Source organism: Dama dama, chromosome 20 (assembly GCF_033118175.1).
Source record: "Dama dama isolate Ldn47 chromosome 20, ASM3311817v1, whole genome shotgun sequence".
Taxonomy (NCBI): domain Eukaryota; kingdom Metazoa; phylum Chordata; class Mammalia; order Artiodactyla; family Cervidae; genus Dama; species Dama dama.
Window position 1 is genome coordinate 5,233,023 of NC_083700.1, and position 144,179 is coordinate 5,377,201.

The following is a 144,179-nucleotide window of genomic DNA, read 5'->3' on the forward strand; positions in this document are numbered from 1 at the left end:
AGAGGGAAACTAATTTTGCACTACTTTCCATAGGTATCTTTTCCTCCAAAAGCCCTTATATTTTGTTTTCACCTTTGCAGCCTCATTATGGCTAAAGCAGAGATTGATCACCCCTGGGAAGGAGAAGGTAGGTGCTGCCAAGAATGGTGGTTTGCAACCCGAGATGCCCTTTAGAATCTCCTGGGAAGCTTTAAAGAATTGCCAGTGCCTGGCCACTCCAGACTAATTAAATCAGAGTTTGGGAGAATGGGCCCAGGGAATACTATAAACATACCCCAGGCATAATAGTTTTTTGTTACACAGTCAAGGTTGAGACTGATGGCTCCAGTAAGAAATGGATGATGTGTCAACATAAAATGAGGTTCTTGTTTCTTAAGATCTTGTCTAGTTTAACGTAAATTTTTGAAATCCAAGAGCAAGTGTCTATTTATCTATAATTGGAAGAGATAGAGGTTAGTTTTATTATTGACAATATGATTTATGACGTAACATAAATATTTATTGAGCAGTTACTCTGTGCAAGGAAATTGTGATTATAACCCCCCATCCCCCAGGAACTTTGTTTTTGTTTACTTTGAATCAGAAAGGAGTTGGGGGTGGTCGTATGTGTCTGGGTCCCAGCAAGAGAGAGATGACATATTCAACTGGATAACTGAGTAGGATTTAGTAAAGGGAATGTTTATCATGATATGGGCAGGGTTTGCACATGTGTGCCTGCTAAGTCACTTCAGTCATGTCTGACTCTTTGCGACCCTATGGGCTGTAGCCCACCAGGCTCCTCTCTCCATGGGGTTCTCCAGGCAAGAATACTGGAGTGGGTTGCCTCACCCTCCTTGAGGGGATCTTCCCGGCCCAGGATCAAACCTGCATCTCTTACGTGTCTGCTGAATTGGCAGGCTGGTTCTTTACCACTAGCGCTACCTGGGAAGCCCATGGGCACGGTTTAGGGAAAGCAGCCAGCAAAGGCATAGACTCCTGGGCTGGCTGCTAGCAGTGAGAGCCGTCATCCTCCCAGGCCTGCAGGGGACGGTCAGACTAGCTGTACCTGGAGGGCTGCCTGGCAGAGGAGTAAACTTTTCAAGAAAGAAACAGCAAGTCTCATAGAGACCCTTTCCATATGAGATAATTCTAGTTGAATGCCTATCTCATGTAGCCAAGAGTTCTAAGTAATACAGAAACTGTTACTGGGAGTAAGTAGACACAAACGACATTTTGAGACTGGATCCATGGAATGGAAAGTGATGAGGGGCCCCTACTTCTGCCTTGGAAAGCTGGCAGTATAACAGTGACTGCCTCAGTCTCTTGGGACTCAACCTATAACGCTCACCAGGGGCTTGAGCTTCTAGAGACCACATAGAAAATGTCAAAACATCATCCATTCATCCATATATGCATTTAGTCATTTTGTTAAGTCAACAAATACTAAGTGGCTATCAAGTACCAGGTACAGTTCCAGGATATTAGAGACTGATGGCTTACAACAGGGTCTAGATCAGCCATGAAGAAGCAGCGAAGGATCCATGTTTGAGGCAGCTGGCCCCAAACACATTACCCATTCACATTTGTCGGGGGGGTCACAGAGAGGAGCGTCAGTGCATCTGTGATTGGATAAGCACCTTGAATCCATTTCATAGAGATACTTTGTAAACTTACATTTTGCATACTGCTTTTCATTTATGGTAAAGCCACAATAAAGAGAAGCAACTTCCTGTGGGGAAACCACACTAAATAAGAACTTGGCTTTGACGTGAACTAGCCACAGAGCTTCCCAGGTGGCACTAGCGGTAAAGAACCCGCCGCCCAATGCAGGAGACATAGGAGATGTGGGCTTGATGTGGGTCAGGAAAATCCCCTGGAAGAGAACATGGCAACCCACAGTAGTATTCTTGCCTGGAGAGTCCCATGGATAGAGGAGCCTGGTGGGCGATGGTCAAAGAGAGTCAGATACAAGTGCAGTGACAGCACGCACAGCTGCAGAGCACCTAATGTTATTTTAGAAATTTCTGTTACTTTAAATTAATTTTTATCGGAGTATAGTGGCTTTACAGTGGTGCGTTAGTTTCTGCTGTACTAAGTCAGCAGACTTGGTGAACCAGCATGTATCCCCTCTTCCTTGGATTTCCTTCCCATCAGGTCTCCACAGAGCCGTGAGTAGAGTTCCCTGTGCTTTATAGCAGGTTCTCACTAACTATTTACCTTATACATATATGTATCAACCCCAATGTATACGTGCCAACCCCAATCTCTCAGTTCATCTCACTCCCTCTTCCTCCCTTGGTATCCATATGTTTGTTCTCCACATCTGTGTCTCTGTAGAAATTTCAGTCTTTATTTCCCTGGGTGTGGAGATGTGACTTCAGCACTGTCAGAAGAAAGATGCCACTGGAGAAATTCAGGAGAGGAAAGAGGCCTTTCTTAGCAGCCAGGGATGGTCTCCAGAATAAGGAGAAGATCTTAGTTCATTCACATATCCTTTTATTGTATCCTATCATGTGCAGACACAGGTGGGAGGGGTCCCCAAATAATGACAGAATCCTTGCCTTCACAGAGACCGGGGTGACATGGAGATTCAAGTGAGCTCAGACAGGTAACTAAATAGTGACACCATTTACCTGGAGGTTGTGGAGTTATTCTTCTGGAATCCCTTGATCGTGGTTCAGTTATTTTAAAGAAAAGGAGTTGACCACCTGCCAAGTTCCAGCCTGAGTATTTGTGACTGTGTGCTCTTTGTGCATTTGTGCACATCCGTGCATGCCTGCACACACATTCTTCATATAGAAAGAATTCTCTCCTGAGATTGAGTGGGGAGGAAGGAGGAGAGCTGACAGCTTTCCCCCTAATGTTTTCCTAGTGAAACATTAGCAAAAATCAAAGACAGCACACAGTCTGTTAAGGAAGGAAAAGTCATCGGGTCTAAACTGTCTGCTGTCTTCTGGTTAAAGCTCAGTGACATCAACAAGATGTAAGGTTGCAGGACGAGTCCGAGGGTCCACTGAGATGAATCAAACTTCATGACTCCTTGGAACAGGGGCCTGTTTTCATGCGAGTCCCCCTGCCTCCTTTGAGGGAACCTGGGAACAAATGGATTTAGCATCTGGGGTTTCTTGTTAGATTGACCTCGCTTTACTAACAACCAGGACTTCTGCTGAAATCTTTGAAGGCCAAAAGCTAATGGAAAGCCCAGGAGGAGGCAAGTGTTTTCCACATTCAGAAGCCTAAGAGGTTAATATGCTCCTCTCTTTCTCTGTCATACCTCACATGCTTTTAGTCCTGACTTTTGCTAAGTGACCTTTAGCTGAGATGTCAGGGTCTGTCGTTCTTATATTTGGCAGCCATGGAAATTCATTCTGAACAGAGCAACAGTTACAGGTGCAAGGGGCAGGTTAGTTGGCTAAAGCTCGTTTTTATGAGGTAAGAAGAGTATCATGGGGAGTAGATGCCCCAGTAGTAAGTGTCTTCTTATTCAGTCTCATTGGGAACCAGAGACTGACTGAGCTGGGTCCCGGAGGGAGCAGCAGGGGAGAGGGATGAGGTGGCTGCTGACATTTGTTCAGGGCCATGGCAGAGCTGCTGTTTGAGGAGATATTTGGAAGGCACTGGGAAGGAGTAGGGGCAGACCCCTTTACAACCTGGGGGTTTGCTATGATGTCACTTCCTATATACACAAGGGTATCTCATAACTGCGGGTGGATACCCCCTAAATACCTCCAGCTTTCTTTCTGAGTGTACCCAGGGTGACTCTGCGGTGTTACAGTGGCCCCACAGGCAATGGGAGATGAACAGTGACCACCCCTTTCAAGGTCATCCTAGCATCTCTGACCCTCCCGGTGTCAAGCTTCTGACTTTGTTCTGCTTCTGATATGTATCCTGAACTTCAGGTGACCTACATTTAGATTACGTAAAAAGGTTAAAAAGCAAAGGCCTTTTTGCACTGAGGTCAGAGTTCGGTCCTGCTTGATAACACTGCTTTGATCTCCGGGACCCTGCCTGTCAAGATCTGTGGTGTCTGTCAACTAACTTCGCTCTGCACTTGACCTTTTGCTTGCCGGGACCTGTGGTTACTGGCAAGATTCTGATCCCTCAGCATGTCAACTCTGGCCAAAAAAAACCCTAAATTCTGAGATTGTTCCAGATTTTTCTCTGGCCACCTACAAAGGTGTTAAAAAGAAGGCCTTAAAAAACACACAACAAGCAGGCAAAGAAGTGCATTTGAGAGGAAATTTCAAACAAATTATAGGATCATTGATGCAGGACTCAGTAATAGCAGTTTGTTTGGCCAGAGGCTTACAGAAGGCACTGGAATCACAACCAAATTCTAGTTGAGGAGGGTGAAACAGAGAGATTATTTGCTGCAGCTCCCTGTTTTGGGGCAGATAACCCTCCAGTGATCAAAGCCAGATGCTTGTCTCCTGTCCTCTTGAGAATTTCTGAGTGTGCTTTCCTTTCCTTTGATTTGCTCATTTTTATATTTTATCACACTGGCAGCAAAAAAAAAGTCCTTCCTCATGTCCAGCTGGAATCTTTGCTACTTAATTAAAAAGACTATTTTCCATTCCTTGTCCATTTTGTTTACTTTTAATGGATCCTTTCCAGATGTGCACATGGTTTTCACAATGTGGTGGAAACCCACTGGGACACAAGACTCTCCTAAGGGTCTGACTCTCCCCAGGATGTTGGAGCCACTGAACTAGGAATCAGGGCAACCCTAGTCCCCTGCCTGCCAAGAACCCACGGTTTGACCTTGGACGAGTCATTTTCCCTGACTACACAAACTGTTCCTCATTTCTAAAGTGAGGGGATCAGACCACACAATCTCTAAAATTTCTTCCAGCTCTGGACAATTGTGTTCAATAATTTTGCTGAAAAACACCATGTCTCAAGCAATGAATCTGTGCTTAGCGTGTAATAGATACACAGTAAATATTTGTCAAACAGTATTAAATCATAGGGATTTCCACTGAAGGTTTCTCTTAGCAGTCAGTAAACCTTTTAATCACCTGGATGCCCTGTCTCTCTGTGGAAGGATCTGTCTCTCTTGTAAAAGTAAGAACCGGAGCAGATGTCTTCATAAAGTATTTCAAGGACCTGGCATAGAAACAGTCAGGATTCTCAGGCTCCATAGACAACCAGGCCCAACCTGTTTCTAGTCAATTCTTTGCTGTCACAGCCAATCTATTAAGATGCCTCTGTGATTGCAGAAAGAAAGCAAGTGCCCAAGAGGAAGAGGTGATACATGTATCCAATTATAAATATATCCCCTTAAAAATAGATATCGACAAGTAGCGTCAGACAGAGTTGTGCTCAGTAAGCTGAGCTGGGGTGGGGAGGTGGGGTGGGTAAGTAGCATATTATCCAGAAAGCAACCATTCTTTCTTAGATTATTCCTTAGTAATATCTTTGCGGTTGCATAGGGCTCTTAATTAGCTACTACATAATGTACAGGGGTCAGGGAGGGATTCAGCTTGGAAAGTCCAGTAAAAATAGAATTAAGACTTAGTACATATTTTTCTTCTCTAAGTCATAGGACTTATACGGAAACCCCAGTGAAGGGTTAGGAGTGACTGTGTTTCTGGGAGGACCAGGCTGACTTTTGAAAGAGAGAATGGGGTGCAATCCCTAACATGCCTGGTCTTTAAAAGCTCTAAGGGAGCCCCTTGTGTGTGAGACAGAGGGAACTCTGGACCTGACATCAGAAACCTTGGGCCTGGGCTTCTTACCTGGGTCCAGCATGTCCCAACTGGGTGACCTTGGGGAAACCAATGAACTTCTTCTGAGGCTCAGGTTTGCATTAACAGTTAAGTGAGGCAGGGCTTTCCAGGTGGCTCAGTGGTCAAGAATCCACTTGCCAATGCAGAAGACACGGGTTTGATCCCTGATCTGGGAAGATCCCACATGCTGTGGAGCAACTAAGTCCATGTGCTGCCACTGTTGAGCCCGTGTGCCTCAACTACTAAACTCTGCTCACCGTATAGCCCACGCTCTGCAACCAGAGAAGTCACTGCAATGAGAAGTTTGCCTACCATAACTAGAGAGTGGCCCCTGTCGCCCCAACTAGAGAAAGGCCTGTGCAGCAACAAAGACCTAGCATGGTCAACAATAAATAAATAAAATTATTTAAAAAATAATTGAGTGAGATAATAGATGAGAAAGCATCTTCTATGTGGGAAAACTCAAAGGCTTGTTTCTTGTAGTGGCGTCTGTGGTCAGAACTGATAGCACCAAAGCAGCGCTGACTCAGGGCAGTGCTACAGCTGAGGACCTCCTGTTCGGTGCTGTGCTGAGTCGCTCGGTCACGTCTGACCCTTTGCGACCCCATGGACTGCAGTCCTCCAGGCTCCTCAGCCCATGGGATTCTCCAGGCAAGAATACTGGGGTGGGTTGCCATGCCCTCCTGCAGGGGATCTTCCCAATCCAGGGATCGAACCCAGGTCTCCCGCATTGCAGGTGGATTCTTTACCGTCTGAGCCACCAGGGAAGCCCAAGAATACTGGAGTGGGTAGCCTATCCCTTCTCCAGGGGATTTCCCCGACCCAGGAGTCGAACCGGGGTCTCCTGCATTGCAGGCGGATTCTTTACCACCTGAGCCACTAGTCATCTCATTTGGACCCTGTGATGAGTGTCTTTCCTCTCTGTATTAGTTTGTTGGGGCTGCCATGAGAAAACATCACAGACTGAGTGGCCCAAACGGCAGAAATCTATTTTCTTATAGTTCTGGAGGCTCAAAGTCCAAGATCACATTGCTGGCAGGGTAGGTCTGAGGCCTCTCCCCTTGACTTGCACATGGCTACCCTCTTGCTGCTTCTTCTCCTGGTCATCTCCCTATGCACATGTACCATGGTGTGTCCTAATCTCCTCTTCTTAGAAGGACATGGTCAGATTGGATTAACTAAGTCATTTCCTTAAAGACCCTGTCTCCACAGTCACTTTCTGGGGTACTGGGGTTAGGACTTCAACCTAGACAGAGTACAGCCCACAGCTCCCAGAAACTCACTGAGCCCGCATGAGGAGTCCACATCACAGGGCCATGCAGATCTTTGCAGTCTAGCTCTGCGATGAGGTTTTATGCTCAGGATCAACTGTCCCTCCTCTCCTCCCTCCCTCCCTTCTTCTTGGGAGGAAAACTAAAGCTAGCACCTCTGTTTCGAAAAGTGAATACTTCTCCTTTTCAGAGATTCTTCATCTGTGGTTGCTCAGGTTCATAAACAAGGACACCAAAGTCCCTGGGTTCTTGGGTGAGTCTTAAAACTACCCCACGAAGTGGCCTCTTTAGCACGAAAGGCCATGCTGTCAGCTGGCCTGTGTGAGTCGAGACAATGCTAGAGCCACACCCCTGGGGACCGCAGGGGGCTCCCCTCCTCTGTGCTTCCTCTCTCCATTCCTCGGCGCGCCTTCTACATTATGAATCATTCCATACTCCGCACACCCACCCAGCTGTCTGCAATGCAAGAAATAACCACAGCCAGAGGCATCTTGGACCAAAACTCTCCTCTCCTCTCTCTTTCTTGCTCTCTTTCTCCATTTTATTGCTCGTTCCCCAAGTAACCTCCCCCAACACTCCATATACTCAATCTTATCCCTTCCAAGGCTTAGTTTGGGAATCCGATCTGACTACAATGGGTCTTTATCAGTGAATGTCTGACCTATCAAAAAATGAGTATTTACCAAACTTAGAGTTACATCAAAGTGCTTAAGCCCAATCACATTCCTCTTTTCTTGTAATTCTTGCCTAGATTATTAACTTCTCATGAATGGGGACCGTATTGTACTGTCCATGATCCTTAGTACAATTCTTTACACACAGGAATACTCCAAACACCTTGGAAGAAAACAATAAACCTTTTAAGCATAATATTATCCTCTAAGAGGTTTAGGCCTACAGCATCTTTCAAGAAAATTGTTAAGCTCCTCAGTGGGGCTTTCTAAACCATGAGTTGGGTGTTAGCTACTTCAGTGATGCAATTTAAACAACTGAACTTAGCCAAAGGTGTTGTTTATTTAAAAAACAGACAGACAACCAAACAATAATTATAACTTCTTTTGATACAAGGATATAAAACAGACAATCATAAAGAGTAGTTCTCATAGATGCGAATGCCTAGGTAAAAATGCAGTACCTTATTAACAAGATATAATTTTTCTGTGTTTTTGCATTAAAAACATTTTCCCCCTCTTTTGGCTTCAAAGTTATAAATTCTCTCTTAAGTGCTTGCTCTGATTTTAAAGTCTGAGAAGTTTTGCTGAAGTTAATAACTTCAAGCCTTCCTAAACAAGTGGTGGTCTCTGATCCTTGTCCTAAGCTTACTTGTTCTTTTTTCCTCCCTCTGTTTGCCATTAGAGGAAGAAGAGAGCAATGACAACATCAGATGGATAACAGTCTCCCATATCTGACCTTTCCTATGTGCCTCCCTACTAGTAGAAATAAGAAAAATTGGGGACAAGTCCTAAATTTGTACTCATTCATTCATCCATTCATTCAACAAATATTAAGCACCTACTATGTGCCAGACATTTCCCCAGGTGCAGGAACTACAGAGATGTTGTTCAGTTGCTCAGTTGTGTCTGACTCTTGTGACCCAATGGACTGCAGCATGCTAGGCTTCCTTGTCCTTCACCATCTCCCAGAGCATGCTCAAACTCATGTCCATTGAATCAGTGATGCCATCCAACTATCTTGCCCTCTGTCACCCCCTTTTCCTCCTGCCTTCTATCTTTCCCAGAATCAGGGTCTTTTCCAGTGATTTGGCTCTTCACATCAGGTGGCCAAAGTATTGGAGCTTCAGTCCCTAAAATGAATATTCAGGATTGATTTCCTTTAGGATTGACTGGTTTTATCTCCTTGCAGTCCAAGGGACTCTTAAGAGTCTTCTCCAATGCCACAGTTAGAAAGCATCAATTCTTCAGCATTCAGCCATTTTTATGGTCCAACTTTCACATCCACACATGATTACTGGAAAAACCATAGCTTTGACTATACAGGCCTTTGTCAGCTGAGTGATGTCTCTGCTTTTTAATATGCTGTCTAGGTTTGTCATAGCTTTTCTTCCAAGGAGCAAGTGTCTTTTAATTTCATGGCTGTAGTCACCCTCAGCAGTGATTTTGGAGCCCCCCCAAAATAAAATCTTTCACTGTTTCCATTATTTCCCCATCTATTTGCCATGAAGTGATGGGATCCGGTGCCATGATCTTAGTCTTTTGAATGTTGAGTTTTAAGCCAGCTTTTTGGCTCTCCTCTTTCACCTTCATCCAGAGGCTCTTTAGCTCCTCTTCTTGTTCTGCCATAAGGGTGGTGTCATCTGCATATCTGAGGTTATTGATATTTCTCCCCGCCATCTTGATTCCAGCTTGTGATTCATCCAGCCCAAATTTCACATGAGGTACTCTGCATAGAAGTTAAATAAACAGGGTGACAATATACAGCCTTGATGCAGTCCTTTCCCAGTTTTGAACCAGTCTGTTTCCCATGTCCAGTTCTAACTGTTGCTTCTTGACCTGCATACAGGTTTCTCAAGAGGCAGGTAAGGTGGTCTGGTATTCCTAGCTCTTTAAGAATTTTCCACAGTTTGTTGTGATCCACACAGTCAAAGGCTTTAGTGTAGTCAGTGAAGCAAAACTAGATGTTTTTCTGGAATTCTCGTGCTTTTTCTGTGATTCAACAGATGTTGGCAATTTGATCTCTGGTTCTTCTGCCTTTTCTAAATCCAGTTTGTACATCTAGAAATTCTTGGCTCATGTATTGTTGAAGTCTAGCTTGGAGGATTTTGAGCATGACCTTGCTAGCCTGTGAAATGAGTGCAATTGTGTGGTAGTTTGAACATTGTTTGGCATTGCATTCTTTGTGATTGGAATGAAAATTGACCTTTTCTGGTCCTGTGGCCGGCTACTGCTGAGTTTTCCAAATTTGCTGTCATATTGAGTGCAGCACTTTCACAGCATCATCTTTGAGGATTTGAAATAGCTCCGCTGGAATTCCATTACCCCCACCAGCTTTGTTTGTAGTGATGCTTCCTAAGGCCCACTTGACTTCGCATTCCAGGATGTCTGGCTCTAGGTGTGTGATCACACCATGGTGGTTATCCAGGTCATTAATATCTTTTTTGTATAGGTCCTCTGTGTATTCTGGAGAAGGAAATGGCAATCCACTCCACTCTTCTTGCTTGGAGAATCCTATGGACAGAGGAGCCTGGTGGGCCACAGTCCATGGGGTCACAAGATTCAGACACGACTTAGTAACTCACAAAACAACAACAACAACAATGGTTGTATTTGGAGAAGGAAATGGCAACCCACTCCAGTATTCTTGCCTGAAGAATCCCATGGACGGAGGAGCCTGGCAGGCTACAGTCCATGGGGTCACAAAGAGTCAGACACAACTGAGTGACTTACAATAACAACAACAACAAAATCTGTGTGTTCTTGCACCTTTTCTTAATATCTTCTGCTTCTGTTAGGTCCATACCATTTCTGTCCTTTATTGTGCCCATCTTTGCATGAAATATTCTCTTGGTATCTCTAATTTTCTTGAAGAGATCTCTAGTCTTTCCCATTCTATTGTTTTCCTCCATTTCTTTGCATTGTTCACTTAGGAAACGTTTCTTATCTCTCCTTGCTCTTCTTTGGAACTCTGCATTCATATGGGTATATCTTTCTTTTTCTCCTTTGCCTTTTCCTTCTCTTCTTTTCTGATTTATTTGTAAGGCCTCCTTAGTCAACCATTTTGCCTTTCTTTTTCTTGGGTATGGTCTTGATCTCTTGATCAATTTTATGAACCTCTGTCCATAGTTGTTCAGGCACTCTGTCTATCAGATCTAATCCCTTGAATCTAGTTGTCACGTCCACAGTGTATTCATAAGGGATTTGATTTAGATCATACCTGAGTGGCCTAGTGGTTTTCCCTACTTTCCTTAGTATAAGTCTGAATTTGGCAATAAGGAGTTCATGATCTGAGCCACAGTCAAATCTCAGTCTTGTTTTTGCTGACTGTATAGAGCTTCTCCATCTTTGGCTGCAAAGAATATAATCAATCTGATTTTGGTACTGACCATCTGGTGATGTCCATGTGTAGAGTCATCTCTTGTGTTGTTGTAAGACGGTGTTTGCTATGACCCTCTTGGCAAAACTGTTAGTGTCTGCCCTGCTTCATTCTGTACTCCAAGCCCAAACTTGCCTGTTATTTTGGGTATCTTGATTTCCTACTTTTGCATTAGAGTCCCCTATGATGAAAAGGACATCTTTTTTGGTATTAGTTCTAGAAGCTCTTGTAGGTCTTCATAGAATCATTCAACTTCAGCTTCTTCAGCATTACTGGTTGGGACATAGACTTGGACTACTGTAATATTGACTGATTTGCCTTGGAAACAAACCAAGATCATTCTGTCATTTTTGAGATTGCTCCCAAGTACTGTATTTTGGACTCTTTTGTTGACTATGAGGGCTACTCCAATTCTTCTAAGGGATTATGGCCCACAGTAGTAGATATAATGGTGATCTAAATTACAGAGATGAGAAAGTCACAATCCCATTCTGCAAGGAGCTCATAGTCTATTGGGGAGTAGAAATACAACCACATTGTTCCTGTATACTGAGATATTAGAAATAAGTATAAAGGACTATGAGAGAACTGAGGAGAGGTCTATTTCTCATCATGAAGAGAAGGAAGATTAGAGACATGGGAATTTGTCTTTTAAGGGTTAGGAGAGGAGTGGGAGCATCATCTCAAACTATGGGATCCAAAATGGTAGCCACTAGCCTCATGTGGCTATTTACATTAATTAAAATAAAATTAAAAACTTAGTTTATTAGTTGTGCCACATTTCAAGTCCTCAGAAGCCAGCTATGGCTGGTGGTTACCACCCTGAACAGTGCAGATACAGGATATTTCCATCACTGCAGAAAGAGGGAAAAAAGTGTATGTCAAAATGGCACAGGAGCCAACCTGAAAGAGCTCCAATGGCTAGATCTAGAAAAATTTAAGCAAAGAAAAAAACTGATAAAATAAAACAATAGTAACTTTGTAGAGAAATCTTGCAGACACCAAGTGATGAGATTTAACACACTAGTGATGGGTATCGCATGCGTTTGGTATAATAATGAGAAGGCACCACACCTCTGTAGTATTATTTCCAAATCCCCAAATCCCAGTCTAGGCAAGAAAACCCATCAGACAGACCCACAATAGAGGCAGTTCTACAAAGTATCTGACCAGTATTCCTCAAAAGTGTCAAGGTCACAAAGAACAATGATAGCCTGAGAAATTGTCACAGCCAGGTGAGACTGACTAAATACAGTGTGATATCCTGGGTTGGATCCTGGGCTAGAAAGAGATCATAAATGGAAAAGCTGGTAAAATCCAAATAAAATTGAAGTGTGATAATAGTGTTGTACCAATACTAATTTCTTGGTTTTGATAAATGCACTAGGTTATACAAGATGTTAATATTGGGAGAGGCCAGGTGAAAGGTATACAGGAACACTCTGTTCTACTATTGTAATAATACTCTACATAATAATAATAAGTCTAATAATAAGAAGAAAGTCTAAAATTATTCAGATTAAAAATGTATGGAAAAATAAAGACAGCTTGGTGAAAATGTGTGGTGTAAGCCCCCCAAATTAAGGCCCAGTATTATGTGTTACCTTGACATCAGGTGAAACTGGTAGAGTCTTAAAAGGCCTAACTGCAAGTTCCCCTCCCCACTCTGCTCCCGCAGATAAGGTCTCATACCCAAACCACCCTCCTTGTCCAGTAAACAAGGTACGCTTCCTGCTTACCGCCGAGTTCCCAAGTGCAGCTCCTGGGTGGTCCTTTGTGGTATGTGGTGTCCTTCCTTCCAGGACCGTGAGTGTATGTGATTAATAAGCTACCTCATCTGCCCAGTATCAGCTGTCATATGTTCAGTCATCCCTGCAGCCCGGGGCGGACTCCTCCCTTGCCATCGGGGCAGATAAGAGGAGATTATAACAGATGTCTAACCTCTCACCCTGTTCCCAGGAGTGCTGCAGGATTCTCTCCTCAGAGCTGCTCTCTGATTGGGATTTATCTCCTCCTCTTGCTCAGGATTTGGCGATCTGGGCAGGGAAAGGACAATGCGATGATAATCAGAGACGAGGAGGAAGAATACAGTGATGAGGAGACAAAAGAAGAGAAGCCAGGGAAAGAGTTAAAGAAAGAGATGACATACTTCTAAGATTCCACCCAAGGCTGGGTATGCCCCAGGAACTTTAGGACAAAATTGACCACCTGGACATGCAATGGGCATTGAGTTGAGTGTCACAAGCTTGGAACCTGGTTCCCACCCCACCATGCAGCTGTATGGCCTTGGACAAGTCCTCCAACTTCTCTGACTCTAGATATTCTTAACCATAAATGAGACTAATAGGACTTGTGTGTCTAATACTTCCCTGGTGGCTTAGCGGTAAGGAATCCCCCTGCCAGTGCAGAAGACCTGGGCTTGATCCCTATGTTAAGAAGATCCCCTGGAGAAGGAAACGGCAACCCACTCCAGTATTCTTGCCTGAGAAATCCCATGGACAGAGGAGCCTGGTAGGCTACGGTCCATATGGTCGCAAAGAGTTGGGCAGGACTTAGTGACTAAGCAACAAACTGTATGAGAGTCAAATGTAGTATTCTATGTGAGAGTGTGTAAAAAGTGTGAAATCATGTATATTTTATAAACATACTGAGCTCATTACTTTAGGAATAAGGATGAAAAGATATGGCTCCTGCGCTCAAGAAAGTTGTAACCCAGTAGGAAGTTGCAGTACATGCAGCGGTAACAGCAGTTTCCACGCTCATAGTTTCCATGGGGGAGATGTAAGCAAAATGCTATCGCAGGGACAATTCGACTGGAGAGTTGGAGAGATTCCATGGAAGGGGTATGATTTGCACTTTGGCCTTGAAACACAAGTCATTGTAAAATGTTGCATGGAGTGATGGCAATGGGTGGGGAACAGTAGTATTTAGTGTCTACACTTAGTAGTTCTATGGCTATGGGCACGTTTAAAGCTTTCTCAGCCTTAGTTGCCTTGTCTTCAAAATGGGGATCATACCTACAGTTGCGATAAGAATCAAATGGAGAGTAGAAGGGAAAGTGCTCCACAGAGTGCCCGGCATGTAGCGGCTACTCAGTCAGTGTTGGCTGAGTCTGAAGTACGTATTGTGTTAAGGCTGGGGCCTGGTTTTGCTGGGCAGGAGTTGCATCCAAGGTGTGGATAGGAATTTGACCAGCCCTTGATGATTTACAAGGCACCAATAGCCTTAGTTTGAAAATGCTTCCTTGAGGCTGTTTTTTGTGCATGAGCCTTGCAGCCTTCAGGCTTATTGCAGATAGAGTGGTACATGGGGCGGGGCCCAGGCAGCTGGGTACCCAGTGACTGTAGCAGGAGACTGCTGGGTAGCCGCTCCTCCTGGGTCATCTACTCCGGGGGCTGAGTAGTGAGGGTGGCACTGTTTCGGTGGCCTGGCAGGTATTGGCAAGGGTACCCCAGCTGGCTTGGGTGGCTTGCTACCTCAACATCTCCACTTGGCCCTATAACCAACATCTAAACTCGGTATCTCCAAACCCGAGCTCTTGAACTCCACACCCACCGGCTCCACCTTCAGGTTATGGCATCTCCATTCTTCCAATTGCTCAAGCCCAAATCTTGCAAGTTGCCTTGACTCCTCTCTTCTTCTCTCAGCTCCTATTCTGCCATCCAACTTCTCAGAAAATCCTATTCCCTCTACTTTTAGAATGCAGCCAGTATCAACAACTAATTACCACCTCCACTGCTGACCCTGGTTGGGGAATTCCACTTTTCACCTGAATTACTGCCACAGCCTCTCTGGTCTCTCTTAGCTTTTGTTCTTGCCACTCCCTCCCACCCCCATACAGTCTATCCCCAGTAGGGCATAATACTAAAAGTTAGATCATTTCATTCCTCACTTAAAATTCTACAAATGCCCCCATTTCTCTCAGAGTAAAGTTTAGGGTCCCTAAAATGCCCTACCAGACTGTGAGCCCAGGACCGGGCTCCTGTTTCCACTCTGACTTCGTCTCCTATTACCCCTCTTGCCCTCTGCTCCAGCCACTTGGGCCTTCCCCTGTTCCCTAGAGCCTTCGCTCTGGCTGGAAAGCATTTCCTCCAGATCGCACTATGTTAACTCCCTCATCCCTTCAAATCTTTGCTCAAATGTCAACTTCTCAACAAAGCTTGTGACAATGCTATATTTAAAATAGGAACCGCACACCTCCCTGTCTTCGCCCACCGTGCTCTGTCCCCGATACCCTGCAATACTCACACTCATCACCCACCTTATCTCTTCATTTATTTCTTATTTTAAAAAAATATTCTCCTTTATTTATTCTTTTGGCTGTGCCATATAGCCTGAGAGGTCTTAGTTCCCTGACCAAATATTGGACCTGTGTCCCCTGTGGTGAAAGCACAGTGTCTTAACCACTGGACCACCAGGGAAGTCCCTACTTCTTGATTATGTCCACTTTTGCTTTTCTGTCTCCCTTGACTAGAAATATAAGCCAAAAGAAAGCAAGTGACTCTCTCGGTTGTGTGCACGAGGAACCCAGGTGCCTGGAACACTTCCTGGCAGCTGAGAAGTATTCGTTTGCTGTTCTCAGCCTCAGCCCCTCTCTGCTACTGGATGGCACAGCAGAGGAGATTTGCCGACAGAGGGGCCCATCAGTGGTCTGGGTTGCAGCCCCCGGCTTCGCTTGAGGTAGGTTCCAGGAGTGAACTGACTTCTCCAAATTCTCAAGCTGAAGTTGAAGGCTCAGCCCAGTATGAACCTCAAGTGAGCTGCTGCCAAATGAACCTTTCACTTCTCTGAGGCCCCCAGGTTGAAGGAGGGTTGGTGGGAAAGGTGGTTGGAGCAGGAAGGAAGGGCTCCTGGGTGGGTGGGTGGTTTAGGGACCCCCGCTTGCCCTGAGTGGTGAGTTCATCACATCTGTAGGATGTGCCCAGGGTAGCTCTCTCTTTTGAAAACCCATCCCCCATCCATGCCCACTTGCTGTATGAGCCTCTGGGGGGCATCCCTGGTGATTCCGTGGCTAAGCGGGGTGGGGGAGGATTTAAAACATCAGAGCTGAGCTTGTCCGTGGATGGGTCTGGGCTCTGAGTAGAGCACAGAGGAAGGGGGGGAGAGGTCTGGGGCCCCTCACCCCCACTTCTAAGCTATGGATTTTCCATCTGTTCAAAGGGAACAGTAAAGCCTGCCTGTCTCCCTTTCAGCATCTGTGGATCAAGTGAAATAATGTATATGAAAATGTTCCAAAAAGAATAAAGAGCTTTGCCAGGATAAAAAATTGTTTTTATTCCAAATGATAAGTCAAGGGTGCGATTTCTAATAAGTCGTTTGTGTGGGCTGTTCTTTTAAATCCTGTTTATTTATTTTTTTAAAATAAAAAACACTCCATGCTGCCCTATCAGTGAAAGGTGGAAGTGTGCTGCACAGCTTCAGGCCATCACTAGTCTCTCCGCAACTTGGCCCTTCTCTTCTGAAGCAGCTTTTTTTTTGCTCCCAGGAGGGACATGCTGTTTGGCAGAGCACCCTCCAGCTGGCATGACCCCTCGTGTGGCTATGATGGGGTTGTAGCCTTGCTGAACCCAGGATCCACAGCCCTTGGGCATGAGGTTGAAATCACTTGCCTCCAGAGCTTCACTGACATCACTGGGAGATAGAAGGAAGTTGGGTCAATAACGCAGTTTGTTCGGGATCTGAGTGGGCAGCAGTAGAAAAGAGGAAGGAAACTCATATTGGTAAGACTTCTCTTTAGGCCATCATTACTTTGGACCATCATTACTTTAGGCCTCATGACATACTCGTGTCTCTCTAAGGTATGTTATTCTTATTTTAGAAAGGAGAAAACTGAGGTTCAGAGAGGTTAATAACCTGTCCCAGGCCACACAGCTTACTAGTAACTGGCAGAACCTGCATTGGAACTCAGATCTGCCTGGTTTAAAAAGCCATGCCCTTCCCATGACATGGCAGAATAGTGGATGAGGCTCTAGCTTTAGCTCCTTGCCTTAGATGTATGCTCTTAGGCAAGTCATTTAAACTTCCCCCATCTGTTTTCTCAGCCACAGAAGGCAATGATAACTCTATCCCTCACTGGAAGTTGTGAGATTCAAGTGAAATAATATATGTGGAGTGATCTGAGTATTGCAGATTGTTCCATACAAGCGAAGAATTACTGTTACAGTTTAAAAGGCGTTGGTTTCATCCTGTGACTTCCTGGCTCAAGAACTTTCAGTGAGTTACTCGTCCCTGACCCCAGTGAAGACTCTGGCCTCCCAAGATCCATCTTTTGTGTTATCTGTTACTACTGTCCTCTCCAGCTAGCCTTGTTTTTGATCTTGTAAATAGCACATTCATTATCTGAAATGTCCTCTGCGCTGCCTCTCTGCCAATCTGGCTCTTTCCCCACCTTTAAAATGTGTTTGCCTCCTCCAGGAAGCCCTCCTTGGCAGCCTCACCTGGCCATGCCATGTGGATTCCAACATGCTGCTGGGCTGCTGGGGGTAAGTCATTTCATAAGCTTGAGCACTTCTCTTCAAGGAGGTTTTGGAGTCCTGCAGGCAGAGGTCATGGTTTTGTGTTCTTTGTCCTCACAGTACCTTGTGCAGGACTTAGGACCCACGAGTTCTACACTCAGAAAATGTTGACTGATGGACTGATCCAGGGCACTGGACCCATGCCTCTGTTTTCTCTTGTGACAGGTCATGGGAAGGTCTGGCAGCTCTTCCAGTCATCCTGCCACAGCTCCCAGCTGTTTTCTGGGAGCGCTCACACCATGCTTGCCTGGAGCTGTCACCCCCTCCCTTCTGTCTGGCCAGACCACTCTGTTCTTGCAGGGCCAACCCCCAGCAGAGCTCCTTACCCAAGGACTCTGTCCAAGTCATCTGCCCTACTCTGCACTCCTTTCCAGGCCATATCTGAGCACTGGGTTATGTTTTGGCTTATCTTCCAAAAACCTTGAGAAGATAGAACAGCCTTGATCATCCATGGGCATGTAGTAGCTGCTTATTATACTTTACCAGGACTGCATATTGATCTCAAAGAAGAAGAGTCAGTTGAAATCTTCACACCTAGGTTCCAGAGTTTCCCAAGTGCCTTTTATTATTCAGAATGAAGGCACAAGTACCCCAAAAGAGGGGCGACAACAGAGAAAGTATAGTTCTGGTGTCAAACATGCCATTGGGTATGTTACCTTATCTCTTGGAGCCTTGATTTCTTAATGTGTATATTGTGGATGACAATAACCCAGACATTCCTAGGTTGTAGTAAGCATGGCTTTAAGTTTCATCTTGAGTTCTCTCTTCAACCCCATTGTTCAGGGCTCTGCTTCAATGACTCCTTCTTAGAGAGAGTTTCCCTATACCCCAAAGAAATCTCTGGTCTTGTCATAAACCACCACGCCCTGTTAATTACCTCCCTAGCCCTTCCATCTACAGTGGCTCTATTTGTGTATATGCACGTGTCTGCTTCCCTGGTAGAATGTAAGCCCCATGAGGGCAGTGTGAATCTCATTCACCATTGTGTCCCTAACTCATGGGTAAATGCCTGGCACTTTGTAGACGTTTAAATTTTGGTTTCTTTTCTTTCCCTTTCTCAGTAAACAGCATGTTGTCGGTCTCTGAATCAGGAAGATAAAGGCTCTTTTTAACCTCTAAGAAAGCTCCTGCTATGACATGAAGGTCCAAACAGGTACACATCCAGAAGAGGCTCCTGCACTGTAAAACCTTTCTTCTAGAAAGAGGAGGATCAGTGGATGGTGGGGAGGGGCAGGTGTCAGTGACCTGTTCATCTGAAGCAGCAGAACAAATGCCCCGCTTCCATCTAATGAATTGGTATGGGGTTATCCTCTGCCTCAGCAGCTGGTCATTTGGGATTTCCAGGCCCTGGGACAAGTCTGGGCTGTGCCCACCTGGCAACAGGAGAGTGGCATTTCTGGGGACAGGAGTCTGGTCTTGCCTCCCCCTGTGCCCACCTCTGTCTTCCCAGGGCCTGGTGAGCACCAGACTTCACCCCTCCTGGGTCTGTCTTGGTCACGGCCAGCACAGTGGCCCCCGAGGAAACTATGGAAGCTGTGACCGTTCTTGCCCAGTGTAGGCACAAGAAGTATGGACATGGTGTGAGTATGAGGGTGGGAGAGAGTGTTCATCAAAAATTTTTTTGAGAGAAGGAAAGAGGGAGAAGACAGAACAGAAAAGAGAGGGAAAGGCAAAGCCAGAGGGAGGACAGAGGGGGGCGGCGAGGAAGGAAGAGAGAAGTGTGGGGACAAAGGACTTTTTATTTTTATTCGATCTGAGGAAGCTTTGAACTGGTAGAGAGGGAGAGTTTGAAAAATACAGAAACACAGGCCAAAAAAAGGCTACTAACTAGAGCAGAGTCCAGGCTGACCCCAGCCCCAATTTGTGCAGGATGAAGGGGTGCCCAGGGCTGTGGGAAGATGCACACGAGGCAGTTCCTCCAGGATGTCCATCAGGGCCAGCCACGCAGTGGCCAAGAGGGGCTTTGCTGCAGGCTAAGAACAGGTTACCCAGAGCCCAGCATGATGGGAACCCAGACCACACCCCACAGCAGCTCCACACTGGAGGTGTGAGGGTGGCAGTGACCTGACCATGCCCGTTTTCCTCGCATGAGAAACACGGGTGGTGGGTTGGATGATGTGTGAGGGGCTCTTGAGCCCACCGAGCCCTGTGAGGCAGTGGTATAGCTGCTCCTGCTGGGCTGAGTGGCCTGGCTGAGGTCTGCTGGCAGGACGAAGCATCAAGGACTCCAGGGGAAAATCTCCAGGCAGAGCTGCCTCTGGCTGTCCATGGAAGCCTCTTTCCATCCTGCTGTGGAGGACAGGGCTTTGGGACAGCGACCCACATGTGAGTGTAAATGGACCAGCGAGTTGGCGCCCTCAGGAAACCCTGCCGCCTCCGCGCGGTCCGGGCTAGCCCAGTGCTGGCACAGAAGCATCCATCATCACAGCACTGTGTGACAGAGGCTTGAAGTGACAACAGCAGGAAACGAGGGGGAGGAGGGGGCTGGGGGGCTGATCAGGTTTCTCAACTATTTCTTTACACTAACCAGTTCGGGCTTAGTGAGCACCTGGGGCTCTTTAGTTTGGGTGGGGGAAGAGGTCCCAAGAGAGATGCTATTGGCCATCCTTCAATTTGGGCAGGTGGGGACCTCAGTGATGTATGTGCAGATAAGAAACAGATGTAGCTTTATTTTCCAAGCTGGTGGTACAGGTCATGCCAATTGCATGAGGTTTTAAAAGGAAGCAAAGAGACAATAAATAAGATGCATGGGTCTGTGGTAGTGTCCATGTGTGTTGTATGTTGGAGGAGGTCACTGAAACCCCCAATCAATAAGGTAATTGAGTTATTTCCGTCAAGTGTTTAAGGCTATTACTTTGAGTGGACACAGGGCTGTTGGCTGTGTTTGCTGTAATCAGCTTTGGACTCATTGGGCATATTGATCATCCAGCACTACCTGGTGTTCTTAAAACATGGGTGAAACTCTTCCCCTCCACCTCTCCTCCACCCTTCTCTCCCTCCCAAGGCTTCTTAAAAGCAAAAGCACACTTCTCTCTGCTGGCTGGGCTGCAAGTTTTCCACTCCACATCATCATCATTTGTTCTAAAAGCAAAATGCAATTTTCTGAGAGTCTTTACACTTCTGTGCACACACACATACACACGCACACACAGCCTCTGTACTCAACAATGTGCTTTTTAGTCTAGAAAAGGAGCAGAGACAACAGGTCCACTATAGTCCTGCAATATCCCAGGGCAGGGGAACCATTCCCAGTCCAGTCAGAGACATTGTCCCCATTGAGGCGCCTCTCCAGCTCTGGGCGGCTCACAATCCCAACCTTTGTGACCACCAGAGAATCGTGGCCTGTGCCCGTCCCCTCGGACTCCGCCCTGCTGGCCTCCAAAGGTCACTGACAGTGATGTCACGGAAAAGCATGTGGCCAAGAGCGTCTGTCTTCGGAAGGAGTGCTGGAAACTGTTGGGCGATCCCTATCTGCCCAACCCCCAGCCTCGGGCCCTGGAGAGCTTCTGCAGCTTGGAGGCAGTGCCCGGGGGACACACTCCCTGAGTGGCTGGAGTGGGGTAGTCCACTGAGGGGCCTGGCGTTCTCCCATCGTCTCCACTCCCCACGCACGCCCACCCAGGTCAGCAAAGGGGAGCACTGAGCAAACTGGACCCCAGCCTCTTAGCCACTCTAACTCTCTTTTTGCACAGCTGGGTTTGGGACCACTTCTTCATGTTCATTGCCTTTTTGATTCTTTCCCTTGCATCACCAGCAGGACTGGCATACACAGATTCACCTGTTTACACACACACACACACACACACACACACACACACACACACACACTGATCGCCCCATAAGCCCACACTGTGTCAGCCTCATCTAACCCAGTCCAGGGGATGCACTTCCGGGGGCTCTCTGCAGAGCTTCAGGTTAACTGGAGCTGTGCGCATCTCCCTGAAAGTCTGGGGACCCAGGGCTCATGAGTGCTCTCGGGGAATTTTAGAGAGGACCCCCAAAGAAAAATAGCAAAATGTATATTAAAATTGCATTTACTGGGCTCTGTGTGTCCTCAGTATTTCACATACATCATTTTCTATGACCTTCTTAGCCATGCCAGGAAGGAGGTGCTTCTTGTTGTATTAGAGTGTTGAAGAGGCTGGGGCTCTGTGGTTACCTCCTATGATCGCCTGTGTCCCATTCTGTGACATTTTCCCTAACCTCCATTGCCCTGTCTTCCCAGAACACTTTGCACCTCTAACTTTTGCATTCTAAGCATGATCAGAGCTGCATTTTAGAACAGTCACTGAACTGGTGGCGTGGAGATGGGTTGGATGAGAGACGAAAGCCTCAGAGAACATTAGGAGTCTGCTTTAACCGTTCCAGAGAGAAACTCAGGTGGTGATGCAAAGAAGGGTTCTGGCTGGTCTAGGGGACAGGGTCTGGGGGCCAAGACCGCCAGATGTGCAGCTGAGCTTGACTCCAGGGTCTGATTAGGGGAGGTCAGCGGCAAGGTATGATTAAGGGAAGTTTGGCCTCCCAGCAGGGGACTTTCCTAAATGACCTTTAGAAGACCCTTTCAACCCTTTAACCGATTCGGTTATGGTGCAGGCATTCTTCGGGTTGCTCAGAAGGCAGAGGCTCTAAAATTAGAAAACCTTATTATTACCGATTAAATTTCTTTCCACCTACAGGATTTTCTGAAAGTAATCAGAAGAGGAAGCCTGAGTCTGTGCTGAAGGGTTCAGGGAGCAGAGATGCACTGAGAGGTGATGAGAGAGAGGGATGGTGGGGAGAAGGTGAGGCCAGGCAGGTAAGGAGGGGGTGAAGCTAAAGGACATCCTCGGCTGAAGGGAGCTTGCACTGTGTATCAGTGTTCAGGGGAGGTGCACGCGGGGAAATGAAACATTAGGGTTTCTACTGAGGCCACTGCCTCGCTGTAGGAGGACAGAGGCCAAGGGATTCAGGGCTCTGGGCTTGCCTCTGCTTCAGGGAGAGGCACAAATGCAGTTCCGACCCCCTTTATTCTCCTGCCTCCTGAGGAGGGCACCCATGGTGATTAGGCATCTATGAAGTCATATGCAGAGATGAGTTTAAAGGAAAGAAATGGAAAATACTATATTTGTACATTTTAATGATTTATTTTTGTAATTTTTTTTTTTCCAGCTGGAACAAATGAAACAACAGAAAATGAGATCGACATGCCAGTTCATGGCCCATGAGGGGTGTGCATCACTCAAGCCCAGTTCTGTTCCTGCTGAAGGAGATTCTAAGTACAGAACAGTAAGCACTTTGATGGGAGCTGGAAAAGAGAAAAAATATAGTGTGGTTTCTAAAATGTCCTTGAATATCTGAATCACTTAATACACTGATCTTTTTGTTTATATTAAAAAATAAAAAGATGGTTCCCTCAACTGAATCAGCATCAGGTCCTACAAACCTGGATCTCTGCCTTAGAATAATTTAGAATGCTATTAATGCCTCTTTCTAATGACGTGAACAGTCCGAGACCATGTATTTCCTGTATTTTCTCCTGTATAACTTCGTTCATTGCCCTGAGTGCTCTCCTCTGTCATCCCTCTAGAAGTATTCTTATCAGCTTGGCAGACATCAGGACTTCAAAGTCAGGCTAGAAAGCTGGCTCTTCTCATAGCCGGCTTGGGCTACTGACCTCTTAAATGGAATTATCCCAAATTGCCATTGACTCATAGGTAAAAAGTGATGGGATACCAGCATTTTCACACGATTTGACATAACAAATCCTCTGAGTTTCTTCTCCAAAATGGAGATGGTGAAGGAGTTGTTGTTTAAAAGAGTGTAGAGTGTCAATTTTACAAAATGAGAAGGATTCCGGAGATTAGTTGCCTGACAATGTGAATGTACTGTTGAAAAAACTTCAACAGAGTAAGTGTTAAAGATCTTATTGGCTTTATTCAGTGATTCACGGATCAGGCAGCACCCAGTTGAGCAGGCAGAAAGGAGCTCTGAGCTGCCGTACAAGATGAAAGACTTTATAGGTAGAAGGGGACAGGAATGAGAAAGTTATGCTAGGCAGAAAGCAGACTGATTATAGTGAGGTTACTTTCCCTACAGGGGGTGGCAGGGGTTCATAAGGCAGATTACCCACTTAATGCCAATCAGGTAGGGTGGTTTAAGATTCCATTTCTGGGACAGTGGAAGCTGTAATTGAGTAAAGTCTGGGTTGGTGACATGGGGCTTAGCATTAGCAGCTTCATTTGGGGCCTTTTGTCTTGTCTTAGCAGTGCACAGCACGGCCAGGCTGTACACTTGAAGTGGTATATTTTGTTATTGTGTATTTCACTGAAAAAAAAAAAAAAATCCGGAAACTTCCCACTAGCTATCTATCTTACATATGGTGGCCTGTGCTCTGTGACAACCTAGAGGGCTGGGTGGGGTGGGGTGGGGAATGGGACAGAGGCTCAGGAGGGAGGGCACATATGTATACTTATGCATGATTGATGTTGTATGGCAGAAACCAACTCAACATTGTAAAGCAATTATCCTCCAATTAAAACTAAATTTAAAAAAACAGATAACAAAGTCTGTCTCACCTGATGGTGGTGAAGATGGACTAAGATGATGTGTATAAAGTGCTTTCCTGGCACAGAGTAAACACTCAGCTCAATAAATGTTAGCTTTTATTAGTACTAATACTTTGTCATTCCTAAGATTGGCATTCTCTTTCCCTAGGCTAAAATCAAGTTGTCCCTCTAGTAGTTTGGGAAGGAAAAAGCTATAGGGAATCATTACCTAAGAGAATTACCAAAATATTCATTATCAACATTAGGGTTTCCCTTAAGCTAGAATCTGCATCTCTTTATAGTAGTAACAGCTAACACTCATCTTAACTTAACCTAAATGAGCCCATTTTAGCCAAACAAAACTCTAGGGAATGGATATAATTATTTTCATCACTTGTGTGAAGTCACACAGCTAGTAAGTGACAGTCCAGATAAGGCTGTCTCTAATTTTTTTTTTCTTATTTCTTAATTTTTATTGGAGTATAGTTGATTTGGTGGGCTTCCCAGGTAGCTCAGATGGTAAAGTATTTGCCTGCAGTGCGAGAGACCCAGGTTCAATCCCTGGGTCGGGAAGATCCCCTGAAGAAGGAAATGGCAACCCACTCCAGTATTCTTGCCTAGAGAATCCCATGGACAGAGGAGCCTGGTAGGCTACAGTCCATAAGGTTGAAAAGAGTCAGACATGACTGAGCAACTAACACATACACACACATACTTGATTTATAATGTTGTTAATTCCTGTTATACAGCAAAGTGATTCGGTTATATAGATACATACATACATATATATATATTTAATATTTTTTCCCATTGTGGTTTATCATAGGATATGTTTTTAATTGGAGGATAATTGCTTTACAACAGTGTGACACTAAATCACGTGGCCTACACCCAGCCTGCCATTGCTTTAGAGTCTTCAGCTTAGAGCCACTTTTCATGATTGGTTCCTCTTTATCTGTGGCTGGCTAAAATCATCAGGCCTTCTTCTCCTGCAATGCCAGATTTGCAAGACGCTTGCATTTCAGATGTCAGAAGGGCACAGCTGGAGGGGTGCTCACATTGAGAGGAGACTGAAGGTGCTCCCCAGGTGGCTTATTCCTTGTAAGACTGCTCTGTTCCACATGCCTTCTCCCAGAGCTCTGCGCTCAGCTTTCTTACCCCAGAAGTCCTGTGTGTTTAGCTTTGCATGTTCTTCACCCACTGATATAAACCCTCGAGCAATATAGAACAACTGAGAATGAGGAGAGAGTACTCCTCCCCTGCCTCACTTATGCCCACACTCAAGTACTTGTTTCTAGTTCTTCTGTGATTATTTCCAAACTTTAAATGCCTTTTATGTCTTTTTCTTGTTTTCTTTTTCAACTTGAAATAATATTCACTGATTTTTCACTATGATAGAGGAAAAACACAACTCATTTGTAGTAACTGTATCTCTCTTCCAAATTTTGCTTTTTTGATGTTCTTTACTTATGTAGTTCGAAATAATAAATTTAAGTTTATGTTTTTAAAAGATTATGATTCAGTATATCTCAATTTCAGACAATATTTCCTGATTCTAAACTGTAAAATAAGGACTTCAGTGCCCGCCACATTCTAACTTCTGTGTTTTATCACTTTTACATTGCTGACATGAAATATTTACATTGTTCTGTAACTACCATTAGGGCCTCTGTGTCTTGTTTATATGTTGATTTCATAAATTAAAATCAACTAGTATTTCCATGATAATTTGCATGGGTGTTCAGTTGTGTCTGATTCTTTGAGACTCCGTGGACTGTGTAGCCCACCAGGCTCCATGGAATTTTTCAGGCAAGAATACTGGATTGAGTTGCCATTTCCTTCTCCAGGAGATCTTCCCAACCCACAGATAGTACCGCATCTCTTACATCTCCTGCATTGGCAGGCAGATTCTTTACCACTAAGCCACCTGGGAAGTTCATTCCATGATGATTATGTAATTATTATTTTCTTCAGAGTCAGGTATTTGTGATTGGATCCATAGAAAAGATGCAGTTCTATCTATTGTTGAAGTAACTGAACAAAGAGGCATTAGACTGAGGTGACCCTAAAGCTTTAGCAGACTACTAAACAAACCGAAATTAAGCTAGAGTCAACCCCTGTAAGTGTGCTTGTATCTGAGACAGTGAAAGTCAAGGACAACAATCACAGTTAACTAGGCTTTCCCAAATAAGTCAACTGTTCAAGCCTTAGCCAGTCAAATCATTTCCTTGCTTCTGTGTCAGCCCTATAAAAGCCTTTCCCATAGTTCCTGTCAGCCTTGCACCCCGGACCATTCTCAGTTTATCTCTGCCTGATTCAAATTTATATTTGCTCAAATAAACTCTTCAAAAATTTAACGTGCATCAGTTCATTTTTTTAACACTATATTATTGAACCTCCTCCATTCAAAAGTGACTGATCCCAGAATCAGTCAGATGCATTATGTTTTCATACATTCTGTTTTTAAAAGTTAATTTATTTATTTTAGGATCCACCTGCGATACATGAGACCAGGATTCGATCCCTGGGTCGGGAAGATCCCTAGAGAAGGGAGTGGCTTACCCACTCCAGTATTCTTTCCTGGAGAATCTCGTAGACAGAGGAGCCTGGTGTGCTACAGTCCATGGAGTCACAAAGAGTCAGACACTAACTGAGCAACTAAGCTCACATACACTTTGGAGTGTGCCAGGTCCTAGTTGCAGCATGTGGGATCTTTTTTAGTTGTGGTATGCAAACACTTAGTTGCAGCTTGTGAGGTCTAGTTCCCCGATCAGGAATCAAACCCAGCCTCCCTGCATTGGGGCCCAGAGTCCCAGACATTGGACCACCAGAGAAGTTCCTGTTTTCATACATTCTATCCATGCTCAGAATCATAACATTTTCATTTTTGTATATTTGAATTGTGACTTTCTTAGACAGCTCTTTGCTAATTTTATTTTTTCTGGCATTTCTAATTACTTCTCTTGTTATTCAGTGATATTCTTTTACCTTCTCAATAAGATCATCCAGCTTCTAATTCCAATGATTTGTTACAGGACATTTCCTTGATTCTTTAAGGTATTTCCAAAGCTCTGTCCTTCATTTCAAATGTGCTTCATTACTTTCCAGATCCTCTGAAGAAATGTCACTCTAGGATTTCATTTCATTTCACATTTTATGTCCACTCTTTCTGGGTCCCACGTTCGCCACTCTTAGATTTCTGCTCTGCTTGGCTGAGGTATGCTTTCCAATGATTGTTACAGAAAGCTGCACTGCATGCCAGCTCTCAGAGTCTTTGTTTGTCCCCCTACCCCCACCCCTAGTCCTTGTCCCCCCACCTCCACCCCTAGTCCCCAATTTGTTTGGCTAGAGTTCTAGGTTAAAAATGATTTTTCTCTCTGCTTTAACCTCTAGTACACAATTTTAGTGATGACAAGCTGTTACATGTTGTTCTATAGATAACCAATTTTAATTTTTCCTAACCTATTAGGATCTTTTTTGTCCTTGGAATTTCTAAATTTTAACTGGGACATATCTGGGTGGTGGATCTAGTTTGTGGTTTTTGTAAGTTCCAGGCATTTGTCCTCTTTTCTGTCTTTTACTATTTTTTCCCTTCTATTTTCTCTGTATTCATTTTCTGGAGTTCTCACCAAATGGATGGTTTTCTTACTGGATTGAGTGACGAAGACCCTTGATTTTTCTCTGATGTCTTCCATCTCTGTCTTTTTTAATCTATGGTCTAGAGGATTTCTTTGAATTTGTCTTCCACCTACTCTATTGACCTTTTCTCTTTAGCAATTGTCTTTAATTTCCAATAACTATTTCTTGCTCTGCAAAGTTTTTATTTTTATAGGAACTGTTTTTGCTTTATGAATAATATCTTCCTGAGTCTCTCTAAGCATACTGGTTAGATTTGTTTTAAAAGTTTCTATTTTGTTTCCTCTGGGGTTTTTAATTTATCAAGATTCTTTTGTGATGCTGATTTTTTCAAATACCTAGTGATCCTTGGAAGTCTACTCATATTTTTTGAATGAAAGAGTAAATTTAATTTCTGAAGCCAGCATGAACTTCCCATGAGAATGTAGGATCCTGTTTTCATATCAGGCCTCTTTGTTAAACAGAAAACAGGGTTCTGCCTAAGACTCAGAACAGACTTGACAAACCGGTCATAAAATGGACAGAGAAAAGACCCAGCCAATGACTCCAATCAACCAATGACTCCACCCATATGCCCCTTCCCTGGAACCCTCACACCCTGGGGAGGAGGGAAAACTAACTAACATTTCTGTAGATTATGAAGTCCTTCCTTTGTGTATGGGCCCAGCAAAATTATGCATAAACGTCCTTGGGCTTTCGTCCTGCCTCCAAAAGAAGACTTGCAGACATTGCTGCCCTTTTTCTGTCTGTGAACCATGTTTACTACTGAAACTTTAGGGAAAGAGTTAGGGAAAGAACAAAAAAGATTATGTAAAAGGTTACGAACACAACATTGAAACATTACCATGACAAAGGACTTCTTGTCTGGCTTGACAGTGGAATGACACCCTCCTCCTCCTGGAATCATCCTCGATAAACAAACTGGGCCTGAACTATAGATATATAAAACATATGGAAACTTCCTGCCAGCACCAAAGAACTTGGGACTCGGACCAGACATTTCACAGGGACCAGTCGTGGTCATAGTAACTATTTCTTTCGCTATAATCAGTCATATTTTATACAGACCTGTGTCCCACTTCCTTTCATTATAGCCATAAGAAATTTACAATTTAATAAGACTGAAGGAAATGGCAACCCACTCCAGTATTCTTGCCTGGAGAGTCCCATGGACAGAGGAGCCTGGCGGTCTACAGTCCACGGGGTCGCAAAGAGTTGGACACGACTGAGCGACTTCACTTCACTATGTTCTGTAACTTGTATTAATTTGCCAATTTTGTGTTATTCCTGTTCATTTCAATCATAGCACCTACAGCTGGGAACAAATCAAATTTCATTTACTTGATAATGCCTCTCTGAATGTACAATTACTGCAAAAGGAAATCTTTGAAACTTTTTCTAAACGTCTGTCCTCTTCCATTAATTTGGAAACTTTAGCTAAACAAATTATCTGGGCTAGGCCCACAAGGATGGTTTCAAAGTATTACCCACAGCATCTGGTCTAGAACTGTAACTTTGGTGATTGTCTTGATAATTGTATTTGCTGTTGCCTTTCTATAAGATTGGTCAATACTAACCAAACTCATTTGGTCAAGACCTTTTTTTTTTTTTTTTTTTTTACAGATATAATAAAATAGGGGGAACTGTCAAGAAGCATTTAACAAAAGGCTTCCTGTGTGCTGTTTTGGATCTTCCAGGAACCCTCTGGCCCTTATTAATTCCTGAATATTCAGGAATTAAGAGAAAAGGCATGTCTTTCCCAGGGCTGAGGAATCCAGGCACTTCTCATTACGGTGATAAGTACCTTCTTCTTTTTTATGAACCATACGGTAAAAGGTGATTGTTTGCAACTCTCTCTTTGATAGGGATCGAGTTATGTTTTGTCATTCTGGAATTTTAATCTTTATCTTTGCTGAGAATAACTACCTTATATATGCCCACACCTTGTTGATTAAAACACCTTTGCTCCATCAAAAAAAAAAAAAAAAACAAAAAAAAAACAGAAAACAATTAAGGTCAGAGACAAAGTGCTGCCCTTATGTTAGTTATCATCTTAGGGATTATATATCATCATATACATAATGAGATAAGTAAATATAATTTTTTTTATAATATTTGATGAGAATAACAGGGCTTTATGAAGGAACATAGCTGGGAGATCTAATTTAGGTTGGAAAAGTTTTAGGGAAGGCTTTTTTGAGGAGGTAACATCCATACTGGGCTCTGAAACATGGATTCGAGTTTTAGCCAGGCAGAGTGGATATAAAAGCCTTCCAAGCAGAGGAAACAGCATGTTTAAAGGCCCTGGGAACAGGAACAGATATGACATATTTTGAGCATTGAAAGGAGACCTGTATATCTATGGCACACACAGTGATCAAGGGCAGGAATCTATTATTTTAGGGTAAAGAAGTAGCCAGAGGCTTGGTCATGGGACCCTGAAGATCAAGTTATGGTAGGAGGTTATTTTTCAGTGCAATGATAAATCACTGACTGAGTTTAAGCATGGTAGTAATCTGATCAGACTCGTGTTAAAAACATCCAGGCTGTTGCATAGCTAATGGAATAGAGGGGCTAACAGTGGAAACAGGGGGAGAAGTAAGGACATTTTTGTAGTGGTCCAGGCAGAAGGAGATGGTAGACCACCATGGGTACATTAGAGGAGAGGAGAAAAACTGACAGGGTTAGATGGGGAAAGAGTGATAAGGAGCAAGGAGAGAAGCAGTTGTGGATGACTGTTGGACTTCTGGCATGAGCAAAGTGGTACATAGAGATGCTGTGTGGGAAGGAAGACCCTGGAGAAGAGGCAGATTTGGAGAGAAGATCGTGAGTTTAGCTGGGTTATTTCAGATGTGAGATGGTTGTGAGATACCCAAGTGTTGATGTCCAGTAGGCCTCTGAATACTTGAATTGGAGAAAATGGTGCCATGGAGGCCCAAAGAGCATGCTTCAAGAAGGGAGGAGAAAGGTCAGCACATAGAATGCTCTCCAAGAAACAGCTGAGACATGTTAATTCAAACTTGAAACAGATTTTTGATGACCTTAGAAAGAGTGATCTTATTAGAGGGGTGGCCAGACTCCGGTGGATTGAGAAGCTAGTAAAGGAGAACAGATAGACAGGGTAGGAGTGGAGGAAGGGTGCTTAGACAACCCCTTGGAGGAGACTGGCTGTGATGGGTAAGAGAGGATGACGGCTAAAGGAATGCAGCATAATACATGTTTCCACATCAGTAGACTGAACTCTACAAGGGCAGGGACAGTTTCTCTTTATACTTCTTTCTCTCCTCTGTCCCAATAGTGGAACATGGTAGTTGATCAAACCAAGTTTATCAAATCTATTTTAATATACAAAGACTTTCTAAGAAGAACCACTCTAAAACAACCTAAGTGTCCATCAACAGATGAATGAAGACGATGTGGTACATACATACAACAGAATACTACTCAGCCATAAAAAAGAAACAGTATTTTGCCATTTGCCGCAACATGATGGACTTGGAGGGCTATGTTAATGAAATAAGTCAGACAGAGATCAGTAAACACTTTATGATATTGCTTATATGGGTAACCTAAAAAGTACAATGAAGTAGTGAATATAACATAAAAGAAGCAGACATAGATATAAAGAACAAATGAGGGGTTACCAGTGGGCAGGGGAGGAGGAATACATGGGCAGGGGAGTGAGAGGCACAAGCTCTTGGGTATAAGATAGGCTCAAGGATATATTGTACAACACGGGGAATATAGCCAGTATTTTATAATAATTACAAATGGAAAGTGACCTTTTAAAGTTGTATTAAAAAAAAAAAAAGAGAGAGCCATTCTACTGTTTCATGGCAGGCAGACTGGCTCAGTGCTCAGCCCACGGTACTGTTGCTGAGACTGGTCACAGGTCCGCGTAATAGCAGGCTGTTGATAGCTATGACTTGTGTAAATTGTCTTGGTCAGCCTGGTCTCTTGGGGATTAAGCTGCTGAAGCGTCTATTAATACTTGGAAAAGATGAAAAAAATCGACCGGGCCTTCTGGGTAACCCCAGGTACTGGATTTGGAGTTGAATGATCCTCTGAGGATAAGAGCAGGGCTCCCTTATTTTTGCTGATTGCCCATATGCGATCGTTACTCTGCTGTGTGTTTTCATAAGTTCTCTCATCTTTTCATGACTCTCTCGTTTTCACAACTATCCTTTACCTTTCATAGATAAGAACAGGAAGTAAGTGTATTTTCTAAGATCATATAGCAAAGTTAGGATTTGAACCTAGGCCTTCTGATTTCATAAGATACACACCTTATGAAGGCATATGGAAAATCAGCAGGATAGAAAGGAAATGAGATGGGTTTTAATTGTCCATGAATCTTGCTGGTGTATCTTTTAGTTGACTTTCGAGGGACATGAAAAACAGATGGTAATTAAATAATCATGGATGGGGGGAGAGTGGAAGAGAGATGGGGGAGGGGCAACGGAAGAGATTGATTCATTGATGGGATGAGATAGTCTAATATAATTCAGGTGGGGGGACCCTGAGAGGCTGTGCCAAGGGCATGCTCATAAAATGTTGCTTTTTGTATGCAACCTTGTGGCTTTTTTAGGAAGGTAAGGCTTTCAGGCTGTTTTTGTTTATGTGTTCTGTTGTTCCTTAGCTATTTGCCTTATGAAATCAAATGTAAGGAGCAAAGAGGCTGTGTGTGATTTGTTACATACCAATGGCAAAAGCAAGCAATTCTGAAGACCGAAGAATATTTTTGCTCAAAATGTTAAATATTTTAACTATTCTTCTTATTGTAAATATAATAGGTAATAGGCAAGGTTAATAGGTTTGCAGAAGAGAATAGAAGTCATCTCAAAATTCCATGATCCAAAGTTAATCATTGTTCAAATTCTGCTCTATTTCAGGCTAAAGAATATTTTTGTAAAAATCCAAAGCTCTTTTAAATTCATCTAAAATCTTTAAGAAACCAGTAGGCAGTTCCTTCTTTTTCCTGCAGGCACATCTGATCTTATACTGCTGCAGGACGAGAAATCTAATTTTTCTTAAAAATTCATAGAAAAGAATGTTCTTAGCCAGCCATGGTACTGGGACCCTGATACCTTTCCTGTGGACCCCACATCCTACATCCTAGTAGCCAGGGAGCTCTTTCCGTTCTCCAATCTAAATCTCTCCACTTTCTCCTACCCATCTCCTTTAGTCCTGGCAACAATACAAACATCTATGTAAACACAAAAATAGCAACACTCAGTTTGCCATTGAGGCAGCTAATATTTCAGCCATAAGATGAGATAAAATCAAGAAGGGACTAAGCTCTCTTTACCATCATGACTGTCTCAGGCTCTCAGTTATAAGTGAGGAACTAGCAAGAGGTAAAGAGAAAGCAAAGGTTAAATAGCAGACATTTCGGGACCACCGGAAGAGGAAGCTCTTTTAAGAACTAGATCATAAAAGTGTCTGTGAGCAGATGTTCTTCTCTTTGAGAAAACCCAATGATCTCACAGCTGGCCAGTGCCAAGCTGGGCCCAGAACCCGAGATATCAGACTCCCTGGCAGAAGCTAGTGTGGATAAAGTATCCTGTCCAGCGCCTGCGGCATAGACGACTCATTAGGCGTGGATCTCCTTCCTTGCCCATCTAATATGCTTTCCATTGCACTGGCAGCCTTCCATGCTGTGCAGACTCCTCAGTGGACAGGGTAATTAAGTTTGATGATTTGGACTTCAGCATTGCAATTGATCTATTAACAATGTACAAGCTTTCTAGCCCCGCAAGTTACTAGGACTCATGGAGAACATCAACAACCAAGAGGTCATGCCAAACAGAGTTATAAGAAAACTTCTTAAAGCCATCTGTTGGTGAATTAAAAACAACCCCAAAGAAAAAACTCATGTTTCTAATTTTTTGGTAAAATCACCAAAAGTCTGATTTTATCTGCGCTTATGCACATATTTATATCTTTTTAAAAAATATCAGGACTACCCACTTAAGTACATGGGGAGATCCTAAACTGCAATATCAGCAGACAATCTGGAGATGCTCAAGATACTCTTCAGCCAGCAGCACCCAGACAGGAGAAGCTGCCTGAGAGGCAGGAACCTCAATACAGTTTGTTCCTTCCCTTTGGTGCCTACTCTGTGTCTATCTACATTTGCATTTACCTCCACCCCCATACTGCGTGCATCCCCCCGCACCCTGGTTCACAACTGCAGGCTCCCTATTCTTATCAAAAGCTATTCCACTTCTCCAGATCATGTAATGCCCGTTACCATAGCACCCAGTACCTCACATTATTAAAAAAATCTCTTTATTAGGAAGCCTGCTCCTCCCTGGAAGCTGGGCGCCTTGGAGCCCATTTGACAAGATGATGGACCTGTGTCTCAGGAGGTTTAAGGGTTTGTCAGAGGGTAGGACAGAGGGGCCCAGAGAGCTCAGACCTCATGCCCTACTCCTGGCTTGTACTTTGCTGTCTAGAGATGCTCCCAGCCAAGTCTCATTTCATTGCCTTTTCCTTTTCATCATGCACTTATAATAATTATACATGTTATCACATGTCACATTTTACAAAAGGCTTTCAAACACATCCCTTCTTTCAATCCTCACTATATCTCTGTGAGCTAAGAATTTTGTGTTCATTTTTAAAGGCTGTGCGTGGATGCTCAGTTGCTAAATCATGTCTGACTCTTTGTGACCCCATGGACTGCAGCCCACCAGGCTCCTCTGCCCATGGGGTTTCCCAGGCAAGAATACAGGAGTGGGTTGCCATTTCCTTCTCCAGGGGATCTTCCCAACCCAGGGACTGAACCCACATCTCCTGCATTGCAGGCAGATTCTTTACCACTGAGCCACCTGGGAATCCCTTTAAAGGCTGAGGGTACTGGAAACTGACATTTCAGCGCAGTCTGACTGTCACGGTTTGTACAGACTCTCAGGGGCAAAGCGAGGACTCAAAACCTGATTCTTTGCTGTCTCTACAAGTGCTTCTCTTCTAGGGGATCAGCAGATAGACAAATATTCTAAGCCTTTTTGCAGAAAAGATGCTTAGCAATTATTTGTTGACTTTTTGACTAATGTGTTTGCTTTTGATTCAAATGTGATGTTACTGACCCACCATCACTTTCTTCCTCTCCTCTGCTCTCCTCTCCTCTCCTTTCCTTCCCTCTCCTCCCTTCCCTTCCTTTCCCCTCCCATCTTTATCCCTTTTCCTTCCTTTTCCTTTCTCTTTCTTTTCTTTGGCACATACTATGAACAAGGCACTGGTGGAAGTGTTGGGAAAGGATAAAGCATGTCCTCCATCTCCTTATTCTTAGACAGTGAAGAGGGGATGTGATATGTTGTCATCCAGCATAGCTTGTAATAAATGCCATTCATCCATTCACCAGCTATTTTTTGTCTATCAACTTTGTCCTAGAGTTCACTGGTGTAAAAACAAAAACAGATGTGGGCCTTGCCCTCTTGGAGCTTCTGTCTGTGAAGAGAGCAGGTGTTAAACAGACAATTATGCAATTACTTAATAATAATCATGATATGTGCTAGAGAGGAAGAATGGGTGCACAACAAGAGCATAGAAATGAGGCTCTGACTTGGCTGGGTGGAAGGACTGGAGGTTGCAACATGGAAAACTTCCTAAGGAAAAGAATTCGATTCAAAGAGGTGGGGTGGTATGCCTTGCCCCTGCCCCATCTTTGCCCCAAAAGGAAAGTGAGATCCTGGTCTCATCAAAATTAGGCCGAGTCTGTGGTAGAGGCTCAGGAGACAGCGTGAATTAAAAAGGTGAAAGCAAAGGGCAGGAGGGATGGGTTTTTAGTAGCAGCAAGTTCCATGATATCAGTTGGTAGGAATGCTTCATACTGAGAAGATTCAAAGGTCACATGACTGAGCTGGTTATGGGTCAGAACCGAGAAGTCCAAAAGGCTGGGAGGTGGGGGTGGGAGGTGGAAGCTTCAAGGGCAGGGAGAGAGAGAAAGAGCTACAGAGAGCCACACAGAAGAGGGGGAGAGACCATGAGCTGGGGAGGATCAGCAAGAGGCAGCATTTAGGATAAGCTAGGATCCAGCTAAAGGGAATAGGTAGTAGAGATGACGTTATCCCAGAGAGTGAAGCAGCCTAAGCAAAAGTCTGAGGGCAAAGGAGCGTGCCAGGTGTGTTTGAGAAAAGAGCACGCTGTGTTTTTCCAGAGTTTGGCACGTGCTCAGGCAAGAGCAGGCTGGAGGTGCTGGGGAGGTGGGATGGAACTCAGTGTAGATACCTTTGTGGGCAAGGTGGAGCTGTTCAGCGTGTTTGGTCTGAGGAGTCACCTTGGCACTGTGCATTAGGATGATTAATCTGCCGGGACAGCACAGGATGGATGGACAGGGGGCTGGGGGGAGGGTGGCAGCTTCCTCTCCACCCCACTTACAGTGTCTTCCTGGTCTACCCTGGCAAACTGATCAATAAATGGAAGTTTTAAAGCAGTCCTCTGCCCACCCTCCAATGGGAAAAGGGTGATTCATTTTTAGCACTCATCATGATTGCTTTTCTTAATTGCAAGGCATGACGGATCCCTCCCTGAAGTATTGAGAGGGTATATCACTGGCCTTCAAACAGCTGGGGAAATAATAGATGTTCAAGAACTACTTGTTGGATTTATTGAGTTTCCTCCCTTTTTGATTTTGCTTTTTGTGGCCTGAAGTCCTTGGGAATTATTTTTACCTGCCAGGATGTCAAGGGGAAGTCCTCTCTGCTGCAGCTGCCTTCTCTGTCTCTGATTTCACAATCCTTCCAGTCTTGGCTGGCGGAGGCCAGCAAAGGGCTACATAGACCCAGTGCATCACCCCAGACCACAGGGGGAGGGGACGATAGCAGCTCATACATAGGTCTTGACTTGGCATCAGAAAGGCTCCAGTCCCTAAATATCTGTGCCCCAGGCTGCTGATGGTGCTGAAATTCCACCTTGAGAGTCATTAATGTTTGGGTGATTTCAGAAATAGTGTTGCGTCCTTAACAGCTGCTCCTGGACGAAGTCACAGGCAGCCAGCAGAGCCTTCCACTTTGCATGCCATTGCATCAGCAAACTGCTTCTCTATCTGTCCCCAGCCCCTGCCAACCCTTCAGTTCCTCTAAGCCAGTCCCTTTAACTGGAGATCTTCTGGGACTGCTCTCTGTATAACACATGCTTCAAAATATTTCTTGTCTCTTGGGCTTATTTCTCCCAACCAAGTCTTTCCAAGACCTGTAGCTGCAGGCCGGCACCACCTCACTCCCACCTTACCCCCACACACAACCTATTTTTCAGAACCTTTCTCTGACCAGGGGCTGGGCTTCCAGCTTGCCAGGGACAGAAGTTGGGACAGTTCAAGAGCTGCATCCCAAAGGTGAAGTGAAGCATAGGGGAAAATGCACAGAATCTAGAATCAAAAGAATTGGTTCTCGAGTTTGATTCCACTACTTTAAAACTGTGTCTTTAGTAAATCAGTTTGGTTGTGAAAATGCAATCATGCTGGCCTACGAAGTACCCAGGAGGGGCGCATGAATAATCTCTAATGCTAAAAGGTGGCACACACACCCAGTCAAGATTCGCCCTTCTTCAACACCATTCTGTAAGGCTGTGATTCTCAAATATCACTGCTCATAGGACTCACTTGTGAATTTTGTTAAGGAGACACATGTCCAGGTCTTCCCTAGCAGTCCAACAGATAAGACTCTATGCTTCCACTGTAGGAGGCATGGGTTCGATCCCTGGTCGGGGAACTAGGATCCTGCATGCTGCATGGCCAAAAAGAGAATAAATAAATACACAGATAAATGAAAATGTATTTTTTTTAAAAGAGAGACACATGTCCAGGTCCCAAAGATTCTAATTCAGAGAGTGCAAGCAGGCTCAGAAGTCTCTATATTCAACAGGCCGCCTCCCTGACACCCCACATGAATCTGATGCCGATGTGCCTGGACCCTCTGAGCAGCCCCGCCACAGCTTCTTCTTTCCTGGGAGTTCCATGGTTGACACTAGCAAAACTGGCACTGCAGTCTCCTCTAAGGCTAATGTGTGTGTGCACTTAGTTGCTCGGTCATGTCTGATTCTCTGCGACCCCATGGACTGGAGCCTGCCAGGCTCTTCTGTCCATGGGATTCTCCAGGCAAGAATACTGGAGTGGGTTGCCATGCCCTCCTCCAGGGGATTTTCCCAACCCAGGGATCAAACCCAGGTCTTCCACGTTGCAGGCAGATTCTTTACCATCTGAGCCCCCAGGGAAGCCCCTAAGGCCAACGTGATCCTCTAAATACAGTGATTACTCAAACTCCGCCTGATATTGCTCAACACTCTGACTTGAAGACCTTCCTGGTGCCACAACCCAGTGCCCTTCCTGCTCCCAGCCCCAGTCAACCATCTTTCTGTCTTTAGCTGTTTCTATTCATTTTTGCTACTGAGCAGAGTTACCTGAATGCTGGTGGTTAATGCAGTTCTCATACAACTCCTTCTGAAACTAACTTCTTTCTGGCCTTTTGGGAACAGCTGCCTGGAAACAAAGGTGGTTATAGTGTGTTTGGCTTTTGGCAGGAAGAGGACTACTTCTCAGCTGACCACTGACTTAGAAGGCCTTCCCCACTATGGAAAAAACCATTACAGCAAGATTCAGTCTCATGTTTTAATATCCAACATTCTTTCTGACTGCAGTTCCCTCAGATTTTGCTTTTAATAATATTTTGTGCTTGTTGTTAAATAAACTGTAAAAGCGCATTGTAGAGTATCAGGTGTTATACGCATGGGAATTTCATTACTGCTGTAATGAAGTAATGAATTTCATTACGGTAATGAAGTAATGAAATTCATTACGGTAATGAAGTAATGAAATTACTGTAGTAAAGTAATGAATTTCATTACTACTGCTTATATAATTGTAAGACTCTCCTATGATATGAATGCCTGAACAGATCAGTGTCAGTTTCACCTAAACTTCCTTTGCTGCCTCTTACATGTTTTGCTCAGTGGATCTTGGAGAGGGCAAAATAGAGATTTTTACTGCCATACCAAACCTATGCCTGCTGCTGCTGCTGCTAAGTCGCTTCAGTCCTGTCCGACTCTGTGCGACCCCATAGACGGCAGCCCACCAGGCTCCCCCATCCCTGGGATTCTCCAGGCAAGAACACTGGAGTGGGCTGCCATTTCCTTCTCCAATGCATGAAAGTGAAAGTGAAGTCACTCAGTCGTGTCTCTTTGCGACCCCATGGACTGCAGCCTACCAGGCTCCTCTGTCCATGGGATTTTCCAGGCAAGAGTACTGGAGTGGGGTGCCATTGCCTTCTCCGAACCTATGCCTAGGCGCTCCTAAATGAAAACCCAGTCAAATATAACAGACACTTGCCCTTCTGTAAATATAGCTGTACAAGTGTTGGGGCCTTTGGGCTGTGCCAAGGTTAATGGTGAGCTTCCTAACGTCCCTGTCTGCCCCGCCCTGCTCAGCTGCTAGCAGTGATCGTCTGCCTCCAGCAGTCACTGGACGGTATATTTAGAGCCTCTTCCCCAAGAGTAAGTGTGATCTGAAAATAGATTGCTTGGCTTGTATGTGATTGGGTTGCAGCCTCCAGCTCTACACCTGAATACACGTAGGTGGTAGCCAGCTCAACACACGTGGATTCAATAGAATCCAAGTGACAGTGGCCTGGTCTTGGGGGCTGGGCTCTGGTCGAGTATTTTTCCTCCCTCACAGGGACTTAAACAGGCCTGTCTGAGGTCTGGGGCTGACGTCCACCTCTTTGGCTGGGACTCCTTGGATCTGGACCCAGTCTGGATTAGAGTGTCCCATATTTGCATGGCTGGCCTCTCTCTGCAAGGGACCAGATGTTTCCCTCTGGTCTCAGCCCTATTCTTCTCTCAGTGGGATCGCAGTTGTTCTGTATCCTGAGAGCTCCCATGTGCTTTGCAGCTGTGTTTGAGTTGTTTATGACAGGGAGGGTTTTATGATCATCATTTGACTGGGAACCAAGAGATGGAGGCATATCCATAAATGTGCCTTCTACCTTGAAATTTTTATGACAATGTTATTTAGTTTGGAGTTAAGGGTCATTATAAGTTACCCTTAAACTCTCAGTTCATAGCTCCATGTGAGCAGGGAGAGAGTCTGTTATGTTCATAGTTATAATCTCAGCATCCATTCAATAAGCATTTATCAAACTCTTACTGTGTACAAAGTAAAATGCTAGATTCTTTGATAATATAAAGATGGATAAGAGGTTCTCCCTACACTCAGGAAGAAGATTCCAGTTTAACGAGTTATGATACAAAAGGAAATTCATCTAGTGCTGTAATAAATATTTAAGCAGTTTTTTTTTGGAAAGCAGTGGAAGTACTATTTGCAAAGGAAGATTGACAGAGAAAACGGCCTTTAGATAGTGCCTTTCACAAGTAAGATTTTGACAGCAGACAGGGTGGGGTGTGAGCATGTCATGCTGAGAACACAGTGCCAGCAAACCTCAAGTCAGTATATGCAAGTCTACACAGCAGATGGCCTCAGCCACCACATCTCCTGCTAAGCAAGCGCTCCTTGGGTTCATAAGCCCCAATTGTATGTACTAGCAGATGGGCAAAGTGGATCTTATTGGTTCCTTGGAACTATCTTGGGAAGTGGTTTCTCATTTTCTGCTGATGGGTCCTTCTTAGCCTCTTGTTGTGGAAAGGTTCTCTTTCCTTAAGTCAATAGTTCCCAAGCTCATCTGCATGTTAGAATCTCCTGGCATTCTTTTAACAGTTCCAAAGCACAGACCATAGCCCCAGACCAACTAAATAATCTCTGGAGGTAGACTGTCTAAGTATCTAATTTTTCAAGCTTCCTGGGTGATTCCAATGCACAGACTAGTTTGGGAAAACATCCCTTAAGGCACATTTAACTTAGCTCATTTTATCAATGATCAGAACAGTTAGCTACAATACAAACATGGCTGGTTGCAGAGCCATGGATGACACCTTGCAAATATAGTGTGTACTTTTGGACACATTTCAGGCCTTAGGGAAATGGCCCCATTTTTTATGATAACTGATACAGTTCTAATTTAAAGCTAATCATCACTGTTTCTGAATTAGGTACCTCATTTCTCTCCTCAAAGGATCTCAGTCATCGAGACTGATGTCCTGTACTAATGCCATTATGGAGCCTGTCCACACATGAGCCTGTGATTCCAGAAAAAGGAACTCATGAAAATGAAATTTGGGCTGTAAAGACTGTTGGGGTGTAGGAACACTGGCCTCCTTTTGTCCAATGCCGTGGAGATCTCAGCATAATCAATAAACTTAATTATTCACTAGTCTCACATGTACTAGATTTCTATTATGTGTTAGACTCTGTTGTAAAGACTTATGAGGCTACAAAAGTGACTCAGACCAAGTTGACAGTTATTTAAGCTTTGCTTCTAGTAGGACAGGTTTTCAGCTGCATTCATGATTATAATAACATGAGGAGTTAATAATAATGTCTGGTGACACAAGAGTGGTCCCAACCCAACCATAGACTACAGGAGTCTAGGAGAGAGAGGGGTTCAACCAAAGAGCACCCAAAAGGTGCCATGAGAATGGCCTGGGGGAGTGGGTGGTATTTGGATAGAGAACAGAAAGAGAGGAAGGCTATTCTGCGCAGAGGAGCAGAATGAAGATGGATTACTGGGGTGGTGCCCTGGGAAAATGGCAAGTCATCTGAATTTGTCCAGCATGTGGAGGAGAGAGAAGACCAGAAGGGAGGCTCTCAGTAGTACACGGCTGACATGGCGTGCCGAACATGGGACTGTGGGTAAGACAATGGGATGAGGGAAATCTTGACAGCTAGGCCATCTAAAGGTGAGACCTGAACATTTTCAGTCCTTAGCTTCTTGAATGCACCAAGCTCACTCCGTCAGGGCTCTTGGATCCTCTCTTTCCTCTGTCTGGCACACCCTCCCCACCCACTGCTCTTTTTTTTCACCTTGGCTGAATTCTACTCATCCTTCAGGTCTGAGTATAACTGTCATTTTCTCAAAGAAGTCTGCCCTGACCTTTCAACTGAAATTAGATTCCTCTGCTATAGTCTCTCATCTCATCCAATTATTTTCCTTCCTTGTACTTATCACAGATTATAATGATATATTTATGTCTGTGACCATTTGTTTGACATCCACCTCTCCCATCAGCTGGCATAAGCTCCATGAGGTCAGGGACTTTATCCATCTTGTCCCTTAGTGTATCCCCAGTGAGTGACAGGCGAAAAGGTCTCGATAAGTGTTGGCTAAATGATAAGCAAATGAATGAGGGACAGCAAAGAGAAAAAACAGTATATATGGAAATCCCCTTACACACACACAGAGACACGTAAAATAGAAACATCATTAATAAGAGAAAGATTGTGGTCTGGTGCAAGACACACTGGCTAGGAGTCAGAGTTGGGGGCCCAGTGTTTATACTCATTTCTGTCGCTACCTAATTGTGAGACCACGTCCAAAATCCAATTTGTTAGAGTAGCTATTTTTCCTTCTCTGCTGTCACAGCCTTGATCTCAAACTCCTCATTTATAAAACTGGGATAATACAACCTACCCTATTTATCTTCAGTATTGAGGAAAATAACTGTAACAATATACAATCATGTAGGTGAAGTACTACACAAATAAAAAATATTAGTCCAAAACATCAGTGTGGAGATATTTGTGTCTAAATCTCATATTTAATGTCTATTGGCAGTTGACAAATAAGTAACTTTGGCTTTTCATTTGTGTTCACTGCAAAATATTATTTCTATCACCATTTACTTAAAAGCAAAAAAGAGAAAAATTAACACCAGTGTTAAATCTATATTCTTTCATTACCAGAGTGAACATAAGATGTTATATTGAGTCTGTGTTGAACATACTAGTGAAAACACACGCCCTTTTCATTTATCCAAAGGCACAAATGGCTTTCATAAAAGCAGAACATATCATTTAAGGAGAAAAAATATTTAGCCTTAACAAGAAGTAAGCTCAGAATTCTCATGAATGGATTTGGTGATTCCCACCATGGACACTGAGTATTTTGTTTTTAATTTGACATCCTAGTGAAAATTCAGGACCAGCTGGAGACACTGAAGTGAGTGAGACACAAGGTTATCTGAGAAGGGCTTAGCTCAGGATAAAGTTGTTATATCAATAACAATCTTAAACAAGGCACAGTGGTGCCAAGCAAAAAATGTGGATTAGAAAGAAAAGCTACATTCATATTTTTTGTGCTTTAGGCTTAGTACTTTATGGCTTGTTATGGAATGTTAAACCAGATGGAAGGTAACCCATAAGGACAGCAGGCTGGGATATTTGGGGTCTAATCATATCAAGCACTTTTTTAATGCAAAAATAGTTATTGAGCACCTATTGTGTGTTTTAGTGTTTATGTGGAAGAATTTTGTTGGGAGATGGTAACTTAGTATGAACAATGAACTAGAAGTTGGAATGAGCATATTGGGCTCCCATGGGGAGTAAGCAAGTTAGCCAGAGCAGAAGGGACCATCAGAGAAAGGGACGAAAGAAAAGCAAGAAAATATGACTTCCTTGTTTGCAAAGAACTTCTTAGTATAAAACAAACAGACAAAACCCCAAACTAAACCAAAACGCATGCACAGCTCTCATCACATTTGATCCATAAAACAAAACCAAACCCAGAAACCTCAGTGAGGTTGGCAGTGTGGGTGTTTTCCCAGAGAGTAAATGAGCTTGCCGGAGACCACACAGCTGGACAGTGGGGGCCTCACATAACTGAACCAGCACCCTTTCCCTCTGTAAATCCCCAAAGGTAGGATGAGATGTCATGGTGAGGTCTTTCCATGCCAGACTAAGGAATCTGGTCTTTCTTCCAGGAGGAAAGGAAATAGACAGTACAGCTAATTTAGCACAAGGGGAAGAAAGCAGAGTCCACCACAAACTGCAAACAGATCATCCTGACCCTGACCTTGGACAAGGCTCTGCAGAGAGCTTGCTAAAGGATGGCTTTGGAGGACTTGGAAGAGCCCTTGCCAGCACCTGTTCACCAAAAAACCAATTATGTTGGAGCAACTCATTTCCTTCTCCGACAGGAGTACCATAGGAAATTTAGTTGGTACTTCAGTGAAATGCTTCCTTCAGATACCTCTCTGGAGAAAATGGACAATAATGGATGGGTGGTTAATTAATTTGCATTGAATTTTTATACTTTATTTTACAAATTTTACTTGATTTATTATTTTTTTAATTGAAATATAGTTGAATTACAATGTTGCTGCTGCTGCTAAGTCACTTCAGTTGTGTCCAACTCTGTGTGACCCCACAGACAACAGTCCACCAGGGTCCCCCATCCCTGGGATTCTCCAGGCAAGAACACTGGAGTGGGGTGCCATTGCCTTCACTGTACAATGTTGTATTAGGTTCAGATGTATAGTAAAGTAAGTCAGTTTTATATTCGTTTCAGATTGTTTTCTACCATGGTTTATTAAAAGGTATTGAGTATATAGTTCCCTGTGTTATACAATAGATCCTGTTGATTATCTATTTTAAATATAGTGGTGTGTATATAGTATATTTTGCACTGAATTTTAAAGTTGAAGAGAATTTTAGAACATATCTAACCCTGCTCCATCATTTTATAGATGAGGAAAGGGAAACAAGGGGTTAATCAACTTGCTTTGAGCTATATCATCATTATAATCATCATTATCATTCTCATCATCAAAATAGCTTACACACATAGCTTGCACATTTACTATGTATCTGGCATATTCTAAGTGTTCAATACGTATTGGCTTGACAGATGGCTCAGTGGTAAAGAATCCACCTGCCAAGCAGGAGATGTGGGTTCGATTCCTGGGTCTGAAGATTCCCTGGATGAGGAACTCACTCCAGTATTCTTGCCTGGAGAATCCCATGGACAGAGGAGCCTGGAGGGCTACAGTCCATAGTGTTGCAAACAGTCAGACATGATTGGGTGTCTGAGCACTCATGCATGGCTGGTTTAACCCTCACAACAAACCTACGTGGTAACGGAGGCTCAGAGAGATTTAGTAACTTGCCAATATCATGAGGTTATAAGCAATGGACCTGGGATTTGTACCCAGCAGGACTGGCCCCTGAATTGGTACTTTCTTTTTAGGTACAGCTTCTCCAGGCCATAAAACTAGCAAGTGACAGAACAAAGTGTCAATGGCACTAACGAATGGACTTTCTAGTGGTATGCTATAAGATGTCCTTGTTTTGTCCTTTTCAATGTTGTTATCCATGAGTTGAATAAAATATGGAAAGCGGTTCATCAGATCTTCAGAAGTCATTATATGGGGAAAGGATTAAAAAATACACTGGACAAAAGAAGCAGGATCTCAAAAATTCTGGGATGATAAATCTGAACATTTTTATTTCAGAGGAACATAAGAAGATACTGCTTGTTGATTCTCAAACCAATTGCCCAAGAATGGAAGGGGGAACGTGCATAAAATACAACTTGAGGGGAGGGATTTATCAACCCCTACATGAATAAGCAGGTGAGGCTGCCCAGAGCTAATGCAATTTAGCAAACGATATTCCATGTATGTTTTTCACTGGTCACATCCATGCGGGTCTCAGCTGATGTTCTGAGACCAGAGACCTGCTAGGGGAGCTCTGGGCAACAAGACTCTTCACAGTGCTGGCCTGATCTTTCTTCCTCCTTCCTGACCTGCTTTTGCTCTGACCCTCCATCTTGGCCTCCTCCCCTCTTGCCATCCCGACTTCCTTCCTCTAGCCCTTTATTCTTAGCTTTTGTTCTGGGTTCTCCTACCATGCGAACCTTCTTTCTTATTTCCCCACCATGGGACTCTGATTTGACTGCCTCTATGACTGTCTATGTGCAGTGCTGCCTCTGAAGAAAACCCTCAGAGCTCAGATCATGGCCCTGACCTCTGGTGGGTATGCTGATAGCACCCCCATTGCCCTCCCAGTACAAACACCACGAGGACAAAATTTGGACCATATATGGAGTATTGTATCCAAGTCTGGCTGACCCCTTTCCCTACCATAAGGGTATCTATGTAAATTGAAGTACATTCATAGAAAAAGGATAGGTTGTGAACAGACTTGAACAGTTGGTGATATATGTGAAATGAATAAAAGAGACAAGAATGCCTAGAGAATGTAGATTATGGCCTTGGGAGATTTATCTCTGAATTTGCAGATGATCCTACTGTGAAAGACCCCACAGGCTTCTCCTGTGTGGCCCCAGGGAGTAGCCTAGAACCTGTGGCAGAAGCAGCGGGGAGGAGATGGAGTTTAGCTCAGTGAAAACGTTCTCCTGAGCTGTTCAGAAGTGGAATGGAATGACACTGAGCTTCCCATCACTGGAGGTGTGCAGGCATAGGTGGGTCAGTGGTTTGTCAGGAAAACTGTATAGCAGATCCAAACATCAAAGGGGATGCATAGACCTTATGATCTGCGGGTCGGTTCCTCCAAAGAAGCTCTGCCAGTGAGGACTCAGTGGCACTTTCTGAACGGGCGGCCTGATGACAGTGGTGTATAAGGCGACCGCCTCCCCTCAGTGACGCATCAGAGAAGGACCACCTGTCCGTCTTCCCTACCTGTACTGTGTTCTGTGTGAGTGAGCCCTGGCTCCTAACTGCCCTTCTCAAGCTTCTACCATTAGAGCGCAGACCAGTGCCTCCCACCAGAGCAGGGGGTGCTTACCCCAAGTCTAAGGGCCACTCTGGATTAGTTTTCCAAAGTTGGGGAGGATCTCTCACTCTTGGCCAATCTTGGGTTTATGAAGGGGTCTGTTCTCTCTTCACCCCATCCCCACCTCCTTTCCCAGATCAAACACCAAGTGCATTGGATAGCTAGAAGCCATAGGGAAGAAACCCATTTTAATTAAAACCCATTGATTTTTTTTTGGGGGGGGGTGCAACTCAAAGAAAAGACATCTAAAGAGCCCCCCCCCCCCCAACTTCCCCCTCCTCTGTCCTGACCTACTCTGGGTCAGTCACACATCGATTGGCTTCCTAGATAACAGATCGTGCCACCGCTGGGGACCTCTGGGGACCAGCCGGGAGCGGTAAGAGTCGCGCGCAGCAGCCCTGCCCCGACTTAATCAAACTAGCAACAGGATCTGCCTCCCGCGGCAGCGCGGCGGTGGCATTATGCGTGATTACTGACAGGCACCAGCTGCTGCCGCCACCGCCGGCTCGACGCACGATGTGGACGCTCAGATCGAGAGGCAGATTCCTGACTAATCCCAGAGGGCTGGCCCAGCCCGAGCTGCCCGGGCTGCTAGGAAGCGATGACCACTCTTGTTAGCCCAAGTTGAAGGGAGCCCGGCTGCGCTGGGGAGCAGGCAGAGGCCGAGCCACTGAGCAGACGCGCCCGGGAGGACTATGAACTGAAGAGTCAACATGTATGGAAATTATTCTCACTTCATGAAGTTTCCCACAGGCTTCGGAGGTGAGTATTTCACACGGCTTCAACGCCGGGACCGTCTGGAGAGGCCGAGCGGAGATGGGGAGGTCCGGATAACTGGATTAGGATTGAATTGGGAAGGGGGGCATCTGTGTTTATCGGCGTCTAGAGTGTGTTTCCCGGCGAGTGTGTGTGTAAGCGCGCGGCAGGAGCGAGGGGCACGGATGGGGAGAGGGAGGGAGGGAGGGTGGGAGAGAACGGTCCGTAGGTGAGGATCTGTTTGCACATTCGAATGAGTGAACAGATGGGAGGATCTGGGGATATTCTAAGGAGAGCCTGAGCCAACATGCTTGGGAGTCTGTCTGAGACAAAGGTAGACTGAGAGCATTGTTCTAACTCAGTGGGCTTGTGGGGGTGTGAAGAATGGGAGAGGTAAGAGGAAATTACTGGGATGAACCTAGTACCCAGCTTGCCATGAGGAAAAAAAAAAAAAAAATGACGGAAAAGGTTTTGCCAATATTAAGGGTACCTGGGATACTTCATAACAACAGACTGATTATTTTATTTAAAAGCAGATCTCCCTAGAATTGAATTTTTTAAAAAAGAAAACAGTGCTTTAATTTGCTGCGGTGTTTTCCTTCCTCCGTTTCCTCCCCTCTTGATTTGCTAATAGCCTCTTGTCCCTCCCCTGCGGCTGTCCCCAATTCCACTTCCAGGGTCACCACCCCCACCTCCACTCTGAGGGTCCCGATCTGGGCGTGGTGGGGGGGGGGTCCAGGCTCTCATAGCGGGGCGCAGGCAGCTGGAGCTCCAGGTTGCCAAGCCAGGCAGGGCAGCCAGGTGGCACTTCCCAGGGGCTGCCCTCACACCCAGACCCTTTGGTCCCGAGGCTCCTTTGACTCAGTGACAGAAGCAGCCCGGTGGCCCAGCTTCAGGTAAATGGGCCCAACAGCTGACCAACTGCCTCTGACTTGTCAGCTGGTGGCCAGAGGTTTGGGTTCTTAGGAGCCAAAGGGGAGAGCAGACGCTGGCAGGCACGACAAAGCAGAAATTCTTGTTAGGTCTTGAGAACTGAAAAGTCCCTGCCCTCCCCACCCCCTGTGAGGACAGATAGGCAATTCATCTGAAGGCTTGGGAGCAAAGCTTGCCTATTCCGCTGGGCATGCCCCTCCATAAGGTGTGGTGGGACACTGAAAGCGGATGGGGTCCCTGTCCTGGAGACGTTGAGCCCGGGGGTTTGCTTATTTATTCGGGCTGCATTGGGCAGTTTTTATGGGCCAAGCGTGCAGTTAGGTGCCGATAATACAGACGTTCATGAGATATGGTCTGTACTATTGGTACCGGGCAAGCTTGTTACTACACAGACTCATCGTAATCCTGCATGGTGTGTGCACTCCTGGTTGCAGGAGGAGGTTGCTGCTTGGATCCAATGGGTGAGGGGCCCTGGACACACGTTCTGGGGGAGATAATGTTGAAGCTACTGGGGCCAGTCTTGTGACGTGACCCAGTGAGTGTGGTGGCCAAGGCTGTGAAGTGGACATCTGATCTTCAGTATACAGTTGGATGCTGTGAAAAGCCTCCTTGACTCCCATTTGGTCCCATTCTCAGCTGAGAAGCACTTTTTCCTTTTCCTTCTGAGTTCAGTTGTCTGAAGAACATGCCTATCCATGAGATTCTTGGGACCCTCGAAGTCTGTGAGGTTATGGCTTCTTAACTGCCAAGGAGACCCTCTGAGATGGTTGGGGTGAATAAAAGGGTTGAAGGTGGACAGGTGTAGGAAGAGACAGTCTGGAGAAAGAAGGTCTAGTCCAAAATTCACTGGAAGCTGCTGTCTGGAATCTTGGGATTGTAATATCCTGAGACGTCAAAGAGCACCTTAGTCCTCTCTTAATATAGATGTGTAAACTGAGGCCTCAAGGAAGGCAGTACCAGTCTAAGGTTACATGGGGTTGAGGAGGAGAGCCCTTCTAGAAAAGCCCCTGAGTCCAACTTCTAATAGCATTCCTCCTATCTGATACAGTGAAAAGAGCATGAAAGATATCTGTCTATCTATATATATAGAGAGAACTGAGTTTGGTTCCTAGATTTTTACTTACTAGCTGTGTGACCTTAGGCAAGATATTGAACCTCTCTGAGCCTCATCTCTAAAATGTAGTTTAAAATCCTATCTCAGACCATGGTTGTGAGCATTAAACGTGCAAATGCTTGAAAAAGCAGATACAGAGAGTTGTCTATATATTTGGTGTTTAATAAAAGTTAATATTTTTGTCCCCTCTATTCTGCCCAAGTGCTAACATGAAAATTAATTTAAAAATAAAAAATTACTGTAGAATAATGAATTAGGAACCTGGGGAAATAAAATTAAATTCGTAAAGACCCACATACGTTGCTGGTTTAAATTTTCATAATTGTGGGAGCTCTGGTATTTAGTGTAATTAGGTTTCAGATAAAAGGAAACACAATGGCTGGGCCATGCAAGAGTAGGCTGATATAACCGTGGAGGGGAGGGGAAAGGATTGTCTAGACTGTCTGCCCTAATGCTCCTCTTCCTCCCCATTCCTGGGGGAGGAGAACAATTATTTGGTTTAGTTATACTGATGTTTTCCATTGTGCTTGTATTTGCCAGCTAAGAGGCAGAAACATTGAGCAAAGGCAAGGACCCCATCTGTAGGAAGGTCTGCCTGAGAGCTTGCAGAGGTGAGAGGGAGGGAGGGTGGGAGAAGGACCTGCCTGCAGGAGCTGGGGAGACCTGAAGTCTGAAGCAGATGTAGCCTACAGTCTCTCTCCTTTTACCCCAATGAGGCAAGTTGCACCACACATATAAATGATTTAGAGTATGACCTCTGTCCTTTCATATATTAGGAAGTGGAACCACAGAGGGCTCCTGTGATTTCTGAGAATCTCTAGGGAAGCAATGTCACCCTTGGGAAATAACACCTGGGATTTGTGTCTGGGCTGTGCTTACCAGATATCGGACCATCCTCCCATAAGTGAACAAGACACTGGGCATACTGGCCACAGGGTGGGGACTAGCTGGGCACCCCACCAAGGTGCCCACTTGCCCAGCTCTGGTCTCTCCCATGTGATGAGGTAAGAACCTTTCTCTTCTTTTTTTCCTGCCAGCTGCCCAGTAAGAGATTTGTTTGCCTGGATGAGACAGTTGCAGCCTCTAAGAAGATGGCAGAACAAATCCTGTAATCCCCCTTCCAATTGTGCAGTAATCCTCAGGGTGAAAAGGAGATCAGGGGAGAGGGCACTTGTCTCATTTCATTTAACACGCACACAGTAGCGCTTACTAAGTGCCCACTACCACTGTAAGCACTTCACCATTATCACCTTATTTAATCCTCATGACAACTCCTTGAGTGGGTATTACTGCCATCATTATTGCACTCCTTTTATAGACGAGGAAACTGAGGCATTGTAAGCTGCAATAACTCATTTTAAGGTCCCAGAGCTGGAAAATGGCACAGCCAAGGCTTTGAACCCAGGCAGTCTGGTCCTGAGTCCTAGCGGCGCTGAGATGCCTCTCACAACTTCTGTGGGCCACAGAGTTGGCACGGGAAGCTGAGGCAGCAGCACATCCCTTGAAGGGCTGAGGCAGCCCAAGCCAGTCACGTCACTGCCAAGCAGCTGTATCCGCAGGAGCCTGGCCTCGAGAAGTAAAGTACACGGTAAGTCAGCAGTCACGCAGGTGCGATGGCGGCCTCTGGAGAACTAGTTGCCGGCTTCTTCTGGGGGCCTGGGTCTCCCCTGGTGGCTCAGATGGTAAAGAATCTGGCTGCAATGCAGGAGATCTTCCCTGGGTCAGGAAGATCCCCTGGAGAAGGGAATGGTTATCCACTCCAGTATTTTTGCCTGGAGAATCCCATGGACAGAGGAGCCTGGTGGGCTACAGTCGGTCCATGGGGTTGCAAAGAGTCGGACTCAACTGAGCAACTGACACTTTCACTTTTTCTCTGGGGGCTACTGATTCGTAAGAGCCCTACCCTACTGAGTCTGACCACTTGTGTAGAAGAGTCCCCTTCTTACGTAAGAATAGCCACAGAGGAGGGGCTGAGTTGGAGGTGTGCGTGTGTATGTGTGTGTCTGTGTGGAGGGCAACATGAGGATGTGGGAGGAGGGTGTGTGTGTGTTTACGTGTATGCCAGAACATAGTTTTCCCCTCCACAAATGTGTGGGTGGCTAATAGGGACTTACCATGGAGGTAAGTGGTTAGGGTTTATGTAGGAAGGAATAAATGTTTATGAGATTTAGGAAGGAGTATATTTAGTATAAACTATTTTCTGAAACATTTACAATCTTACCAAGAGATAGAGAGCTGAATAGCAACTGGGGGAAGAAATTATGCAAAGAGTAATCAAAATTCTCCACCTCTTCCTTCCCCTCATTATGTCGCTTCTGTATCTGCAGAGAACTTAGCCACCAGAGTTGGGTGGCTGGGGTGCCGGGGGCTCCCGGAGGAAGCTGCTATTTTTTTCTCTCATTTGAAAGTAGAAAACACAGAGGCCCAGGGACTCTAAGGAGCGAATGTTCTAGAAGGCCTGGGTTTGGGTGGCTTTCTTGAGACTGACCCAGGTCTTGGTTCAGTGGCTGGTTGTGGCCCCCGTCACAACTGCTCAGCTCTTCTGTTGTGACGGGGAAATGGCTGTGGTTAAACGTACAAGCTAATGCAGGGGGATGTGCTGCGCTGAGTGTGCTGGCCCACCCCTAGGGGATTATTCCAGAGAAGTTCTGGTACTATTTTGATTGTCTCCCAGTTAGCAGTGAATAACAACACTAGCTCTAAACAGCTCTTCACCCCTCCTCTACCCCCTACTCCCACCCCAGCTTCCCTGCAAGAGCTGAATCTTTAAAGCCAGAAAAAGACTTGTAGCTCATCTGAACTGACCCATCAGTTAGGGATGAGGACACTAGGGGAAGCAGGTGGGGCTTGCCTGCGACCTGTGGCTACTTATGCTCTACAAACTGGGTTCTCCTGAGCGCCCTTGGGGGCAACCTGCAGTGGCAGAAAGAAATGTGGAGGGAGGCTAAGCCACAGAGAGCCCTCCCCTCCTGTCCTTGTAAAATAACAATACTACCAACTATACAGGGTCAAGGGTTAACATTCCACAGTGTAGGGATTCAATAAAACAAAGGCTGGAAAATTGTAAACACACAATAAAAGTTTGTTTCTCTTTCCTACTTCAGAAAACTTGGAGACTATGGTAGTACATTCAGCTTAAATTTTGTAGGTAGGTTTTTCATAGAGGAGGCATGCCTGTTCTTCACATGTCAGACTGTGCACTGAGAGGCTGACAAGGTGAAGTAAATAAGGCATCAATTCTGGGCCAGTTACAGAAAATTATATTTTAGCAAATCATTCCAGGACAGACACTGGCAGATGAGATCTGGCAGAAAGAGGGCAGTGACCTGGGACCTCCCATCCCTATAATCATCAGGATACCCTCACCCCAGGCCAGTGTCCTGAGTGACACTGAGTTTCCCTGAGTTTCCTCAACTTCAAATTGTGCAGCCTGGGGCTGTTGGCTCCTTTTATCAGATACTGTAACTGAGAAAGGAGCAAGGGAGAAGCAAGAGTTTGCACATTCAAGACCAAGCTCAGATTTCTAATGGGATTTTAGAATTCAGCATCTGAACTTAAAAAATGGAAAAGCTTGTGATCTTTTACTCAAAATACATTTACAAGAAGTCAGAGGAACAGCAAAGAGAGTGCTTAATAAATATGTTGGGATGTTCCTTCTAGGCTGGTTGCCTGGGTTGCATTTCTGTGACTCAGCATCTCTTTGGTCTCTGCTTTTGTTGGTCCCTAATGTCATGGGGAAGCAGTCTCTTGGAAAGCTTGGGGCTCATGATACCTGTGTTTTCTCAGTCCCAGTGACATAGGGAACAGAGCAAAAGTTAGAGATCGCCAGGAGGGAAAGAATATTTCAGACTGTTCCAGGAGGGCCTTTCAATCTTTCAGTTAGCACACTTTGGCTCAGCATCTGGTTTGTGCAGGGGTTGTGTAGGACACCAAGAATGAAGACCCATCCTCTGTCCTGAAGGAGTATATAAGCCAGTTACAAGCTCTGAAGTCTGTAGGACAGTTGGAGATGATTTATTCCTAGAAATTGTTTTTTGGGGCTGAGGTTAAGAGAATGGCCCAAGGAATTTAGGTATTTGGGACCTGAGAACAAATACTACCATGTCCATTACCCAATGGTAACACTGTACTAAGGGTATGGTTCTCTGTTTTTAAACTAATTTTTATTGGAGTATAGTTGCTTTATAATGCTGTGTTAGTTTCTGCTGCACAAGAAAGTGGCTATCTGTAAACACATACCCCTTTTTCTGGACTTCCTTCCCAGTTAGGTCACCACAGTGCATCAGGTCGAGTCCCCTGTGCTATGCAGTAGGTTCTCCTTAGTTTTCTGTTTTATACACAGTATCAGCAGCTTATATAAGGCAATCCCAATCTTCCAATTCTTCCCACCCCACCCGTTTCCCCTTGATATCCGTACATTTGTTTTCTATGTCTCTATTTCTGCTTATGGTTCACAATATTTTAAAATACCTGCAAGCTATAGAAGACAGTCCATATTGAGAGGCTAAGGAGAGCATGGGATTTATGATGGCCAAGTCGTTAAGGAATCTGCCTGCAATGCAGGAGACGCAGGAGATGCAGGTTTGATTCCTGGGTCAGGAAGATACCCTGGAGGAGGAAATCGCAACATACTCTAATATTCCTGCCTGAAAAATCCCATGGACAGAGGAGCCTGGCAGGATACAGTCCGCTGCTGCTGCTGCTGCTAAGTCGCTTCAGTCGTGTCCGACTCTGTGCGACCCCATAGACGGCAGCCCACCAGGCTCCCCCATCCCTGGGATTCTCCAGGCAAGAACACTGGAGTGGGTTGCCATTTCCTTCTCCAATGTGTGAAAGTGAAAAGTGAAAGTGAAGTTGCTCAGTGGTCCATGGGATTTTCCAGGCAAGAGTACTGGAGTGGGGTGCCATTGCCTTCTCCAGTCTAAAGGGTCACAAAAATTTGAACACGACGGAGCGACTAAGCATGCACTAGTGACACGCTGAAATGATGATTTGTTTGGGGCTTCCCTCTTGGCTCAGACACTGAAGAATCTGCCTGCAATGCAGGAGACCAGGGTTTGATCCCTGGGTAAGGAAGATCCCCTCAGAATGTGAACAAGAAGCCTACAGAGACAGAGAAAGAGATGGAAGTCATGAATTCAAGAGCTGGGTGTGGGCAGAATTGGTGTTCAAGGACCCCAGGAACAAGGGGCCAGAGGGGGGCACTGTAAGTCAACGCCGGGAGCACTTCCTGGCATTTGTCTTGATGGGCTGGTACATGGCATACCAGTGCATGGGTTTGGTTTAAAGGGACAGACAGCTGGTCCTGTTGGGTGGAGCCCCTACTCTCCAGTAACCCCTTGTGCCTCCAATACATTGGGGATGGCACAATATCCATCTGTACCTGCTGCTGCTGCTAAGTCACTTCACTTATGTCTGACTCTGTGCAGCCCCATAGACGGCAGCCCACCAGGCTCCCCCGTCCCTGGGGTTCTCCAGGCAAGAACACTGGAGTGGGCTGCCATTTCCTTCTCCAATGCATGAAAGTGAAAAGTGAAAGTGAAGTCTCTCAGTCGTGTCTGACTCTTCGCGACCCCATGGACTGCAGCCCACCAGGCTCCTCCGTCCATGGGATTTTCCAGGCAAGGGTACTGGAGTGGGGTGCCATTGCCTTCTCCATCTGTACCAACAAGGTTCAAATTTGGTCCTGGGTGGGAAGGGTGGTATGTAAGCAAAACGCCATTAATTACATGCAGAGAGGCTGACAGAAATTGTGCCGGACTAAACTCAGATTCTATGTCTTTAATAATTCACAACAACTACTTGGAAGTGTCCCTTTATCATTCTAAACCTCAGTCTTCTAATCTGTCTAATGAGGATAATTTCTTCCTTTCCAACTACTCTGAGTCAGTTTGAAGCTCGGATGGAACAGATAGTGGTCTCAAGGGCCTGCTCTATGTGTAGCACCTGCCAGGGAGGACGAGATGGCTGAATGGCATCATTGACTCAATGCACATGAGTTTGAGCAAACTCTGGGCCGTGGTGAAGGACAGGCAAGCCTGGCGTGTTGCAGCCCACGGGGTCGCAGAGTCGGACACGACTGAGGGACGGGACAGCAGCATGGAGCCTCGTCCACAGATAGGAGCCCTCAACAAGCATTTTTTGACTGACAGAACCAATAACTGATGTGGGAATACACAGCAGACAATTATAAAGAGTTTTACAAATGTAAGGCAGCATGTACTGGATGGAATAAGCTTTGACGTGGGAGCAGAAGACCCAGGTCTTTGTCCTGACTGCACGACCAAGTCATGCACCTTCTCTAGAAAATGAAGTGGTTCCTCAAGTCCTGAAAGTCTGATTGCTACCCCAAACAACATGGCCTTACTAATTTGTGGTATTATTAATTTGGAATGGTGGTTAAATTGATCATGGCAGGAACTAGTCTGTATTTGCACATTCATGAAAAATAACAACAAAAATGTTTGTTAAGCAAGTAAGACTGTGGAAGTCTTGAGCCTCTTTAAGTTACATTGGTTTCTAAGCAATTTAAAAAGAAAGCATAGTAGAAATCTCATTAGCATATTAACCGGGTGTTAATTACAAAAGAATCTTTTAAAGCAGATTTTATAAAATCCCCACTTAATAACCATTAGCTTGTGGTACTTGAAACACAAACTCTTCACGTGTGTTACTTAGAAGTAATAAAATTGTAATTTAAAAGTAATCTGCCAACTTGTCACGAATTTAGACTGATTTTTTCTCTCAATTGATCCAAATGAGTGAGGTTTTGCTATAATTATATATAATGCTGGTAATAATGAGGCCGATTATCAATCTTTGCTGCTTTTCACTACCTCCATCATTGCAGGTTTTAGGGAAAGGGGTGGGGGTGGAGGGAGAAGGAGGGATGGAGGGGAGAGTGGAGGCAGAGAGGGAGGAGGGGCTGCCAATCTCGCCCTCCCCCTCACCCAAGTCCTGGAAGAAGCAAGCCCTCGCCCCCACCCCGGCAGCGGCAGCCCGCCAGCCCTCCTGAGGGGCCTCCAGGAATCGGGCTGTGTGGGCTCAGGCTGGCGGGCTGGTTGGAGCTGCAGCAGTTCATTAGCTGCTGCATCTTGTGTCCTCAGATTCCAGCTGAGAGGCCAAGGAGGCTGAGCCCCAGGGCCCGAGGGAGCATCTCTTCTCCCACACGCTTGCCACCCCCATCATATTTCTTCACTTTCCCCACTGAGAAAGCCGGAAAGGACGTTGGTAGCAGAGAAGGCTTCCCATTAAAAAAATGCAGTTTCTCCCTGTGCTCAGTAAGAATTCAGCTAATGATGTGATGTCCACATCTGTTAAAAGTGGAGTTCAATGCCTGTGCAATACTTTCCCCTCCAGTCTCAGAGTGGCGGTGCAGCTCAGACGAGTATGTGAAAGTGCTTTTGAAAATGCCACAGCAGTTTAAATATAAGAAATGCATATCAGCCAGGCCCGGGCATCTGAGTGCCCCTTCTGTGGAAGAAAGAGAGAGGAAAAAGCTGAGTTGAACTGAGGACTGGGTTTCCTACCTGATGAAGGAAACCAGAGCTTGGGTTTGATATGAGGGGCTGGAGTGTCTTAGTCAGAAAGTGCCAGGTCATGTACACACTACTGTGTATAAAATAGGTAACTAATAAGGACCTACTGTATAGTACAGGGTACTCTGCTCAGTACTCTGTAATGGCCCATGTGGGAAAAGAATCTAAAAGAGAGTGAATATATGTACAGTTGAATCACTTTGCTCTACACCTGAAACTAAGCATTGTAAATCAACTCTACTCCAATAAAAATCTAAAACTGAGAATACCAAGTCAGAATCCTGAGAGAGGCCACAGTTGGGTTGGGAAGGGCAGAGCTGGGGACAAAAACTGGGCCCGGGGAAGCTAGAGGAGGAGCAATCCTGAGTAACTGTTATAACGAGCCACATAGCCAGTATAGTATATGGTGCGGCCGGGATTAACACCCAGGTCTGCTGCCCTTCCCCTAGAATCAAGTGCTGCTTGTATAATGTACTAGCCATGTTCTCTTGGGCCAGTTGTTTAACTTCTCTGTCCCCCCGTTTTTCATTTGTACAATAGGAATGAAAGTTGGTAACCTTAAAGGGGTTCGTAGGGATGAATTAAGTCAGTATATGTAAAGTGTTTAGATCTATGTCTGGCTCATGGCAATTGCTTAATAAATATTATCTGTTGTTTTTACTTAGCAGAGGAGATGACATTTAAGTGTCAGTTGACTGTCTTCATATTGCAGGCCTCCCTACCTCCCTTGCAGCCTGTCTGTATATTATGAGCCAAGCAGGGAAAAGATGTGTGAACAAGTTTCCCTTTGACTAGGAAGCACAAGCCAGGTTTCTGAATATTCTAGGACTGTTAGGCTTATGTGGCACATCCCTCCATTAGTGAAAAGGAGGCAGGTTGTTGTGAGATTGTGTCCATCATGACAGAAAGTAGATTGAGATAGGGCCCCGTGACGTTTCTAATGGAGAGTCCTGACTCTTAGAAATAGCAAGTTTTTTTTTTGTTTGTTTGTTTTACCTCTGTCCCCTTCCCTGTGGCTGGGTGTTACCATTATTGATAATTCATCCCAAGTTTCCATTCCATCCTGAGGATGGGACAGTGAACTCTCTACCCAGGCACAGCAGTTAAGGGGTGGAAACGGCAAGCCATTTGTTCCCTTGTCTGGCCAATCAGAAGGACTCATGCTTGACATTTTATGTTTACCGGCAGAGGATGAGGTTGCTAAGCAACTTCCTTGCCTTGGTTGAATTCTGTAGTTCTAAGTACCTGGGCTTTTCTTTCTCAATAAGTGTCCCCTCAACACACACATGCAATTTGTTATCTAGAGATTTCAGAGATTTTCATCTTTGTAAACATAAGGAACACAGATTTCTCATGCAAATGATTTCTACTGATGAACTCCCTACATGGTTGTATCAGTTAACAAAAGAACTATTCCATTCATTGAAAAAGAAAGTGTTAGTTTCTCAGTAGTGTCCGACTCTTTGACCCATGGACTATAGCTCGCTAAGCTCCTCTGTCCATGGAATTCCCCAGGCAATAATACTGGAGTGGGTTGCCATTCCCTTCTCCAGCGGATCTTCCCAACCCAGGGATCGAATCTACATCTCCCACATTGTAGGCAGATTCTTTACTCTCTGAGCCACCAGGGAAGCTCATTCATTGATCAGTCAACAAATATTTTTTGACCATCTACTGTGTTCCAGGCACAGTACTAGACACCACAAAGATAACTGTGGTGAAATTTAAAATATGTGATAGCCAGTAGGGTACCAGGCATTCAGAAAGAAAGCATGGAGGAAATTTCCATGTTGTGATGGATAATGGGGAGATCTGGAGGGTCCAAGGGGAAGGGTTGAGGTTGCTGGGATGATGGAGGGGCACTCTGGGCTCAGAGGAGTGGTTAATATTATAAGTAACTGGTATGTAAGGACTAGTGCCTGATGGTAGCTGTTCTTAATAGAACATTTACTATTGGTGTGGCTTGGGTTAAACTCTGTTTACATAACCTTCCACAGCGGTGTTCAAGCCAGACACAGGTCTCTCTCACCAACCTTATAGTACGGTAAGTAATTGTAACTGCTACCCCTGGGCTAGTGGTCTCAAATGGTTTTAGCACCTCTGAGCTAGGTATGTATACCTCCATTTATGGCTGAGGAAACTAGATCAGAGAGGTCAAGTTCCTGGCCCAGGTTTACATGACTGGAAAGTGATGTAACCTCCATCCAACCTAGGACATTTGGGCAGCTTCACAGTATTGTATTCCACATAGATGTCACCCTGGATGCCCGTATGATGCACTCATGGACTTCAAAAATCAGACACTGCAGATTCCATAACCTCTTTGGCTCCTGGTGACACTGTCAGCATCTCAAACTGCAATCTGGAATCCAAGCAGCCTGAAGAGTTAACACGGTCCAGCTGATGACAGGCCCTTTGGCACGTGGTCTGTACTCAGACCATTCCAGACCACCTCCACCTGCACATCCTTCTTTTAGAGGCCAGTGAGCTATGTCCTACCCACCTCAGTGTTCATGGAACAGCGTTGGAGGGGACCTTAGAAGCCACTAGGTGCCGCCTTCTTACTGGGGAGAGTGAGCCCTGGAAAGATGAAAGGCATTTCTTTGGTATGTTGCCAGGAGAGAAGAGAAGGTCCAGAGAAAGGCAGCTATCCCTCTCCCATCAGATGAATTAACGTCTGCTGTGCAAAAAGAATGAACTCTGCAGACTAGAGATTTTGTGCATTTCCCAGGCATCTGAGAGTGGGCACAGTGTGAGGGGCTATGAGGATCTAGAGGGCATGTGGTCAGGGAGAAAGTTGGGCTCCCGGCCTCTGCACAGGAGCCAGATAGAAGCTTTAGAGAAAATCTTCACTTTGGATTTGGACTCGAAACCAAACTTCTGGAAAACTTGCACTAGCTGTCGTTCCCACATGGCTATGGAAAAAAAAAAGAAGTGAGAGCAGAAGAAACTGATAAAAATGTCCTGGATAGGAATGTTTTAGTGTCTGTTTGGGAGAGTGGATTAATTTTCCATTGAATAACACTCATTATTTTCCACCTTTTCTAAAAGCAAAGCTATTTATTTCTACGCAACAGTGGTCATTCATTGTGAGAAGCAAAGAATAAAAATGCATTTGTGAAGATGTGTTTAATTTTTTTAATTTTTCTTATAAAAATATGGCCCATCTCTTCTGGGCCATTGACTCAGCAGACATTTTATTTTTTTTTTTCAATTATTTTTATTAGTTGGAGGCTAATTACTTCGCAACATTGCAGTGGGTTTTGTCATACATTGACATGAATCAGCCATGGAGTTACATGTATTCCCCATCCCGATCCCCCCTCCCACCTCCCCCCCCCCCAACCCGATTCCCCCGGGTCCTCCCAGTGCACCAGGCCCGAGCACTTGTCTCATGCATCCCACCTGGGCCGGTGGTCTGTTTCACCATAGATAATATACATGCTGTTCTCTCGAAACATCCCACCGTCGCCTTCTCCCACAGAGTCCAAAAGTCTGTTCTGTATTTCTGTGTCTCTTTTTCTGTTTTGCATATAGGGGTATCATTACCATCTTTTTAAATTCCATATATATGTGTTAGTATGCTGTAATGATCTTTATCTTTCTGGCTTACTTCACTCTGTATAATGGGCTCCAGTTTCATCCATCTCATTAGAACTGATTCAAATGAATTCTTTTTAACAGCTGAGTAATATTCCATGGTATATATGTACCACAGCTTCCTTATCCATTCATCTCAGCAGACATTTTAAAGGCCATGGTAAACCAGACTTTAATTGGCTGTTGCATTCTGTCTCAATGTGCCATTGCCATCACTGAGTAATTGAGGAATATTCTGATTGTCTTCATTTGTATTATTACTAATTATAATAAAAATAATGTAGTTCAAATTTCAAATCTCTCTCACATCCTCTCATTTTATTCTGGAAACAATTTGTGAGTTTCCCCAAGTCCATATTTTCATATTTTTTGTACAGCTCATGTTTTTTTTTTTTTAACTAAATGATCAAGCTAGTCAATACTTTAGTTTTATATGTGGAATGAAAGCTAAATTTCATATCTGTCTATATGTATTAGATGTTACAAATAGCTACATATAATAAATAATAGCTACAAAAACATTAAATCAGTGTCTATAACTGAATCACTTAGCTGTACATCTGAAACAAACACAACATTATAAATCAACTATACTTCAATATAAAATAAAATTTAAAAAGAGTAAACTTAATTCATAAAAACAAAACAGAACTGGAAATTTTGTGATATTCTCCATTTCTCCCTCCTTATCAATAGCAAATTACAGTCCATGTTTCTTAAACATCATTCTTTTGCATACTGTTTTCATGATATTCAACATATCACATGTTCTTGTACATAGAAATTTTCTGAGGTCAGTTTACTCTTTTGGGAAAACGTAGTGATTTTTAGGAAGATAATTTTATATAAAAGATGGAAGCAGAGTCACTTGCAATAAACAGAAGGAAACAGTAAAAATGAATATAAAACTATTAATATATTTTAAACGTTTGCCTACATATCACTTAAAACACCACCTGAGATGTTCCATATCACCAGTGTTAAAGGCGGCATACCTTGGTAACCCTCAGATTGATGACTGTGTGAAGGAAGATCTTGTTCCTGCCTGTCCCATAGCTCTGGGATGGTGTGAAGCACTGGACATCACCCTGGGGGTGTAGAAATGAAACGCACAGTCCCCGAGACCCACTTCAAGTAGAATATGCAGGGTCCTTGGGTCAGTTTTGGAAAGGCCACGCAGGGAAGGGAAAGTCGGTTTCCCTCAGATGGCTTGGGGAAGGACAGCTGTCATCCCAGCCAAGTTCACGGCTCCTCACCCATCAGGTTGGGCTGGCTCCTAACGCACCTGTCACATGCTATCTTAGTGGCAGGCTCAAGGTGCGCATTGGCTTCTTTAAATGTCACAGCCTTCCAGGGCTGCTGGAGAGGCTAAAATTGTTCTTTCTAATCAGTGACCGTCTGAGAAGATTTTTGGTTTTTCTGGCTTGAGCTCTTGGAAGTTGCCCTCATCTCTCTCCTTCAGATGAACTTTCAGCTTGAGATCACTTCATAATTGAGTCATCTTGTACTTTGTGATGTGGTGGCTCTCCAGATCATCTCTGCTGTCCTTGACGAGACTGCATGGGCTTCAGATTGACAGTTTGAATCTGGAATCTGCCACTTGCTACCTGGCTAATGCCAGGTAACGTGCTAGCGGTAAGGATACAAAAACAGACCAGTTCTCCCTTTCAGTTTAATGGGAAATACAAGGAAATAAATAAGCTGTTACTACCAAAACAGAAAAAGGCATCAAACCAGATTAAGAATATCAGGGAAGACTTCCTGGAGGAGGTGATACTTGAGTTAGACCTTGAAGGAGAAATAAAAACTTCTAGACAAAGGAGGTGGGGGCAAGTCATCCCAGCACTTGGAGCAGCATGGGGGTGAGGCTAAGCCCAAGTTGTCATTCATCTATAAAAGGCTGAGATGGTCTTCACGCCCTCTTGTCAAGATGGTAGAATGAGTTAATGTAGGAAATTGCCTGATGCTACTTAGGACACACAAGAAGTGTCTCGCCTGTCCCTTTGAGCCCTTTAGCCACTTCTCTGTGGACCCACAGCGTGTGGTTCACCTCAGTTGTGGTCCTTAGAACATGGCAATTGGGATTCATCTGTTTATGAGACAAGTGTCCCTCATAGACTGAAACTCCTGGAAGGTTCCAGCCTCCTCAGACACAGGAGTGACTGTTCTCTCTGCAAGTAGACCTTAACTAAGCTAGGAGAGTGGGCTTCCCTGATGGCTGAGCAGGTAAAGAATCCGCCTTCCAATGCAGGACATGCGGGTTTGATCCCTGGGTCCCCTGGAGGAGGAAATGGCAACCCACTCCAGTATTCTTGCCTGGGAAATCTCATAGACAGAGGAGCCTGGTGGGCTACAGTCCATGGGGTCTCAAGAGTTGGACACCACTTGGAAATGAAACAGCAAGAAAGCTAGGAGAAGCTCCAAGGGCAACTCCAGGTTGACATTTTTCTAGTGAGGTATTTATGTTTAAGAGTCGCTGCACGGTTACACCTCCGATGCTTCACGTTCCCCTCCAGAATGTGAAGAGAGTACCCCTTCTCTGCATCTTAGTCCTAGTACTATGTAAGTATCACTAAGGTCTCTGAAAGCCTTAAGACTGCCCTATAGTTTGGCTCCAGTAGAAGTGTGTCTGGCTCCAGTAGAAAGTGGAGAACTGGATGACTTCTCCTGCAGGCCATGCTTACTGACCACCTCTCTGCATAACCCTCTCATGTTCCGTCCATGAGGACAACATGGGTGCCGTGGTGAAACTTAGCACCTGCTCATTCAGAATCTGTTCTTGCACTTTCTAACACCACACACAAAAATAAACTCAAAATGGATTAAAAATCTAAATGTAACACCAGAAACTATAAAACTCCTAGAGGAGAACATAGGCAAAACACTCTCCGACATAAATCACAGCAGGATCACCTCCCAGAATACTGGAAATAAAAGCAAAAATAAACAAATGGGACCTAATTAAACTTAAAAGCTTTTGCACAACAAAGGAAACTATATAAGCAAGGTGAAAAGACAGCCCTCAGGTTGGGAGAAAATAATAGCAAATGAAGCAACAGATAAAGGATTAATCTCAAAAATATACAAGCAACTCCTGAAGCTCAATTCCAGAAAAATAAATGACCCAATCAAAAAATGGGCCAAAGAACTAAACAGACATTTCTCCAAAGAAGACATACAGATGGCTAACAAACACATGAAAAGATGCTCAACATCACTCATTATCAGAGAAATGCAAATCAAAACCACAATGAGGTACCATTACACGCCAGTCAGGATGGCTGCTATCCAAAAGTCTCCAAGCAATAAATGCTGGAGAGGGTGTGGAGAAAAGGGAACCCTCTTACACTGTTGGTGGGAATGCAAACTAGTACAGCCACTATGGAGAACAGTGTGGAGATTCCTTAAAAAACTGGAAATAGAACTGCCATATGACCCAGCAATCCCACTTCTGGGCATACACACTGAGGAAACCAGATCTGAAAGAGACACGTGCACCCCAATGTTCATCGCAGCACTGTTTATAATAGCCAGGACATGGAAGCAATCTAGATGCCCATCAGCAGATGAATGGATAAGGAAGCTGTGGTACATATACACAATGGAATATTACTCAGCCTTTAAAAAGAATTCATTTGAACCAGTCCTAATGAGATGGATGAAGCTGGAGCCCCTTATACAGAGTGAAGTAAGCCAGAAAGATAAAGAACATTACAGCATACTAATACATATATATGAAATTTAGAAAGATGGTAATGATAACCCTATATGCAAAACAGAAAAAGAGACACAGATGTACAGAACAGACTTTTGGACTCTGTGGGAGAAGGCGAGGGTGGGATGTTTCGAGAGAACAGCATCAAAACATGTATATTATCTATGGTGAAACAGATCACCAGCCCAGGTGGGATACATGAGACAAGTGCTCGGGGCTGGTGCACTGGGAAGACCCAGAGGGATCGGGTGGAGAGGGAGGTGGGAGGGGGGATCGGGATGGGGAACACATGTAAATCCATGGCTGATTCATGTCAATGTATGACAAAAACCACTACAATATTGTAAAGTAATTAGCCTCCAACTAATAAAAATAAATGGAAAATATATATATATAAAAAGATTATGATGCAGAATCTGTTCTTGCATGCCAGCCACACAGGGAGATGGGACTGTGATTCTCAGTGGGCTGCTCTGTTGTTCTCCCGAGTCTCTGCCCTGCTGCTGTGGACCCTAAAGTTCACAGCTCCTCTCTTCTGGAGAGGGTGCTCCATGCTGGGCTCCTGAGATGGAAGTTGGGTATGCTTCTTTTCTTTTATCTTGAGTTGCATCTAGGAGGAAACTTGGGCTCAACTTTTCTAGGAAAAAGGTACCAGATGCCATCTGTCCAGAGCCCATTTCGCAGACACTTGTGGCCACAGCTTCCTATCCCCAGAGGAGAAACAGTCTGGGCAGGCCAGGTCCCACTTGCCTTCGGGGGCCTCTGTGGCCACTGAGCCATGCCCAGCCATCCTGAGTCTTCTTCCCTAAGTGCTGATTAAGCCTACACTCTAGAGATTGGATAAGAACCTTATGGGACTAAAATGCAAAAGCTACAGACAGTGAAAGGCATGCTAACAGCCTCTGCCTTCCCCGTGATCATAATGGAATGTGTTCCCGACAGCAAGCACAGTGTTCCCTTCAATTCTGAATCGCTAGCATCTGATGTGGTACCTGCACCATAATAGATGTTCATTACATATGAATGAATGACTCTTGACTATATAGAGGCTCAGCCCTACCCTTGTTCTCAGAGCAAAGTGAGTTTGAGCAGGGAATTCTGGGAGCAGCCCAGACACCTGCTCACTCCATCCCCCACCTGGGAGTTTGGTATGGACTCACCACCTTCCCTGTCTGACTGGCTCAGGTCACAGTCCCCCAGGCCTGGGGACTTGTGGGTTATGTCCCTGTGACCCTGATTGTTGTTCTGATACAATTCAAGGTGAATTCCATGTGGCGTACCAGAGGACCTGTCCTATGACAAGTCCTTTCTCCTTCCTGGTCTTTGCTGGCCTTTATTCTGCCAGCTGTGGGTTCACAGGTGTGCGGCTATGGCTGGAAGCAGGGGAATGATACAGGAGACAAAAGGAGGGGACTCTGTCCTCACACACCAACCCTCCCATCACCTTGACTTTTTTCTCCTTGCAGGTTCTCCCGGCCATACTGGCTCCACGTCCATGAGTCCATCGGCGGCCTTGTCCACAGGGAAGCCCGGGGACAGCCGCCCCAGCTACACCGACACCCCAGTGAGTGCCCCGCGAACTCTGGGTGCAGTGGGGGCCCCCCTCAACGCCCTAGGCTCTCCGTATCGCGTCATCACTTCTGCCATGGGCCCACCCTCGGGGGCACTGGCAGCCCCCCCAGGGATCAATCTGGTGGCCCCGCCTAGCTCTCAGGTAGGTGTGCGTCCGTCGTCTTCAATGTCCTTCCAGACGTCTTTAACAGGTTCATCTTGCTGCTGAGCCAGCGCTCAGTAGGTGCTTAACACGTGCTGGGGAAGGAACTGGGCTGTCTGTGTAGGCTTCCCTCCTGCACGGCCGTCACGGAGTGTGTCCTCAGGTGGCTGCAGAGAACTGACAGTGCCTCATGGCCCAGGCGTTTTGATGGTTCAGTCCCGGCTGTAATTTCAACATCTCTTAGGCCTGTTCGTCTTCCATGGGATGGACCCCCTTGATCCTTCTCAACTCAATACTAGGTATTTTTCAAGTCAGTGAGGTGCCTGGTCCTTTTCCACATCCTGTAGGTGATACTGAAATGATCAGGATGTGGTCTTTGCTCTCCAGGAGTTTACCATTGAGAAGCTGGTGTTGCACATGGATAAATCTAAAACAAGGCAGACTGTGTTACATACATGTTATCTCTGAGATAGAGGCAAAGATTGTGGAAACTCAGGGGGAAAAACCCTCACTTTAGTTCCTAGTGCCTTTTGCTGCAACAGAGGCAAGGATATATATGCGTGATAGACATTGCTTTGCTGCTCTAAGAAAACTATAGGTTGGCCAGATGCTGTTTATTTCCTTCTAGTAATGTCACACTGAGATCATCCACCTTCATTTCTTGTAGTGGTCAGCTATTGCTACAATGATTCTGCATAACAGACAATCCCCAAATTGCCATGGCTTACAAAAACACACAATTATTTTCTTACAAGTTTATGTGTTGTCTAGGAAAGTTCTAGATCCCTTGGTGGCTCAGGTAAAGAGTCTGCCTGCAATGTGGGATATCTGGGTTCACTCTCTGGGTTGGGAAGACACCCTGGAGAAGGAAATGGCAATCCACTCCAGTATTCTTGCCTGGAAAATCCTATGGATGGAGGAGCCTGGCAGGCTACAGTACATGGGGTCACAAAGAGTTGGGCATGACTGAGCCACTTCATTTTCTTTTTGGGCTTCCCTTGTGGATCAACTGGTAAAGAATCTGCCTGCAAAGCAGGAGACCTGGATTTGAACCCTGGGTTGGGAAGATGCCCTGGAGAAGGGAACGGCTACCTTCTCCAGTATTCTGGTCTGTAGAACTCCATGGATTGTATAGTCCGTAGGAATGAAAATCACAATCACAGAAAACTAATCAAACTGATCACATGGACCACAGCCTTGCCTAATTCAATGAAACCATGAGCCATGCCATATAGGGCCACCCAAGATGGACGGGTCATGGTGGAGAGTTCTGACCAAACGTGGTCCACTGGAGAATGGAATGACAAACCACTTCAGTATTCTTGCCTTGAGAACCCCATGAACAGTATGAAAAGGCAAAAAGATAGGACACTGAAAGATGAACTCCCCAGGTTGATAGGTGCCCAACATGCTACTGAAGAACAGTGGAGAAATAACTCCAGAAAGAATGAAGAGATGGAGCCAAAGCAAAAACAACACCCAGTTGTGGATGTGACTGGTGATGGAAGTAAAGTCCAATGCTGTAAGGAATAATATTGCGTAGGAACCTAGAATGTTAGGTCCATGAATCAAGGTAAATTGGAAGTGGTCAAACAGGAGATGGAAAGAGTGAATATCGACATTTTAAGAATCAGTGAACTAAAATGGACAGGAATGGGTGACTTTAACTCAGATGACCATTATATCTACTACTGTGGGCAAGAATCCCTTAGAAGAAATGGAGTAGCCCTCATAGATAACCAAAGAGTCCAAAATGCAGTACTTGGGTGCAGTCTCAAAAATGACAAAATGATCTCTGTTCATTTCCAAGGCAAACCATTCAATATCACAGTAATCTAATGCCCCAATCAGTAATGTTGAAGAAATTGAAGTTGAATGGTTCTGTGAAGACCTACAAGACCTTCTAGGACTAATACCCCAAAAAGATGTCCTTTTCATTATAGGGGACTGGAATGCAAAAGTAGGAAGTCAAGAGATACCTGGAAATAACAAGCAAATTTGGCCTTGGAGTACAGAATGAAGCAGAGCAAAGGCTAACAGAGCTTTGCCAAGAGAATGCACTGGTCGTAGCAAACACCCTCTTCCAACAAAACAAGAGAAGACTCTACACATGGATATCAATAGATGGTCAATGCCGAAATCAGATTGATTATTTGCTTTGCAGCCAAAGATGGAGAAGCTCTTTACAGTCAGCAAAAACAAGACTGGGAGCTGACTGTGGCTCAGATCATGAACTCCTTATTGCCAAATTCAGACTTAAATTGAAGAAAGTAGGGAAAACCACTAGACCATTCAGGTATGACCTAAATCAAATCCCATAGGATTATACAGTGGAAGTCAGAAATAGATTCAAGGGATTAGATCTGATAGACAGAGTGCCTGAACAACTATGGACAGAGGTTTGTGATATTGTACAGGAGGCAGTGATCAAGACCATCCCAAAGAAAAAGAAAAGCAAAAAGGCAAAATGGTTGTCTGAGGAGGCCTTACAAATAGCTGAGAAAAGAAGAGAAGTGAAAAGCAAAGGAGAAAAGGAAAGATATTCCCATCTGAATGCAGAGTTCCAAAGAATAGCAAGGAGAGATAAGAAAGCTTTCCTCAGTGAACAGCGCAAAGAAATAGAGGAAAACAACAGAATGGGAAAGACTAGAGATCTTCTCAAGAAAATTAGAGATACCAAGGGAACATTTTATGCAAAAATGGGTTCAATAAAAGACAGAAATGGTACAGACCTAACAGGAGCAGAAGATATTAAGAAGAGGTGGCAAGAATACACAGAAAAACTGTACAAAAAAGATCTTCATGACCCAGATAATCATGATGGTGTGATTACTCACCTAGAGTCAGACATCCTGGAATGTGAAGTCAAGTGGGCCTTAGAAAGCATCACTACGAACAAAGCTAGTGGAGGTGATGGAATTCCAGTTGAGCTATTTCAAATCCTAAAAGATGATGCTGTGAAAGTGCTGCACTCAATATGCCAGCAAATTTGGAAGTCAGCAATGGCCACAGGACTGGAAAAGGTCAGTTTTCATTTTAATCCCAAAGAAAGGCAATGCCAAAGAATGTTCAAACTACAGCACAATTGCGCTCATCTCACATGCTAGCAAAGTAATGCTCAAAATTCTCCAAGCCAGGTTTCAACAATATGTGAACTGTGAACTTTCAGATGTTCAAGCTGGATTTAGAAAAGGCAGAGGAACCAGAGATCAAATTTTCAACATCTGTTGGATCATTGAAAAAGCAAGAGAGCTCCAGAAAAACATCTATTTCTGTTTTATTGACTATGCCAAAGCCTTTGATTGTGTGGATCACAATAAACTGTGGAAAATTCTGAAAGAGGTGGGTATACCAGACCACCTTACCTGCCTCCTGAGAAATCTGTATACAGGTAAGGAAGCAACAGTTAGAACTGGACATGGAACAACAGACTGGTTCCAAATAGGAAAAGGCTGTATATTGTCAAGGCTGTATATTGTCACCCTGCTTATTTAGCTTATATGCAGAATACATCATTTGAAATGCCAGGCTGGATGACACACAAACTGGAATCAAGATTGCTGGGAGAAATATCAATAACCTCAGATATGCTGATGATACCACCCTTATGGCAGAAAGCAAAGAGGAATTAGAGAGCCTCTTGATGAAAGTGAAAAAGGAGAGTGAAAAAGCTGGCTTAAAACTCAACATTCAGAAAACTAAGATCATGGCATCTGGTCCCATCACTTCATGGCAAATAGATGGTGAAACAGTGGAAACAGTGACAGACTTTATTTTTTGGGCTTCCAAATCACTGCAGATGGTGACTGTAGCCATGAAATTAAAAGGCACTTGCTCTTTGGAAGAAAAGCTATGACCAAGCTAGGCAGCATATTAAACAACAGAGACATTACTTTGCCAACAAAGGTCCGTCTAGTCAAAGCTACGGTTTTTCCAGTAGTCATGTATGGATGTGAGAGTTGGACCATAAAGAAAACTGAGCGCCAAATAGTTGATGCTTTTGAACTGTGGTGTTGGAGAAGAGTCTTGAGAATCCCTTGGACTGCAAGGAGATCAAATCAGTCAATCTTAAAGGAAATCAGTCCTGAATATTCATTGGAAGGACTGATGCTGAAGCTGAAGCTCCAATGCTTTGGTTTCCTGATGCGAAGAACTGACTCATTTGAAAAGACCCTGATGATGGGAAAGATTGAAAGCAGGAGGAGAAGGGGACGACAGAGGATGAGATGGCTGGATGGCATCACATATTCGATGGACGTGGGTTTGAGTAAACTCTGGAAGTTGGTGATGGACAGGGAAGCCTGGTGTGCTGCGGTCCAGGGGGTCGCAAAGAGCTGGACATGGCTGAGTGAGTGAACTGAACTGAGGAAGGTCCTGTCTCAGTCGGTGGGGGAGCTGGTCTAGGCTGCAGCCTGGGTGCAGGTCAGCTCTTCATGTCCTGACTATAGGAGCAGCAGCTTCTTGGGTCATGCTTTTCTCAAGGTGTCCCTCGGGAGTGGGGAAGTCTAAACCAAATCAGGAAAATACAGTGAAGTCTCTGCTCACATCATGTCCATTGATATCCCGTTGGTCTAGGAAAACTGTATGACTGACTCCAACACTGGTGGGACAGGGGAATAATTTGTGCCTGTTAGTGTAAGAAACTACAAAGACACAATGCAAAGGATATGAAGAATTAGCAGGAGTGAAGCATTAGGAATAATAACCCTGTCTACCACACTCTCTCACTGTGCTGGTATCTCACAACTGGGGTCAGGGTCCCTCTTGTCCCAACCACCAGCACGTCTAGCAGTAGAATTAATAGGTCTTATAGTCTCTTTTGAATTTATAGCTTGAAGAAGAGACAAGGCCCCTATGGTTTAGCATTTCTTACTGCTACAAAGAGAATTTCAGAGACTCTCCCTAGAGAGAGAGTGTATGCTCAGAGTCTAAAAGCAAAGCCATGTGGAGTCATAGAATGTTATAGCCAGTAAGGACTTCAGAAAGTTTTTCATCTGTGGATTAAAGAAACTGGAGAAGACCTTATCAGTTCTCTAGCGTAGGGATTACAGAAGTCGGGGGCCAGACAGGTGACACAGGAGGGTGAATGAGTCTGGTGGGGGCTGTAGAGAGCTGCTCTCCCGACTTGAAGCCATTCAAATTCAGAGACTTGAGGTATTTCATGGCCAAGCAGAGTACTTCTGTGGGTCCCATTTGGCCAGTCCTTTTAACCCTAATTTGTAATCTAATGGCCCTCACCTGTAGGGGCTTTCTCAGCATACACAGTTCTCCCTCATCCCATATTTTGGCCCTTGTGTGAGTTGTAAAAGCCCCACAGAGGATTCTAACTGCCCCATCCCTGCCCAGCTGAGAACCACTAATTCCGTCTAGGCCCCCTCATCCCACATAGGCCCAGTGGGCTCAGGTGATGTGTCCAACTTCACACAGCTAGTCACAGCGGAGCCAGGGTTAGACCCCAAGTCTCCACAGCCCACTCAGTCTCCATGACGCTGCATTTACTCACAGCCATGGTGTCTTCTGTCTTAACAATGACCCCAGGATCTTCCTGTTGGCTGCCGAGGATTAAAAGATGAATATCATGCAGATAAATTGCAACATTGTGTAGGTGTAGGGACAGAACCGAAGGGAGTATAGCAAAGGGACCTGAGAACTTCCAGTCTCGTGTTCCATGAGAGTGTCAGCCTCTCAGAGAAGTGGAGGCCGGACAGCAGTGGGAGGGGACATGGATTTATGCCACTCTCTCCCTCTGTCATCAGCAGAGCTGGTGACACTCTACCCTTTAGAATGCGGGACCTTGAAGAGATTTGTTTATTCATTTTCATTCATGTGAATGGATTCTAGGAGGGCAGGTCAAAGTCAATAGATTAGAGACAGAAAGAGAGATTGAAGTTCTGGAAGTAAAATTTTGCAAAGGACACTCACATTTATTCAAATAACTATTTAACAGGACCTACTCTGTGTCACTATTTGACGCTGTCCTAGGTTCCAGGGATAAGCACTGAATAAGTCTTTACTTTCATGGCAATTATACTGCAGCAGGCAAGACAGACAAAAACCAAATGAATGAACCAGATAGTTTCAAATGACCATGACTATATTTACAAAGCTATAAAACAGGGTGAGGTGATGACCAGTGACAGGGTGTGTGGATGGGGAGGGGGCAAGCCACTGGCCCTCCAAGCCTGCTTTTAGACACACTCCAGTCTCACTGAGCCAAATCTGGCCAATAAATTCAGCTCCATAGCCGTGTGAGTGGCAGGGCCGCTCTTCCTGGACATGTGTCTGTACAGAGGGATTGGGGTTGAAAGGTCAGCTGGAAGCTCTGGTCCTGGCCAACTGGGTTGTGTGCAGAGGCCGAAGCCAAGTTTTTCTCTGACAGCTGTATTCAGCTTGCCAAGCACTGGTGAAGCTCAGCAGCCCCAGACACAGAGCTGTATTTGGGGTTTGGTTTCTGGAGCCACGGGGCAGTGACACTTTGCCCAGTTAACCAGGTGACTCGGGACATTCAGTGCCTGCAGTGTTAGCCACCGTGGGCTGGGCTCTGAACGCTCCAGATAGACGGTTCCTATGCATCCCTCCTTTCTCGCCCAGGACTGAGGCTGAGTGGAGTTCATGTGGGAACATGTGTCTTCTGTGACCTGGGTCTCGGGTGAGTGTGATTTAGGGGTGAGGGGAGGAAGGAGGTGCTCGGGGTGAGAGCAGGTGCGGTGTCCTGTTCTGTGCTCTGCCTTTCTGGTGTTTGAGCTTCTCTTTTTGCTCTTGTTGGATTTTCAGTCTTGAGAAGTAAGAGAACTGAACTGATTACTCTGGAGGCAAGGACCGTGTAACCTTTCGCAAGTCATCACTCTGAACTTACATTTATCTCAGTTCCTTTTTCTCTATTGTGGGGTAACACACTTTGCCCTGATTACCCTACAGAGACTTTTTGTATATATCAAACAAGATGTGGACTTAAGAAATTACTTCTTAGGTGCTTATGATGCTCTATGGCCATAAGGTGGAATTATTTTTACTATTAGTATTATTATGCCCAGGTGGTATATCAGGCACCAAGTTAATGAATGTTATATACCTACGTGATCATTTGTCCAAGTGTGTGTTCTTTGTTGTCGAAAGGTTCCAGAGAAGTTCATTTCGACAAGCATTCATTACACTAAGAACTGGAAATTTTAAAAATGTACAAGACTCAGTCCCTGGCCTGTGGAGGATCTAAGTGAAGTGAGCTGTTTCCCAAAACAACATGTATATAATTGAGGAGATATTTATGCAGCTTTCTGACAGATGATCTAGATTACATTTTACAGTGTGTGTGTGTGTGTGTGTAATGCTATATTTTTTAAGTTTGATGTCTGTTGGCTGGACTCCAAAGCAGGACCTGCAAGTCTTTGGAAGGCCCCCACCTCATTCGCCTGTCCCAACCCTGCTGCCTGACCTGGGTTCTGTCACTGATAATTCCCGCCTAGGTAGTGATTGATAACTGAATTGTTGCCCTTTCAGATGTTTGCATTTTTACAGAGATTACTTTGATAATAAAAGTTGCAAATGTAAGACTTCCCCAGTGGTCTAGTGGTTAAGACTCTGCACTCCCACTGCAGGAAACACACGTTTGATCCCTGATTGGGGAAATAAGATCTCACAGCTGTGTGGTGTGACCAAAAATTTAAAAATAATAAAAATATAGTAAAAGTTTAAAAATTTAAAAATGTTAGAGCTAGAACAGATCTTGAATACCATCTTGTTTAATGATTTTTAAAAAGCCATGAAGTCTTCAAGTGAAAGCATGTTTGGAAGCCATTGCACGTTAAGTAAAAACAGGACTGGTGAACTCGAGGTAGGAGATGTGAAAACTTCTTACTCAACCTCCCCACCCCCTGCCACACTTGTTCTCAGCTTGGAAACCACTGCTTTAGTCTGTGCATAAGTTAAGTGCAGTCTCTGAGTGAAGTCATCCTGTCAGGACCACACAGCAAGGCAGTGGCAAGTCCAGGCTCTGTACTTTTCACAGTGAAGACCCTCATTCGACTAAAGATATGCCCCTCTGAGGACTCCGCTCACTGGAAGAGGAGTGCCTGCCTGAATCCTGCCTGGCTGGCCGCGTATCTGCCTTGAATGGAATAATTTGGGCCGAAAGCAGCTCAGAAATGTGGGACCCGATGTTTGGTGATGGCTCCAGGGCATCTAGGATGCATTCGGTCCTTGGCTGAGAGTCTGCAAATGGAAGACAGGTCAGCCAAGTGTGTGTCTCTCCTTTTTCTCAGGAGCAGCCAGCCGCCTGGTAAATCCCAGCTCTGAAGTGCTCACTTCAGCAGGGCGGCTTCTAATGGAACAAGACAGCTGGAGCTCTGGGACTGGGACCAGGCAGCTAATGGGTTTGAGCTCTGGTGGCTGCCTTCAGTCTCATCTACCATTGCTCTTAGCCCACACAAACCCCAAGCCAGCAAAGAGACGGACAGAGGAGAGGGTGTCAACCCACCTGTCCCCACCACTGCCTCCCATCACCATCCAACCCAGGAAGAGGAAGGGTTTTGGAGAGGGGCTGCCAGGAGACAGTGACCAGATGCAAGTCTACTCCTCCGGGGGCTCATTGCCTATGAGGTGGGGGCTGGAAGCAGCCAGGGCAGGGGTGGTCTGGGCGCTCCTGCCGCACAAGACAGACAAGGTGGGGAAGGAAGAATGATCAGCTGGGATCCAGAAGCTCAGGGTTCCAGCTCCAACATGTTAGATCTGGGAAGGTGCCTAACCTGGTGCATGCTGCTGCTGCTGCTAAGTGGCTTCAGTTGTGTCCGACTCTGTGCGACCCCATAGACGGCAGCCCACCAGGCTCCCCCGTGCCTGGGATTCTCCAGGCAAGAGTACTGGAGTGGGGTGCCATTGCCTTCTCCAAACCTGGTACATGGGCAGCTGCAATAGCCTCGGGTGTCTCTCTTCTCTTCCTTGTGCTGCTGCCTCATACTTCAAGGGCTTTTTTCCTTTGCTGGAAACCTCGAGGCTCCTCATGGCCTCTCAGATTAAATCCACTCGCTTTCCCTGGGCGGTCAAGCCTCAGGCTTGGTTACAGCCCACCTCTTGGTCTTGTCTCCCATACATCCACCGGACACAAATAGTTGGGTTTCTCTCCAGGCCCTTGTTGTCAAAACCTTTCACCCACTGGCTCATTCAAATACCATTCTTTTTTTAAAGTTGTCAAGTCCCAGATCAAATGCTCCTTCCTTCAAGACACCTTCCCTAATCTTGCCTGTAGTCTTTCTCTCCTAAATTATCCCAGCCGGCTTTTTGTCTCACTGATGGCCGGTTTCCTGAGGCAGTGCCCACATCTTCTCTTCTGTATCCCAGGAGGACCTGTGAGTGAATGAATAAGTGAACCTCCTTATGGCTCAGTTTCCTCAGCTGGAAAATAGGAAAACCTCATAGGGTTGTTGTGAGGGTTAAAATAGTTGGCTCTGAGCAAACTTTCCTTGGATGGTAGCACTGAGTAGCAAGAACAATAATTACTGTTCTGTGATCACTGCAGACTGGAGAAGGTGGAACTGGTCCTACTGGAGATGGGAGTGGGAAGGGAAGGTGGGTGAGGGTCTCCTGAGCCCCAGGTGATATTGTCTTCCTCCTTATTCCCTTGATCTTTCTTATCCATTTCAGGATTTGCAGACAAAGGTCAGTTAGAGAGCTCCCTAAAATATTTCCATTTCGTGGGATGGATCTAACTTTCCTTGAGATGCTGAGAATTCCTAGCACATAGCAGAATGTTGGTTCATAATAAACATTCAAAATCTGAGTTAATCGGATTTTATTGTGATGATAATAGCTCCAATTTATGGAACATCTACTGTGTACCAGCCAATGTAACAGACATTTTACATTATCATCTCATCTAATCCTCCCAGTGACTCTGTAAGTTAGGTATTACTATGTTCATTTTACAGACAAGGAGACAGAAGGTCAAGGAAGATTAATAAGGAGGAATGTTGACCTGGAATCCGGGACTTCTTTGAAGTCATGCAGCTAATAAGGGCGGATGGCGAGTCAATCCCAGGGCTGTGTGATTTCAAAGCAACTTTTCTCCTCTACATCAGTGTTTCGGAACCCTGGACTGCCATTAGCATTATCTGATCAACTTAAAGAAATGCCAGCACCAATGACCCTCAGACCATTTCTTGGCGTGGGACTTTGGAATTAAATTTTTTCCAAAGCTCCCAGGAGTACATTCGGTGATGAGAACCACTGTATTAAACCAAAAGAAAAAAAATGCTGAACATAAATTCTAGATATCTTGTCTTAGCCTTGTACAAAAAGGAGGGAGGAGGAGGAAGAGGAGGGAGAATTCCCTCATCACATATGTGTTTTCATCTCTCACACAAATTAATTTTTAAAAATTCCTGGTGACTTTGATTTCAAAGCAAGGCCCTGAACGCTATCTTTTCTTTTTCGCATCCCTTACAGCATTTAATCCAGAACCTCTGCCCACCTTCTGCTCAATAAATATTTGTTTAGTGAATTGAAAAGATAGTAAATCTTGAAGGAACCTAACTCAGGCTCTGTTATATTTTATGTTTTATTGATCATTTCTTCTGTTTCAAAGGCCTTAAATAGGGAAGAAAATCCTACCTTTGGTTCAGTTTGGGAGCTGCAGTCCCTTCGGTTAGGCAATGTGATTCAGAATTCATATAGACCATGCAAAAGTCAGTGGGCCCTCCCTAAAATCCCCAGGTGTTCAGCAGGTGCTGCTGCTGGGCACTTGAACACATGCTCACTCAGCATCACCTTTGTTTGGATTTACTTGGAAGCGTTCTTAGTTTTTGTGTGTGTTCTGACTCCTCACTGAGATTGTGGCCATTTTTGAGGAATGAGAGACAGATCTAGATGTTATATCTCCCTTGACAGTGTCTAGAATGTTGACCTGTACCCATGGGTACAGAAATGCTGCCGACTGGATGACAGACTCATGTTTATTTAACTTTTCTTTGATGAATAGGAAACAGGTAGCAGTGGCTTCTCAGTCATCTCCATTAGCGCACCAAGAGACGTGGAGTTGGTGGTGGTGAGGAGCTAATGTTAACTGGTGCGAAGGGGTGAGGAAAGGCATCTCACAATGTTCCTTTTTTGAGCCATTCAGTTCTACCAATTCCCTACTGATCTCAGAGAGACAGCAATTAGCGATCCTACAAAGAGATCTTAGCTCCCTGCCCGGGAATTGAACCCGGCTAACAGAGGATGAGATGGCTGGATGGCATCACCAACTCTATGGACATGGGTCTGAGTAGACTCCGGGAGTTGGTGATGGACAGGGAGGCCTGGAGTGCTGCGATTCATGGGGTCGCAAAGAGTCGGACACAACTGAGCGACTGAACTGAACTGAACTGAACCTGAATGAAAACCAGGAATCCTAGCCAACCAGGGACGAGAGGTTAGAAGCAAAGTGGCCCTGGCTCTTTCCCCTGTTGGAAAGCAAGAATGTTTCATGGAGGCAAAAGCTGTAAAAATAGGTACAAAGTTTAGTAGAGACAGAGCATAACATGTATGGGAGAGCACACAGAAAAACAGTTTATTTAAGACAAAAGTAAGGAAGAAACACACACCCAGAAAGAAGGGTATGAGCATCCTCTCTAGTGGGGAGGAGCACAGTAAGTCTGAAGCTAGGCAGAAATACACACCCCAAGAGGAGTGTGGGCCTCCTGAATGAGGAGGAGAGCGGTAAAGAGGTGATTTAAATCACTTATGTAGGGCTGTCCTTCTGGTCTTTGTGTGTATGCTCAGATGCTCGGTCATGTCTGACTCTTTGCGACCTTATGGACTGTAGCCAGCCAGGCTCCTCTGTTCAAGGGATTCTTCTAGCAAGAATACTGGCCATTTCCTCCTCCAGGGGATCTTCCTGACCCAGGAATTGAACCGGCATCTCTCCTGTCTCCTGCATTGGCAGGATGATTCTTCACCACTAGCGCCACCCGGGAAGCTTGTCTTTGTTTACCCTGGCCAATTATCTTGTTACTTTCTTCATACCTGACTGTTCCTAGGACCCTTCCCAAGATGTGTTCGCAATGTTTTGCTAAGATGGATCCCACTGCAGAGGGCTGTGGGTGCATGTTCACACTTTTTATGGCATGGGACCCATGGATTCCCCTCCCTTTTTGACCCCAAGGAGGCTTCCTGCATGTGTGCAGACAGGGAAGTCTTCCTTGATCTCAAGAGTGAGCACCTTACCTCTCTACTTTAGCGGAGTTCAGCTTTTGCAATAGCTTTGTCCTTGGAGCCTGAGTGAGAACAATGCTTGATCTCTACCCCACTTGACAAACGCCAGCTGTCCAGCCTAGAGGCCCGTCCCTCTCCTACCACACTACCACGAGATGGGTTGATGTCAGGTACTGGGAAGTGCTGGTCTTTGGTGCAAAAGATTTTATATTTTCATGGAGGTTATTTTTTTCCTTATAGACAAGTTCAAAAGTATGATCAGGGGCTTTTAAGCTCATTTTTAGTGCTACTGCAATGATGTGGGCATGTGGCTTAATGTCTTGAGTAGGTTCACTGAGATGACCACTACACATTATCTCCTCTTCCGTTTTACTGCAAACATCTTAAGTGTGCATTTTATTTACCTTTGTACTACAGAGCCTGGCTTGATGCCTGACATAATGAGCGCTTGTGAACGTCTGTTGATTCACTAAACAAATGGATTTGCATATTTTGCTTGGTTCTTTCAGAGTCTAAGTCTTGCCTGAGGGCCATATTTCCTCTTGTAGCACTGCTGAATAGGCAAGAGGTAGTTAATAAAAAATTTAGAAATACACAGACTTGTCCTAAGTGTGCTGTTCAGTGTGGATTTCTAGCTCAAATAATACATGAGTGAAATGAGTTAACGTTGAGAGCTTTGATGTAGATGTGTTGTGATTTTCAGTTTAGGTTTTGGCATTTAGAAATGACTTAGTTCCTCTATGTTACTCTTTTTCTCCCTTAAATTCACATCCTTCATAGGCAATTTTAGATACTCTGTACTTGGAAACTACTTCTTGAAATAGAACCTGCTTTTTCCCCCCAAGGAAGGCCTTGTTAGTTTCTGCCTTGGGGTTTGGGTTTACTCTGGCTCTGTGTTTTATTGTATCTTTTTTTTTTTTTTGAAGCTAAATGTGGTCAACAGTGTCAGCATTTCAGAGGACATCAAGCCCTTACCAGGGCTTCCTGGCATTGGAAACATGAACTACCCATCCACCAGCCCAGGATCTCTGGTTAAACACATCTGTGCCATCTGTGGGGACAGATCCTCAGGTATGTACAGAGGCAGACACCCCTCCCAAGTGCCCCATGCAACAGGGGTCCCAGAGAAGACACCTGTTCTACTTCCCACTTGGCTTCTTTGTACCCAATGAGAAAAAAAGTCCTTGAGGATGACCCAAGTTGGGGCCCAGGCTGTAGATTTCTGTCACAGTCTTGATGAATTTAAAGCATGACTTCACTTTAGGTGGTTAGATTTATAAGAAACATTTCAGGAAGCTTCTCTGGAGTTACTGTGTTGCATGTGTATCTGGGATAAAGAAATGGTTGTGATGAGCAAGTATTTCAATCTAGAGTCTCTTTAATTTTTAAAAAATTATTTTTATAATTCTAAAAATAATATCTTAATGTACAAAATATGGGAGAACTAGAAAGTTATCAGTAGAAACTAAAAAAGTTATCTATAATGTTCCCAACAAAGAGAAATCCTTTAGTATTTTAGCAAATTTCCTTCTACAACCTTCTAGGCTTTTAACATGTTTCCCTGGGTGGAAACTATTGTTTTCCCTGATTTTATTCTCTTTATCTTCTTCCACTTTTGCCCAAATTATTTCTTTTCTGACTTCTTTCCCTACCTCTCCAAAATTCCTGCCCCTCTACTCCCCATCTCAACAATTTTGATGATAATTGAATCTCTGATTTGATGAAAGAGAAGCTGAGGAAGATTTCTATGTCTGTGTATGATGGCTGACAATATTTTCTCTGCTTTTTATTGCCACTAAAGTCACTGCAAAATGTCACTCCATTGAAAGTTCCCGGTGCCTGGAACTTAGCTACATGACTAGTGTTTGCTTGTTCTCAAAAAGTTGTTCCCAAATTGTGCAGATTTGGCCATTGCCATAGCAACAGAATTCCAGCCACACCCTGATAGAGAGTTTTTTCTGCTATGGTTTAATTGAAGTTGGGCGGTTCATTCATATGTGGGAGAACCATGGAAATGGTTTAAGTTCTTAATGACAAATACTTCAGAGCTGAGAGCATTAATTGTTGTTCTATGAGTTCAGTAAATCGGTGTAGTCAGCTGATTAGACACAGACTAACTTCATCAAACAGGCTATCTCTAGCCACCATTGCACCTTAAAGTGGCTTCCTCTGAAATATAAGCTCCTGGGATCCAGATGTTAACATTGGTTAGTTCTCAGGGACTTCAGATTCACCAGATTAGAAAGTCGTATCAGGTCTATAGCTAAACTGCATCACGTGTCACTCTCAAGAATCAGACTTAAATTTGTTTTGCATAATTTGTCTCATTATATTGTTCAAGTCTCACCATTTCACAACTGAGCACAGCTGCCTGGTGTGTCGTATTGGGAAGACGTCTACCTAGAAAAACTCCTTTTTAAAAATATTTATTTCTTTGGGTGTGCTGGGTCTTAATTGGGCATGTGAGGTCTTTTTAGTTGTGGTATGCAGGATCTTTTTTTAGTTGCAGCATATGGGATCTAGCTCCCTGACCAGGTATTGAACCCGAACCCCTTGCATTCGGGGTACAGAGTCTTAAGCCACTGGGTCACCCAGGAAGTCCATGGTGACTGATTCTTGATGCCTGTGTGGTCATATGTGAGGTGGCCCTCCTGACACAAATTAGCCATCTTTGGCTGGGGTCATGGAAAACTGGAGGTGTGGGACAGGTAATAAGGGCAATGGAACAGGTAACATTTTCCTGGACCAAGTAAAACCACCTTCCATCAGATCTTCTTGTCACATCTCAAGATTACATGTCATGTTGTGCCGTAAAGATCATATAACAGTTTATTCCTCTGATAGGCAATAATATTTGAAAAATTTATAAGTTAGTTTCTTGCATGTAGTTTATTATAAAGCATAATAGTTCTAAGTGAGATTCTTAAGTCCTTGGACTTCAGTTATGGAGAAATATGAGTGAAACTGAGGTTGTTTTCCTGCTAGATAATATACAACAATCATAAATATTTTTCTTTTTTATGTACACTAATGTCTTGAATGAAGGCAGAACATTTTGCTTAACTAAACATAAGAATTTCCCTACTAAATAAATGGAAGCGAAGTCTTAGGTCAGGACGTTTTTAATAACATTCTCTGGAATTAGTGACTCCAGAGAATTGCTTCTAGAGGGTAGACACAAGAAAGGGCATATCTACTCTCCCTTGGTTTGGTTCCTGTCGTCAAGCTTGTATTCTGTGCTAGTTATCCTCCACCTTTGTTCCCATTGCCGAGGTGAGGTGCTAGTTTTTCTGGGGGGAGCCCAGAGGTTCTTTTGAATGAAAGACCCAGATAAACACAAGAGCAACTTGTGGGATGTCCTTCTCTCGGGGCCAGGAAAGCACTACGGTGTGTACAGTTGTGAGGGCTGCAAAGGCTTCTTCAAGAGAACCATAAGGAAAGACCTCATCTACACGTGCCGGGATAACAAGGACTGCCTCATCGACAAGCGTCAGCGCAACCGTTGCCAATACTGCCGCTACCAGAAGTGCCTGGTCATGGGCATGAAGAGGGAAGGTAAGGCTTCCCCACCCTGCTCCCCGCTCAGGGCAGAGAGCAGCTTGCACATGCATCATGGAAGCAAGTGCAGCACGTGGGAATGAGTCCTGCTAGGCTGGACCATGTGAACAAGTTTGAAGAGGAGGAGAGGAGGGAATGACTTTGGGTACCATGATTTCTCAAGTGCTGCAGTTGAATGCCTCCTGCCCTGGTAAGCGTGTATCCCTAAGCAAAGCGAGCAGGAGCATCTTCCTTCACCATTCTCACCTGTCCTGGACCTCAGAGGATGGTCCAAAAGGGACCTGCTCTCTTCCTCTTCCAATATCCAGGCAGTGTTAGAGCTGAGGTCTCAGGGTGCTGGCCTACCGTTGGAGCATCAGACTGACCTTCTGGGCAGAGATGACTATCCCCTCTAATCCTCACCCTGGGGAAGCCTGCTGGTTTGATTAATCTCTCTGGGCTTTTATAACCTTGGTCTGCTATAAATCCTCTGAGATTGGTGTATTCCAAAATCTTTAGGGATTATTGGCATTACCAATAATCGGACAGCCTTCTCATTCAGAGGGATCATCATTGTGTACTTTTAAAATGTTACATCTTTCAAATTTACAGGGCAGGTTAGCTGGGTTGTTGTAGGGAAAAAATATGAACGTGCTCGCTATTTACAAGATCAAAAAGTCTTTCCATTAAGTAACACAGATAAATCAAATCAAGAAGTTAATTAGCTAGTGAACGCAAGAGGTACAGGCTGTAAATGGTAAATCTTAATAGATTTAAGAATCAAGAGGTCTTGTCTCTCTCTCTCTCAGAAATGGGAATAAGGTGTTTTTGTATCTCCCAGGTGACTCCATTCTTAAAGAACTTCTTTTCTATGAAGAGGGGGGAGGCTGGCTAAAAGGACCAGTGAAAAAAGGGTTTGGACCCCTTGTAGGAGAGAATCCTACCAACAAGGGAAAAATGGCACTCTTAGAATGTTTGGGATGAGGTGGCCCTTAAGAATAACTTAATAACCCTAACCATTCTGAAAGTGAAAGTGTTAGTCACTGACTTGTATCCAACTCTTTGTGACGCCATGGACTGTAGCCCACCAGGGTCTTCTGTCCATGAAATTCTCCAGGCAAGAATACTGGTGTGGGTAGCCATTCTCTTCTCCAGGGGATCTTCCCAACCCGGGATTGGACCTGGGTCTCCTGCATTGCAGGCAGATTCTTTACCTAACCATTCTATAGCTGAGAAAATAGACTTGGATTGCTGGAGTGAGTTTCCCAAGGTCCCAAGGATAGGTGATAAACAGAGACTGGAACTTCTTACTTCCAGGTCAGAGCTCATCATACATCTCTTCTCCTACCAGGGCAAGAAGGAACTATGGAGCTAAGGATGGACTCTCACTCTGATATCTATCAAGAATCTCAGATTGACAGACAGACCCAAACCTGCCCCTCAGCCTGTTCACCATATGGTTCTCCCCATTTTAGGAAATAGCCATTTTTCAGCTACTCAGATCAAAAGTCATTGAACACCTCTTTTTTTTCATGCACCACATTCAATGGGTGAGGAACTCTTGTCTCTTTCTCAAAATATGTTAAGAATCTTTCCGTGTCTCACCATGTTTACTGTTATTGCCAAGCCACTGTTTGTTTTTGGTTTTTTTTTTTTTTTGTAATAATACAAATAGCCTCTTAAGAAGTTTGCCTGCTTCCATCTTTATCTTCCTTCAGTCTCTCCTTATCAAAGCAACCAGAATGAGTCTTTGAACAAGTGGGTCAGGTGAAGCCTTTCTTTCACCAAAACCCTCTAGTGCCTTCACTTCTTACTCAAAAAAAAAAAAAAAAGGCAGAATCCTGGTTATGACTTCAAGTCTGTACATGGTCTGGCTACCCCCATCTTTCTGCTCCAGTCTCAGGGCTTTACACTTACTGTTCTGTCTGCTCAGACTGCCCTCTCCCGGGTGTCTGCACGGCTCACTTCTTCATATCTTTACAACTTCTTAAAGTTTTGCCTGACTACACTGACTCAAATCACACCAACCACCCCTAATACTTCCCAGTTTATTTCCTACAGCATTTATTACTATATAACACATATTTAAATTTTGTCTACTGTCTGTCTCCAAAAAGGCAGGGGTATTTTTCCTGCCTGCCTACCCCCCACTGCTGTATCACCAGAGACTAGCACATAGTAGATATTTAGGAAACATTTGTTGAGAGAATCGATGAGTGGTTTAAACTAAATATTGGAGTCAGATGTTTTAGTAATTCAGGTGCTTCTAAGTGATTCATTTGCTCAGTCATTCATTCATCATGTATTAACCGGGTGTCTACTTTATGTTTGTGTCATACTTGCTGTAGAGGGGTCAACGATTTTCTAGACTGGAACATGTGATGCGAAAAATCAGATGGTAGAGACTGTCTTCTCTTCCCCAGGATAGAATTGATACTCACTGTTTGTAGCTCCCACCACTGTGATAGTCAACACATTAAATTAATGACCCCGAAGTGTGTCTCCCGTCAGCATAGAGTGTGATTGCTACTGACTGAGAATCATCTATATTTGACTTTATTGCTTCACAGTCTAATTCTGTCTCTCAAAACTCAACCTGAATGTTTCCGGCTCAATTAGGGTCAGAGTGGTTCACGGAGAAAATTATGGGAAATGTGGTTCTTTATTTTAAAATGTAAGTCAAACAGGGACATGTGGATTATAACAGCCTGGGCTGTCCTGTTTTAAAAAATATATATTTTAATTGGAGGATAATTACTTTACAATATCGTGATGGTTTTTGCCACCCATCAGCATGAATTGGCCATTGGTGTACATGTGTCCCCCCCATCTTGAACCCTCCTGCCACCTCCCTCCCCACCCTATCCCTCTATGTTACCCCAGAGCACTGACTTTGGGTGCCCTGTTTCATGCATCAAACTTGCACTGACCATCTGTTTTTCACATGGTAATGTATATGTTTCAATGCTATTCTCTCAAATCATTCCACGCTCTTCTCCCCCGAGTCCAAAAGTCTGTTCTTTACGTCTGTGTCTCCTTTGCTGCCATGCATATAGGGTCGTTAGTACCATCTTTCTCAATTCCATATATGTGCATTAATACATGGTATTTGTCTTTTTCTTTCTGACTTACTTCATTCTGTATAATAGGCTCTAGGTTCTTTTAAACTTAGTATTCTGATTCATTATTAGAAAATTGGGTCCAGTTTTGGTTCCTGAATTAAAAAAAAAATAATGTGGTAAAGCAAGAGTGATGAAAAGCTGAATCATTAAAAATTAGGAGTGGAAAAGGGCTCTTTGGGAAATTACTAAAGGAATTCATACTATTTACCCTGACAAAGAGAAGGCAAAGAAATGAATCAATTCCTCATCTCACTATATGAAATGTCACTTTTTAAAAGTGACTGGACAGCCTTCCCTTTGCCACTATCATTTCTGGTCTTTATTTGCAAAATTTAGGGCTCAGTTCATACACCTTCTTGTGGACAAGAATAATGAAATTCTGGAACAGATAACTGAGTGATATTATGGAATTTATATTACTAGGGAGTTGGACAGATAGAAAGAGATAAAACTGGGGTGGGCTCAGAAGTCACCTGTCTGGGATCAGGGTACATACTGGGGTGAAACTGAAATGGACATTTGCTGTTGTCTGGTATAACACATTTATTTTCTGAATGAAGAAGCGGACGTTCTGAGAGGCCAAAGTCTGGCCTGAGCTTACATAGCAAGCTAATGGCAGAGCTGCTCTAGGACTGGGACCCTCTGGCATCCAGGCCACCAAACAATCCTCAGGGTTCTGGGGAGTCTGTTGCCACAATTTTGAGTCATAAAATGTGGTTTGGGTAGTAAGAGAATGGATTATTTTCAGGCAATTTAGGCAGCATTTGATATCCCTGTGGATTTATTAATCCAACCAGCCTACAGTCTTGGAGGTAGTAAAGAGGGGCTAGACGGAGGCTCAGGAGACAGCCAGCCTGGTTCTATCTACAATGCTAACTTCATTATTTTCTAGCTCTGAGACCTTAGGCAGGTTACCTAACTTCTCTGTGGTTGATAGCTCTTCAGAGGGTTAAATGACATGTAATCTATGGAAAATGTTGAGCACAATTCTGACACAGAGAAAGAGCTTGATAAATTTTGGCTATTTTAGTACATCCCAACAGATATATGTTGGACTAAAGAATAATCTTGTTTTAGATCCCACTGTCCCCTAAATGTAGCCTGAGGTATGGAGTCGCAGTAGCTCAAAATGTCTGTCCATAGCGAATTTCCTCCAACCAGAGATACTGGACTCCTATTGACAACAGTAAGATTCATGGCACAAAAAAAGAGGAGTGAATAGAAAAGGATCACTCAATTAATGACAGAATTGGAATTAGGATATAATTCCCTGAAGCTGAGGTTATTTTCTTTGAAGTTTGAAAGTTATTTCCCTTGAATGTTACAAATCTATAGAAGAAATCAATTGAGGACCACAAAAGCAACTTATATTGCTTTCCCCATCTTTTCAAATTAAGACAAATAGAAGCCCATTAACCTGTATTAAAAAATTAATACAAGAGGCATTCAACTTTAACCAGCAAATCCAACTGAATATAAAGACACATATGAGAGTTTCTGTATGTCGTCAGTGAATGAAGGCTAACAGAATGGACAGAAAGAAAGGAGGACGGGGGAAAGAGAAACAAGGAGAGAGAGGAAGAGGTCCAAAGAGGGGATGGAGAGAGGACCAGAGCAGAGTCCAAGAGTGTAGAGAGACCAAGGGGAGGGAAATTGCTACTTTTTTAACTTTTAAATTATTACTTCATTTAATCTTCAGAAAACGATCTAGGGTAAGTACTACAAGCCCCACCTTACATACAGGAAGGCTGAGGCTTTGTAGGCTGAGTAACATGTCTGAGGCTGCTAGCTAGGAAATGGTCAGGCCCATTGTGAAACAGATTTGACTCCCAGTACATGATTTTTGCTCTTCTCCTATTTTCTCATCTTTGTCGTCTTTCTCTCCTGTTTCTCCTTTTTCTTAGTCCCTTGCTTTAATCTCTCTTCCTTTTCTTCCTTTACTCCTTCCTTCCTACCCTCCTTCCTTCTCAACCCCTGAGTATTATTCTCATCTTGAGGCTTCTTGGCGCGTCTCTGTTCGAGACTGTGATGTATCAGCTGTGTCTGTGAGGCAGACCCTTTTCTGACCTACTTTGACAGATCAATAATACCCCTTGCGTGAGAAACTAAATGTCCAGCATCCGGTCCCGGTTCATTCTGCAGTCTCTGTAGCTCCTTCTGCCCTCAGAGAGTAGGAGGTGCCTGGGAAAGTGGATGATGGGGAGGGAAGGAGAGGGGGTGAGACGTAGAAGTCTCTGATGGAGTATTTATCACTGAGGTCCCACTTAGCCACTGTTTAGAGTATAATTTTCTTGATTCTTGGGATTTAAAAAGATGTGTGCTAATATTGAATTCTGTTTATTGCTACTGGGAATAAGATGAAAACTAAAGCTTTTGAGAAAATGGAAACTAACCCCACAGAGACTGTCCTCCCAATGAAGAAGACAGAATTGGGGAAGGGGTCTGGCTGACATTCTCATGTACAGACCCAGAAGGTTCTAGATGAAAACCCTAAGTTTTGGGAATCTGAGAAAATTCCAGCCTCCACCTCTGCCTGTGTACCCTTCTTCACCCCCTAAATCATCTACTGATTCTGAAATGTCATCTAGGTGACATTCCTCCACCTTTCTGCTTACGAAATGCCCGCATGGCTCCCTAAAGATCTTCCCTGACAAGTCAGATCAGGTGATGTTGTGTTCAGGCTGGTGCACTAGGGGCAGACCTAATGGGACGTGAATGCCAAGGATGATGCATAGGATCTGACAGAGGGAGTTTTTAGAGTAATGTGCTTGTTACTTAACTATTGCGTGCTCATAGTTTATTAGAGGTAGCCAGTTGAGGAAGGACATGGCATACAGCATGCAAGGAGATAGTGGTTCATTTAAAGAAAGGGCAAAATTGGAGATAATTAAAGCTTAAAATGCATACTTCCTAGAGAGGTCACCATAATGACCTGGAAAGAATATGGACTAAAAAACCTACGGTTCTGCACAGGCATAAGCAAACGCTCTGCTTTCTTGGTTTCATCCTTTAAAAGGACAATGTCCTGAGTTACTACCATGATGGTGTCCATTTTGCAGATGAGGAGATGGAGGCTTGGGGAGGTAACTAAATTTCCCACTGTTGTCCTGGGCACATGGTAACGTCTGCACGTCCTTGTCCTCACCAGCTGTGCAGGAAGAGAGGCAGAGAAGCCGGGAGCGGGCTGAGAGCGAGGCAGAGTGTGCCAGCAGTGGCCACGAAGACATGCCCGTGGAGAGGATTCTGGAGGCTGAGCTTGCTGTTGAACCAAAGACAGAATCCTATGGTGACATGAACACGGAAAGTTCGGTGGGTGCTCTTAGATCTCCATCCAGCTGCCATATCTTAGATGGGGCTAGACATGGGCAAGGGATTTGTTTGAGTCTTAGAATCTGTCCCTTCAGATTACTTTGTTCCTCTTTTAGACGAACGACCCCGTCACCAATATATGCCATGCTGCCGATAAGCAGCTTTTTACTCTTGTTGAATGGGCCAAGCGTATACCCCACTTCTCTGACCTCACCTTGGAGGACCAAGTCATTCTGCTCCGGGCAGGTAAGTGATACCAAGGATCCTTTCTTCTTGGGGCAAGCACTTGGGTTGCCATTTTGCCCTTGGGATTCTAAAACAAGTGACCTGATGGAGTTGAACCCCTCCAAGCTGGTACATCTTGTTGAGACAGGATAACCCTATGTGAGATTGTTCTTTTTTATATTACTTACAGTCTCTTAAATTTGGATGGCCCTCTCCCAAACTTTTTATTCCCAAACAAAACAGTTTGTTAGTGGAGGAATAAGACTTTTTTCTTTTTTTGATATTTAAATTTTTTTTTTACACAATGAAATTTGTATTAGTTTCTACATGCATTTTATTATCAGAGAAAAATAACTTCTAAACACACATATAGCACTTCAAAAAGAGGCAAGTTAGTAAGAAGCAGAGACTTTTCTGTCCATTGGGTTTCTTAAACTGCTTCGTAGAATCCTTATAGTGACCAGAAAAGAACTATTTTTCCATGCAAATGTTACACAGCCTTTATAATTTGCATTCAATTTTCAAAGAGAGTTAAATAGTTTTTATTGAAGATAATCTGAAGCTCTGCCTCATTATTATTATGAAATTGGAAAATAGAGATATTCCCATTTCACAGATGAAGTAAGGGAAGCCAAAGATTTTTGCTCAGTCTGGTACTAGATGGATTCCAGGGTCCCTTCCTATTTTAATATTCTACATGCTGTAACTTCTCTCACCTCCCATTTCTGGGACACTGGCAGTTGACATATGCCAAAGCTCCTCTTTGTCACGGAGCCAGCAGAGAAATTTCATGAAGATTGGCTGAGCCTTGGAAGCCAGTGCCCTCATTTCATTCCTATCAAATAATGAGCGATCCCTGAGTGTCAATGGAAAGCGTCATGCCATGCTGCTGCTAAGTCACTCAGTCGTGTCCAACTCTGTGTGACCCCATAGATGGCAGCCCATACTAGACAATGCCAAAGAAATAAAACTAAGTTGTCAGGTCCTGGGGCCAGAGACTGCAAGGTATGCTTGCTTTATCCACCACGACAGCTAACATAGTGACTATTACCCGTTAAGTGTTCAATCCATATCTGTTGATGGACTGGGGAATAAAGAGTCCTTGTTCTCAAACTACCATTCTACGCAGCACAGGGGGAGCCTGGGGGATGGGCATAGCCCCAGGTCCGGAGACCCCTGTCTTCTCATTTGTTTCTTCACTCATTAGCAGTATTGTCTGGAACTAGATTCTGATTCTACTTTTATTCCAAAGGATAATAATGCCTGCCTTGGATGGCCATCCACGAAGCGCGAGTGTGGCAGGCCTCCCTCATGGCCACCTTCTTATCCTTGCAGGGTGGAACGAGCTGCTGATCGCCTCCTTCTCCCACCGCTCCGTCTCCGTGCAGGACGGCATCCTCCTGGCCACGGGACTGCATGTCCACCGAAGCAGCGCCCACAGTGCTGGGGTTGGCTCCATCTTCGACAGGTGCGTCTCTTCTGCTTCCAGCACGTGCGTGTGTACATGTGTGCATGTGTGCGTTTAGAATGGATACCTCAATCAGCTGTACATATATGGCTGGAAGCAGAGACCATTAAGCACATGAAAACATAAACCTGGGGAATGAGAAAGTGATTTTAAAAAATGTGGATTCAAGGAGACAGAGCCAGTCAGAGGCCAACAAAGTTATTGGCAGATGAAAACCTATGGATTTCCAAAGAAGAGACGGTGTTACTGACATTACCTAGTAAGACTGGACTTCCTTCGTAGCTCAGTCAGTAAAGAATCTGCCTACAACGCTGGAGACCTGGGTTCTATTCCTGGGTCAGGAAGAGCCCCTGGAGAAGGAAATGGCAACCAACTTCAGTATTCATGCCTGGAAAATCCCATGGACACAAGAGCCTGGCGGCCTACAGTCACTGGAGTTGGACATGACTGAAGGATAAGTAGGGGTGGGGAGTTTGAACTGTTTATCCTGGAGGGCTGAGACAGGAATGAAGGCTTAGAATCTGACTTTAGGAGTCCAGGAAAGGTAAGCTAGGGTTTTTGCTGGACTCTGCATCAGGTTCTCTGGGGCAAGCCTGCTGAGGGAGCAATGGCCTCAGTCTGGGATTCTGTGCCCTCAGGGAAATTAAGTCAGGTGATTTAAGGCAATGAGAAAGCAATGAGTAGAGATGCATGACTTGGGGAGACAGGATGGAGATGTGCTAGGAAAGGGAAGGGTGAGCTGGAAGATGGTCTCTCTACCCAGTGCTGGGGACCTGTGGTCCCTTTCCAGCCCCAACATAAACGGTCTTCCAGGGCCGTGTGCATGTCCATCTAAGACGCTGCTCCCCTTTCCCTGCCTTTTCCCACATGTTCCACGCGTGGTTTTCAGTGGCCTTAGTCCTCCTGATGGTGCCTGCAGGTTCCTTCTGTGTCAGGGAACGCCGTCCTCCACTGTGTTCGTCCCGAAAAGCGGTGCCCTCGGCCTGCTTCGCCTGTTGCATTTCTACCGGTTTCCAAAACCTCTCGGCTGCTTTTCCAGCCCCCTGTCTGAGCTCACCGCCTCCTCCTGGGTGTCCCCTGGGACTTTGGTTATGTCTACCACTGGCTTGGCGTTGTTGCTGTGTGCTGCTTCTGTGTCTGCTGCTTCAGTTAAACTGTGAGCTCCTTGAGATCAGGGACTGCGTCTGATTCATCTCTGTGCCCCCAGTACCTGGCGCAGTGACTGGAAAACGTGGGGTGGTGGGGGATAATAAATATTGATTGCATTCATTTTCCCAGCCTTTGGTCTGGTGCTCATGATTTTCTCATTCCCTGTCATTGTTTCCTGTGAACAGAGTTCTGACTGAGCTGGTCTCCAAAATGAAGGACATGCAGATGGATAAGTCAGAGCTGGGGTGCCTGCGAGCCATCGTGCTGTTTAACCCAGGTGACGGCATCTTGCTTAGCCCCCCGCCATGGTCAGCCCCCAGTGCTCTGATGTTCTTTGGCCCTCTAGCTCAGCTGAGACAGAGATGGGAGGAGGCAGGGCTAGACCTGTCCGTGGGGAGGATGGAGTCACCTCTGCATTGCCTCTGCTCTTTGAGCCCTCTTGAAAAGTGTCTCAAATGGGCGTGGAGTGTGCACGTCGGGGGTCAGTGGGGAAGGTGGGAGATGATAGAGGCCTAGGGTAGTAAAGGAGGTGGTAAAAAGTGGTCAGGTTCTCCAGGGGGTGATAGAAACTAGTGAATAAAAAAGTGCTTCCATCTTCCTTCCCTAGGTGGACAATCCTGAGGTACATTCTACATACCTCCTTAGAGGGTCCCTGTGAGGTTGAGTCCCGGTTGCCCATGGCCATGATCAGTCCAGTTATGTACTCTTGTGTTGGCTTTTCTTCCTTCCCTGCTTTTTCTTTTTTCGGTTCCTCCCTTCTCTTCCCTGGGTCACTGCCTTAAATAAACTATTTCCATGCCAAAAAAAAAAAAAAAAATAGGAGTCAGGTTCTGCATATATTTTTTGGCAGAACTTATGGGATTTTGCTGATGGATTGTGCATAGGATATGAAAGAGAGGCATTAAGTATTTTTGTTTTCCTGAACAACTGGAAAACAATTTTCATTGACTGAAACGGAGGTTCTAAGGGTGGGTGGCTAGGAAGCAGGTCTTTGGATGTGAAACTCTGAGATGGATGTAGATGCCCAAGAGTGGCTGTCCAGGAAGCAATTATTCATGTGATTCTGGAGTTCAGGGGAGGGGCAGCACCAGAGAGGTACATTTGAGAGCTGTCAGCCTATACCTAGCGTGGAGAACTCTGAGGCTGGTGCGAGCTCATCCGGAGTGTAAGCAGAGGCATAGCGCGGGGCTGAGGACTGGGTCCTGGGGCATGGCCACATTTCGAAGTTGTGGAGAAAAGGAAGAAACAGCAAAGGTGCCTGTGAGGGAGCAGTGGGTCAGACAGGGAAGAACCAGAGAATGATGTCCTGGGGGCTCAAGGAGGAAAAGCATTGCAAGGAGGATTAAGAGCTCAGCTTTCACCAGAGGCTGCCATGGGTCGGGAAAGAGGAGTATTCAGAATTACCTAGTAACTGATGCATGCACTTCATCTCTGAATTAGGTGATCAGTTAGTTGAAGCAGGACATAGGTATGTCTGGTTTTTGTTCCCTGTCTTTTCATTCAGCCCACACTTAGCACAGAGTAAACACTCAATAAATGTGTAAAGGTAGTATATGTACAATGGCCCAGATAAAAGGAAACTCTCCTCCTTGCAGTCAGCGGCGGGTACCTTTGCTTCAGGAGTTTATTGGGTAGATTGGCAGGTGCAAAGCAGCAGCTCTGTGTATTTCACAATGTCCCGCATCCCTAGTAACCCTATGTCTCTAGTAACCCAATGTCTCTAGTAACCCTACAGGAGGTGGCCTATATGAATGGGGACGGCCTCTGTAACAGGGTGTTCCACAGAGGTGTGTAACCAGAGGTTTAATCGGCTGTCTTTTTCAGATGCCAAGGGTCTCTCCAACCCGTCTGAGGTAGAGACTCTGCGAGAGAAGGTCTATGCCACCCTCGAGGCCTACACCAAGCAGAAGTATCCAGAACAACCAGGCAGGTGAGGGAGTCCTGAAAGAATGTTAACAACAGTAGCCATTAATGAATGGTGATGTTCAGCAGGCTCTGTCTAGATGTTTTCACAACCAGCTCAAAGCTTCATGAAACTGGAGGTCTTGTCTCTCTTGTGTATCCACCACTCACCACTCTAGCATCACTCTAGCACTCTAGAGCCTATTACCACTCTTGGCAAATAATACTCATCTTTACATGTTGAGTGAACATGCAAATGAGTGAATAATTGTAGAAGTCCTTATCTCTAATGTCTAAAGAGGTCTCAAGGCTCAGAAAGGGTAAGGAACTTGCCCAGGGTCACAGAGCTGGTGCATGGTGTAGTGAGATGTGAACACATGTGTGTTTGATCTCAAAGAGCTTGTGTTTTCCAATGTGACTGCACTGCTTTCTGCTTCACCCCAACGGGAGCCCTACTGCAGTAGAAGGTACAGGCGTTGGCAACCACAAGAGGTGATCGCTGGCCCTGAAGTCACCATCTGTAGGCTCTGGCAAGGTCCTGGGTCTGAACTTCTTGTCTGAAAAGGAGGACATGGGTCAGAAGATCTTTGAGGCCATCTGCCAGAATTCCTGAGTCGTTGAATACTTTTCCCAAATGTTTCCCCCAAGTACAACTGAATAAAAGTTTCCTTACTCTGCTAACTCTAGTTAAAAAGAGAGAAAAAGATCCACAAATCTCACAGAAAGCTGAAAATGAAACTTAAATAAACTCCTTTAAAGGCATTAGTTTGTTTTTAGAATTAATTATATGTGTTCCCAGTTCTCACTGATGACTTTTATTCCCCTATGAAATCTAAATTCTATTCGCCCATTTTTCCTGGATCATAAGCCACTATCAGTTGTCTAGAAGAGGCTGAGCTCTGCTTTTTTATCACAGGAAATGAATGCATCTGAGTGAGTGGGATCCAGCCTGTTGGTACAATAAATGTGCAGGCCTGGTGTGTTAGGGAGAGTAAGTTGTGACAACAGACTTCCCAATGTCAGGAGTTGAACACAAATTTATTTCCTCCTCACAAATCAGTCCTGGGTGGATAATCAGTCTAGAGCAGTGACTGTTTTCCACACCATCACTCGGGAACCCAGGTGTCCCTCTCGGGGCTCCATGGTCCCCGAGTCACGTAGCGTTTGTATGCTGATGGTTAGAGGGGCAGAGGAGGGGGGCACAGAGGTGTCTCTACGGGCAACGCCTTGAACTGGAGAGGGCCCGTCTGCCTTCACTCACTTCCACTGGCTAAAACTCGGTCACACGGATCATCTGGAGAATGTATGCAGCTAGATGCCAAGGAGGAAGGGGAGAGTGGATTTTGGTGGGTGCCTGGCAGCCTCTCCTATACCTGCAGTGGGTAAGATTGAAAAATCTCCACCCAGCAAGCAGGGCCTGGCTGCCAACATCAGCTCAGCTTCTGGCCCTTAGGAGCTGACTGAAAACTGTATGCTGGCTACAGTCACTGACTCTCCCAGCGGTTAGGCAACGTTACACATGGTTTTCTGTGTGTGTGCACATGTTGTGTGCCAGGCGTTAGAACGAGGAAAGCTCATACTCATCCTTTTCCTCTTTAAAAAACAAAACTCTTTTTTTAAAAAATCTTATTATAAAAGCCAAGCATGTTTTTATGAGTAAGGAATGTATCTAAAATGTATTTTTTAATGTATTTATTTTTATTATTAAAAATGAATGTATCTAAAAAATACATTAAATGTATTAAAAATGAGTGTGTTTAAAAAAATTAAGCAGGTAATACTGATTGTAAATTTGAGAGGTATGGTTCTAGTAGCTTCATTTGTGAATATGTGTATACTTAGAAATGTATAGTTACAGATCTGAAGTCATTTGGTTCAGTGTACTACTTTCCTCCTGTAGCTATTTTAGACTTTTTTTCAGATATTGAAAAGCACAAAATTCTTGTTTTCAGTGATTTTGTAATATTTCAGAGGATAGATGGATCCTAATGTATCCAGTCATTGCCCTGTGGTGGACAGTTAGGTTGCTTCTGATGAATATCACTTTGAAAACTTGGGAACGTGCCTGTTTTCCCAGGAAAGGGGCTGCCAGGGGCTTGAGTTGCCTCCAGGCAGGAGGGAAAATTGTCGCCTGGCCTGAAGCCGGGCCTGGGGGTGCGGGAAGTGGGCGCAGAGGGTACCCCTGGTGTGCCCAGCACAGCCTGGGCAGGCGGAGACCGCCCCGGGACTGAGCAGGCCCGTCAGGATGTTACTCGGCTCAGCCAGGTGGGAAGCGTGACAGAGGCTGCTCACCTCGGGCTTGTGAAATGGCAGACGGTGTTCCTGGCACGCGGGGCCTGTCCGGGCCGTTTTCTCGGTGGTGGAGGGCTGCCCCTGCGTGGAGACTTTTCAGAAGTGCACCTTGCAGGGCCGAGTTCTGCTTCCCCCACCAGAAAGCAGAGATCAAAGCTCAGGAGGGGGCAGAGCCGGCAGGGACATTCTCTCCCGCACACAGCAGGCGCCCTCAAAGGTCTTGCTGCCCAACACATCAGCGAGAAATGTGACTGCCACCGGCGGCTGCTTCCGTGAGGAAGTGGGTCTGTTTCTACAGGCTTGATCTCAGCTTCTAAACCTGGGGCAGACAGCCAAGACAGCCGAGCTACGGCATGGTTAGCGTTCTTTAAAAATGTATTTTATTGATAACGCTGTGTTAATTTCTGCTGTACCGCACAGTGATTTTAGTTATACACGTGTGTGTGTGTATACATATACACGTTCTTTTTCATTATGATTTATCAGAAGATATTGAGTATAGTTACCTGTGCTAATCAGTAGGTTGCTTATCCATTCTGGGTATAATAGTTTGCATCTAAGATGGTTACTATTTTACATATTGTAGAACTTTGGCATTTTTAGAGTGAAAAAAAAATACATTTTCAGAGATAATCTCAGTCTAATTTTACACTTTATAAAGAAGTGTAAAGCCTTTTCCTTTGCTTAATTCTATAAAACTTCCATCTGGAGCCACAACCAGGAGCTCAGCCTCCTTGTTCTTTATCTGATGGCCTCTTCACAGCCTGGTGATACCATTCAGATGCCCTCAGAAGCTTCCTAATCAGACATTTTGAAGGTGTGTGCTGGCCTTGATATAGACCTTTAATTTTTCCACATAGGAAGGTAATTCTTACCTCTTAAGATTGTGCTACTTTATTTTTCTTATATTGCCACATTTCTTTAAAACTTGTTTTGGCACAAATACAGACCTATATGCATTTTCAAGGAGTATCAAAATCCCAATTTGAAAATTTCTCATGAAATAATGTTGTGACTGCCAGGGAAGATCCAGCCCAACCAGAAATCGCTGATTTAAGGCTGTAGTGGCTAACATGATTTTGGTTCCCGTACTTTTTATTGAAAGTTGTAAGTAGAGTTATTTAGTTTCTGGTCATTATCATAAATAACATTGCAAATAAGCTTCGTGGGCAAAAAGGACTTTGAGAGATGAAGAAGGGCCACAGAAGCAGGTTACAAATGTGGCTTGATTGAGAGACATGTCGGAACAAAGCTAGTTCTTCACACACTAGTCTCTCTCCCTTTGTTGAGCCCTGCAACTAAAGGTCTTTAATTACTGAAAAGTGTGAGTGTGTCTACACGTGCCTGTGTGCCTGAGTGTTGGTACCAGTGTGTGAGGGCAGATGAGAATGGAGGAGAATATGTGTGCTTAAATGCATATGTGTGTGTGCAAGCTTCTGTGTGCAAGGGTGGATGAGAGTGTGAGTGAATGTGTGTGCACACATCTGTGTGTGAGTGATGAGGGTGTGTGTGTGCACATGTGAGGGAGGCGCGTGTGAGTAAGTGTGTATGCATGCATGTGTGTATTATCTCCCCTAACAGACTATGGGCCCATAAGGGGCAGAGACTACTCTGCTCTATCTCCCCCTCTTCCTAATATAAAGGTAAACACACCCATGTTGATGCAAATGGCATTATTTCATTCTTTTGGTGGCTGAATAATATTCCATTGTATATATGTACCACATCTTCTTTATCCATTCCTCTGCTGATGGACATTTATGTTGTCTTGGCTATTGTATATAGTTCTGCTACGAACACTGGGATGCATGTATCTTTTTGAATTATGGTTTTCTCTGGATATATGCCCATGAGTGGGATTGCTGGATCATATGGTAACTTTAGTGTTTTAAGGAACCTCCATCGTGTTCTCCATGGTGGCTAGAGATTATCATACTAAGTGAAGTCAGCCAGACAGAGAATGGCAAATATCATATGATACTGCTTATATGTAGAATCTAAAAAAATGACAGAAATGAATTTATAGAATAGAAATAGACTCACAGATGTAGAAAAGAAAGTTATGGCTACCAGAGGGGGAAGGGGAGAGGGATAAACTAGGAGTTTGGGCTTAGCAGGTGTGCACCGCTACATACAGAATAGATAACCAACAGGGCCCACTGTACAAGGCAGGGCGCAATGTTAGATGCCTTGTGGGAGTCTATAACAGGGAATAAGCTAAAGAATATACATGTGTGTGTACATATGTATGACTGAGTAACCACACACACCTGAAACTAACACAGCATTGTAAATCAACTATGTTTTAATAAAATTTTTTTTTAATTAAAAAAAGAAAGTCACATTTCTTAGGCAAAAAACAAAACAAAGGCAAGCAATAGACTAAGAAGCTGATGTACAAAGTGGTTATAAAGCGGTAACAAAAATGTAACTGAGGCACACCGCGGTCATGCTGCTTAAGGTAAGTGTGTCCCGAGGAAATGCATAGTCTGGGGAGGTGATCAGAGCTGTTGGTCCTGAGGGCAGGGGCTCCCCTGGATCCCAGAACCTATTGCAGTGCCTGATGGTGGTTTACCAAGCTGGGGCTGCCCCTCCCTGCCCTGCATTCCAATGGCTTGAATGCCTGGAACACCTTCCCCGATGGTGACAAGCCCTGTGGATTCAGCACATCTGTGGGCAGTGTTCTAAGTGTTTGGGCAGATCTTCCCAGGCACCTCTGGGCACAAAGAATGTAAGGAACATCTTGTGGTTAGGATTGGCACTGAGTCATTGCAAGCAGACTGGCTCTCACCTGCCATGGATGGGGGTGCTGAGGGCAGTTCTGGGATGTGACCACAGAAGTCAAGAGTTCCTCAAGAGGTCACAGGATCCAACTTCCATCTAAGGAAGCTAAATGAGACCTCAAGCCTATTTCTGAAGCTCCCCCAGATTAGAGATTCTCCAGCTATGTTAGATTCCCCCCTCAGGCTCTTTCTTCTGACCACAGATTGGTCAAGAAGACCAAACAAGCGGCCTCATGCCAGCAGCTGCCCCGTGCATGCTGGCCCCCCAGTTCTGAAGGTCTCCTCGCTTCCCTGCAGGTTTGCCAAGCTGCTGCTGCGCCTCCCAGCCCTGCGTTCTATTGGCTTGAAGTGCCTGGAGCACCTCTTCTTCTTCAAGCTCATCGGGGACACACCCATTGACACCTTCCTCATGGAAATGTTGGAGACCCCACTGCAGATCACCTGAGCCCCACCAGCCACCAGCCTCCCCGCACAGGACTAGCCCGGGCAGATGTGTGTGGACCCCCACCCTGCACATGTTCCTCCACCTCCCGCCCTGACCCCTACCCATTCCCCAGACGTGATGCTTATAATAAAGAAACCTTTCTACACATGTGACTTTTATAGGTGAAGTTTTGTATAGATGTTAAACGTAACCCTTCTTTGCTATCTAAGGGGATGGGGCTCCTTCTGGAAGTTATTGGGAAAACTAACCAAGCCTCTGTACATATAATTGGTTTAAATTATTTTTTCACTTGCCTTGGAAAGCCAATGAATGAATAATAAAGTAACGTATGTGATATTGGCACTGCTTGGAGCATAGGGTGAATTATTATGCTGCAGGGAAGTTATCTTAGACGCAGGAGAAAAGGTATTGGAGGTTATGAATAGGGGTTGAGGCAGGGATCCCGAAACCACAGTTAGATGCCCCAAGTCTAAGCTGGGCACAGCCAGCTTTGCCCCAGGGTAGCCTCTGGAGAGATTGGGAAGAAACATTGTCTTTCAGAGTCAGCTTGGTTTTTCGTTTTTTGCTTTTTCACTCCTAAGAATGATGAGTACTAATAGCCTTGTCCTGACTGGGGGCCATGGAGTATAAGGACAAGAGAAGATGTTCTTTTTTAATTTCCAATTTATATTTTGTATCGGAGCATAGTTAGTTTAACAATGTTATGTTAGTTTTAGGTATACAGCAAAGTGATTCAGTTATACATACATATATTCTTCAAATTATTTTCCTATTTAGGTTAGAGAAGGTGTTCTTTTGATGGGGAAAGATACTTGGGTCGTGGGAGTCCGTGGGAGGTGGTAATGGATTCTGGTAATGGTAAAAGATGGAATTTTTGTCCTTAACTAGCAATAATAACGGGCTTCCCTGGTGGCTCAGATGGTAAAGAATCCACCTGCAATACAGGAGACCTGGGTTCAATCCCAGTCATGGCTACCCACTCCAGTATTCTTGCCTAGAGGATCCCCATGGACAGAGGAGCCTGATGGGCTGCAGTCCATGGGACCGTAGAGTCAGACACGACTGAATGACTAAGCACACACACACAGCAATAGCAATGAGGAGACCAGAGTGCACCCAAGTTGTTTCCATCATCTCTAACGCTACCTATGTAGCCTGTTCCCAAAAGGGAAACAGAGAGAGGCTCTTCCAGCTTCTAGCCTGTGATCTCCTAGTGTCTTACAGCCTTCTGTCTGCTGGATGGTGAGCTCATTGAGGGCAGAAACCGTGTCTAACTGACATCACAGCCAGCCCATCTTCTTCAAGTCCCCTTCCGGCACCTGCAGGAACAGAACTGAATAGATACACAGGTCTGTGCCCCGTAGGGTTATAGAATGTACAAGCTGAACAGCTGCACGCGGCATGCCTCCTTACCGTCTTCACACCACCAGAACCTGACTCAGGATCTGGCATGCAGTATGCACGTGTAGGGCTTCCCAGTAGCTCAGTGGCAAAGAATCTGCCTGCAATGCAGTAGCCACAGGAGGCGCAGTTTCGATCCCTGGGTCAGGAAGCTCCCCTGGAGAAGGGCATGGCAACCCACCCCAGCATTCTTGCCTGGAGAGTCCCCTGGACAGAGGAGCCTGGTTACAGCCCATAGGGTCACAAAGAGTCGACTGAAGTGACTTAGCACAAACACACGCAGGCACATAGTAAAAGTGTGTTTTGAACTGAGTCCCACACAACTGGAAAGAATTCCCTAAAGGGCATTGTGGATGGCAGATACCTCATTCTCCATCAGCAATTCATCCTCTAAAAAAAAAAAAAAAATGAAACCCAGGACTAACTTTCCAGTCCAGATATATCCTGTCAGTGATCATACAATTTTGAAGAAATAAAAATTGCTTTATTCCTGGGAAAGAAAATTTAGGGATCACTTATGTGTGCTTCAGTTCAGTTCAGTTCAGTCGCTCAGTCGTGTTTGACTCTTTGCGACCCCATGAATCGCAGCACGCCAGCCCTCCCTGTCCATCACCAACTCCCGGAGATTACTCAAACTCATGTCCATCGGGTCGGTGATGCCATCCAGTCATCTCTTCCTCTGTCATCCCCTTCTCCTCCTGCCCCCAACCCCGCCCAGCATCAGGGTCTTTTCCAATGAGTCAGCCCTTTGCATCAGGTGGCCAAAGTATTGGAGTTTCAGCTTCAGCATCAGTCCTTCCAATGAACACCCAAGACTGATCTCCTTTAGGATGGACTGGTTGGATCTCCTTGCAGTCCAAGGGACGCTCAAGAGTCATCTCCAACACCACAGTTCAAAAGTATCAATTCTTCAGCACTCAGCTTTCTTCACATTCCAACTCTCACATCCACACATGACCACTGGAAAAACCATAGCCTTAACTAGATGGACCTTTGTTGGCAAAGTAATGTCTCTGCTTTTTAATATGTTATCTAGGTTGGTCATAAAAGTGTGTGCTTAGTTGCCTTTAATTCCATTTAACAATAGAATTAAAATCTTAATTATGCTGTTTTTAATCTATATTTATTTGTAAACCATGATGGAAACGATTGGGGTGGGAAGAGACTAGAGTTTAAGGGTGGGCTCCCTGACCTCTTTCCTCCACCAGAATAACTCACTGGACACTTTCAGCTGCTTAACAGGTAACGTGGGGCTTCCATGGAAACCCACCAGGCCCCAGGTGTTCTAGAACCCAAGTTCTATTCCAATCTTTGATCCCTTCTTCATTGAACCCTGTCTCTTGCTTGGAGCACAATTCAGGCTGCTGAAGGCCCAGCAGGGCATCTAAATGTCCATCGCATGGTGTCTCCTGGAACTGTTGTCACAGAACCCACTGAACTTGGCTAAAGCTGGGCAGGCATCTCTTCTCAGGCTGGTCCCATGACGGACATTTGGGGTCCCTAAAGCCACCTCCCTCCTGACGTGGTTCCCCTCACACCCCGGACAAGCAACCGAGTAGATGTTCAAACAGCCTTAAGGTTCTGATCCACAGCAGCCCGGAAGCTTCTAGAGTCCACACCTCTGAAGAGAGACTTCACTCATTCAGCTCACATCACGGTTAAGAGAAGCCAGCTTCTGGGGAGAACAGATTGTCCCAACAATGTTGAGTAACTCCCCCTGAGAGTTACAGTCCCCACACTCCCTAGGCTGACTCACACAGACAGCAGTACTGAAGGAGTCCGTTTTGTGTTCCCAAGAGTTCTCAAAGAGCTGGGACCCAAGTCTCAGGGTGAGGAGTACAGATTCTGCACACAGTCAACCAGAGGCTGGCTCTTAGGTCCCCCAGCTGGTGGTCTTGTGTTTGGGGGAAGTCACCTCATCTCTCTGGCTTTTCTTTCTTTCCCTAATTTGCAAACATCAGAAAATAATACCTACCTTGTAAGGTAAAAGATAAGTTGACCCAGAAAGCCCAGTGTAGGAGCGTGTGCCTTGGCACAAGACATATTTGAGTTTGAGTCCTGACTTTGCCATTCGTGATGGACATCAATCTCACCAAGCCTCAATGACCTGATCTGAAAGTTGGGATAATTACGCTCTTTGCCCTAGGATTCTTGTCAAGATTATATAGATAATATGCACAAAGTTTTTATCACAGCACCCAACATAGAAGATGGGCAAAAATACTAATTTTCTTCTAAAGCATGAGATTGTAATAGCTAAAATCTTATCTCTGGCTTTGAGACTTACCATAATATTCTATTCCATATCCTGGTCAGGATCACCCAACGTACTGTATAAAGAATCAAACCATTCTGATTTCCAGTTTTGGTTTAACACATGTATTCTAGTTTATATCTTCATCAGTAAAATGGAGCTAAGGCCTCACTTAACTATAAGTGCTGACAATGAAGTGGAAGAGGTTTGGAAACTGTAGTGCCTCTGTCCTCTCACATGCTGGGAACTAGTTTAGGAAGTTGCCATGGTTATAAACGGGCTTCCCAGGTGGTACTAGTGATGAAGAACCTGCCTGCCAATGCAGGAGGCATAAGAGACGCGGGACTGGGAAGATCCCCTGGAGGAGAGCTTGGCAACCCACTCCAGTATTCTTGCCTGGAGAATCCCATGGACAGAGGATCTTGACTATAGCCCATGGGGTCACAAAGAGTTGGACACGACTGAAACAACTTAGAACACAAGCGCATGGTTATGAACAGGGGCCCTGGAGTCAGCCCAGCAGTCTTGGTTAAAATCCCATCTCTGATCACTGAGTGACCTTGAACATGTGACCTGACCTCTTAGACTTTAGTCTTTGACTTTGTAAACTGGAAATAATAATAGTACCTGCTCACAGGGGCCTGTTGAGAGCCTTAAGTGAGTGGATCTATGAGACACACAGCACATGGATAGCTCTTAATTTCATCTATTATTATTGATCCAAATATTTTCTACAGGATTCCTGCTCTGAAAACAAAGTCCTAGACTCCGTGGCAAAGGACCCTCCCCACTTCCCACACCATTAATCTTCAACCTGAAGGCTCCCCAGAGTAGCCTCTTCCTCTGTGTCTACACTTCATCAGTGAAACACAGTCCTCTGCCTTCCACAGAAGATGGCCTTGGCGATGAATGAGATAATGTTACCACACTGCCTTGTACATGGCTAGGGCTGATTAAAAAGATACTATTTGCACAGCAAGCATATCTTGGTCTTGACCACTCCTGTTCTTAGCATCACCAATCAAGTGATTTTTGATGATAAATCACCAACAAAGTGATTTTTGATGATAATCATACCTTACTTCCTTGCTCCAAAACTTTCAACGATTCCCTTTTGTCTGTGAGGCAGGAGTTCTCACCAGGGGGCAATTTTGCCACTTCTTCCCCACCCCCACCCCCAGAGGATGGGAGGTTTAAATGTCTGAAGAGACTGTCACAACTGGAAGAGATGTGTTGGGTAGATGCCTGGGATGCTCCTAAGCATCTATGATGCACTGGACTGCGCCTGTGACAAAGAACCGTCAGGGCCAAAATGTCAATAGCGCTGATATTGAGACCCTGCCCTCAAGCATCACTAATGGAATAGAAAACTGAATGGAATTTTCCTACTGTTAAACATTTGGCTAAAGTCCCAATGTGTGGCGAGGAAGTTCCCTCATAGTCTAAAGAACAACTACAAATGCTTTCACACAGGACTTAAGATAGATGAGTGGGTGTACACTGTTGGTGGGAATGTAAACAGCCACTGTGGAAAACTGTATGGAAGTTCCTTAGAAAACTAAAAATAGAGCTACTAAATGATCCAGTAATTCCACTCCTGGGTATATACTCCCCTCAAAAAAAAACCCCACAAATTCGAGATACATGTACCTCAATGTTATACCAGCATTATTTACAATTACTAAGATGCAGAAGCAACCAGATCTCTTCAAGAAAATTAGAGATGCCAAGGGAAAATTTCATGCAAAGATGGGCACAATAAAGGACAGAAATTGTATGGACCTAACAGAAGCAGAAGATATTAAGAAGAGATGGCAAGAATACACCAGAAAAATTATACAAAAAAGATCTTCATGATCCAAATAACCACAATGGTGTGATCACTCATCTAGAGCCAGGTATCCTGGAATGCAAAGTCAAGTGGGCCTTAGGAAACATCACTACAAGCAAAGCTAGTGGAGTGATGGAATTCCAGTTGAGCTATTTCAAATCCTGAAAGATGATGCTGTGAAAGTGCTGCACTCAATATGTCAGCAAATTTGGAAAGCTCAGCAGTGGCCACAGGACTGGAAAAGGTCAGCTTTTGTTCAAATCCCAAAGAAAGGCACTGCCAAAGAATGTTCAAACTACCACACTATTGCACTCATCTCACATGCTAGCGAAGTAATGCTCAAAATTCTCCAAGCCAGGCTTCAGCAATACGTGAACTGAGAACTTCCAGATGTTCAAGCTGGTTTTAGAAAAGCCAGAGGAACCAGAGACCAAATTGCCAATATCCGCTGGATCATTGAAAAAGCAAGAGAGTTCCAGAAAAACATCTATTCTGCTTTACTGATTATGCCAAAACCTTTGACGGTGTGGATCACAACAAACTGTGGAAAATTCTGAAAGAGATGGGAATACCAGACCACCTTATCTGCTTCCTGAGAAATCTGTATGCAGGTCAAGAAGCAATAGTTAGAACTGGACATGAAACAACAGACTGGTTCCAAATAGGAAAAGGAGTATGTCAAGGCTGTATATTGTCACCCTGCTTATTTAACTTATATGCAGAGTACATCATGAGAAATGCTGGGCTGGAAGAAGCACAAGCTGGAATCAAGATTGCCAGGAGAAATATCAATAACCTCAGATACGCAGATGACACCACCCTTATGGCAGAAAGTGAAGAGGAACTGAAGAGCCTCTTGATGAAAGTGAAAGAGCAGTGAAAAAGTTGGCTTAAAACTCAACATTCAGAAAACTAAGATCACGGCATCCAGTCCCATCACTTCATGGCAAATAGATGGGGAAACAAAGGAAACAGTGAGAGACTTTATTTTTCTGGGCTCAAAAATCACTGTAGACAGTGACTGCAGCCATGAAATTAAAAGACATTTGCTCCTTGGAAGAAAAGCTATGAGCAACCTAGACAGCATATTAAAAATCAGAGACATTACTTTGAAAACAAAGGTTCATCTAGTCAAAGCTATGGTTTTTCCAGTGGTCATGTATGGATGTGACAGTTGGCCTGTGAAGAAGCTGAGCACTGAAGAATTGATACTTTTGAACTGTGGTGTTGGAGAAGACTCTTGAGAGTCCCTTGGACTGCAAGGAGATCCAACCAGTCCATCCTAAAGGAGATCAGTCCTGGGTGTTCATTGGAAGGACTGATGCTGAAGCTAAAACTCCAATACTTTGGCCACCTGATGCAAACAACTGACTCACTTGAAAAGACCCTGATGCTGGGAAAATTGAAGGAAGGAGGAGAAGGGGATGACAGAGGATGAAATAGCTGGATGGCATCACCAATTCAATGGATATGAGCTTGAGCAAGCTCTGAGAGTTGGTGACAGGAAAGCCTGGCATGTTGCAGTCCATGGGGTCATGAAGAGTCAGACACAGCTGAGCAACTGAACAGACTGACTGGAAGCAGCCTAAGTGTCCATAACAGAGGAATGGATAAAGAAGATGTGATATGTCTGCAGAAGGGAATACTACTCAGCCATAAAAAAGAACAAAAGTTTGCCATTTTCAGCAACATGAATGAATTTGGAGGGCATTATACTAAGTGAAGTATGCCAAGTCAGACAGAGAAAGAAAAGTACTGTATGATATCACTTATATGTGGAATCTAAAATAAACTGGTGAATATAACAAAAAAAGAAGCAGACATGGATAGAGGACAAATTAGTTGGGTAGAGGGGTAATATAGGGGTAGGGGATAAGGAGGCACAAACTATTAGGTGTGAAATAAACTACAAGTATTTATTGTATAGCACAGGGGAAATAGCCAATGCTTTATAATAACAATCAATGGAGTAAAACCTTTAAAAATTGGGAATCACTGTATTTTACACATGTAATATAAACAGCAATTGTACTTTAATGAAAGAAAAAAAGATGAGCTGATTCTGTGACTTTTACTTTATACTTCTTGAGCCTAAATTCATAGATTTAAATTTAAGAGGAGATTTCTTGAGAATAAAGGGTACTAGGGGGTGGTCCTGCGGCTTTACCCCACCACTTCAGGGGGCCCAGGAGGGGGAAGGGACCCCTACATCCAAACCTAATGAAACAGACAGAAAAGAATGCCCTCACTGAGACTGGACATGGGTACCTACAAGAAGGGGAGCCTGGTGCTGGCTAAGTTGCAGAAACACAGAGCCAGCCTGATGGGAGTTAGGGAGTGCCTGGAAGGCCTGAGGAATACCTGTAAACATACAGATGACGCCTTCCTGTTGACCCGAGCACTCTGAAGACAGGAGTCCATCTTCCTGTCTTCCTCCACCTTCCTCCCAACTCACGTCCCTGTGCTCCTGTCAGGCTGCAGTAAGGGGCTTGAATTCAATGTGAAATTGAAGTTCAGATTCCACCGGATGTTTCAAGACTGAAAGGACGTATTTCGAGCATTGCCTGGGGCACCATCAATGGGGAAAGAATGAAGATGCCACAGGGCAGTTTGGGGGCTGTCTGGAAGAAAAGAAAATCTTCCCCTGTCTATTTTTAGAGGTTTTAGAATACGATGTGTGTGTGTGCTAAGTCGCTTCAGTCGTGTCCCACTCTTTGTGACCCTAGGACTGTAGCCCGCCAGGCTCCTCTGTCCATGAGATTCTCCAGGCAAGAATACTGGAGTGAGTTGCTGTGCCCCGCCCGCCCCCCCTCCCCAGGAGATCTTCCCAACCCAGGAATCGAACCTGTGTATCTTACATCTCTTGGATTGGCAGGCAGGTTTTTCACCACTAGCGTCACCTTGGAAGCCCTTGAAACACCGCAGCACCAGTCAAAACCAGGACCCAGACATGCAGCACCTTGACTCTGCTTTTTTTTATTGCCTTGGCAACACCATGCCACTTCCCCCTTGGAATCCCCTTGGAATTGACCCAGATGGCCCATCTTGAGCCCTTTGACCAAGTACATTAGCTGTAATGATTTCATTTCGGATTTGAGATGAGCCCACGCCTTTTAGCAGGACAACAAATGTGCCCCAAGGCTAGGCCCCAAAGCAAAACTTGCTAGCTTTCTCTTTCTTACATGTACCCAGCACTCACCTCCAGCCAGTGTAACCTTTCTCTAACAGTCTGCTGGTGATGTCTTTGCTCAGATGGTTTTCTCCGCCTGGCATGACTACTGTATCAGATTCACTTATCAAGTCTGTTCATCCTGTAAGGCCAGCTCAAATGCCACATCTCTAGGAAGCTTGTCCTGGTCACTCCATATTTGCAATTTTTCATTATTTTGTGCCTCCTTCTGAGTACATCTAACATGGTAGCTGGCATTATTGGCCATTTGTTTGTGCTATCAACTTTACCTGCAAACTCCTTGAGAGTGGAGACTATGTCTGATTCAACTATGCATCCATACCATATCTGAGCAGACTGCAGGGTGCTGTTCAATACATGTTTAGTGGAATTGGTACCTTTGACTTCATTCCCAATAGATGGCAGCCCATTGCAAGTAGGAGTCCTGTAGCAAGCCCAGGAGCCCCATCATTGTAGCCGCAAGCCAGAAAACAAGCCTTGGGTAGACTGTTAACAGAAGGTATAAAGTCCCCACTGTCTTCTGAGTTACTCTTCATGGCACATGACCAAAGACGTTGAGGCATGTTCTTTGCCTTCGAGGAACTTGAAATTGAGAAAACAGTGCAAGGACCACAGGATACTAAGAAATGAAATGCCTATAGCACTCTGGAGTTCACAAAACACATACGGATCTGTGATTGTAATCTGGCCTCAGAGTAATAGGCAGGGGAGCTCTTGCTAGCTCCCTTTTAAAGATGAAGAAGCAGACTCTGCAGACCCATGCCTTGCCCCAGGACTCACAGACAGGATGAGGGCCTCAACCACCCTCAATTATGATGCAAAGCAAGTGCCACTGAACTCCAAGACATCTGGTCCTTTATCTTCAGCATTACCTTTATATTTGATAGCCAAGGCGTCTACATAGATTAACAGATTGATAAATACAATGTGCATGCTCGGTGGCTCAGTCATGTCTGACTCTTTGTGACCCCATGGACTGTAGCCTGCCTGGCTCCCATGGAATTTTCCAGGCAAGAATACTGGAATGGTTTACAATTTCCTTCTCCAGAGGATCTTCTCGACCCAGGGATTAAACCCACATCTCTTACATCTCCTGCATTGGCAGGTAGATTCTTTACCAACTGTGCCCTAATAAATATAGCAAGCAAAGAAAATAATAAGGAAGGGTGTTTTTAATAAATGTGGAACTTGGGCAAACAAATCACATTGAAATTGTCAAAATTTTTGCTGAAATGATATTTTGTTTGGATTGTTCTCTTTTACATTTGTCTTCAGAGCTGGTTTAGAGGCCACTAAAAAAAGTGGTCTTATGGTTCTATATATATCAAAAACTCATGCATGCACCTTGATGTTCATTGCAGCTCTACTTAAAATAGCCAGGACACAGAAGCAACCTAAATGTCCATTGACAGAGGAATGGATAAAGATGTGGTACATACACACAATGGAATATTACTCAGTCATAAAAAGGAATGAAATAATGCCATTTGCAGAGACATGGATGGACCCAGAGAGTGTCATACAGAGCAAAGTAAGTCAGAGACAGAGAGACAAATATCGTATAGTGCTGCTTATATGTGGAATCTAGGAAAATGGTGCACATAAACGTATTTGCAAAGCAGAAACAGAGTTACAGAGGTAGAAAACAAACTGGCTTCCAAGAGGGGAAGAGGAGAAGGGATGAATTGGGAGATTAGGATTGACATATATATACTACAGGGTTAGTCGCTCAGTCATGTCCAACTCTTTGTGACCCCACGGACTGCAGCCCACCAGGCTCCTCTGACCATGGAATTCTCCAGGCAAGAATACTGGAGCAAGTTGCCATTCCCTTCTCCAGGGGATCATCTTGATCCAGGGATTGAGCCCAGCTTTCCAACATTGCAAGTAGATTCTTTACCATCTGAGCCCCAGGGAAACTCATTAGTTATCTATTTTATACATGGCAGTGTGTATATGTGTAACACCTACTGGATAGCACAGGGAACTCGACTTAGTGCTCTGCGTGACCTAAGTGGGAAGTAAGAAATGGAGTAAGCAAGGATGTAACAGTCATTAGCAATTGTAGCCCTCCAATATGAGCCCTAAGGGCACTCAGGAAGGAGAAGAAATCATAGATGGCTGTGATCTAACAGCCATCAGGCTGCAGCCACTCCATATGGTGAGCCCCAACGAAGCTCAAGATGTGAGAAAACACAGGAGACTAGCCCCAGACAGCTGAGATTCATGTGAAAGGAATTATTTCAGTGAACCCAGACACTTGCATCATAGAAAAGTGCTAAATTCCTTAACTTGAGATATCTGGTTTCCTTTAATTAATAATAACTTTTTGATGTTCCCACTACCTGCATTTTGTTGTAGAACTTCTATATATCCTGGCTCCCCCCACCCGCGCACCTCCTCAGAGCAGTTTTCTCAGAGTTACTTGAGATACCATCACCCTTGCTTGAACTCCTAAAAATTCCCACAGAATAAAACATAACTCTCAACCTTTTAGGTTGTGACTATTTTTTTAGATCAACAGAAAGTCAAAAGATATGGGATAAATGTATTTGTATTTTGCTCTACAGCAGAAATTGACACCAAAGGGTAAAGCAACTATACTCCAATAAAAATCCTTTTAAAAACTCTCTAATGACAATTGCAATCACTGCCAGTGAATCCGGAGTCACAGGTCACCCTCATCTACCCAGAGCTCCTTACACACCAGGCCCTGTACTTTCATACCTCCAGGTTTATTTCATCCCTTATTAAATAGATTTGGGCCTGAATGACCTCTGAATGTCTTTGGGCTGCTTCCAAAAAAACAACAGAAAAAAAGTCAAGTAAACCCTCTGTGAATGTTAATTTGCCACCACTGATGTAATTCAAAAGACTGGGACTCAGACCTTGGAGGATCTGTCCCCTAAACGATCTCAGGGCTCCAGGCAATAAACCAATAAATGCCTTCCTCCAGTAGAGAGATTGGGTCCCCAGATATGGCGTTAGCTTAGGGCGTTCCTAGGAGGGGCTGCGGAGCGAACAGAATAGAAAGCCCTTCCCTCCCCCTTGCCCCAAGGCAGACAGGAAAGCCGAATCTGGGAAAGAACCCTTTGCGAACTTGCGAAGAGGTCGAGCTCATTCCCAGCCTGGGAAGAGCAGCTTTCACCCCTCTCCATGGAAAACTCCATGAAAATCTCTCCCGTGACAGTTTCGGAGTGCACAGGCCAGCTCCGACCACACTGAGTTGGCCCAGGTCCAGGCCCCCAGGGGAGGGTCTTCGCGGTCAGAGCGGCTGCTGAACGCTTTCAACCCGCCCGGCCCCAGCTGGGCGGTTGGTGCCAAGATTGTTTCGCCCTGGGCGCCCTCTGCTGGCGGCTCAGGGCATCACAGCCACTTTCCCTGGAAACCGGCAGCCAGGAGGGGCGGGACTTTTAAAAGAGAAAACAGTTTGGAAAAATGAACCTCACATGGACTCGAAAGGCCAAATAGACGTTCACTCAATGGAGGCTTAGCTTTGCAGAATTAGGCCCAGAAGAGAAATCTCAAAGGAGAAAGGCCGGAGAATCTCACGGAGATTGCTGAGAAACAGAGGAGTCCATCTAAGCTGGGAAGGAATCATCTTCTTGGTATAAAGGGGTTGCAGACCTGTAACTTGCTAAGCCACCAGTATTTCGTGTGAAGTCCACGGACAAGGCCGCATCAGGGATGATTCAAAGCTGGTTACTAAGTTACTACTCAGAGCAACATCGGGTGTTTCCAAGGCAGCATTGACAGGCTTCTTTCTCAGAGGTAGAACTGGAGATTTTGGAGGGTTTTCAATGTGAGTTTTCAATGGGACTGTGTTATAGGATGTGTTGTTTTTTTCCCTGCCACAAGCCAGTTGCAGTGTAGAGTGTAAAAGTGCTAGATCACTCTTTCCAAAATGTGCCAAGCCAGCTATGGGCATTCTGAGCAAGCTGAAGTCACAGCACACTTGGAGGCGGCAACGCTAATGTCAGGCTACCTAGTGAAAAAAGAAAAGGACAAGAGCTAAGAAGGCTGGGGTCCCCTCCTGGTCACAGGCAGCAGGCTCCTTTTCTGACCTTGGAGAGTCACTGGACCTCTTCGGACTTCAGATCCCTTCTCGGCAAAGTCAAAGATTTTGATGAGATGAACTCTAAGTTTCCTTCTACCTCATTGAATTAGTGTCTTAGAAATTAATTGATCTTCTATTCCATGACTTCATAAGGTAGTAGGAGATCACCCTGATCTCCCAGCACCGATTCTAGAGAAAATTCTGAAAGATCTTATATCTTAGAAAGTCCAGAATCTAAAGTATAAAACAAATAGAGTAAAGATTGTTAAATTATTAATGGAGCCCCTGCCCCTGCTGTGGGTTTAGTGTTTGTCCTATGATAGAGCAGTATAGCTGGTTTCTAACCCCAGTGGACAGAATTTTGTTTGTCCTTCTCAGTCAATTGGAAAGCAAACCATTCCCGACACCTCTGTTGTTTCTTTCCCCCCTCATCTGCTATCTCAAGTAGAGGTGAAGTGAAGTCGCTCAGTCGTGTCCGACTCTTTGTGACCCCATGGACTGTAGCCCACCAGGCTCCTCCATCCATGGGATTTTCCAGGCAAGAGTACTGAAGTGGGTTGCCACTTCCTTCTCCAGAGGATCTTCCTGACCCAGGGATCAAACCCAGGTCTCCCACATTGTAGGCAGATGCTTTACTGTCTCAACTACCAGGGAATTCCAACCTCAAGTAGAAGTCCTCCCAAAGTTACCCTCTTCTTATGTATTTCTAGTAGGTCCCTGAAAATCCACTTTCTGTTTTCTTCTGTCTACATATGACATCTATGGAAATTATACAGTATTGTTTGTATGTTTTAAAAATGTACATGAATGACTTTTTGCTATCAATCTCCTTTTGATCCATCCTCCTTTGTTTTACTCAGCATTATGCTTTGGGATCCATCAGTGATGTTCTGTGTAACTCTAGCCAATCCCTTCTGACGGCTGCACATTATTCTGGTAGAGTCGTCATTGGCCTAGAATCCTTTCCCATGACAGGCACTCTTGTTCAAGGCTCCTTGTTTACCTGTATGGGAGTTTCTCTGGGGTGTGTACAAGGGGTAGGACTTGCCTAATTGCAGAGTAGTCACATGCTTATTTCACTCATACTTCTACCTCGCTCTCTACAAATTTCACCAATAAATGCTACCACTGGAGCTTGAGTGACCCATGTCTACACATCCTTCCTTTCATTTGGTCAAATTCTTGATTTTGTCAAATATATTGCACATCAAGTGAGATCTTTCTCTGAATTTCCTTTCTTTTATTACTGGAAAAGCTGAGGTCCATTCAATGTTCTTATTAGCTATTCAGATTTCCTCTACCATGAATTTCCTATTTACAGTGTTCTAAGGGATGCCACCAAATTCTCGTTAGTGATTCAAAGGACCCCAACATTCTGAAAGTTGATTATTTTTTTCTTTCTCATAGGAAACCAGTGGGCTCAGCAAGTTGTTCCTGTTATCTTTTTACTTAGATAAATTACAGCAGGATTTATATGCAACTTCCTCCAAAAGATAAATTTCACATCTTGGCAACAAACAGAATATATCATGCATGTATAGATCCTATGAGAAAATTTTGGTTCAAAATTGGACCAGGTTGCTGTTCATTGCAGCTGCTAAAGAACAGAAAGGAGGCTGCTTGTTTAATGAGCCTCAGGTGCCCAATGGGATTTTGACTAATTGTTATCACTGTCAGTCATTGCTACCCTAAGAGGGTATAGAAGTAACCATCCTCACCTTCTGAAGGGGACACACAGGTACAGGTAAGGCCCCTAAAACTGTTTGGGGGAAGGCACAGGAAGTAAATCACAAGAAAAGGACTGACATACAGATGATAAATCTATGGGCTGAATGACAATGTGTTGGGTAGAGAATAAGGAGGAGACTGAATTAAAATTTGAAAGTATCCAAACGTTTCTGCTTTTTTCCTATCTTAATTAAGAATTAGGCCTGGCCTGAGTCACTCTTTTTGGGCAAGTGCCTAATACATATGTCCTTCATCCAACTTTCTTTTTTTTTTCCCCAACTTTCTATTTTGTTTTTCGATGTTGCTTACTGGGTGGCAAGGGTTCCTTAAATAATTTATATATTACATCTTTGAAAACTATACATGTTGCAAGTGCGTTCTCCCAATCTAGTATCATTTATTATCTTCAAAAGAATCTTTAATTTTTATGCAGTCAAATCTATTTCCCATTATATGGTGTACAAATCTGGAGTCTTGTTGGAGAAATATCTTTCTTCCCAAAGTTAGTGAAACATGTTCTCATTCTGAAGAATGTAGGAAATTAACCTAACCACAGACTCCAGGAGCCAAGTGAGAGTCCAAGTATCTGCTTTGTAAGTGGTAGATTTGGACTAGGACTAGATTTGGACTATTTCTTCCTGAATGAAAGATGTCCAGATCCGCAGTGCAGGCTGACCTGATTTACCCCGGCCCCTTCCCAGGTGGAGAAGCTGGCAAAGGGCACCCTGGGTGGTGAGTGTGGCCCTGCTCGAAGGCCCATCCCGTGGATCTGGGGAACACGTGGCTCATACACTTGAACACATGAGGCACCCGGCAGCCAGTCAGGGCTGCGCTGGTCCACCTCGCCCAAGAGGTAACGAGGCTGAGCGAGTGTTTACTTGCTCCCTGACCACTGGTCAGACTAGTCACCTTCCCTCCCGTGAGAAGGAACTAGAGACAGGGCAGAGACAGAAGCTAAAAGGTTTTTCCAGTTTACATCTCTGGTCGAGAAGCAGAAGCCTTTCAGCCTCGGGCTGGGATGGAAATGTGAGATTAGGAAGAGAACAATTCCTTTGACTAGATGGACAGAATATCTTCATATTGCAGTTGAAGAGAATGAAACTCGGGGAGGTCAAGAACTTGTCCATGGTCACGCAGCAAGTAGTACAGCGAGAGTTTGAAACCAGATCTTAATTTCTCCTCTGTGACCCTAAGCAGAAGGATGGACTCTGATCCCCTCCATGCTGTATCTCCCTCAAATCACTGCCTCTCAAGATACTGGAGCCTCATCTTACTGCTGAGAACTCAGAGAGCAGAAGGACTTGTCTGAAGCTGCCAGCAAATCAGAGGTAGAGGATGAGTGTCTTCCAAACACATAATGAAGTTCCACCCATTGCTGGTTGCTCTTAGCCTTGAGTTTTTGTTCTGAAGAGAACCAGTGTAAACAACAGAGAGCCAACTCAAGCTGATTTAAGCAAAAAAAAAAAAAAAAAAGGGGGGGGGGGGAACATACTGTCTCCATAAGCAGAAAAGTCTAAAGGCAGGTCCAGCTTCAGGCATAGCAGGATCAAGACACCTGGTTGGTGTCTTTTGAATTCCTCATGCCACCTCTTGGGTCTGTCTTTCTCTCTATGGAAACCATTCTTGGTAAGCTTGACCAAAGATGACTTACCAGGAGCTCTCACTGAGCATCCTGGCAGAGCAGCAACCCCGGGAAAAAGAGGTGTTTCTCTCTCCTCCTATTCCAGTATAAATCCTGAAGCAGGCATTCACAGCCTCTAATTGGTTGGACTCGAGTTCCAGATACACTTGTAGGGATGGTGGTAGAAACAGCAAGACTTGAATCACAGGGGCTGAGAGTGTGTAGGGGTAGCTTCTTAAACTGAAATGAAAAATGAGATATGGTCACCAAAGAGGTTGGGAATGGATGCTGAAAGGCCAGAAAGAAAGAAGATGACACCACTGGGAAATTCAAGCCGCCGTCACCTATGTGTTTTTTGTCTGTGGTTACCTGGCTGTACTCCCAGACGCCTACGTTGCACACATATGCTATGCTGGTGTTTTATATATAGGACCTCAGTCTATCCTCCAGGCACTTTTGTGAGGTGGGTACCACCATAAGCCTCATTTTGATGATGAGGACAGCAAAGCTCAGGAAAGTTATATTACTAACTCAAGGTCACATAGTAAGGAATGGAACTCAAACTCAAGAACGCCTTCACTTAAATTACATACCATTCACCACTACGTAGTCTCCTTTGCAAATAAGACAGCTAATCCCAGGAAAAGAGGACTGCGTGCATTCTGCCGATAATATGTCTCCCTGCCCCCTGTTGCCAAATTGTAGAACAGAAAGCGCAAATCCGTACTTTCATTGCCTATGATTTCTGTCTTGAAATTCTGGATTTCTGCTCTACTCACAGACACTTCCTCCCTTGGAAAAAAGCTGACCACCCATGTGGGAGAGCCGATGTTGTAAGGGGACAGCTGTTTGGGGGCTGTTCACAGCCATAGACACATTTTATTTATTTTAAAGCTGGAGAAAGATATTCTCCTCTCAAGATGCCTGGTTCCAAACTGGCTAAACCACTTTTTGTTCAAACTTTCCAAGCAGTTTCATCCCTGGGGTGGAAACAGAGCATGGAATGATTTGGAGCAAAAGGACAATTTGGGGACAATTATGAGTGAGTGAAAACAGAAGGTTATAATAGATGTTGTCTTTCAACCCTGAACTCCGGCATCTTGTAACTAAGAATTCTGTCCCTCAGGTTTTGGTGGTGGGAACGTAATGCTGAGCAGTTGTCTGGAACTGCTTCTAGATGTTCAGTAATTAGAAACAGGAACACTGACTCAGGAGCACATCAGTTGGTTACAGAGCACCAATTCACACATGAAAAAAAAAGTGCAAATGTGCAAAGATTAACATTGAGCAAAAATGAATAAATATTTCCTATGGATTTGAAAAGTGACTTGCAGTTCTCCTTTCAAAACTGAATTGTCAACTATTTCATGTAAGTTAGTCCTATACGAGGAATGAGCTGGAAGCAAAGTTGAAAGTTTTTCAGTAATGACGAGAAGGCAAAATCTCACATGTAGGGGTATGTGGTCAATGCAGGGAGGCAGTGTGGTTAGGAGGAAGTCAGGTGACACCCTAGGAAGTTGTCTGCAAAAATGTATGTTGAAATTTGGTCCAGGATGGGATCAGACATATTTCCCATTTCCTTGATGAGATTTAAAAGCTGGAAAACACCCAGCTATTGTCCATGACCTAGACACAAGTCTTCCTGGAGGCAGAGAAATGGTTTTTGGGGAACTTAAGGATGCTTCAGAGCTTGTCCATCATATCGTGGGTGCCACAGCAAGGAGCGTGTGGAGACTCTGTGTACATGTCCTCACACACACAGAGGCACACACAGAGTGTGATCATTAGACAGCCAGGCTCCTGTGGGATACAGCAGAGGAGCGAACAGAGGCGTAGATGGAAACAGGAAAACCTCCCACAGGGTGGAGCTAGGCCGTCTGGGGATTCCCCCCCAGGTAGGGGTGCAGCTTTTGTAGCAGCTGTGGACGTCACAGCCACTGTTTTCTCTCTGGGAAACCAGGTAGATGAAACCAAGTGGCAAGTAAGATGTTGACTCCTGGAGCTTTATCTGTCTCATACACCACTCTGCTCTATTCTTGGGAATATTTTGCGAGCAAACACGGCCAGAGCCTGGCACACTGCTAGTCTATACCTACTCTACAAATATCTACTGAGGGAATAAATGGTATTTCTCAGACGTGGGCAAGGGCTCTGATTTGGCAGTCTCCTGAATCTTCAGCTCAGGGAGTGCTGAGGGCTGGAGGGCTGGAGCCTGGGACGAAAGGACCGTCTACACGCTGAACTTCGGGCGCCTGTGGGAGAAGCTGCCGACCCCCCAGGTGGCTGACTGCTGCCCAGTTCACGTCCCTCCTTGGTACTCAAAGAGCTGCCAGAGCTCAAATCCATTAACAGAGAGGCCCAAAGGACCTGGCCCTGATGTGCAGCATTAGGCGGGCTTTAGGAAAAGTTTAAGAAATTTAATACTCATCAAACACACGTTATGTGTAGAGCAGACATTTACTCTGTGTGAAATTCTATGCCAAGTAACAGGGTGATGCATAAAATGTTATTTTATTATTAAAAAAATAACTGAATCTGACACCACACTTATGGCAGAAAGCAAAGAACTAAAGAGTCTCTTGATGAAAGTGAAAGAGGAGAGTGAAAAAGTTGGCTGAAAGCTCAACGTTCAAAAAAAAAAAAACCCTCAACGTTCAGAAAACCAAGATCATGGCCATCTGGTCCAATCACTTCAAGGAAAATAGATGAGGAAACAGTGGAAACAGTGACAGATTTTATTTTGGGGGACTCCAAAATCACTGCAGATGGTGACTACAGCCATGAAATCAAAAGACATTTGCTCCTTGGAAGAAAAGCTATGGCCAACCTAGACAGCATATTAAAAAGCAGAGATGTTACTTTGCCAGCAAAGGTCCATCTAGTCAAAGCTATGGTTTTCCAGTAGTCATGTATGGATGTGAGAGTTGGACTACAAAGAAAGCTGAGCACTGAAGAATTGATGCTTTTGAACTGTGGTGTTGGAAAAGACTCTGGAGAGTCCCTTGGACTGCAAGGAGATCCAACCAGTCCATCCTAAAGGAAATCAGTCCTGAATATTCATTGGGAAGACTGATGCTGAAGCTAAAGCTCCAATACTTTGGCCACCTGATGTGATCTGACTCATTTGAAAAGACCCTGATGCTGGGAAAGATTGAAGGCAGGAGGAGAAGGGATGACAGAGGATGAGAAGGTTGGATGGCATCACCAACTCAATGAACAAGTTTGAGTAATCTCCAGGAGTTGGTGATGGACGGGGAGGCCTGGCGTGCTGCAGTCCATGGGGTCGCAAAGAGTCTGGCACGACTGAGCGACTGAACTGACTGAACTGTATATGGGTTATATGGTATACATAAATGCATGGGGAAAAGACAGAAAGATGTACATTGTTAACAATTGTTACTACCAGGAGTACAGTGGAATTAGAGATGGTACTAAGGTGTACCTTTCATCTTCTTTATTTCTTTTCACAATGAGCATGCATTTATATATCACTTCTGAAATTCTTCAAGACACTTGTCATTTTTTGTCATTAAATACTTACAAGTGTATATGTATTTATTTTCTGTCTCCCTCATGAAAACAGGAAAATTATATGTGGTGTGTCAAGGACTTGGGATCACCTAAATTGTTTACCTTTGTGTCCTCAGAACTCTGAACAGTTTCTGGCACAGAGTCTTTAATATATATTTATTGATTAAATGAGTAAATTATTTATAAAATAAAGAATCAGAAAAGCATGTACTCCAAATGGTGGGCTTCATAATTTAAAGATGGTGGAGGAATAGGACGGGGAGACCACTTTCTCCCCTACAAATTCATCGAAAGAACATTTGAACGCTGAGCAAACTCCACAAAACAACTTCTGATCACTAGCAGAGGACATCAGGTGCCCAGAAAAGCAGCCCATTGTCTTCGAAAGGAGAGAGAAGAAATCCAGCTCCACACACCAGAACACCAATGCAAGCTTCCCTAACCAGGAAACCTTGACATGCCAATCATCCAACCAAATGGCGGGCTTAAGTCTCTAGAACAGAGCCTGGTCATGCGAAGTATCTGATGTGTGCATTTAAATTGAATACTTCAGAAAAAATAAATAAATTAAATACTTTGGTATAGAAGGCTTGGTGCCTGCTGTTAGGGATTTTAAAATCCAGACGTTCATATTTCTAACCATGTTACAAACAGATTATGACACGTCTCATAAACTGGTACAACCAAAGAGTAAAAGGGCTCAGGAAAGGGAGCTGTAGCTTCCGGTGGAGGTAATCAGGGCAGGCTTCGTGGAGAAGGTGAGGTCTGAGAAGGGCTTTGAAAGGTGATATCATAGTGTCCTGGGCTTACCATACGAGTTACAGTTTGGAGGCTTAAAACAATAGAAATTTATTTTCTCACAGTTCTGGGGGCCAGAAGACCCAAATCAAGATGTCAACGGGGCTGTGCTTCCTCCCAGGGCTCCAAAGGAACCCGCTCCTCACTGCTCTGGCTGCTCCTGCATGCCGGGCGGTTCTTGACATTTCCTGGCTTGTGGCTGCATCGCTCTGAGCGCGGCCTCCTGTTCACATTGACTTAGCCTCTGTGTGTGTCTGTCTGACATCTCTCTCCATCTTACAAGGATACATGTAATTGCATTCATAAAGTGCTTCTCTCAAGATTATTACTTATCCCTTCTTTTGCCATATAAGGTAATATTCAAGATTCTGGGGTTTAGGACAAGACTATATCTTGCATTTTTCTACCTAACAGGGCTGGAGAGGACTTCAAGGTGTGGAGGAGAGGTCAGTATATACGGGGTGCTGGGAACGGGAAATCACCAGTCCAGAACTGGTAGCTGGTCCGCTCAGTGGAAACCGGGTGGGTGAAAGGGAAGAGAGGGCAGTTCCTTGTCTTCGGAGTCCACACTCCATATCTGTGGGTTCCTCATCCACAGACTCAACCAACCATGCATTGAAAACCTTGAAAAAAGTTCCAGAAAGTTTTAAAATACAAAACTTGAACTTGTCACATGCCAGCAACTATGCATAGCATTTATAATAGATATTGTAAATAATCTAATGATGATTTAAAGTACATGAGAGGATGTGCATTGGTCTTATGCAAATATGACACCATTTTATATAAGGGACTTGAGCATCTTATATTTGGATATCTACTAGGGGTCCTGAAACCAATCCTCCACAGATTATAAGGGACAACCATGTATACCACCAAAAGATTTGAAAATAGAGACTCAAACACATATTTGTATGTTAGTGTACATTGCAACATTATTCTCAGTAGCCAAAAGGCAGAAGCAACCCAAGTGTCCAGTAACAAGTGAATGGATAAATTTAACATATGGTACATCCATGCAATGGAATATTATCCAGCTATAAGAAGGAAAGCAGCTCTGATACCTGCTACAACATGATGAACCTTGAAAATATTGTGCTAAGTGAAAGAAACCGGGTCCAAAACGAAACATATATGAACTCTCTAAAGTAGGCAAATTCTCTGAGACAGAAAGATTAGAGACTGCAGGAGCTGGGGTAATTGGGGAATGGGGAGTATTGCTTAAAGATGATAGAGTTTCTGTTGGGAGCAATGATAAAATTTTGGAAATAGATAGTGGTGATGGTTGCACAATAGTGTGAATATAGTTAATGCCACCGAATTGTGCACTTAAAAGTGGTTACAATGCACACACATTTGTCAACACCAAAAGTGGGCCCTAAAGTAACTATGGAATCTGAGACACATAATCGGCATAAAATGCTGTGCTGGTGTAGGTTTTTCAATTGTAGCAAACATACATGTTTGCTGGAGGATGTTGATAATGGTGGAGACTATGCATGTGTGGGGCTAGGGGGCATATGGGATGTTGTATCTTCTGCTTAATTTTGTTATGAACCTAAAACTGCTCTAAAAGGTACAGTCTATTTTTAAAAAGGTTACAATGGCACATTTTATGTTATACAAGTTTTACTCCAATTAAAAACACAAGGAAAGAGTAGATCTTATGGTTGAGAGGGAAGTGGGCATGAGTCAGTCTGAGGGAGTGGAGTGGATGAGAGGTTCCCTGCCTAGAGCCTTCTTTAGGGGTCACAGAGTCATCTGCCCACCTTCCCCCACTGCCGGGACTATCAGTCGTGATGTCTTGGAGCCATGTCCTTTCTGCACTGGGGAGGGCTGCTTTGCCCAGACTGATGCCCCTTTCCTGATGGCAGACTGTGACCAGTAACTGGCTGATGTCTGGACCTTTGCCTCAATTCTGGATCACTCTGCAAAGCCATCCCAGACCCAGAACTCCTCAGAAGATCTGCAGGGGCCTCTGTTAGCTTTGCATATGGCCCATTCCCGCCCCTGCCTCCATCCTGCCCTCACTTCCTTACAGGTCTGTCTCCTCAGAGGACTCCCCAGTGAACCTTCTGCATGCAGCTCTCCTGTTCCAATGTTTCAAGAGGACCTAACCTACAACAGAGACAATTGGGAATTTTGTTTTGGTTTTTAACTTAGGGGTGGCAGCCTGAGAGCTGCGACTTGGGGAGATCATTTAACAGAACTGCATAGGATTAGTTGGAAGAGGAGAGAGCAGGGGCAGGAAAACTGGGATCCCCTCAGAGGACACTAAGATCATAGCATCTGGTTCCATTACTTCATGGCAAATAGAGGGGGGAAATGGTGGAAGTAGTGACAGATTTCGTCTTCTTGGGCTCTAAAATCACTGCAGATGGTGACTGCAGTCACGAAATCAGAAGATATTTGCTTCTTGGCAGGAATGCTATGAACAACCTAGACAGTGTGTTGAAAAGCCGAGACTACTCTGCCGACAAAGGTCTGTATAGTCAAGGCTATGATCTTCCCAGTGGTCACGTACAGTTGTGAGAGCTGAACCCTAAAGAAGGCAGAGCGCTGAAGAATTGATGCCTTGAACTGTGGTGTTGGAGAAGACTCCTGAGAGTTCCCTGGACAGCAAGGAGATCAAACCAGTCAACCTTAAGGGAAATCAACCCTGAATAGTCTTTGGAATGACTGGTGCTGCAGCTGAAACTCCAGTATTTTGGTCACCTGATGTGAACGTCTGACTCATTTGAAAAGTCCCTGATGCTGGGAAAGATTAAGGGCAGAAGGAGAAGGGGGCGTTAGAGGATGAGGTGGCTGGATGGCACACTGATGCAATGAGCATGAACTTGGGCAAACTTCAGGAGATGGTGAGGGACAGGGAGGTCTGGTGTGCTGCAGTCCATGGGGTAGGAAAGAGTTGGACATGACTGGGCAACTAAACAACAGAGCGCCTAAGGACCTAAAGTAGGATGTTGTCAGGAAACGGGAGAGGATGGGAAAAAGAGTTTGAGACAGAATTGGTGGGTGAGGGCAGTTGACTGGATAGAGGATGGAGGTGAGGTTGAGAGGCTAAGCCTGAGGGATTTTGATAGTCACAGGGCATGCGAAGCAGGTCAAGGATTGGAGTGACGGGATGGGGAGTCTGAGATGCTGCTGAAGATGCGTCCTATAAGGACACGGTGGTGAGAGGTCTCCCCCAGGATGAGAACAGGCTCAGGGAAGAAATTTGGAGAATATGCACCCTTGAGGAGATGTGACTAACCAGTGAAGGAGGAAAAGGAAGAGTGTATACAGCCAGGGAAGCCAAAGGGGAAGTTGAGCAAGAAATGTCAGGTGCTACAGGGGGAGCCGATGACTGTGGGCTGGTTCTGCCTGCACTTGTGTGCTGGCAGTTTTTCCCGAGTAGAACAAAGGTGGCGTGTCCCCGGTTGGAGTGGAACCTGGCTCTTGAGCTCTCTGCCTCAGCCACCCTCAGCTGTTCTATACTTTACCCACTCGCACCTTCCTGCTTCTAAGGGTTTGTGCAATTTGAAACCCACATTACAATCCTTGGCTTGACACCCCTAGAAGCCATTTCAGGCCCCATAGATGCCATAAATATAGATCCACAATAGCAAACATCCAACCCAAGCACTGCAGACTATAATCTTAATATATATTACTCTAGCTTCTTATAGAAATATCACCGCAAAATGACAATTTATCATTATTCTGTCTTGACAGTGCTATTTTGGTGAAACTACTTTGGGTAGATACCATTTTATTGTTCAGTGATATTAACACAAAGAACTTGAAAATAGTATGTTCTCATCCTTTCAGAGCTAGGAAATGCTTGCCATTCCACACTATCTGATATACTGTCTCTCTTAGAAAACTACGGGCATTGTGATATATCCTTGTTCCTGTTTTTTCTGTTGGCCATTGGTATGCTTAAGGTCAACTTTTGCACCAGATTGTGGGAACTTCCATTTGGTCTTCTGGTACAATCACTCTTCTTATCTGTCTTCTTCACCCCAGTTCAGTTCAGTTCAGTTGCTCACTCATGTCTGACTCTTTGTGACTCCATGGACTGCAGCACGCCAGGCTTCCCTATTCATCACCAATTCTCAGAGCTTGCTTAAACACATGTCCATCGAGCTGGTGATGCCATCCAACCATCTCATCCTGTATCTGTCATCCCCTTCTCCTCCTGACTTCAATTTTCCCAGCATCAGGGTCTTTTCTAATGAGTTGGGTCTTCACATCAGGTGGCCAGAGTATTGGAGCTTCAGCTCCAGCATCAGTCTTTCCAGTGAATATTCAGGACTGATTTCCTTTAGGATTGACTGGTTTGATCTTCTTGCTGTCCAAGGTACTCTCAAGAGTCTTCTCCAACACCATAGTTCAAAAGTATCAGTTCTTCAGCACTCAGCTTTCTTTATGGTCCAACTCTCACATCCACACATGACCACTGGAAAAACTATAGCTTTGACTATATGGGCCTTTGTTGGTAAAGTAAAGCCTCTGCTTTTAAATATGCTGTCTAGGTTTGTCATGGGCTTCCCTGGTGGCTCAACTGGTAAAAAATCCACCTGCAATGTGGGAGACCTGGGTTTGACCCCTAGGTTGGGAAGATCCCATGGAGAAGGGAAAGGCTACTCACTCCAGTATTCTGGCCTGGAGAATTCCATGGACTGTATGGTCCATGGGGTCTCAAAGAGTCGGACACAACTGAGTGACTTTCACTTCACTTCACATCACTTCCAGGTTTGTCACAGATTTTCTCCCAAGGAGCAAGCGTCTTTTAACTTCCTCTTCACCCCAGCCTTTTTCAATACCTGTTCTTTGGCCTCCTTTCTTTCTCTTAATAGTTTGATGGGTAACAATTTCATTCATGGTGCATCTCTTCAAATCCTTTTTGAAGGTTGGCAAGATGTAGAAACTAAATGAGTGGGTGAGAAAGATAGGCTTCAGTACTGCGAAGGGCAGATAATTGAGTTATTTGGTACTACTGGCTGGCTTCATCAACAAGTCCCAAGTCACATCACAGAGACAGTGGCCAAGATATAGGTGTGGCTTGTGTCACCAAGATTGTGTCCAAAACCTGAACCTCCCTGGCATTGTGTAGTGTGGAGGAGATGGAGGTTGCATGATGTTGATATGCCAGGAGCAGCAAAGGCAGCTGATGGATGCCCTAAGTACCTTCAGCTAAGAGACTGGCCTTGGAGAGAAAGCCCGTGTTGCTGACACTGCCCTGGGTATGCCTGGTGTGGCTCAGGAGGCCACTGTGGGGGCCAGGTGTGGCTTTTCCTCTGTTATATTAAGTAGATCTGCCTGTGTCGATGATGAAGTGGGTGTAAGACTTTGGTTGCCTTAACTGAATGGCTAATTTGCAGTGTGACCCTACTAGACTCCTAGGAACTGGAATATGCTCACACACCGAAGCTCCCACATGGCCTGCCCTCTGCCATGGGGTGTGGCATGAGGGCTGGGCGAGTGCCCAGCAGCCTGGCTGCAGCATGCCAGCTGAGTGCCACCCTGAGCTCTGCCGAGAGGCTGCGGGGAAGCCGAAGGCCCCCTGGGCTTCTCTCTGGTGCTGCTGTGGTTTCTCCTCCAGCCAAGTCCACAGCTGATGCCCCTGGTTTCAGGAGGACAAATGGAATTCGAAGGAGGCTCTGGAGCAGGGCTCTATTGAGAGCCAGATCTGCAGAAGCCTGGAGATTGACTGCTAGTTCTGTGTGGGTCTGGAAAATATAGCCTGGTGGATGGGATTTGAGAAGACTTGTCCAGGGCCGGAACACAAGGACCGTCTTCAGGATGAAACCTCTCTAGCCTAGAAGTGCACCTTCCATGCACGCCGAGGTGCTGTCCCCAGGAAGTCTTCAGCTTACTCACCTTCCCAGTCCTGTCAGCTCTTTGTCCCAGAAAAGGAGGCCTTATTCACAATGCTCTCACTCAGGAAGTGGGTTTGGCGCCCTGAGGAATCCCACTGCCCCTCTGGAACCTCTGACTTTGAGTGGCCCCTAAAGTTCTGAGGAAGGCCTCAGACCCATTTCCCCCCAAGGTCTGAGGTAAACTCTGGAAATGCCTGAAACACTCCTGACCAAAAACAAAGACCCACAGTGCCCGTCCAGTGGCCACTAAAATAATAGAAAGGTGTCCTGGAATGATCATGTCTGCCCATGCATCAAGACCTTTTTTTAAAAAAGCCTCTCTTGAAAACTATCTTTGTGAGACTGAGACAGTGTGACTCTTTGTGACCCTATGCGCTGTAGCCCGCCAGGCTCCTCTGTCCACCCAATTCTCCAGTCAAGAATACCAGAGTAGGTGGCCATTCCCTTCTCCGGGGGATCTTCCCAAACCAGGGATCGAACCTGGGTCTCCTGCATTGCAGGTGGATTCTTTACCTAGAAAACTATGGAGGCATGTATGCTGCCTGAGCCCCTGAATCATGATCTCTGAGGGTGGCTGGATATTTGTCTTTTTAAAGCTCCCCAGGTGACGCTTATGTGTAGGCAGCGTCCAGATGCTGCCACGTCTGGGCAGTGAGCCCAGAAAGGTGACTCACCAAGACTGGCGGACCTGGGCCTGGAGCCCGCGTCTTCCAACACTCAGGCCAGTGTTACACACCCCGTGACTGTCGGGCTGCCCTGGCTGAAGCCCGCACGCCCACCCGCACGGCACCTCCAGCCACTACCCCCGCCCCTGCAGCCCCACTCAGCCCGCAGCGCTGTATTCCGTGGGCTCATGCTGGGCCTGCTCTTTAACCTACTTTTTAGAGGAAAAGTGTTTACCTGTCCCTCTGATTCCCACATTAAAGCATGAAGTCCATGAGGCCACAGACCACAAGAAATCAAACTCTTAGTCCCGGCTGCAGAGCAAGGGCTGCGGGCCTCACAGGGTCTGGAGAAACGTGAAAGCTGACTCCTCCAGTGCGTGTGTGCTCAGGTGCTCAGTCGTGTCCAACTCTTTGCGACCCCATGGGCTGTAGCCCACCTCTGTCCATGGAATTTTCCAGGCAAGAGTACAGGAGTGAGTTGCCATTTCCTCCTCGAGAGGATATTCCTGGCCCAGGGATCAAACCTCCTGCATTGGCAGATGGGTTCTTTACCACTAAGTCACCTGAGAAGCCCCACTTCCAGAGTATGAGATGTCAGTTTTCAAATCAGTTTTTGAATCTGAGCTTTGAATTCTGGCCTTGCAGAGCTTTCATTTCTTCAAGTGTAAAATGAGACTCAGAGGGTCAGAGTGCCATCACAGGAGTGAACATAGGTGGAAGCACCTGGCTTATTAGATGCACGATATTGGTCAGGATAGGCTAGGTTTGCTGCTATAACAAACCTCAAAATCTTAATGCATAAGGCAAGGCTTCATTTCTCCCACACACTGCCTGCTCAAGGGAGGGGTGGTAGAACTTGGCACTCTGTTGATCGAAGGCACTCTGGGACCCAAGCTGTCAGGGTCTCCATAACCAGCTCGGCATCAGGCTTCGAAGTTCACAGAACACGGGAATCACAGCTCTCAAATGTTCTGCCCCGGAATTAACATACATCATTCCATTCACATTTCCCTGGCCATGGCCAGCTGCAAGAACACATCTAACTTAGAGGGACACGTGCTCAGAAGGAGACGAGAATCTGAAACCTTGATGAGTACTAGTAATCCCCACCCCTATATGCAAGGACTTATTACTGTCCAGGTGGCAGAAAGAGACCTGACCACACTGGGACCAGAGCCCGGCTTCCTGGACTCCGTTCGGAGACTGACTCTCATTCCTCGAGCCATACAGCTGCCCATGGACAGTTTCCTGTTACACGAGCTCCTCTCCCTCCTGAGTCATTTGCTTCTCCTCTAGTCAAATGCCAAAGAGAAACATGTCCAATGGGTTACCAAAATGTCTGAGCAAATAGAAAGAAATTCCACTGTCAAGCTTTCCAGTTCAAGGAGTGTTCCTTCTTGCAGGGTTCATAACTCCTGTCATATTTCTAAATGGCTTATGCTTGTCAGCAATAGTACTTCCTCTGTAAACAATGGAATTTGAGGTATGACATACAAAAGATTTATCATTCTTCAATACATGCTTTTGACTTGGGGTGTAAGTTTACATTATGGGTCCCTGAGCAGTCATTTGCAAAGACTTCCTCTTACAACCAGGCTCCTCCAGAAGAACCGTCACCGTTCTCACGGGAGGGAGCCCTGGATTTGGGGGGAGTGCCTTCCCAGGCCTGCAGAAGCTGCTCTGATAGCAGGTCCGCTGAAACACTGATGAATTAAATTTAAAAAGCTCAAGGAGAAGAGGCGAGAGATTCAGCAACTGAGACCCTCCCAGGTTACACAAGTCTTTCCTAGGAATCAAAAACACAAGTGGAAGTTCTCTTAGAGTCTGATTATATATGTGTATTATATTCAGCTCTTGCTGTAAGTCACTTCTGATCTAGATTTCAGGATGTGCCAATGAATGAAACAATTCTCTGCTCTCTTGGAGCTTACATTCTGAGAAAAGAAGAGAAAAACAAACGAGGGAACCCACAGCTAAGAGTCCATGAGGAAGACAACAGTGCAAAGTGAGGGAGAAGAGGGTGACCTGTGTTGGGGGGAGGCAATGCTATTTAGACAGAGAGGCTAAGAAAGACCTCCTGACGGGGAGACGGCTGATGGGAGAGGTGAATGAGGAGAAGGCGCCAGGCATGCTAAGATGTGGCAGAGTGTTGTGTTCAGAGGATGTGCGTGACTGTATGAGTGTGCATGTAAGTACTGACATCCGCAGGCAGAGCAGGCTATAAGCCTTCATATTGTGTACAGGTTGGCGTGCACTTGGGGTGCTAAGATCCACATGCCATACATGTAGGGGTGGCAGCAAGTGCCAAGGCCCTGAGGCAGGAAGTAGCTTGGCTTTCTTGAAGAGCAACAAGAAAGTAACAGTGACCTAGTGAGTGAGAAGAGGAGAGGGAGGGGAGGAAGGGCTGTATGAGGGTGGCCTGCTGTTCATGGTGAGACTTCAATTCTGATGCACCAAATTATGGCCCTTTTCAAAGCCCACACTGGCCTCCATCATCCAACACCATTCTGCTGTGCAAAGCAGAACGGCTGCCATAAGTTACTGGGGCGATGCTGCTCATGGCAGGCAGGGGTCCAGGTAGGAGAGGCTGGAGCTGTGTGGTGACCCTCAGTGTCCCCTGGAGGCACTTGAGCATCACTCTGTCGCTGGCTTGGGAAGAGGGCGTGTCCTCCTCCCTCCCTTCCTCATTGCTACCCACCCCACTGTTCACACAGCCTCACGGTTCTCAGTGCTTTTGAATCTACTTTCCTTCTGGGATGTTTCCAGGGCTCTCATTGAGCCCTGCTAAGAGATGAGGGTCTGAGGGAAAGACAGGCGCCTCTCTCTCTTTGGGTGGGTTGTGGGACCCTGGACCTCGGTAAGGAGGGAGCCCTGGGAGCTTCCAGCCAAAGGTCCTGCTGGTCAGCCCTGAAGTGGAACAGGAGTTAAAAAAGCCAGCCCAACCTTGTCCAGTGCATCCTCGTCCACCATCTGCTGACCGCCCTCCATCAGCCCAATAATTGTTTATCTTGGCATTCCGGGTAGTAGGTCAGGTTAGATTCTTTTCTTTCAAATAGTCTCTTGACATCAAAGAGGAAGGGATGTAAGGTAAAAAGAAATAAATCGGGGAGGATTCCGCATGCTTCACAACTGCTTTCATGTCTGGGATGCGCAGGAATGCCGGGGTGGGCACAGATTCTGTTATCTCCCCCAGGTCAAGGAAGGGTGGTGGGTGGGAGTGTGGTGTCCAAGAGCAGAAATGATCTGGACAGACAGCAGCAGGGCAGCGGGCTGCATGAAAGCAAGAGTCAAGGGCAAGATTTTTCAAATTGAGATAGTGTGCTGGATAACATGGGGCTCAGGATGAGCAATAAAGCATGCAAGCTGGTGGGAGGTGGCCCCACAGTAGGAGGAATGCCGAGTGACCGAGGATGTCAATGGAGGGGGCTCTATGGCTTACGTGTGACCTTTGGAAGGGCTCAGCCCCTGTGGCAGTCCCAATCTCCTCACCTGTAAAGTGGCATCTTTAAATATGGCGTTTTCGTATTTTCAGCTCTTCCTGAATAGTTTTGACCTGGGGATGATTTATTCTCTTCCAAAACAGCAAATGGTTACCTAAAGAGCTAAAATCGATTTCATTTTCCTAGCTTAGCTTTGAACTTCAGAAGTTGACAGTCTGATGGAGACAGTGGGAGCATGTGGCAGAGATGGCAAAAATCTCAAGCAACACACAGTAAAGAAGTAGCTAAATGTCAAGTAGAAAAGAGCCTTTTAAAAAACTCCTTTCTCTTTAATTGGAGGATAACTACAGTCTTGTGTTGGTCTCTGCCATAATCAACACGATCAGCCACAAGTGTACCATGGCCCGTCTCCCTGAACCTCCCTCCCACCTCCCATCCCATCCCACCCCTCTAGGTTGCCACAGAGCATCGGATTTGGGCTCCGGGAGTCACATAGCAAATCCCTACTGGTTCTCTATTTTATGTTGGTAATGAATGTGTTTCCAGGCTACCTTCTCCATTCATCCCACCCTCTCCTTCCCCCACTGTGTTCACAAGTCTGTTCTTTGTCTGCATCTTACAGAAGGGTTCCCTGGGGGAAGACAGAGAGGATCCATTTAGGAAACTTTCAGGAGAGGTAGGGGCTGGAGCTGGTGGAAAGAAGGCTGGGGAGCAGCAGATGACCATCTGAAGAGCTGGGGGGGTTCATCCAAGTCCCTGTTCTGGAATGAACCCATGGCAGCACAGGCACGCAGGGCTCAAGGCAACTTCAAGTTTTAAAAGTTTCCCCCTGTCTCCTCCTTCTTTCAAATGAAATTTATACACTTTTTTCAACAGTGCAACTTGGTGGTATGCCTCAAAAAACTTTAAAATGGTCAAACCACTTCCCCTGAAAGTTCTACTTCTAGGAATGTATTCCAAGGAAACAATCAGAGTTAAGAAGTACCTAGGTGCAGACATGCCAAAGCGATGATTTTATTATAATTTATTATTTAAGTACAATAAATGTAAGTATTTAAGTAATATTATGTACTATAATTTTCTTATAAAAAAGCATTATTTTATTTTGTTCTCACCATAACCCTATATAGAAGATATATGCTTTGTGAGGAAAACAACACCTAGGAAAAGTTAATGTACCTAAAATTATTAATATTTTGAACAAGTGGTTAAAGCCAGGATTTGAATCCCTGTCTGAGCCTATTTCCAAACTCCAAAAGATTCTCCCTCTTTAGGGACAAATATCATCATTTAGGTGTAAGAACTGATTAAACCAATTATGGTTCATATGTTATATATTATAAAGATGTGAAAAACTCAATGTCCCAATGAAGTGGAACACTTCAATGCCATGGAAACTATGTATAACATGTTCAGTAAAAACTAGGTTGTCAAACATTGCGCATAATGTGAGGCTAATTTTAGGGAAAAAATACAATGGTTAGGTCATAATAAAATAAAATGCTGATCATTGTTATGTGCTAATATTGGAATTGTGAATGATTTTTATTTTCTTATTTATGTTTTCTGCAATTGCAAAACTTTCTTAAAAGAAATGATGTGGCCTTTTTGGTCACAAAAAGGTAATTTCTTACCTTTATTTTTTGATAACTGTTATCACAAAGCAGTTGCTTCTTATTATAAAATGAATATGTGACCAGAATTAAAGTTTTGGAATCTACCTAAAGGCAGAGGAAGCAGATAATGACCCTAATCCGGATACTTAACGGAACAGGGACGACTGTCTGAGTGTACCTCCTTTCACGCCTTCATCGCTGCATGCCTGTTTATTGGGTTTATTTTACACAGTTGTGCTCAGGTTTAAAAGTGTGCTATGGCCTTCCCGTAGCAATTGGGAGCAAGAACGTTTCATGTCTTCACTGTCTTGCTCACTTGCCTCTACAGTCTGTGAGGGAGGAGGCAGCTCTCTTTTATTTTTTTCTTGTTCTTTATTTGCAGCCCATAGTTCAGCGCCCTCACTTTGAAGACGCTCGATGAATACCGGCCAAATGACTAAGTGGCCGGGCAGGGAAGGGAGTGGCTATGAGGTTTCGGCATTGGAAGGATTTGGGTAGGGCGAGCAAGATGGGGGGCTGTGGGGGAGGATCTAAATGCAGGGCTAGAAATTGAGACTTAACATATAAGGCCACAGGGGCTCACTCTGGTCTTCCAAGTGGGGGATGTTCCATGATCAAAACCAGGCAGCGGAAACGCGATTCTGGCAGCTGCGCTGGGGACCGCGCGGCCCCGCGAGCAGCAGAGGGGAGGCCGGAGGCAGGGAGGCCGGGAGGCTGTCCTCGCTAGTTCTAGCTGAAGGCTCTCTAGCAGATCGCGGCCTGGGGAGGCTGGGCTGCGGCTGGGGCTGGGAGAGCGGAGCTGGAGATAACTCCGAGCTCTGCCTGCAGGGACCGCAGGGACTGAGCGGAAAGGAAGGAGCGAGGGCGTCAGGGAGGATTCAAGAAGGCGAGGCTGAGCGCCGGGGCGGCTCCGGGGGCCAGCAGCAGAGGGAAAGCGCCGTTCAGGCAGCACCCCGAGTCCCCACCTCTTCTGGCTCCTCGGTTGCCTGGGTGTACAGAGGAACAAATTTGTGGTGTGGAAGGATTCCAGGCCAGTCATCCATCATCCACAGTGAATGCTCACTGAGCACTCATCACACCCTCGGCAGCCTCACCCTTTCCAAGAGAGAGTTCTGGAAGTGGTCCAGGGGTCTGCCAAGGTGACTCGCCAGATTCTCCCTTGAACTCTGGGCTCCCTCCCTCGCTCTGTTCCCCAGTTTTCTTTTAATTCAGAAAAAGCAACAAACAGTTCCCAGCCCCTTCCCTCCATCGGCCACGTCCCTGCCTGCGGTTTGGCAGGGAAAGCGCGCGGGCCGGCCCGGAGATTATCTAACGCCGCGTGCAAGGGCCGAGCGGCCGAGCCGTCGGGGCGGGGGGCCGGAGCGCCCCGGGGGGCCCCGAGTCCCGCCAGCGCCCGTCCTCCACCGAGGGCCCCTCTCGGGAGCGCTCCGGGCCTCGCGCGGCGGGAGAGGCCGGACACCGACCTCCGCGCCCCAGCCGCCCGAGGCAGAGGGCAGGGGCCCGGGCTCAGCGCCAGAGGCGGGTCAGCAGTTCACCCCAGCCTCAGTTTCCGTGTCTGTAAACTGTGAGTGACAGAACCCGACCTACTTACAGGTCTGCTGTCAAACCCAGATGTGGGGCGGCTTCTTGCAGGCGCTGAGTACTGGGAGTCGTATTGAACAAGTACTGGTCTTTAATATTATTATTAGTCAGCGTGTGCTCAAGCCCTACCTTGAAAGGTGATAGAAAGGATGCGACTGGGGGTTATCTTCTCAGCCACTCTTGGGAGGCGGTACCGGCTTGTCCTGACGATGGGCGTGCATACTCCCACGTCGGGACGTTTTACCATGGTGTTTCCCACTGATTATTTATGCAGTATTATGGACCGATCAAATCAAGTATTTCATGTTTGGAAAAACAATAACGTTCAAAGCACAATAAAAACCGATCAAGTTTGAAAGCCTTGCTTAACAGGCTTATCAAATTTAACTCAATAGACATACAGGGCAGTTGAGACATGGAGATATAATACCGAGGGAAGGGATTTAATGCAAAATGCTAGAAGGCAAAGCCATGTTTCAAGGATTCCATGACCAGTTTCTTTGCGGGCATCATTCCGTTCACTTAGGAATGACTGGAAAGCACCCCCGGCTGGGTCCTATTTGAAGGCCTCATTCCGTGCGCCCAGCACACCTCTGTGGATCTTGAAGCACCCTCTGCTCTGTTCTGACACCTCTGCTTTCTTGGCTGTCTCCCCCAGCAGGCTGTGGGCTGTGTGGGGGCAGGCAGGGTCCAGCAGCCCATCGGGCAGCACAGGTCAGAGCCACAGAAAGTGCCCCAGGATCATCTGCTTACTGAATGTGTACACAGGCTGGTGATCACCAGGAGGGTGGGACACACTGGGAGGTGGGTGGGATGAGAGGATCTTTTACCCAAATGGTCCCCTCTCCTCTGCTTCCTTCTCTTGACCGGCAGGATGGCTGCAACATCCCAGCCTCGCCAGGTAAGTACAGCAAAGGTGAGATTTTTGCTACTGTGATCGACTCAAAAGGAAACAAGCTCTAATTGTTGCCAGGCTCATCTTGTGGTCCATTTGGGTAATTTCATTTTGGAAGGTGATTAACTTGTGAGGGTTCATGAAATATGTTTTCAGCCCCTCTCCTGTCAGCTGATAGAGTCCACCCACAACGACTCTAACGGGAGTTTGGGAAATCTATCAGATGCTCACAGCCCAGGGGGATCTGTCTTAAAAGATGGGAACACAAATCTGCTCCATGTAACTGGGAAATCCAAGGGGATTTCATGCCCAGTAGCTGGGTTTTCTCAACTGAAAAACTGAAATTACTATGACTGGCCTTTGTGCATCTCTCAGGAGGAGGGAAAATATGAACCTACAGAATTTCCCATGGAGAGCTTTACGGACAGAACACGCCAAGTCTGAGGCATGTGTGCTTTGCCCTGCTGGTGCCTGACAGCCAGCCAGGAAGGGGAGAGGTGGGACCACTCTTCCCTCTCAGGTGGATGGAGGGGAGCAAGTCTGATGACGGACATGCACAAAGCTGAATCATGGATCTTCCACGTAAAGGGTCAGCCTGTGAAATGGAAGTATCAACTCTCAAATAGCACAGACTTGAAATAAACCACTGAAAATCACTTTAAAACACACAGGGAATCATTTCATAGCTAATTTAAACTCTCTGTATTTCTTTTGACCAAGGAAGGATGTTTTCTTTCTGAAGACAACATGTACACATGAAAAACAGGTATTCAAAGAAAAGTTACCGGCAGGAGAAAAAAAGCCATTCTAAGTCACACTAACTCAAAGTGTAACCATCACTAACCTTGGCAACCTATGTCATATGCGAAAGTACTGATGATGCAACATATCACTAGTGTGATTTCTAAACCAAGCCTGGACACAGGACTTCCTCCAGCACTGCCTTCTAGAGGCCAGGATACTTTGGGGGTCCTAGTTGAGGCAGCAGTACCCTGGGGAGTGAGCTGGATTCTCTGCTCTCTGCTAGGCCTTCTGAAGAGGACCAGCGGGTTTGAGGGCAAAGGCCATCTGACTGGAAGGGATAGGGACACCGCGTGGGCACCACGCGGCAACTGAGACTTCGGATACTTATGACTTGATTTGGCTCCGCTGGGCTGGTGATTGAGGGAGGATCAGTCCTAAGTCCTGGCCCATGACTGGAGAGGAGACTCCAGTGCCTGTGAAACTAATGAGGCCCAGCTGAGTCCCCGCAGCCGTGAGAGACTCCGTCCTACTACAGACTCGATTTGTTCTAACCTGTGTCCTCCAAGAGCAAACAGATACATTCAGGCTCGGGGGCTGCCCTGGTGATGAAGTACTTGTGGCATATGTGGGTGAGAGATTTGGCTTACATAGGGTACTTTGGGGCCACAGTATAAATTAGGGGAACAACTGAGACTAATTTGTGAATTGAAATAATTACTGAGAGTTGCCTCACAAGTTACTCAAAGAAATCTGGAGGGGAAAAAAAGCAGTCCTGGGCAAGAAGTTTCAACATGCTGTGGACCAGATGTCAGGGTTTACAGGGCTTTATTTAGGGCTTGTTTAGGACACTTCCCAGGAATCATAGCCTGTGCATCCCATCAGCTCTGTATGGACAACTTGGAAAGAACACTGGCAACCTAGAAAATTTTACTTGTCCTGTTTATGATTTCAGGCTGAGTGTTGACAGGTTTTATGTAGGAGCGGCAAAAGTCCACTTGTCACACCCTAAACCTCTAAATTACCATCCACCGCTGCCCCTACTTTCTCCCAAGCAATGGGGAAATTCATTTCTGAGAGGGATCCCTGCTTCTAGGAGCTGATGCTGGCTTTTGTCAAATCCTGGCTGGCCCTGGTTTGCAGGAGAACCACATACATGCACCCAGGGTCTCCCACACTCAGAACTGGCGATCACGCAGAAATGTTCTCACGTGAAACACACCGTGACTCTGAAAGAGGAAAAGGAAGTGCTGGTGAATGGCAAGCATAAAATCATGGAGATTGCTTAAGCTACTTGGGAGCAAGTAACATTCAAGGCATTTTACAGATATTCTTTGCATAAAATTAATGTGCTGTTTACAACAATTCGACAGTTTAAAGCAGTTCCTCAGTAACTTAAGTTGTCATCTAGATGAAAAAGCTAGACAAGTAATGTTCTGGATAATTGGTTTATGAAAAGTCAAACAAATTAAGTACCCTTTTGTCTTCAGTCATCACCCTGGAGGTTTTATGGGAGAGGGCTAACTTGAGAGTCATTATTGGCCTGCCTGACAGAACAGTGATGTCCTCAGGGTCACTGAAGGGTCCTAACTCTGAATGTCCTGCTCTGAGCTTTCTGAGGTTGATGTATTCAATTTCGCTTCCCTCTTGGTCATCTCTGCTCTCCATTCTCATCTTTTGGGTTGACAATGTATTTCTAACCTAAGTTGTCATTTCAGCCTCTATAATCATTACTATCCAAAATTTGATTCCTTGGCTTTCTGTTTTTTTTTTTTTTTCCCTTTAATTGTTGTATTTTGTGCCTCAGTGTCTTCATCTTAAAATGGGGTTGATAATAAAACCTATCTGATTTGGTTGTTACATGAATGCAAACTATAACGCAGTTGTAGTATGGCCCATCATGTAGTAAGTTCTTAATAAATATTAGTTGTCAATGTTGTTTGATGTTATTATTATATCATTATTAGTATTTGTTTCTTCCTACTCTTCTTGATTCGAATGCTAGCTGAATTTCACTTTATAGGCTTTGACACTCAATGAGTCTCACTTTCTTTTGGTTAGCAAAACAACCGAATCTCAGCAAATTTCCTGCTTTTGGCTATTTTGGGATATTTTCATTGCTGCCTGAAGGACTCTTTGATTACTTCTGGGTTTGTGGGTTTTCTTGGCAGTTGAATTGAATTAAAATGAATTGAGAGATTAAGTGTCCAAGTGCTGAATAAGGAGAGTGTCCCTGAATTTGAAAATAATAATAAAAGTATATTTCACTAACAATTTTAATAGTCTAGACCTTCCAGTCATTCACTTTTGCCTTATTTCCAGGGTAAAAATGGGACAGGCATGAAGGGAAGTGAGTGCAAAGGCCCTGAGGTGAGATTATGTTTAAGAACATATGAAAGGAGCTCAGACACCCACATTTTAAAAAACAAGGGGAGGGATTTGAGAGATCTACAAGGCCATAGCTAAGCAGATTTGGAACTCATATTTGGACTAGTGAACTTTCCAGATGACAATAAATCATGAATTTGTCTACAAATATGTTTTCAAATAGCCCAAGATCAGGAAGAAGTTTTAGTCTCATTTGTCAAACCCAGCTGATTTGAAGGGGCCGTCTGGCACCTCCTGTGGCTGGGCAGCTCAATGCTGTGATCAGTTAGCTGTGTGTCTGAATGCGGCTTTATTGTCATCTGGGACATTCACTCAGTCTGCTAGGCATAGGTTGCGTTTACTCAGGCACACACCTCTTCAGAAGAGGTGACAGTGGTTGACCAGTTAGCTTCTCTGGTCCTAGGCTCCCGGAACCCGAGGTCAGCTGAAGAGTGGTACTGGACTGATTTACCCACTGTAGTTACAGTGCCCTAGTCCCTATGGTTGGTTTTCTTCTTACAGCTCTCTAAAACCTCCAATACATAACTATTCCCATCTATGGCCCAAGAGCTACTCTCAGGAGTTTGAAGAGCCAAGTCTCGGCTGGGTACTCAGCCTTCAAACAAAAAAGGGACTTGAGGTGAGTCAAGCAAAGCAGTGGCCAAATGGAGAAAAGGCTGGATAAAAATAAGAGGGAGATGAGGATGCTAAAGTCCGCTTAACTCCATAGGAATGTGGGAAAAGAACATAAAGATCTGGATAAAGGAACTTTCATCTTCAATGAGAAAAGGCTGGATAAAAATAAGAGGGAGATGAGGATGCTAAAGTCCGCTTAACTCCATAGGAATGTGGGAAACGAACATAAAGATCTGGATAAAGGAACTTTCATCTTCAATGCTTCTCTTCAGGCCAGTGGACATGTGGGCTGGGCAGACGGCCCTCATGCTTTGCGGTGATCTGCCACCAGGGGGCGCGCGAGCTCACAGCCGTGTCCTGGCGTTGCTGGAATCCCGGTGGGAGGCATTCTGGGAAAGGAGGGGCAAAGACTTCATTAAAAGAAGTCCCAGTAAAATCATGAGGTTGAGTTGGTGCTTCCTAGCGATGACAGCTGAAGAGGTTCTGTTTCGTACATGTCATTGGAAGCTCTCTTTGTCATTTCAGCCGCTTTTGAAAAGAGGGTTTTGACTACACTGGTGGAATTGGTCTACAAAGAGCCCTGCTGGGTTTCAAGTGGAGACTCGCTGACCATGACCTCCCTTTCCTGCTCAGTCCCGGCCAGCCTCCTCTTTCCACGCTTCTCCCAGCACTTATCCAAATCTGCTGCTGGGTGTTGTTATTTTAAATTTTGTTTTTCACTGATAATGATTTTTGATAATTTTTTATTGAGATCCCATCAGCTGTAAAATCTGCTCCAGGCACCAAGCTCCTCTTTCCTCTGCAGTTTTGTCTTTCTTGAGTGGTAACCACCAGACAGGTTCAGTCAGGTTTGAGCAGGTAGGGAGTTCTGTGCCCCCTTTTCTCCTGGCCACGGTGGCTTCTTTCTCTTTCCTCAGTTATGGTACTGCCTGAAAGGAATCACGTCTGAGAATTAAGGCTGTCTGCCAGACCAGTGAAAGTTTACCTCTCACCAGGCCAAGTGGGGCACTCACTGGGTACTTTTATTTTTCTGGGCTCCTTTGTGAGGATGGTAGGTTTGGGTGGGTTGGGTGAGAGAGGGCAAGAGGGACAAAGGCCAGCTAACCTGCATTTTTTATCTCCCCCCATCCCACCTCCACCCCCAGGCACAGTCACAGAGCCTCCCTGCTGGATGGGGGCAGAGAGAGCTAGGGTCCCAGGCAGTGTGGAGGGTCCCAAGAGTCTGAGACCTCAGAAAGCTGGTGGTGCCCGTTTCTCAGCCTCAGGCCCCATGTCTTTCCCATGTAGCTATATATTGAGCATTTGTAGACCTAATTTTTCAGGTGGGCCTTAGGAGGGTCTGTGATCCAATAATCAGAGTTAAATGTCTAGTTAATTTTAGACTCGATAAGAGTTACATATCAGTCATGGTCTGGTTAGGACACAGAAGCCACCCCAGTTACTTGAACAGTGAGGATTTCATATGTGTGTGCTCAGTCACCCGGTCATGTCTGACTCTTTATGACCCCATGGACTGTAGCCTGCCAGGCTCTATGGAATTTTCCAGGCAAGAATCCTGGAGTGGGTTGCCATTTTCTTCTCCAGGACCCAGGGATCAAACCCGAGTCTCTTGTGTCTCCTTAATTGGCAGGCAGATTCTTTACCACTAGCGCCACCTGGGAAACCAGAATTAACATAAGGAATAGTTAACTAGGCAGCACATTGTTAATTATGTCACTGAAGAGGCAGGAAGGGAACCCTAGGTTATCATAAATGTAGCAATTGTAGGAGGCCTACCACCTATTGGGCTCTGGGGACAAAGGGAAGAAATTTGAATTATAAAAATTAGGACCTTGGAGGAGAGGCTTGGTGGATGCAGGACCCTGACCTTTGAGGATGGGGCACAGCTGGTTGGAGTGTCTCTGTAGACCCTAAGTAGACACGGGGGAGCTGGCTCAGCAGTGTGAAGAAGATGCACACCAGATCCCGCTGCTCTCCGGGGGAGGCATCACTCTTATTACGGAGAGGAAGCCTTGCTGGGGTCCCTTAGAGCCACAGAGAGAAGGAAGGAAGCACAGAGAAGCAAACTTCCAGGACGAGGTGAATCCCTTCTTCTACCACCCTGACTTAGCAGAGCCTAGCATGGAATCATCTGGAAAACAGAAATGTGGTTCACAGAGTTCTGGCCCCAGCAACAAGGCTGGGTTTAGAGCTGGGAGAGAACAGCTAAAAACTGGTACACTGTGCTTGACTGGTCTAGCAGAGGGGGATCAGGAGTGGGCAAGATGGGAGACTCAACCAGTATTTTTTTTTTTTTTGCCCCTTTCCTTTTTTTTTGCTGACAGTTCAAGACTAACACGTGTGATGATCAACCACTAAGATGTCAGACTGGCTGCCTGGGACCAGCAGGCTTACGTGAGTTCCTGCACCGGAAGACAGCCTCATTCTTGACCATCAATCTAGGGAAGGTCCTGCGGGGGCTGGCAAGGCACTGAGGTCTCCGGGGCTGCTCTCCGAAGCCTGGAAGGACATCCAAGAAAATGCAGACGGGGGGAGCGGCCTCCCTCTTGTGGAAAACTGCGGTACTGCAGGAAGGTGACGTGCCCTGCAGCTGGCTGGCCACTTAGCCCTAGGCACCTTGAACTCCAGGAAGCCCCAGCTGGGAAAGATGGGCTTGATCCCCTGAAGCAGATAGGGGGAGTGCTTCAGCACTGACTCGTGATGGCGCTGATGCCTTTCTCCAAAAGGAATAAGTCTCATCACGGAGGTCTGGATCCCCTGCTCAAAGAAACGAATGGGCTATTTATCCAGAAATAGGTACCCAAAGTGGAGACAGACAAGCGCGTCTCACGTAGACATCTGCTTTGGGTCTTGGAGCGTCTTTTAAAACAGAGGTTAGCAAGTTTTTCTGTAATGGGCCAGACAGTAAATTCTTTATGCTTGTGACTCTACTGTCTGTTTCAACCATTGAACTCCATCATTGTAGTGTGAGAGCAGCCACCGACAGTCATCAAATGAGACAATTGTGGTCCGATACACTTTTATTAGGGACACCGAAATTTAAATTTCATTACACATCATGAAATATTATTCTCGTTTTGATCTTATGAAATTTTTAAAAATGTAAAAATCATTCTTAGTTTGCAAGCCTTACAAAAAGTGAGCTGGAGCAGGCCATGGCTAGAGCAGATGGGCCCTTGGCTTGCACTTCTCAGCAGTTCAGCCATTGAGGGGTGCCACTGGGCGCTAAACTCATTGGCGTGGTTTCTGGGCCGCCCTGCAGCAGCTGGGTGCCAACAGGATCTGGCCCCTGGGGTCCCATGGGCCATGGGGCCATCTGAGTGCTTGATCCCTTGTTAAAGTTTGAGGGGTTATCTGTGGGAGACACTCTAAATTTTACCCTTTTCCTAACTGAGCTGAGAACCTTGTTCTCACTGAAATGTATCTCTGGGTTCTAACAAATCCAGGTGCTAGCATATTTGAACCTGACACAGTTCAGGAGTGCCATAGTATCTAGTTTCCTCACTGATAACAAGAATCTCACCTGGGTATCTTTAAACAATATACCTGCTAATGCACCAAAAATATGATGGGTATAATGACAATGTGATTTGTATATGGGCTTCCCTGGTGGCTCAGATGGTAAAGAATCTGCCTGCAATGCAGGAGACCTAGGTTCGATCCCTTGATGGGGAAGGTACCCTGGAGAAGGGAATGGCTACCTACTCCAGTATGCTTGCCTGGAGAATTCCATGGACAGAGGAGCCTGGTGGGCTACAGTCCATGGTGTTGCAAAGAGTGATTTTTATATGATTTTCCAGGAACTCAATCCTTTTCAAAAGCAAGCTGCACTGTATTGTAACTTACATTAAATGTGTGGTCTTATTTGTTTTGTGAGTATTGAGATCTACAAGTTGGACATTTAGAAGGAGATAGTATGAATATGAAGAACTTTGAAGGATTTAAAAGATTTTTTGGTAGAAGAAAAGTTTTGAGTGAGCAGTATTCCCGTTGGGGTTACAAAGGGCGGAGTTAAGGATCTGTATTTTCTTTGCTGCACATAAAGAAAGTCTGGAAGGAGGATACAGAAGAACCAAATATCTGGTGGATGTTGGGGAGAACTGTGGGAGGGGGTGCCAGGGGGTGAGTTTCCTGCATCCATTTTTATTCCCTGGTGTTTGAACCCTGTAAGCATCTGCCTTTCCCAGCCTCCCTCCTTACGGGTCAGCAGGGCCTGACTCGGTCACTCTCTGATACATGGAGCCCCGTAGGACACAGATGTGTGTGTTTTCAGTGAAGGAGGCAGACATCTAAGGAAAAGTTGGTCATATTGTATGATAAATGCTAATCAGCCTGTGAATTTACCCAGCGGAAGTGCTAATTACCTGTCTGAGAGCATCAGAGGTATAGACACTCAACACACCAGAGAAGGAAGAGGAGGGGGTTACTCCTGACTGAGGACACAGCCTGCACCCAAGCGCAGGGATGGACTAGGGTGATGTCTGGGTCACGTCTGAGGTGGCAGAGAGAGCTAGTGCATGGAGTTGAGTGGGAGAGGAGAGAAAAGAGCAGGGGAGATGGGGAGACAATGCTAGAGAAGTCAGTGGGGAACCGTCTGTGAGAAGAAAAAAGTGAGACTTTTCTTGGGATGGAGGATCTATCAGAGGACCCCACGTGTTGGTCTAAACACCAGTGATGATGACAGACCAGAGGTGCCCCCATCTGGGAGGGGAGAGGTGAGCCCACTGAGCCTGGGGTGGGGGGGTCCCTTCCTTCCAGGGCTGACTTGTCATGACGAGGTCAGTGTTTCTTCTCTTTGTACGATCACCAGCCCTGTCCAGCTGAGGTTCCACCAGGTGCATGTGGAACCCTCTGGTTAATGCCCTACCATCTCGGGAAAGAAGAAATGCTACCTGCCCTGCTGCTCGGGGGAGAAGACGCAGCCCCGAGGGCAGCTGCTTGCTTGTGCCTGGGAGTGAATCAGTGATGAAACCAGAGTCCTCTACCCAGTGGGAAGACAGATGAGACGCTGAAGAAACTCCAAACTCTGATGGCTGTGCTCCGCCTTCCCCACCCTGCCCAGATGTTCTGGGAGACTCTGGCTGAACTCTGGGGCACACCCATCTGCATTCCTGGCAAGCATGGCAGCCAGGAGTTTGCACTACCTGGCTCTGAGCTGCTGCTGGCCCAGAACCAGGATGGGGTAGCTTAGTCCTTGGGAAGGCTCCGGGTTGCTTGGGATGGGTGCAATACCTTGGGGTGGGTGCCCTGCTGTTGCTGCAAGAATCCGAGGCAAAGGTTTGGTTCATGCAACTTGGCAGCTCCAAGGAGGGGCAGTGCATTTTTCAGGCTGACGTTTAGGGCGGGTCTCACTCTACTAGCATATGAAATCAATGAGATAATGAATGTGCAAACATCTTGAAAAGTCACCAAACTTCTTATTGCACCCCATCCAGCTGCTTTTTCTGCTGCATTTCCCACTTCTGTTTCAACATTACCCCACACTTCGATTACTTTTCTCCTTCCTTCCTCCTCACCTCACAACTAAACAGACGCTGAGCTTTTTGACTTGGTTTCTGAGAAGGCTTTTTCGCTCATCCCGCTTGATTTCATGTCTGCTGTCCCTGCCCTGGTCCAGACCCTGGACTTCTTATACCAGAGCAGTAAAGTTTATCTAGTCTACCTTCACTTTCTTCTGCTTTTTGTATTTAGCTACGCCACCCCGCACGTGGAATGTGGGATATTAGTTCTCCAGCTACGGATCGAACCCACACCCACCGCACTGGAAGCACCGAGTCTTAATCACTGCCCTGCGGGGGAAGCCCCTGTTTTGCCTTTGAATTATCAGCCACACTGCTACCAGATTTAGTCATCTTAGACCATATGCCTAAATATTTCACTTCTCCAGTCTCAGACTTTCAAAGGCTTTCTATTACCTCCAGGGTAATAAATTCTAATGTGCAGTATTCAGCCCTCCTGGCTTGCCTCACTTCCCTGATTCACAGAGATCCTCCAACAACTCACCTTGGCTTTTTGCCCTTTGCTTGCTCACTCAGTCTGCCTGGAATGCCTTCACTTTCAGTAACCTCCTGACAAATACCGCCCCCCACCCCCCACCATCCTCCAAGTTTCAAAAAGGATTGCAGATAAATTATTTATGGAATAAGAAAAGTGGAACTGAATATATTTTAGATGCATCAAGGAATCTTTTGAATGATCTCATTAATGTATTCATGCAGCAAATATTCATTTTGTGCAAGAAATGCTGAAGATTAGGGTGGGATGGTTGACTATTTACCTACTTGGGAGCAGAGATCTAGAGCTATGAGGATTGCTTACATAAACAAACCCACCATCACAACTCTAATACTGGTGCAAAAATATCTGTAGAGTGGCTATTTCCCTTTTTGCTCTAGCTACCAGGAAACTCAAAGACAAATTTGACTTGCAATCACAGTATTCATTTGCTCATTCAAACATTCATACATAACAGTTGCCAAGAAAGTATTCAGAACAATGTTAGCTCAAACTAGGTGAGCAAGACATAGACATAGCTCCTGCCCTCAAGAGGTGACTATTAACTCATATTTAGCATATTTGCATTATTTCTCTATTCCTGATCTTATAGTTCTATTTTATCATTATCCACCTTCAGTTTTATGTTAAATTCTTTTAGGAAGAAGAGAGATACAGTCAATATATAAAAGTAAAAATGTTCCAGCACTATTAGTGAGGTCACAAATTTGATTTCTCTTGCCATGAGTTATATAGTTTGGTTCTTTTTTTTTTTTTTTTTTTTTTATAGTTTGGTTCTTTTATCACAGACTTTCTCCTAAAGCCAACTAGACATGTAAATACAAGTGATACACAGTTAGATGAGATCAGAGCAGTTTTGTAGGGCTTTACTTTCTGTTTCACCTTGTAAACTCAGAATGACATTTAACATCCTATTGTGATCAAAAGATTCAGTCAGTTCAGTTTAGTTGCTCAGTTGAATCTGACTCTTTGCGACCCCATGGACTGCAGCACGGAGGCTTCCCTGTCCATCACCAACTCCCGGAGCTTGCTCAAACTCATGTCCATTGAGTCAGTGATGCCATCCAACCATCTCATCCTCTGTTGTCCCTTCTCTTCCTGCCTTCAATTTTTCCCAGCATCAGGGTCTTTTCCAATAAGTCATTTCTTCACATCGGGTGGCCAAAGTATTGGAGTTTCAGCTTCAGCATCAGTCTTTCCAATGAATATTCAGGACTGATTTCCTTTAGGATTGACTGGTTGGATCTCCTTGCGGTCCAAGGGACTCTCAAGAGTCTACTTCAACACCACAATTCAAAAGCATCAAGTCTTTGACACTCAGCTTTCTTTGCGGTCCGACTCTCACATCCATACATGACCACTAGAAAAACCATAACTTTGACTAGATGGGCCTTTGTTGGCAAAGTAATGTCTCTGCTTTTTAATATGCTGTCTATCAGGTTTGTCATAGCTTTTTTTTCCAAGGAGCAAGCGTCTTTTAATTTCATGGCTGCAATCACCACCTGCAGTGATTTTGGAGCCCAAAAAAGTAAAGTCAGCCACTGTTTCCATTGTTTCCCCACCTATTTACCATGAAGTGATGAGACTGGATGCCATGATCTTAGTTTTCTGAATGCTGAGCTTTAAACCAGCTTTTTCACTCTCCTCTTTCACTTTCATCAAGAGGCTCTTTAGTTCCTCTTTGCTTTCTGCCATAAGGGTGGTGTCATCTGCATATCTGAGGTTATTGATTAACCTCAAGATTAGAAGATTAGCCCTGCATCATTATTTTGGGGATGATTTGCTTTTCTGTTTCCTGTATATAATTGAAATTCCATTTCAATATTGATAGTATTCATAT

At 45.1% G+C, this 144,179-nt stretch overlaps 1 protein-coding gene across 3 annotated transcripts; it reads left to right on the forward strand.

The window, feature by feature from the left end:
- Positions 1-46,685: 46,685 nt before the first annotated feature.
- RXRG (retinoid X receptor gamma) lies at positions 46,686-98,355 on the forward strand. Of its 3 annotated transcripts, none has more exons than XM_061119787.1 (10): positions 46,686-47,085; positions 65,446-65,693; positions 78,803-78,947; positions 81,252-81,431; positions 87,684-87,844; positions 87,961-88,090; positions 89,405-89,537; positions 90,872-90,963; positions 92,511-92,616; positions 97,961-98,355. In XM_061119787.1, the coding sequence occupies exons 1-10, from the start codon at positions 47,037-47,039 to the stop codon at positions 98,106-98,108; spliced, it is 1,392 nt and encodes a 463-aa protein (XP_060975770.1). In that variant the 5' UTR covers positions 46,686-47,036; the 3' UTR covers positions 98,109-98,355. The 3 variants fall into 3 exon arrangements, with proteins under 3 accessions (XP_060975770.1, XP_060975772.1, XP_060975773.1); XM_061119789.1 differs by having other exon boundaries at positions 65,446-65,543; XM_061119790.1 differs by lacking the exons at positions 90,872-90,963; positions 92,511-92,616; positions 97,961-98,355 and adding an exon at positions 89,820-90,855.
- Positions 98,356-144,179: the final 45,824 nt, after the last annotated feature.

What these genes read in the sequence shown, in the direction of transcription:
- RXRG (XM_061119787.1), top strand. Translation starts at nt 47,037, where the DNA reads ATGTATGGAAATTATTCTCACTTCATGAAGTTTCCCACAGGCTTCGGA. An exon ending in TGGCCCCGCCTAGCTCTCAG is followed by an intron (nt 65,694 to 78,802) that starts GTAGGTGTGCGT and finishes TTTTTTTTGAAG; the next exon opens with CTAAATGTGGTCAACAGTGT. An exon ending in AGTCATTCTGCTCCGGGCAG is followed by an intron (nt 88,091 to 89,404) that starts GTAAGTGATACC and finishes TTATCCTTGCAG; the next exon opens with GGTGGAACGAGCTGCTGATC.